The 105433-nt window shown below is 38.0% G+C and overlaps 10 protein-coding genes and 1 long non-coding RNA gene across 18 annotated transcripts; 2 read left to right on the top strand and 9 right to left on the bottom strand.

Annotated features, from left to right (window-relative positions):
• Positions 1-10265: 10265 nt before the first annotated feature.
• LOC122652682 (vacuolar-sorting receptor 6-like) lies at positions 10266-17121 on the top strand. The gene is made up of 12 exons (XM_043846493.1): positions 10266-10881; positions 11664-12356; positions 12463-12551; positions 12877-12946; positions 13621-13704; positions 13803-13879; positions 14241-14322; positions 16001-16083; positions 16197-16260; positions 16379-16507; positions 16783-16886; positions 17019-17121. Exons 1-12 carry the CDS (start codon positions 10578-10580, stop codon positions 17115-17117), a joined length of 1878 nt encoding a protein of 625 aa, XP_043702428.1. The 5' UTR covers positions 10266-10577; the 3' UTR covers positions 17118-17121.
• LOC122652690 lies at positions 10399-17389 on the bottom strand. Its single transcript, XR_006331630.1, has 4 exons — positions 17259-17389; positions 13190-13193; positions 12068-12071; positions 10399-10409 (listed from the first exon to the last, which is right to left on the bottom strand). It is a non-coding gene; the product is annotated as an uncharacterized LOC122652690 (long non-coding RNA).
• Positions 17390-21016: 3627 nt separating this feature from the next.
• On the bottom strand, positions 21017-22649 carry LOC122652685 (organic cation/carnitine transporter 3-like). Its single transcript, XM_043846496.1, has one exon. It carries the CDS (start codon positions 22614-22616, stop codon positions 21030-21032), a length of 1587 nt encoding a protein of 528 aa, XP_043702431.1. The 5' UTR covers positions 22617-22649; the 3' UTR covers positions 21017-21029.
• A 5345-nt stretch (positions 22650-27994) lies between these two features.
• Positions 27995-47695, bottom strand: LOC122652681 (ankyrin repeat-containing protein At5g02620-like). 3 transcript variants are annotated; one of them, XM_043846492.1, is made up of 5 exons: positions 47049-47695; positions 46806-46865; positions 45573-46159; positions 44820-45462; positions 27995-28005 (listed from the first exon to the last, which is right to left on the bottom strand). In XM_043846492.1, coding segments are annotated over exons 1-5 (1926 nt in total). In that variant the 5' UTR covers positions 47683-47695; the 3' UTR covers positions 27995-28003. The 3 variants fall into 3 exon arrangements, with proteins under 3 accessions (XP_043702427.1, XP_043702425.1, XP_043702426.1); XM_043846490.1 differs by lacking the exon at positions 27995-28005 and having other exon boundaries at positions 44584-45462; XM_043846491.1 differs by lacking the exons at positions 27995-28005; positions 46806-46865 and having other exon boundaries at positions 44584-45462.
• Positions 31195-32597, bottom strand: LOC122652687 (F-box protein CPR1-like). Its single transcript, XM_043846503.1, has one exon. The coding sequence runs from the start codon at positions 32555-32557 to the stop codon at positions 31361-31363; it is 1197 nt and encodes a 398-aa protein (XP_043702438.1). The 5' UTR covers positions 32558-32597; the 3' UTR covers positions 31195-31360.
• Positions 34951-43433, bottom strand: LOC122652689 (NADH dehydrogenase [ubiquinone] 1 alpha subcomplex subunit 13-B-like). The gene is made up of 3 exons (XM_043846505.1): positions 43194-43433; positions 35493-35564; positions 34951-35305 (listed from the first exon to the last, which is right to left on the bottom strand). Exons 1-3 carry the CDS (start codon positions 43406-43408, stop codon positions 35161-35163), a joined length of 432 nt encoding a protein of 143 aa, XP_043702440.1. The 5' UTR covers positions 43409-43433; the 3' UTR covers positions 34951-35160.
• Positions 47696-49242: 1547 nt separating the features above from the next.
• LOC122652688 (RNA-binding protein Y14-like) lies at positions 49243-56618 on the bottom strand. The gene is made up of 4 exons (XM_043846504.1): positions 56252-56618; positions 55914-56050; positions 50796-50941; positions 49243-49580 (listed from the first exon to the last, which is right to left on the bottom strand). Exons 1-4 carry the CDS (start codon positions 56523-56525, stop codon positions 49535-49537), a joined length of 603 nt encoding a protein of 200 aa, XP_043702439.1. The 5' UTR covers positions 56526-56618; the 3' UTR covers positions 49243-49534.
• Positions 56619-58447: 1829 nt separating this feature from the next.
• LOC122652686 (monooxygenase 2-like) lies at positions 58448-69470 on the bottom strand. 5 transcript variants are annotated; one of them, XM_043846498.1, is made up of 7 exons: positions 69403-69470; positions 63769-63885; positions 62072-62218; positions 61895-61963; positions 60642-60807; positions 60299-60527; positions 58448-59198 (listed from the first exon to the last, which is right to left on the bottom strand). In XM_043846498.1, the coding sequence occupies exons 2-7, from the start codon at positions 63846-63848 to the stop codon at positions 58651-58653; spliced, it is 1239 nt and encodes a 412-aa protein (XP_043702433.1). In that variant the 5' UTR covers positions 63849-63885; positions 69403-69470; the 3' UTR covers positions 58448-58650. The 5 variants fall into 5 exon arrangements, with proteins under 5 accessions (XP_043702433.1, XP_043702436.1, XP_043702435.1 ...); XM_043846501.1 differs by lacking the exons at positions 61895-61963; positions 62072-62218; positions 63769-63885 and adding exons at positions 68626-68694; positions 68805-68951 and having other exon boundaries at positions 69264-69436; XM_043846500.1 differs by lacking the exons at positions 62072-62218; positions 63769-63885 and adding an exon at positions 68805-68951 and having other exon boundaries at positions 69264-69436.
• A 2006-nt stretch (positions 69471-71476) lies between these two features.
• LOC122652684 (V-type proton ATPase catalytic subunit A) lies at positions 71477-85249 on the bottom strand. 2 transcript variants are annotated; one of them, XM_043846495.1, is made up of 21 exons: positions 85110-85249; positions 84876-84958; positions 83696-83822; positions 83279-83334; positions 83141-83197; positions 82848-82959; positions 82726-82763; positions 82454-82555; positions 82096-82152; positions 81882-81953; positions 81681-81782; positions 81492-81554; positions 81277-81409; positions 79783-79889; positions 78360-78554; positions 77850-77936; positions 77604-77708; positions 72754-72851; positions 72544-72622; positions 71999-72087; positions 71477-71880 (listed from the first exon to the last, which is right to left on the bottom strand). In XM_043846495.1, the coding sequence occupies exons 2-21, from the start codon at positions 84951-84953 to the stop codon at positions 71766-71768; spliced, it is 1872 nt and encodes a 623-aa protein (XP_043702430.1). In that variant the 5' UTR covers positions 84954-84958; positions 85110-85249; the 3' UTR covers positions 71477-71765. The 2 variants fall into 2 exon arrangements, with proteins under 2 accessions (XP_043702430.1, XP_043702429.1); XM_043846494.1 differs by having other exon boundaries at positions 84876-85213.
• Positions 85250-85721: 472 nt separating this feature from the next.
• On the bottom strand, positions 85722-104311 carry LOC122652096 (myb family transcription factor IPN2-like). The gene is made up of 7 exons (XM_043845769.1): positions 103997-104311; positions 103778-103854; positions 103601-103667; positions 103441-103495; positions 103292-103361; positions 102444-103132; positions 85722-85733 (listed from the first exon to the last, which is right to left on the bottom strand). Exons 1-6 carry the CDS (start codon positions 104160-104162, stop codon positions 102473-102475), a joined length of 1095 nt encoding a protein of 364 aa, XP_043701704.1. The 5' UTR covers positions 104163-104311; the 3' UTR covers positions 85722-85733; positions 102444-102472.
• Positions 90124-98093, top strand: LOC122652095 (RCC1 domain-containing protein RUG3, mitochondrial). Its single transcript, XM_043845768.1, has 6 exons — positions 90124-90699; positions 90863-91002; positions 93753-93947; positions 96284-96412; positions 96628-96783; positions 97584-98093. Exons 1-6 carry the CDS (start codon positions 90170-90172, stop codon positions 97781-97783), a joined length of 1350 nt encoding a protein of 449 aa, XP_043701703.1. The 5' UTR covers positions 90124-90169; the 3' UTR covers positions 97784-98093.
• Positions 104312-105433: the final 1122 nt, after the last annotated feature.

Here is a 105433-nt window from a genome sequence, read left to right as displayed (position 1 = left end):
AGGCCCCATCTCCATCCAATTAATCTTCTCTCGATCGATCGATCTTCTGTGTTATTTTCTTTTTTTTAATTGTTCTTGTGTACGTAGTACTGATGTGCTGTGGAGATATGGTGGCGGAAGATCAACGCCAAAAGCCCAAGAAGTGGTCAGAGCTTCTAGAGGATTTATACACCCACACACACCACTGGTTAGCGATCCTTTTCTCCTAATTAATTTCTTCTTAATGTTGTTTTGTCTTTCTTAATTACTTGTTATGTGATTAGATTCTCAATTTTTTTTTCTTCCTTTTAATCTTTTATCTCCTCATGCAAAACGAACAATTTTTTCAAGTGTTTCAAAACAAAACAGAGTGGAAGGAAGGGGTTTTTTATATTTGAAACTTTAACATTTCAAAAGGAATCTTTTTTAAAAACATAAAATCCAACAAAACAATACAAAACAGTACAAAAAATGGAGATTAACTTCAAACAGAAAAAAGAAAAAAAAAATAGCAAGCTTGTCCTTACATCCGGTTCAAGCCGGTTGGGGAGATCTCAAAAGGATACAATAGGGATGTTCCGAGGAGAGACATAGGAAGGAGTAGGCTGAAATTTGGCCTGCATATCGAAGGAGATAGTGTCAATGATCTGAGCAAATGACCTGGATGTTCTAGCCCGTGTCTTGTAGTTCCTTTTCTACCAAATGTGGTATGGGGTTGCCCAAAAGGCCATATCCTTTTCCTCTTTTTTTTTGGATGATTTTCGATTTTCAGTTTCAAACCTTAAATGATTTGAGGAAGATGAGGGTAATTTGGTCACTTAATTTTTATATTTTGTTTGATTTTTATCATAAGGGTATTTTGATTATTAAATTTCCAGAAACTAACATTTAGAGACTAATGAACTAGACTAAAGTGTTACAATGCCTGGAAAGTAGGGGTGCAATTGGAAATAGTAAAATTTCAAAGGTGCATCTATACAAATGGGCAATTTGAGGGGAGCATTTGGAAAAAACCTGTAAAAAAAAGTTGGCAATGTTGCATCTCAAATGTCGTGATTCACCCAAGGGTCAGTTAGTTGCCAAAAGACCAACTCCTCAAATAAGAGGTCATGAGTTCAAACCACCTTAAGGCCTATCCCCACTAGGAATGTAAATGGATGGGAACGGATACGGACATGGATACAGATCAGATATTTTATCCGTTTACATGTAAATATAGTTTTTCAGATAGCTATAGCCTATCCGTATCTACATCCGTTTAGCTTTTGGATGGATTCGAATAGTTTTAAACGGTACGGACACAGATACGGAAACGCCCCCTCCTCCTTTAAAGCTCTCCAATTCCCAAAATACAAAAATGTCGCGATTCATTGCAAATCATGGGTTAGAATTTAGATGGGTGATCTTCAGATATTCCATATCGATCTCCCGCTTCACCCTCGTATTGAGGTTCATTCAATGGGTCAAACCTCAGGAGGATTAATTGGCACATTCTTAACAGCCAAGACTTTACTAGATCCTCTTGTACCAAATGGGTGTTTTTCAAATTCTTTTTAATTTGTATTTTGTGAATAATTAATATAATTAATAACAGTCAAAAAAAATTTAGAAGACAGAATAATAAAAACAGAAAGAAGAAGAAGCTGAAAAAATATTTGTAGAATTCTCAGCTTCTATAAAATGTGGATTCAGACAGACTTTCTCTCTGAAATAATTCATTTAAATATATATTACATATGTTCCCACTCAGCCATGCATGCACACATGCTCATGCAACACCATATAATATATGACTCTATAAAACGTGCCACAACATATGGCACGATTCAGCACGTATGTATGTGAAGAGCAATGCCGATTGCCACACCGAAGCTCAAATTAATAACAGGTTGAAATTAATTAAAAAGATATATATCTCACATGAATAAGCATGCAGTAATACTATCAAAGATAATAGGGTAAATTACACGTCACCCCTTGGTTTTCAAACGAAACTCAAATCATCTCTTGGTTTTTGAAAATACTCAAATAATCCCTTGTATTAGACCCTAATATGATAAATTAGTCCCTACTGTTAGTTTTATGCTGTTAAGTGATGATGTCAGCCAGTTAAGTAAATTTAAATCCCTAAGCTACCCTTGACATCCAAACATAGATTTTGAAGGGTAGTATTATCAATTTAATTCTAATGTTTTAGTCCAAGGGTAAAATAGTCCTTTCATACCAACAACTAACAGCAGACTAACACCATTACTGTAGAGGAGGACGGATGAGTATTTTTAAAAACCAGGGGATGATTTGAGTTTCGTTTAAAAACTAAGGGGTGACGTGTAATTTAACCAAGATGAAACTTAATCTCTATAGGGGAGGTCACCTTAAAGCTTTATCTCTAGGGGAGGTGATCTTAATTAGGGTCACCTATTTATATGGTGGATCATTTAATATAAAAAGAGTAAACATCTAGTAGACCCCTTGAGGTTTGTTCACCTATCTTGTAACCCCCCATTTATTAAAACTTTACTTACGGACCCATATAATGGACGGAATACTCGTTCTGTTATAGTCAACAGGTTAAGTGATGATGTCAGTAGATTAAATGTTATGTAAATACCAAAAATACTCTTATACATCTTTAATGAAAATAGCTTAAGTGAAAATTACAATTGTATCCTTACTTCATCTCCAACCTTAGAATTAAGATTTGAAGATGCCGGCAGAGAGGAAGATCCAGGAAATCTCACTCATAATCGAAGGTATCCTTTCCCCTAACTAAATCACTCCTTAATTTTTCCCTAAATCCTATTCCATTTTCCTTAAATCACTTTCTTTGTGATGGCAGCAATGGCTACCTTTAGTTTCTCAATGTAATTCTTTCTACCAAATGCAAAAGATAGGCTTCCAGCTTTGATAGAGAAGGTGGCTTCTGAACTTGGAATATTAGATTGAAATCGGTCATAAATGGAGTAGAATCCACACAAAAAATTTCGACTGGGATCCATTGAAATTGGTCAGAATCAGTGGAGTTGCAGGTATGACTAAGTGCAGTGGTGAGTGGAGAAGATGAAGTGGCTCAATAGGTTCTGAGCCTTTAACTCCAAAATAAAAAAACCTTAGGGATTCCTCTCTCACAAAAGAGCACGCACCATCTCTTCCCTTTTGTCTTTTCTTCTCCTTGCAAACCCTGCACCGGATTCCTCTCTCACAAAAGAGCACACACAATCTTCCCTTTTGTCTTTTCTTTTGTTCCTTTTGGTAAAACCCTTTTGCCTTTTCTTCTCCTTGCAAACCCTGCACCAGATTCCTCTCTCACAAAAGAGCCAACGCAATCTTCCCTTTTGTCTTTTTTTATTTTCCTTTTGGTAAAACCCTTTTGTCTTTTCTTCTCTTTGCAAACCCTGCACTGATCCATTAGAGAGAGAGAGAGAGAGAGAGAGAGAGAGAGAGTATTGCAGAACTTAGAATCGATTAAACCGAGGAAAAGGAAAGAAAGGCCGTCTCAGAGGGAGAGGCAGTGCAGGAAAAAGAAAATCATGGAATAAAGGACCAAGACGGACGATGCTGATTTACTTCGAGGTTGAGCGGCAGTGGAAGGGATGGATTTGAATAAGTTTGTGTTTGAGGATGATGAAGATCAAGATGGGTAGTCTCTTCTTTTACTGCTATAGAAGATGGATCTCCTCCATTGGGTTGCTGTTATTGTTGAGGCTTTGACCCTTTTGTTTTTGCCTCTTTCTGTTTCTTCCTTGGCCCGTTCTTGACCTGCTTTTCTGTCTGATTTCAGTTGTTCCTCCGACAAGGGCACCTTGTAAAGTTGAAAATCTGACGGAATGGTTGGGCAGAGAGAAGGGCAGAATTGTCTTTTAAAATGGGCTTTGTATTTTATTAAAGATGTATAAAGGCTATTTTGATCTTTTACTTTGTTAAACTAACACCTAACTAACACCATGAGGTTAATGGGTCTGTAAGTAAAGTTTTAATATATGGAAGGCTACAAAATAGGTGAATAAACCTCAGGGGTCGGGATGTTTACTCATATAAATAATAAAAGGGGGGGGGGGGGGATTTTTTATCCGACTCTCTACATTGTAACTTTGATAGTCGTTGTCAGCATCTCACATAAACAACCAAGTAAAACATTGGGGGAAGAAAATACTCATATTCATTGGCCCATAAAAGGTACCTCTTATAATGAATCTTAAACTACCATTTTTGTTAAAACATAAAAAGGATACATAAGACTACCAAATACCTATATATATTTTTTTTCCATATAATGACTGGATCCAAAGTACTTTTGTGAGAAATTTTTTTTGAATAATTACTCAAAATTTTCAGATTGTTTATCTTTTTGAGGAGGATCTGTACTAGGTCTTGATCTACCACACAACCACCAGATGTCCACCTATGTGGAACACAAAGAAGAAAAGGAAGACTAAGGCTGCATTTGGTATGCATTCTTGAAATGCATCCAGGTCGATTTCGCATCCTTAGACAATAAAAACAACTATTTTTATCACCCAAGAATGTTAAATTGACTTGGAATGCATTCTAAGAATGCATACCAAACACAACCTAAGTAAATAAGCAAATGTCTGTTCTCTAAAATATGATATTGGTGGATAATGGTTAGATGAAGTTTTTTATTAGAGAAAAGAGATTATTAATTTAGACATTGGGTTCAATAAGTTATAATTTTACTTCTTTTTTTTTTTAATGTATTACACGAAATTTTTTTCAAAGGTTAATAATATCATTTTTTATGAGTACTAAAATATTGTGTATGACAACGACACCTTTTGATAATGATATAATGATATGTCACTTTCAAATTATTTTTGAAAATTTTTTTATAATCTTATCTTAAAGAATTTTTGGTAATAGAACAAGAGGCGATTAAAAGAAAGTGTTAAATTCTAAATACACCAATAGATAAGTTATTGTCTGACATGGTTTATACTAGAAAGACAAATCATAAGTTCTCTTACTTTCGTTCTATTACATATAAGGGAATAAGATACTTTTAACTTAATTTGATGTGTGTTTAGTGTTTTCCAATATCCAAAAAAAAGAAGAAAACAACTTAATTTGACAAGAAAATGGATTGCTAATGTACACTTTAAAAGCAATACCTTATTGGACATGTTTTCTACTACTTGGTGATCTTATGTTCTTGTCAGGAAAAACAAAAAGGTCAATCTTTCTTTCATAGCACAGGTGGATGATCCTCCTCCTCTTGAGTTTATTCTCCGCTGCCATCATTAGGTGCAGTTTTTATCTCAACAACGAAATATTTTAATGAAAACCAATTTAGAGTCTTTTTTTAGTATAATGATTTTAAATTGGTTGACAAGTCAATTCTAACATGCTCATTATTTAACTAATGGTCTATCATTATATGAAGAAATATTTCAATACGTAGTTAGTCATATGATTTGTAAATAAGGTTTAAAAATCTTGGTGATATTCAACACATACAATGCGCTGCTCCATTGTGATCAAGTGGTTACGGGTTCGAGTTTAGAAACAATCTCTCTATGAAAGTAGGAGTAAGGCTGCATACATTATAACCTTCTCCAGATCCTATAGTGACAGAAGCCTCGTGCACTGGGTATACCCCATTTAGTCCTCCATGTGGGTCTATGAATTTAAGAGAGAGAGAGAGAGAGAGATGTCAATACTTCTTCAGCCAGGTCCAAAATCCAATGGTAGCTTTAATTTATGTCAACTTCCAAAGCAGCATTTCATTAAAAAAAAAATCTAAAGCATCACATATGGTAGCTTTAACTTAATCATATATTTTAGTTTTTAATGGAAGATCAAAAACCCATAAATTAAAACTCTAATTAAAGGGAAGGCTGGAACCTGGAAGTCCCAAAATTTCATTGGAGAATCTAAATATCATTCAAACGTGACAAACCTGCAGCACATGGATATCAACTCTTAATTTATTTTTTTTAGGGTAAAGGCACATGGATATCAACTCATCACCTCAAGTGAGTGATTGATTGGTTTACAACAGTTGGTTGAATGGTTGGTGCCTACTTACATTTCAACATACCAAGAGGAGTCAAGAAGGAAGTATTTAAATAAGCTGAGCCTTGTAAGTTACAACCTTCCTATGATCTTATTAATTAGGAAGTATTTAAAGTAATTTAGCTTTGTAACTTGCAATCTTCCCAATTAACCATATTTTATTATTTAAAAAAAAAAAAAAAAAAAAAAACTAAGTTTTGCTAACTAGTTAACAAAAGTTGGGAAAAAACTCTTTGAGCCTAAGGCATACACTATGCCTCCTTGCATGTACTATCATAGTAATTTTTTAATGTTAAAGAAATAATGATTAAAAAAGTAAGGGAGAAAGAATGCAACCCGGCTGTGCGTTTTGTGTGGTTCCCATGCCTAGACACACTAGGCACCTTGACCGCTTGGAAATGACCGCCTTGCCCCCATGCAAAAGCAGAAATCCCAAGCAGTCCAAGCGCCTTGTGTCTCTAGGCATGGGAGCCGCACAAGGCACACGATCAAGTAGCATTCTATTTCCCAAAAAATAAATAAGAGAGGTTGTATCCTAAAAGTTTAAAGGGAAAAAGTTCTCTGTCCTGGAGTGTGGCCTACGCCAGCACTCCCATGAGTCTATCTCTCTCCTCCCCATGTGAAAAGACACATCTGCCCCTTGTTTTAAGGAGGAGAGAGATAGACACATAGGAGTGCTGGTGTACGCCTCACTCCCGTACAGAAAACTGCTTCCCAAGTTTAAATTATTCTTTTACAAGTTTTGCTCTGTGTAACCATGTTGGTTACACTACGAGTGTTATCATAAGGAACTTGTCCTTTTTGGCGCATGTGCAAAGGTCAATACTGGTATTATGAATCATAATTTTAAAATTATGACTAGATTACATGATAACTCTTTGGGAAGTAGTTTTTCTATCCGGGACACACTCCGATATGTCTCTCTCTCTCCTCCTTAAAACAAGGGGGCAAAGGTGTCTTTTCATATGGGGAGGAGAGAGATGGACTACGTCAGCACTCTCGGACAGAGTTCTTTTTCCCCAACTCTTTGGATTGAGTTTTCTTTCAAACAGAAAGAATTGCAATCTATTCACCACGGTGGCCTTAGCTGCTCGCAAGGTATCGAAATGGTATTTTGGGGAACATACTAAAACCCTAGGACGGTGCAGTGAATCGCCTTTTTGCATGCTTGAAGAAACTTGTTCCTAATCCTATTGTCTTATTTGTTCGATCACATCTTGTTAGGGCTAGGGGAAAAAAGATGATTACAAATTCTACGTAACCATGTTTTCGTACATAAAGAATAAATTTTAAATTTTTTACAATACACGTTTTATTTTTAAATTGAAAAATTAATAACCACCCACTACAATGTTTATTAAGAGAAAATAATATGGGAGATTGAGCACCCTTGTTCGCCTACTTAGCATATGCTAGCGCCTCCCTGTGTGTGTCTCTCTTTCCTCCTACAATAGGGAGTATATATGTCATTTCATAAGACAAAGATATTGGCACAGAAAGGTACTTGCATATACTACGCTATCTTGGCAACGCTCTTTCTCCCATAATATTAAATGAAAAAAGGTTCTCCGAACTGTTAGGGGTTGGGATATGATACATTAGCACCCTTTGTGTTTATATTGCCCATCTTCAAATGAAATGACATCGCTGCCGTCCAATGTAGAATACATATAGATCATTATTCCGCTTACTCGAAGAAGTATACCTTTCCCATATTATATATATAAAAGGGAAGGGATAGGCATGGCACCCATACTGGGTAAGCTACCTGGGGCAGGCATATGAGAGAGAGAGAGAGAGAGAGAGAGAGAGAGAAGCAAAATTCATGCCTTCCCCTAATAAGGGTAGTTTCTTCTTTATTATTTTCATTGACATTCCTGGAATCTGGATTCTGTCTTAGAAGAGACTAATCTTGAAATGACAGGATTGCCCACGTGTCAAAGCCACATCTGTACAAGTATTCTTATCTTCTCTTTACGTTACTAGCACAAGCAGAGTGCTTTGGACTTACCGTCCAACAGCCCCACCGGGGTGAATGGATTGCCAATCACATAGGGTGCGACTATACAATATACCGCTAGTATACTATTCCTCTCTCCTTTTTTTTTTATTTTTTTATAACTCAAATCGTCTGATTCCATTCATACTTGGGACATAATTACACGGGATGTGTGATAAGACAAAAAGAAACATTTGATTGAATTGGATTGAAATATGATACATGGCTGATCTAGATCATGTCATCTCTATCCAATAATCAGAATGGACATTTCATTTGCCCACATGACAAAATAAATGTTTTATGAGAATAACTCCGCTACATGATAAACTACGAGAAATTTGTTTGAGGTAATATGATCATATTCAATGGAGGTCTTTGGATGCCTTAATGCATAGAAATAATTTGGTTCACATTGAAAGAACTAAGAGAGACAGAGACAGACCCAAAGGACCTTAAAAGAAGTGATGAGGAAAGACTTGTATACTTTGGGCCTTATGTCAATGGCATCGAATAGATTTGATTGAGAGCACATTGGTATAGGGATGGGCTCATGGTTTTAGTGCATGGTATCGGAACGATTATCGGCAACACGGAAAATTGATACGATACTGATATGGTATCAACCTGGATCGGTTGTATTGGACAAAATTACCCCTTGATTTTCTTGCAAATGAGTTTTTGGATTATTTTACCCCTTGTCTGTACCGTGCTATCGGTACGATATCAGCCCGGTATCGATATCGACGATTAGCAAAACTGGTACGTATCGCCCATTACGATACCTAGAACCATGGATGGGCTCCTCTGTTGCACGGTAAGGCGTCCAACGCACATTCGAGAACACTTTGGGCTATGTGCCAATGTGTTGAGCTATGTGCTTGGATGATCCTAGCTGTCGGATATACACTGGAAACCCTACCGCGCCATTGGGATGAAATTTTGTAATGTTCCTGCTAAGACTGGCAGCCAAGGAAATGGGATCTTAAGAGGTATTTTAGAAAATACAAAAATCTTAGAGGGTACTTATGAACCCAAAGGGAAAGTGAATTATTCCATTTCCTTGGCTGCTAGCCCTGTAGCAGGAACATTCCTACTATGGACGTAGCAGCAAAACTTTTTCCACACCACTATGGATCCGGGTCCTTGGCATAGAGGAAATAAGCCATTTCAGAGTTGCTTTCCTAAACATTTGCAAATCCTTCTGCTAACCGTGTATGAAAACTTTTCCATTTATTTTTATTTATTTACGTAAGCATAAACAGTTTCTGTCAAATGGGATTATAATTTAAAGCAAAAATGCAATATGCATGTGTTGTCAATCTTAATAACACATCCGTATTAATTTTAGCCACGTGGTTTATGATGTGGCAATTTTCAACTGGACAAGTAGGGTTCTTTATGAATCAACCATATGTCAAATTTAATCATTTAAAAATAAAATGAAATAATATGTTAATATATATTTTGTTTAGAATTAAGAATATTAATAAAAAATAATTCTGTTCAATTTTGTTAGTTCTATCTATGGAAGCTTCTAACATAGACTTAGTTAAGACTTCAGAGAAATGAGTTTCCCTTCAAACATGGTGGGGAGGGTAGTTTCGACTTTGTCAATAGCAATCTCATATCTCACATGACAATCGCACGCGAGCATGGTACAGCTACACCGCTCCTGATGGGATCACTATCATGCAATGGGACCCACACTCTTGCCATATTGCCAAACAATCCACATCAGCCCTCCAAGCATCAATGACTAAACCCTGCACTGGATAAACAGTAAAACACCATATCAGTTACACTTTATTACAATCAAACCGGAAACACCAAAACTTTGTTGGCAACGACTTTACTTAACTAAGTGGACTCTCATTTTAAGATTTAATTAACACTTGAATGCTAATCTTTCCTTTTCATGTTTCGTCATTTCTTTCTTTGTTTTTGGCTTATTTCCTTGACGTAATTGCTTACTTGTCACCGTCCAGTATTCGATAATTCCAACCCTCCTTAGTAAGCATTCCCAGGAGAATAAATAAATAAATAAATAAACTCTAATCTCCAAAATCAGATTAAAGGCCCTATTTAGAAGGTCAAGATCAGATGCACTGATGCCAATTAGATGGTTAAGAGTTAAGACTAGTGGGTGCCATCATTGACTTACATTTACGGGACTCATCGGTCATTCTTGGGAAAGCCAAGCACATTTCAAGGAAAAGGAGAAAATTTCTCTATCTCTCTCTCTCTCTTGCTCTGTGTCTCGTTCCCTGGTACTTCCGCTTGCTTCGTCAACCTTTCCATGTCGTTTATTTAACGTTACAGAGAGAGGTAAACGAGAAGACTTGTCTCTCTCTCTTTCACTTCTTTGTGAATTCATTCTCTCTGCCCAAGTTTCTGTCTTTCTATATCTTGTGTCTCTCCACCTGGAGACTGTTGGTAACAATCCGGATACACTCGTTTTAATTTCTCTTCTGCTTCTGTTTCTTCTTCTGAGCACCCATTTCTCTGCTTCATCTTATAAAAAATAGGCCCAAAACGAGAGAGAAAAAAAAAACAATAGTTTCCAATGCGGATTTTCATAGAATTCTTAGTTCTATTGCTGCTCTTAACATTGTTTGTTAGCTGTACTAGCCCTGTTTATGCTCGATTCGTTGTGGAGAAGGAGAGCATCAGTGTTCTCGAACCAGAGAGTCTACGTTCGAAGCACGATGGATCGATTGGGAATTTTGGCATTCCTAACTATGGAGGAACCTTGATGGGATCCGTTGTTTACCCTGGAAAGGGTTCTAATGGCTGTTCTTCCTTTAAAGGCGATAGCCCTTTTAAACCTCGGTCTTCTCGTCCTATCATTCTTCTTCTGGACCGGGGAGGTATTCCCTTAATTCAATTCAACTTTCCGTTATTCCTTTCTTGTAATCTCATTTTGAATGATGAACTGGGATGCATCAATAATGGAAAGTTGTTGGTATTTATTGCTTGAGCTTCTTGTATGAGAATGTCAACGGCTGCCTTTGAACACAAGTTTGTCCATTGATGGTTTGTTGTTTATTTCTGGGTTTTTGTTTTGAAATTGTTTCGATCATACAGCATCAAGTAACGGGTAGCTTTTAGTTTTACATGTTTCATCTTCTTTTCAAGAGTTTTGTTATATTGGCTGTGAAAAGAAAACCATTTCAGATGATGACTTGTCTATTTCTGTATCGTTTTTCGATTTAATCAACCTGCCTAGAGCAAACTCTTCTGCTTTTCTCTTCGTTCTACCTATTCTTGTCTCCCTATTTGGATTTCTCTCTTTTTTCTGCTTCATCTTTGTTCCTCCTTTAATTTTTGGGACTGATTTGATTGTTCGTTGATTTCAAATTTTTTCCTTTTAAAACTGGTCCTCCAGCAAGAATTCATGTCTTTCTGCGGATAATCTGTCAATTTAGTTTTCATTGGTTTTATTTCTAGTTTACTTCGGTTTCTAATTTTTGTATGGAGGATATTATTGAATTCTGACTACCCTTCTTCATATCTAAGAAATTTTTCAGTGTCCAGTCACCTAGGAAGAAACCTTAATAATGGGTTATGTCCTTATTACTTCTTGGTGTCTTCAAATTCTTAATTTCTTAAAAAGTACTCTTCTTGATTTGTTTCCACTTTTGCCCTCTAGAATGCTACTTTGCTCTGAAGGTATGGCATGCTCAAGAGGTTGGAGCTGCTGCTGTTTTAGTGGCGGATAACATTGAGGAGCCTTTGATAACCATGGATTCTCCGGAAGAGAACATTGATTCAGATGGTTACATAGAGAAAATCAGCATCCCATCCGCTTTAATACAACGGTCCTTTGCTGGTAGCTTGAAGAAAGCCTTGCAGAAAGAGGAAGAGGTTGTCATAAAATTAGACTGGACAGAATCGATGCCCCACCCTGATGATAGGGTTGAATATGAATTCTGGACCAATAGCAATGATGAGTGTGGGGTCAGGTGTGATGAGCAGATGAATTTTGTTAAGAATTTCAAGGGTCATGCTCAGATTCTTGAGAAGGGTGGTTATACCTTATTCACGCCCCGGTACATAACTTGGTACTGTCCAGAAGCCTTCATTCTCAGCAGCCAATGTAAATCTCAGTGCATAAATCATGGGAGGTACTGTGCACCCGACCCGGAGCAGGATTTTACCAAGGGTTATAATGGGAAAGATGTGGTATTTGAGAACTTGAGACAGCTTTGTGTGCACCGAGTTGCCAACGAGACCAATCGGTCTTGGGTTTGGTGGGATTTTGTGACAGATTTTCATGTCAGGTGTTCAATGAAGAAGAAGAGATATAGCAAAGAATGTGCTGAGGATGTCATGAAATCACTTGGTGGGTGCTAAAATCAGTTATATTGTACACAAACAATTTAATTTTCATCTTTTTTTTCTCCCTTTTGACTGTCTATCATGCTAATGATTTTAAGCTTTTGTATCAGATTTGCCAATTGAAAAGATTGACAAATGCATGGGTGATCCTGAAGCTGATGCGGAGAATGAAGTGTTGAAGACAGAGCAGGACCTCCAGGTTGTTTTCTTTTTTGTAACTCTTCTACTTTCCTTAATTGTCCCTATAAAAAGTAGAAGAGGTTCTCATAAACTTACAACTTGTATCAAATGTCTTTCAGAAGTTACCACTTGAGGATAAAGTTTCTATAGATTTTAAAGCATAGTAGACTTATGAATTTACTATCTTCATTGTACAAAATCTGAGGTTATCATAAACTCAATCGGCACATAGATATATCGGCTGAAAAGGTTCTCAATGTCTTAGGACACAGCATACTCATAAATTTCTTATTCAAATTTGGAATGCTAAGTAAACTCATAGCTATTTTTTTAATGTAATCCAGGTTGGCCGAGGATCTCGGGGTGATGTTACCATCTTACCAACTCTAATCATTAACAATATTCAATATCGAGGTTTGTTATGCAATGCTCATGTTAGGCTATGTTATATTACTAAACGTTTTTGTTCACTTTGTCTCTTCACCATTAGTAATGCATGCATGAGGATCATATAGCAGTATTATGGAAGTCTTTTGTTGGAATATTAACTGTATTCTGTAGCAATAATAAAGTTTATCACAATGAGTAATGAAAATTCTTGTGAGACTGGGCTCTGAATTTATCATCATTTTATGTTCTAGGAAAAATGTGCATAACTCAGCTCATCAAGTGTCCTGAAGTTGTTTCATTTTGTTCCTTGATTTAGTTTTCTTTTGGATGGGTGAGGGTGAGAGATACCCTAAGATGAAGATAGGTTTTAATGGTCTATGACCATGTTTACGATGTTAAATTTGCAGTCTGTATTCTGTATCAACTTATGATAATATTTGCCTGAAAATCAATTATCTCCCTGTTGTTTCGCATTTGAAAGAACTACGGGAAATGCATTATTCATCAATTTGACATGTAATGATTGCTTCTGTTTCCTATGTTTAGGTAGTTTTTCATCATTTTACTTGTCTTACCTAGTTTTTTTTTTTTTTTTGTGGGGGGGGGGGGGGTGCGGGTGGTTATACTTGTGGTACAAGCTTTTTATCTTTGAGCAACATCCTCAGGATTGCGAAGCTTTATTTTTGCTTGGTGTGCAGGAAAGCTGGAGAGAACTGCTGTGCTGAAGGCAATATGTGCTGGATTTAAAGAGACTACTGAACCAGCAGTTTGTCTGAGTGGAGGTCAAAACTTCTTGTCCTTCTAATCAATATTGATTGTTGAAAATTATTTTATGGATCTACTTGTTGACATTTATTATAACTTTCTATATTTTCTACAGATATTGAGACTAATGAATGTCTGGAAAGAAATGGAGGTTGTTGGCAGGATCCCCAATCTAATATTAGTGCTTGCAAGGTATTCAAGTTATTGCCATCTGCAAGTTTGGTTTTTCTGGTTTTCAAGTTGTGTTGTCTATTGGGAACAAATTATAGGAGCAGTTGGTTAATTAGATTTTGGGGATTTCACATTCTGTATGATTATGTGTACCTTCAAAACCCACCTAATTCCAGTTGCATGAACACCTTTGTAGATGAAACTCGGTTACTGTTAAATATATATTAAAAAAAATTTATTCACTTTCCCTTTTTTAACATAGATGAAATCTCTTTTCTATAACAGGTTGAGCCAATGTATGTCTTTGTATAAGTTAGATCTTTTAGGATTTCTTCAGAAATATTCATTTTTTGCTGATCTTCTGTCACTTCTCTTTGATTAGGATACTTTCAGGGGCAGAGTTTGTGAATGCCCTGTGGTTAATGGTGTTCAGTATCATGGAGATGGTTATGCATCTTGTGCAGGTACCCCTTTTCCTTGTTTTGGCTTAATGTTATGAAACAACTCAAACTTAGGCAGAAAATAATTTTTTTTTAATTAAATAGTCACTAGTACACAGAGACATTGTGCCTCTAGTCAATATTTATGCTCAAAACAGCCTACACAATCTTCTGTGAGACATTACAAATTCTCTTATCAGTAGATGGGGATTATTCTGGTTCAAGTAGCACCTCTATGTTTTTAATTCTTAATGCTGTTATATCATTTGATCAGTGGTACATGTCTAATAAGAAATTGGATTATGATACATTGTATAGATGTAATTTTTTTCTTCGGACATCAAATTTTCTCCTTCCACTAGATTTCTAGATGATCTTTAGGGACCTGACTTCTAACATCCTGTTATTTTCAACAATTTTACAAAATATTTCACACTTTAAAAGTCAGTGATGCCTTCAACAGGATCCCTAGATGATAGTGACAGCTTCCGCAGGATCCCCGAATGATTCCTATGAATAACTGACTTCAAGTATCACATTTGCAATAATTGGACTCATTTGATCACACCTTAAAACATAGCGATCCAACTAGTCCTGAAGTCTATAAAAGGGTTAGACAGCATCTCAAGCTCCAACAACAATATCCAGTCTTCTCATCTGTACATTTAGGGATTATCTTGAAACGTGGGCATTACACGTTAATTGTGTAGCCTGTCTTTTTTATTGTTATTGCACTCCTGTGGTACCATTAAAATATTCTTTGTATACCATCCTTTTATGTGGATATCATTGAATATGTTTTCAATATGGGTCAGAATTAGAGCTTGATACCAAATTTTAGTCATCTTCAATCATCATTGTTATATCATTACAAGTCTTAGGCCGTCTGTGCGGAGTCGGCTACACAAGTTCTACCCTGCTATTCCATTTTAGCCAGAAATAGCTTCCATTTAAATGTTTCTTAACATAAACTACCCAGTGATACCCTTTCCATCATCTCTTCATCTTCCTAGAGCCTACAACTTGCACCAGAACTCTCATTTATATATATATTGAGACTTTTGTTGGTGCTACAATCAACCCTCTGTCATCTTATTTTTTGAAGCAACTCTTAGGCTTACTTAGACGTGTTTGATCATGATGGTTTGGGGTTTCTGAAGCCTGCAACTCATCCAAATTAGTGTCCTCTTCTGAGCTAATTTCTTTGTCTAGGTACATTTCTTATTGGACAGTATACATCCGAAAGTAGACTGCATTGTGGCCTTCCTATAAAACTTCCTCTCTAGTTTGATTTATGTGCATTGATCACATATGGCTCTAGGGATATATCCTCTTCAGCTTCTCCCCGTGGATAATCAAAACTGTGGTAGAAATGATTGTTTTCAGTTGCTCCATGTCTCTTTAACTGTTTCAGCGATTTTTTCTTTCCTCTTCTAAATGTTATTTTATAAGTCTTGTTTTAATAAGGTTTATTTTCTTTCTGGAATAAGAACCAGGATCTAATAATTCTAATAAGTAATAGTTCAAGATTTTAACTGTAATTTGAAATTCAATATTGCACTATTAATTTCATAATTTAAATGAAAAATACAAATAGAAGTTGGGGATTTCCAGGATTGATACCCACTTTAGCCTGGATTAATTGCCAGTAACACCCATTATAAAGTCAGCACTGAAACAACTTGTTTTTTCTTCTTGACAGCGGTGGGACCTGGAAGGTGTGCTCTGAATAATGGTGGTTGCTGGTCGGATAGTAAAACTGGAAAAACCTTTTCAGCTTGTTCAGTTCTGTGTCATTATCCCTTATCTTTTGCCTTTTCTTATGGTCCCTCCATAGTTTAGTTAGTTATACTTCAGTGTACACGTTCTATCTTATGACTCTCATTTTCCTGAAACAGGAGTCTCTGCTAACAGGTTGCCAGTGCCCGTTAGGCTTTACTGGGGATGGTCTTACATGTGAAGGTGCTTTTCTGATTTTTAATCTTGGCTAACAGGATACTTCCATCTCTTTGTTTTGACATATTGTTCCTCCTCTCTGTTATCCGAGTAACCATTATATCCCACTTCTGATTGTGTGTAGATATTGACGAGTGTAACGAAGGTCTTGCTTGTCAGTGTGATGGTTGCACTTGTACAAACACATGGGGTGGATATGACTGCAAGTGCAAAGCAGACCACCTTTACATAAAGGAACATGACACATGTATCTGTAAGGAGAACAAAGTCTAGTGGAATAACCGTTTGCCACAGGGATAGATTATATCTTAGCAGCTAGTTTTTTGCACTCTAGATATATTTATTAGGAAACAGGATTTCAGATCTCATGATCTCATAAACTTCACAGGTTCTTGTGCATGTTTTGGATGTCTTAGTTTGAGGCTTTGATTTAGCAGCAAACCTACTAGCGCCACTCTGCTGTTGGGGCGAGCAGAGGTGTGGGGTGCACATAAAATGTCTCATTATACTTTTTCCTCTGTTTTACAGCTCAAAGCACATCAGCATTTGCATGGTTTGTTTCAATGTTTGTCCTCGCTGCTGTTGTGGGGGCTGCTATAGCAGGTTACATATTCTACAAATACCGGCTCCGGGTATGCAAGAGAACTAAGGGCACATGAGCTCTCTATTGTTTTTTTAAGCAGAACTGATTTTATATCTGCGTATATTACTCTTAATGAGTATTTGATTCTTGATCCTTATTTTCTTCTCCTTTTTAAATGCAGTCATATATGGACTCAGAGATCATGGCTATCATGTCACAGTACATGCCAATTGATAACCAGACCCAAGTTGAATCCCTACATCAAGGTACCACGGCATAATGAGGTACTTCCCTTTTCCACAACTGTGTTGTTTTCTTTCTGTTTGACACAGTATTGTGTATTTACTGTATCTCTTTAATGAACTTCCATTTCCAGTTGCCTCACTTTCTGATATGTTTGCACATGGTGGGATACTTGTACAAAGAAGAATTGAGGCAAATTTGAAACCAGTATAGGAATGTGTGACAGAAAGGATGTTGCAGTGGCAGTGGCCAAACTTTTTGATCCATCTACTATTGTTAGCTGCAACAGGAAGCGCGAGTTTTTTCCCCTTCACCAAATCCATACAGGAAGATATTGTGCATTACCATACATACAGGAAAAATAAAAAAAATAAAAAAAAAATCCACTCTTCACAGAACTATTTTTTCTTCTTTTTGTGTAGGTGAAAAAATAAATGCATTGTAAATAGTAAAAATAAGGAGTTCTATGGTTCTATCAATTTTAAAAATTAAAAAAAATAAAAAACAAAAAAGAAATAAAATACTTTATCGTATGATGCTTCTGCTTCTTTTAATGGACCTGGTTTTCCTAATAAGCGGTTTTAAGGAAAGATCTCCTTAACGGGGAAAGAAAAGAAGTGACAATCATTCTAACTTAGAATCAGTTTCAGGGTCCCTAGAGTATTAGAGGAGTCTCCAATCTGAGTCTTGCTTATCCTGAGAAGTAGGAGATTGTGAAGCTTTAGGAAATGTCTTCTTTGGGGGAAAGCCCATCAAATTTGTTAGAACACTCAAGTGTATTGTGAACCAACAAAACGCACACCAGGACCAAGTACAACAGATGCCCATAGTGTCACAGGACTGTGTGATCAAATTATGAATCCCATTTGACTTTTAGGTTGAACTGTGGAAGGGCTTGCTTGTTCTTCGTCATTGAGGAAAGGAATGTGAAGGGCTAGCCTAACCACCAAAATTCAAAACCAAGTGGGTCTTTCTGCTTTGTGAGTTGTGACAAGGTAATCTGTGACTAAGAAATTCTCTCCCCTTGCCATTTGGTAAGACAATGGTGGATTCATGATTTCATATTATGGAGGAATTAGAATCATCCATCCCATCAATAAAATTTCAGCCCCATCAGAAGGGAAAGTGCCTTAGAGTAATTTTAAATCGACAAAAAAACAATTGACAAAAAAATTAACATTAATCCTACTAAATTCTATACTAAAAAGGGCAAAAGATTCAAGCTGGGGGAAATGCCTGGTTTTTTGAAAAAGGTCAATCTGTGTAAAAAAATACCAAAGGTTAAGATTGTCTCCAAACTCAATCCTCTCCCAGGACGAGGCGGGATCCAGTTCTCGTACGAGAATGCCTCGCAGGCGTATAGATGGAATCCATCATGTGGGTCCCACCTGGATTTGGATCCTCTACTGCCAAGCTGCCCGACAGGACCGTGCTGCCCAGACACGGCGCTGTGCACAATGTCCGCCTTACCCCTGCCCAAACGCCTTGCCCAAGTGGGGGTAAGGCGGTCTTTGCACGCAGCGCCGTGTCTGGGCAGCATGGTCCTGCCGGACAGCTCGGCAATAGAGGATCCAGATCTGTCCCACCTGGGGTGGATTCCGTCTATATATGCCTGTGAGGTCGTACGAGAATGAGATCCCAACTCACTCTACATAGGTAGGCTGCAGGACCAACACTGGCTAATGGCCATTTATATAACTCATGTATGTCGTATTGGAGAAGGATCAACATGCGGGCAAAGCAAATATATTGGCATCTTACATACCAAGCTAATGAAGGGCAAAGTAAATATATTGGCATCTTACATACCAAGCCAATGAAGGATAGGGAGAGAGTGTATTTTTGTCAAGGTTTTAAAAAACAGATTCAGGGATCGAATCGTGGAGCCGAAAATATGTTAGAATGGGTAAGAATCGGTTGGATCGGCTGTAGCCGAATCCAATCCAAATTAGCCAATTCACTAATCCAATTCTCAAATTTTAACATCCTAATTTTAGTACATGTCAATTCTTCAAATAAGAAGGTTCACATGATTATTGAGGAGAGAGAAACATGATTACTGGGGGGAGAAGAAAAGGAAAAAATGTGTGTATACATACGCAAAAGGCTTGGTCCTCCTTTAGGCTTAGGCTTGGGCTTGGGTGAGTTTCAAGTTAGCAAGGGTATTAACCCAAGCCCAAATCCAACCTAACCGTGGTTGGGCTGATGCAGCTCCTAGGTGAATTTTATTTTTAAATTTTTAGGGCTACTACCATTTTAAAGAGGAAATTGTGCTATTTCTTACACGGATTGATCAATGTGATAGAGACTCCCCCCATCCATTTCATTGATAAGTTTAAACTCTATGACAGATCTTGACAGCAAAGAATCAAAAGAGTCCCTTAATTAACTTCCAAATCTCATACCAATTCCAATGGTGATTACATTTGGAAAGGATGTCATGCATGATTAATTAAGGCAAGTGTTACGTACTCCATGTGTATATTATTTAATAATTAATTAATATTAAGTAGTTAATGAGTAGTAGTAAGTTTATTTAATATTAAGTAGTTAATTAGTGGTAGGTGTGTATTTAGTTATTAGCAATCGGATGAGTTGAAGAGAAAATGTATGAGAAGTTGTAGGAGTGAGAAGTGGATAGTTGTAATAACCAATTATTCTACGTGTATTTATTTGTGAATGGTGAAATAGATATCAGACTTTGAAAAATTAAAACTAATCTTGAGTTTATCTTGAGAGAGGCCGGCTACCTCCCAATTAGCCAAACGCCATTGCTTCGTCTCTAAAGCAAACTCTATCCCAAATTTATGTCTCTCTTCTTCTCTTTCTGTCTCTATTATTTTTATTTTATTTTATTTTATTTTCAGATTATCTTGCACGTAATAGCAAGATTTTTTTTTGGTAAAATTAATTAGGCAAGATTCAAACCCTAAAAAAAATTAATTATAATTAAGAAACAGGATACATGCCTGTCATCAGTGTTACGTGACACAGAGAAACAAGGATCAGAAGTAGGCCAAACAGTCCTACCTACCACGGACTGTTATTAAGGCAAGAACTGGTAATGGAAGAAAATAGCAGAGAGAGAGAGGGAAATGTGTTATATACATGCCCCTATTAATCTATCTGATCTGATTATTTATCAACTGATAATAACAAATTAAATATGTAATGATATTGAGGGTTCTTGAAGGTTTGCTAGATTTTAGAGATGATGGGAAATAGCTAAGACAACTGAGAGACATAGATTGTCAGCAAATCATATCCGCCGAAAGCAGTGAGGTTTGGATTACACAAGTCAATAATGTAAATGGATAGTTGAATCCGAATTCAATTTGCATCGGTATCTAGTCAAGAGACGTCTAGATCCGATCACATCTGATCCATATTCGAACTATTTACATCCAACGTGTGCTTATCCAGTGCTAGGGTTGTTGTGGTATACAGATTCCTCCGCACTCCGGCATCTGGGAAACCCATCACCATATTTATTAACAAAAAACATGTAAAAGAACCCCAAGGGGTTAGCGCAGCTGACTTGGAGGGGACATGAGACTCCGTCTCAGGAAGCGAGGTCTTGTGATCAAACCTTCGTTGCTGCATAATTTCTTGGGGCCACCCGCCTGAGGCTCACTAGGACCCAGAAGCTCCCGGTTCGGATACCCCTCCTGTTTCAAAAAAAAAATAAAAATGCATGTAACAGACAGATTCAATGATCTTTCTGTTCTCTCTCTCCTCACTCAAGCACTCCATTCTCTTTGTCAGCCCCACCCCCCAAAAAAACCAAAAAAATCATTTTTATCTTTTGAGATTTAATACACAATTGAATTACCCAAAAAAAAAATAAAAAAAAATAATACACAATTGGTCTCTTAAATGTACTAAAATATATTACATATTAAAAAAATAGAGAGAGAGAGAGAGAGAGAGAAAATTAGATGAGTTGAGGTCACGCAGATAAGGATGCATCGCCATTAGATGCAAGATAAGTTTCCTTGTACTCTTGTTCATCCATTGTGTCACAGAGTGTCGCACCCTTTGTCTCCGGTAAGAATGCCACAAACAATCCACAACACGCTATCACCAACCCAAACATTCCATACGACAAAAACTCGTCTTCCATCTTTCTCCCCACCGACACCAATACCGGACTAAACACTCCTCCAAACACCAAAGCTTGCCTCACTATCGACAGCGCCGAGTTTCTCACACTCGTCGGAAACAGTTCCAACGTATATATCATCACCACATTAAACGCCGTACAAGCACTGAAGAAAGATACCAATTCCAACCCTATCTGCAACTCCTTCCATGAATTACCTCTCCCTACTACCACACACATTATACTACAAACCCCACTCACTATCGTGAATACTAACACCGAACTCTTCCTACCCAGTCTCCCTATCAAGAAAAACGTTATCAACGAAGATGGCAACTCTGATAATGCGTTAAACGTCACGCTTAAGTAGAGGCTGAAGGCCAAGTTACCAAGCCCTAATGGCATTCCATAGTAAACCATTCCGATCCCAAAACCAACTGTCATAACCGCCGATAACCGTCGACGAGACCATTTCTTCCCCAATAATATCTTTATCGCCGAGAATAGATCCACGTTATTACTACTCGTGTCGTCGTTTTCTCCGATTGGTAATCTTGAGAAGCTATAGCTTATGCTACTCTGGGTTCTTGATCCGATGCTTTTCAGTGTCAGAATCGCTTCTTCTTTCCTTCCTCGAACCAAGAGCCACCTCGGTGATTCGCGGACTAGGAAATGAATTAAGATACAATAACAGATGGACGGCATCGATGTCCAGAGATAGAGGATTCTCCATGATGAGCCGTTGGTAAGGTAGGCTATGGCTGGTAAGGATAAGAAACCGATTGTGAAACAGATGAATCCAATGATACCAACTTGGCCTCTCCATTGTTTTCCGACGAGCTCCGTAGTCAAGACAAGTGCGGCGCTGCCGATGGTCGCCCGGCCGAACCCGCTGAGGAATCGGAGGGCGGAGTAGACCCAGACATTGGGAGAGAACACGGTGGAAGCGGCTGTTACCGACATGATCAGACATGAGAGGACTAGCATGTTCTTACGGCCGAGTGACGAATCGGCGAGTGTGGCTAGAACGAGTCCACCCACGAGACAACCCATGAAGAAGGAAGATGCCGGGAGACCAGCGATGACTGGTCCGGCGCATGTGAGATTCCACTCTGAAGCAATTGAGGATCTTAATGGGTTATCCCAGGACCATGAGCTTCTGGGTAATCCACAAGGGTTAGGGGCCCAGTTGCATAACTCGTCGTCCAAGCGAGTGCAGTGCCAGGTGGGATCGGCATCGGTGAAGACACTAATGAAGGTTTGTTGGGCATCGAAGGCCCAAGCGAAGGAGACGAGGATGGCTTGCAAGAGTTGGGCCCAACCGAAGGTGCCTATACACCGTTCGATGGTGGAGTCTAAGGAAGGGTGGTGCTTCTCGAGTAAAGGAGCTTCAGACTCGGTAGAGTTGGATCGAGGTAACGAAGAATCTGCCATTTCAGGCTATTTGAGAACTCAGAGACACACTTGTGTAAACCGTAGAAGACTTGAAGTGGAGCTGTGGAGAGCGGAAAGGGGTCTTTGCTTTTATAGATAGAGGTGCTCATGTGAACAAAGGATTGAAGACGGTGGGTTGGTTTTGCCGGTTCGTGTGACCCACTCCCCACCAATGTGAAATTAAGGGGCCCACTCACTCGGATCATATGTGAAAAACTATTGTTTTGGTATCTAAAACTTGATTCTACCAAAACAACCATTCCCACCCTTGTTTTAGCTGTCCTTTGGATGCAATCATATTTTATGCATTTGGTCAGACAATGAGTTGGCTCTTACATGGCAAAGATTCCTTCCGTAGATTTTAATTGACAAGTCAAAAAAGTTTTTTTTTTTATAAATTATATCTCTAAAGTATTAATATAAATCTGAAAATGCATTAAATTAGGAAATAAATAAGAACAAACCATAAAAATAAAAAAATAAAAGAGATTTCATTATGTGGATAACAACCTCCCATCCATCTTTCCATTTAGTGTCTTTTTACTAATTAGGATTTTAAAATTAGAAATCGCCGACGAAAATCCAGCTTAGCGCAAATTGTCTTCCTTCGACTCTTTCCCATGTTGTTGGGGCAAATGTCAGAAGAAGGAAATACCAAAGAATGTAATATTAATTTGTTCTCTGATTCTCTTTATATATATAAAAGCTCCTCTTTTTCTTTAAAAAAAAAAAAAGAAATCTATCCCTGTTGGTTTCGATTCATATTGGATCGTAATAAGTTGGAATCGGTCCGATTAAACCTAGAATTGGCATGGAAGGACAGAAATCGAGGAAATCTCAGGATGAATATTCTAATTTAAAACAAAAAAGAAAAAAAATCATTCTAATACAAATCGATCAATTCTCAATTCGATTCATTGATTTTTGAAACCCTGCTATTATCTTAATTATTAATGGTGATGAAGATGAACCATTACAATTGGATCAAGTTTCCCTTAGTCCATTATTTTTTGGCTTTTTTGGGTAAACATTCCCTAAAGCCATGATGAAGGACGAATTTTTCGATCCAAGGTCATCTATGCTTAGATGGGTGTTAAGACCCGTGAATCATGTGAGAAAAGAGATAGACATAAAAATGCTAATTCAGCTACCTAGGGCTAACGGCTCATCAAAGCTCATTACATTTCATGATCATTGAGAATGATAAATAACGAATAAACATATTTCAAATCAAAATATCATTAAAAATAGAGAATAGAATAGAGATAGAGATGGAACGAAGAAAGTGATGATGGAATTACGTGGAACCACTGGATTGTGGTCCAGGTTTTAGAAAAACTCTAATCGAAATTATCCAGACTAGCTTGAAGGGATTAGGGACGGACAAAACACGCCGTTATGTCCTTATATTTGTATACCAACAAAACCAGAGAGTGACCACCGAATTATTGCCACTGAAATTAGAGAGAGAGAGAGAGAGATTACTGTCCAAACAACCAAGATGATGAGTGAAGAATGTTTGCGAAGTTGGTATATTATTTCCATTCTCTCAAATGGGTTTTTGAAAATGATAAAAATTAATGTCCATACTTGCTAACACAAAGATTTAAGGGAAGTAGTTGTATATCTAGCACTCCCATCCTATGTGTCTATTTCTCGATCTCCTCAAAATAATGGGATAAGGATGTCTTTTCAATCTTTCATATAAAAAGGAGAGAGAGAGAGAGAGAGAGAGAGAGACTCATGGAAGTGCTGGCGTAGCCTACACTCTCATACACTCTCAGACAAAGGGTTTTTTTTTTAATATTTAAATGTATAAATCATGATAAAATGTTTCCCATAGAGTCCGTATATTATTTGCATTCTCTCATATGGGTTTTCTTTAAATTTTTTTTCTCCTCTCTTCTCTGTATCATGATTTCTCTCTCTTACCTGTGATGATTATGATCCGAACAAGAGGGAGAAAATAATAAATAAAAAACCATATGAGAGAATCATATTGAGATCATGATCCGGATTTTGAACAATAAAGACAAAAAAAAAACATATGGGAGGCAAGTAATATATTGACTTTGTGTGAAAAATTTTCTATATATATATATATAGAAAAAAAAATCCCCATAAGGCCAGTATATTACCTGCATATTTTCACACATTTTTCAGTATATTATTTTCATATTCTCACATTTTTTTATTATTTTTTTTATACATATTATAGACCAAAGAGTTGGAACAGTCAGAAATTCCCCACCTTATTTAATGCCTCGAAACTCCCACCCTCTCACATGCACGGCTTACACAGCCGTGAATGAAAACTGTGAACATTTTCCATATGTATAGAAAAATGTTCCCCATAAGGCCAGTATGTTATATGCATATTCTCACATGTTTTTAGTATGTTATTTTCATATTCTCCCATTTTTATATTATTTTTTCAATATATATTATATACAATGGGAAAATCAGTTAGGTAAAAAGGACACTATAACTTTACTTTTGTCCCCTTTTAATATAAGACACTTCTTTTTTCAATAAGAGTAATAAAAAGTCATTAATTTTACATGTGTTTGAAAAAAATGCAAAATAAGAACACCTCTTGAAAATGATATAATAGTAAATCACTTTCAAATAAATTTTGAAAATCCTTTTTTACCTTTGAGTTGAAGAATTTTTGAGAATAAAATAAGAAATAATCAAAAGAAGATCAGAGTTTCTCAATTCACCGCTTTTATTATAACAAGAAGCTATAAGTTATAGGGTTTTCTTCAAATGCCCCCTTGAATTTTTACTAATTTCAAATGCACCCTTACTTTCTAAATTATGTAACACTCTAGTCTTCTCCGTTAGTCTGGGACATGCGTTCTAACGTTTGGCATTTTTTGAACATGGTTAGACCATTTTGCCCTTGATAGGGTAAAATGATAAAAAATGTCCTTACCTGGAAAAAATTAAAAAAACTGCAACTCATGTTCCCAAAATCAATTGGGGAAGATGAGTTGCAGGTATCCTTGTATTGTATTGCTGCTCAAAACCCCTTTTGTCCACCTACAACTAAGCCAACTAAAACCCTTGAATCACCGTCGCATGCAATTCACCCTCTAGAAACGAATCCATCTACAACACCCAACCCTTCAACCCATTTGCAATCATCCCTTGAACCCATAAGCCATTCCATTTTTTTTTTTCTTAAGATTGGTGAGATTTGTAGGGATTTTTTTTTTTTTTTTCAACAGGTGAAACCCTAAACTCAACAGGTAATCTGCATTGAGAAAACCAAACATATTCACATAAAATGGATAATTAGTAATGGTGTGCTTACATTCAAATTTCCATTGTTGTTTCTGGTTTTGAAGCTCTAGTTTACTACTGGTTCAGGTCCAAACAGTTTATCAGTTTGCTTTACCTCTGCCTTCATAAACTCTGTTATTAGTTTGGCATAAAAATTTTATTTTCCTGCTATCTCCATGCCCTGCTCTGTTTTACATATCTGTCCAAATCAGCCTAATCACACCCCTCATTTTAGTTGAGATTTCAAAATTTTCAATCTCATGGTTTGTTTTGATTCATACATGCTCTCGACCTGAGTTTTAGAGAAATCAAGTCAATATCCTGTTGGTTATTGAATTTTTCCCTTGATCCTAAGTTTTGTTCCAGTTCGTTCCAAATCAGTCCCTTTCATTTGTGTTTCTTCTCTTTTAATTATTCAGTTTTGTCCTATAAAACCTTTGCAATTTCTCCACTACTCTCAATTTAGGGTTAGAATATCTAGACCTGCACCGAGAGATAGCTGAGGGACTTGTAACTCCAACTAAGAAGAAACAAGAAAATAAAAGAGAATTAGAAAAAATAAACAAAAATCAATAAAGGAACACACAATTAAACCATGTAACTTACTTTGGAAGTCACGATTCCAAAACCCCTTCTAGTTAGTCATGTAAAGATGCATTTGGACAAATGGGTATTTTGAGGGGGACATTTGGAAAAAACTTTTTTTTTTTTTTAAAATAAAAAACTGTCGGCTTCATAGCACATTAGTTGTATCACGCATGCACTAACATAAATTAGATGAAATAGGAAACAATAAGAATCCTTATCTTTTTAAGAGTATGTTAGGAAAATGGGATTGATTTCTTTAGATATCATGATAAGAATAAGAATGTTAATTAATTCAACTTGCATTCAAGATTTCAAGTGTAAGAGGACATCAATTTAGTTATGGTTCCATTTTTTTTTGTTTTTAGCACATCAAGGAGACAAAAAAAATAGCAAGTGGATAATATTGAATGTATGAATATGACAAACAAGAGATAAAAGTCGCGTCTATCATTCATTAAGAGATAGACAGAGAGAGAAAAACAAAAAGAAGACAATTTCCCTTCACCCACTATCCTAAAATATTATTAAATCAATAAAAATTGTAAAATTCAAAACCATCTCTAATTATTATGAGAGTGCGGAGCATCCAATTGGTGTGAAAATTTTTATTTCACGGGGGGTAGGATCATCATTTTATCCTTCTTGTGTCTAGATGTAGGCGCTACACAGCCTAGCAGCCTTCTTTTTCCCCTCAAAATAATATCAATTCAATAAAAATTGCAAGGGCAAGGGAATGTTAACCACTAGTTTAGCCCTTGTAATAGTACTGAAGCCAATGAAAGTGCGCACCGAGGCATTGATTTAGATGCGAATTTTTATTTTATTGGGGGGCTGAACGATCTATTTCGCACACAAAGACATTACCTTGTGTCTAGGCAAAAGAACCATACGACCGCGGTTAGCATGCATTTTTTCCAAACTGCAACTAAAAAAATATTCAAAACTACCTCTAATTAATATAAGGTAGTAGTGGTGTTCAGAAAGATGCATGTCATCACCCAAACGTTATGAGAAGCGTATAGTTTTCGTACAAGTCCTGTATGGTGCATGGTTGTGCTTTCAATAGTTAGATAGACATCATCATGTACATTACATGGTCCCTCATTCTCATCCAACGGCTGCAAACACGATCATGCACCATACACAATCGTATACCAAACCTTTTGATTAAGTTTTTTTCGTAAGAAAAAATTGGGCTCATGTTCTTTGTGCCTTAGCGTAGACTACACCCAGACACATGGGCCTGCCATTCACGAGGGTAGAGTGGTCATTATGCCCATCCCCATCTGTCTGGGCGCAGCTTGCGCCCCCGGCACAAAGAAGATTCTCCCCAAAAAATTATAGACATGGTCCATAACTTATTTTTTTTGGTCTAGAAAAGCAAAAATACTTATGGACCTGGTCCAATAGCAGTTATACATTTTATGGTTTTGGTCTCAAATTGGCTCAGTTATAAGCAAGTCCAACCTACCAATTCAATCAACTGGAGAGTGTTTTGACAGAATTGGAAATCCTGAGGACTGGAATACGTGGCCTATCTAACTTTGTCAAAGCAACGTTGTCGCATAAGTGCATAACAAAGAGAAAATGGTCCCTCTTAAAGTCCAGTTTAGATAAGTTTCTCTTGGTGGCCAATCTAGTTTTGATGGAACAATTCTTAACGTTGGATTTATAGACCAACATCTAAATTGGCCATGTAGCAAATTTTAAATCCAATTCAATTAATACTCCTACCGTTAATAATTAACAATGTAGTAGAACGACTTGCAAAAAAAAAAAAAAAAAAAAACCAAAGAAAATCATACACACAAAACATAAAGATTTATATAATTCACCTAAGATCGGTTACACTAGAGGTGCTAGTTTGGCCCCGTCGGCCCAAACCTGCCCTGGCGCGCCCTGAGCCCGAATAGGATTTGGGCTGAGATATTTGGCCCTGAAGGTGGGTCAAGGTTGGAAATTGCTGGCCCTGAATCAGGGTCGGATTGGACCAAGGTTGAGGCCTCAGGCTAAGTCTTGCCTGGCCTGGCCTAACCCTGTTTTAAGTTATACTATAAAATATAAATTGATATATTATATACATATATTATAAACATTAAACGTCACCCACATTTTGTTGTATAATATATATATGAAGATAGTATGTGATATAATACATTTTATTACAGTGTTATTTTACGTAAAATTGATAATTTTCCCTCTGGCCCATTCCAACCCATGCATTTCCTTCGCCTTCCCCATGATCAGGGACAATCATGGTCAGCTCGGCCCAACCCTAAGGGTGGGTCAGGGTTGGATTTTTCAGGCCTTGAGTCAAGGTTGAGTCAGGTTGGGCCTGGGCCCAGCTAAGGGGACTCAGAGTTGGGCTAAGGTTTTATAAAGCCCGGCCCAACCCAACCCTGTTGTAGCCCTAGGTTGCACCCACTGCCAAGCGATAAACTAAAGCTTCCACTGTTGAAGAAATTTCAAAACCCTAATCCACACTTCCTTACGAGATAATACTCTATCTATAGAGTGTTGATTGTAAATTCAATGTAGCATTGACACGTGATTGAATAATACTTGAAAATCAAGACAATTCACCCTATTTGAAGTGCAAGGATTTGTAAAACAGTAGGGCGAGTTCTTTACATTGTGGCCATATAGTTGCGAGGTGCCATCGATAGACAGAAGTTTAAGGGACCAAAGCATCCACCTTAGAGTGAGTAGGTAATTTTTCCAGTATATTTTTGTTTGTTTGTTTAATGACTACATAAGCCCTTTTTGAGAAAATTTAGTTTTCAGAGTCTTGTTTGGTTAAGTGGTCCACCCTCTTGAGCCATGTAACAGTTTGTAGTAGTTGAATCTTTGTTCAATGTGAAAGGATACCTTCTTGAGGAGCTAATTCAAATCAAGGATTTATGCTTTCATGCTGGTTGGTTTCCACTTGCCATTGTTACCATTGCAAGGAAGAGAACCGTCCAGCATCTGACTATCCAAAGCTTAATGTTCATAAATAACAAAAAAGAAAGGGAGCATTTCTCATTCTTTTCTGTTTCCTTTTTCAATTAAAGAATATAAATGCCATATCATTCTAATAGTGGTGGGTTTAGTTTCCTTTATAATGACTGTTCACCAAATTTTGTAACACACAACAAATCTTATGGCTATTGCAAGCTCAAAAATTAATCATGTTTTGAACATGGATTTAAAAATGGGATTGGAATCAAGGCGGCTCCAGTTACATAAATAAAACACTAGTCAAAACAACATACAAAAAGAAGACCATCTAGTTTGGACAAGTCTCAAAACATTGATCCAGACGATAGTTACAAACACTTCAACCAAAACTTTGCGAAATATTCAGAAATGATGTGGGTAGCATTGTAGTGGTGATATTTAAGAGGGGGAAGGGGGGAAGTAGAAGTTCAAAGGAGAATAAGAACAGATAGCCATAAAAGATAGGTCCTCTACCGTTGTATTGACATTTTTAAAGTGTTTGAACAAAAGACTAAGTCAGTGAGTTGTAATATGTTCCAAAAAACATAAAAGCACCATTAACAGCAACATTCAAGTAACTACAGTCAACAGATTATGTACTACAAAAGAAGGAACACATAGGATTTACTTTGTATGCCCACGCCTTGTCATTTGTCTTCCAATTCTCAATTAGTTAATCTCTAACCTTCCACTTTCAACTTCATCCCTGAGAGAACAAGGTTCCACGAATGAGACACTTTACAGCATCAAGGTAAATAGATACACTCTTACCATATTAAGAAGATATATATGAAAACAACACAATCCTAACATTGTTTATAGATTGGGGTTCTAAAGGGAAAGAAAATGAAAATTGAAGCATAAAATCAATCATATCACATTAAGAAGGAACAAGAACCAAAAATCAGACATCATATTTGTGTCAGAGAACTAAGAAATGCAAATATGACAGTAAGAGTCACTTCCGCATTTGTATCTCATCTCTATTCATAGGCATAGTTGATCATCACATCCTTACCCACCTAACGTTTGACTCAAACATACCAATACTAAGCATATAGAATGTGTAGACAACAACATGCAGCACATAGGAGATTTTAGACTATGTTTGGTATGCATTCCAAGAATGCATATCAAAGTAGCCTTCGGTGTTATTTCAGTTTAAGAATTCACAAATTCTATTACATTACAAAGGTGTATAAGACAACACACAAAATTCAAAATAAACCTACTTCACACTACTTTTAATTTTGGCTTTTTCACAAATTATCTTCCTACAGTCCACTCTAATTAGGGTGAAACCTTCAATCAGCCCATAAGCATAAGCCTTCTCGTCTCTCCTTATTACATCACCAATTCAGCACATAATGATACAAATTTCACCATTTTCCTTCTTAAAATTGCAACTTCTCCCTTCTAATGTGTCGTCTAACAAGGGAAACAAGCATCATTTGTCAAAAGCTAGTCCAGCTGCCTAATTAAATGGAAAAGAATGTACAAAGAAAGCATGCCTCACTGCCTCACTCTTATCCCAGTAACTTAAAAATGATTCACATGGAAGGATCTCAAGTATTTACTATTGACAGGTAAGTTACATACCCCTGTCATATCACCTAAGTGCATAAGTGCTAAAAAAGACACTGAACTTTTTGTAAGAGAATACCATTTTGCAATAAACATGCAAAGGCCAATTAATTTCTTCAGGTTACTTTTCCTTCATTTTGAAATCAAGCAGCTTGAAACTTGAATAATTGCATTAAAACTTCAGACAGCTGCAAGAATGGAGATGACACAGGAAGAGTAGCTTGAAGTGTAAATATGCTCTACCAATTACCATATCAATAATCTGTCAAAAAAAAAAAATACCATGTCAAATTCCCATTATATTATTACCTCTGCTCCCTGTTCTTTTTCTTCTTCTGCTTCCTGTTCTTTTTCTTCTTTTCTGCTTGTTCTGTTCCATCTTTGGCATTGAGTGGGACAAGACTCCCAATGCAGATCTCTATTTCAATTGAATCTGGAATACCAATAATCCTAAGATCCCTAGCCCTTTGTCTACGGGGATCATACAGGACTAGCCCTTTTAAATCCTTCTCAAGTATAAGTTCACCATTCTTTGAATAGCATACAGGTTTGAGGTACTCAAAGGACCTTATCACCGATGGTTGTTCGATCAAGAACTGTTTCGTCCAAGAATCCCTGAGGCCGTAATCCTTCATCACCCAAATCTCAACACGGACCATGAAGAAGTTACAGAGCAAGCAGAGTTGTCCTCCAAGAACCCCAACATTCATGTGAAACTTATCATCCACAAAGTCCGGCAGTGGCACCTCCCGATACTCCTCATCTTGAAGGTCAAAAGAAACGATAAAACTGGAGACAGTGTCAGGTCTCATCTCGCGCTTTGCAACCCAATGAAGAGCAAAATTTGTAAGAACCCCATGCCCGTGCTTGTAACTGAGGTGGAAGGGCATGTCCCCAATCCTTCTCCATGATTTGGTGCTAAGTGTGTAAACCTTCACCTCTGAATCGCAGCAGTAGTCATCATCACCATAAAACTGCACAACCCTTACTAGCTTGTAATCGTCTGTGGTGGGGTCGTAACCGAATCCGTAAACAATGAAACGGCAAATTCCAAATGCGCGGGGAAACTCGATAGGAGTAATGGGTAGCTTCTGATGCCTTCTGGTAGAAGGATTCCAAAGGAATATGTCCTCCTCAGTATTATATATACAGAGTAAGCCGTTGCAAGAACCAACAACTGCGGTTCCGTAGTTTGGAGTCTTAAGCGGATGATCGAGTTCTACCGCGGGTTGTTGTTCGCAAGCATCTAAGTCGACAGAGTAGAGATAGGAACCACGGAAAATGAGGCTGAGATTGCTATTGCTTGCAAGGGATCGGCTGAGGTGCATTTTGACGAAAGCAGGATCGATTATAAGAGCACACCAGGGTTTGCATACGCACTTGAATCTAACAAGAGACTTGACCGGAAGCCTTGAAAGTATGTCGGCAATGATGCCCTCAGGGAGATTCTTGGTTGGTATCGTCTCCTCTTCTTCGCTTATCTTCTCGTTAAAGTCCGCCATAGCTAGGGACTAGTGTTTCTTCTGAGAGAACAGATGAAATGTGAATATACAACGAAGTAATCCGCAGTTCGTACAAATGGTGGAAGAACACGCAGGGCCGAAAAACTCGGAAGAGCGTGGAATCGTGGATGGGTGGATCCCTTTCCTTTATGCATGAGGCGGTGAAGCGAAACTAACGTTGTGTTTGTTATGTTTATCAAGAAACGGATTGAAAAGACAAGTAATCCCAACTCTTTTTTTGTTTTTTTTTTGTTTTTTGGAGAGAGGAGGGGTATCTGACTTTAGGGCGACTAAATCCCCCGGAGTTCGTACATGACCCTCGCACCACGCACGAACCGGGAGCTTCTGGGCCCGAGTGAGCTTCAGGCGGGTGGCCCCAAGAAATTATGCAGCGGCGAAGATTTGATCACGAGACCTCGCGCCCTCCCAACTTTTTTCTAATTGTTTTGTGGGGGAAAACTGAAAAGATTGCCACGATTAGGGATATCAATCCGTTGGTTTGGTTCGGTTTAGTCAGGTTGAAATGTTGAATTGGTTTCGGGATGAAAATGAGTGAATCTGAAACCAAAATTTTGGTCCAGTTTAAGTTCAATTTGCCATGTATATATAAAACTTGTTTTTTTTTAATTGGTTTGATTAGGTTTCGGTCTCATGTTTGGTGCGATTTTCAATCGATCCGATGCAGTTGGTTTTTTTTTAACACTGATTGCATAATAATTTATACCAAAACCAGCCCAATAAGGAATCGGTTAGGTTTGGTTTGGGCTTTTTCAGTCATTTCAATCGATTTAACCAGTTTGATTTTAGGGTTTGACACCCCTAGCCACGATGTGATTGTAGTTTTCCTCGTTTTATTATTTTCTCTCATGTACATGTTAAAGGTAACCATTTATCCCATTTTTGCCATTTACAAGGGGAGGAGAAGTATTAATGGAAACAAAAAGGACAAGTGATTACCTCTCATATGTACGTTCACCTGCACTTACGTGCAGATGATCCATTCTCGGTTGAGGAACCCTTTGTGTCTACATGTGGATTCTTTCACATACTCTCTCACAAAAAGTGAGCCTCACATCCTCTAAAACCCCTTCCATTTATGACTCGTAACCCGAGTTTGTCATATGTTTGAAGGCGTCGTGGGAAACCCTCTCTCTTAAAAAGAAAAAAAATTCATCGTCTTCGTAGAGAGAAAATTTGGAGCCAAAATCTATAAGATTGTTTCTCTCTCTCCCCCCCCACCCCCGGGCCCCCCAAAAGAAACATAGCGTAGAAGATTTCTGGTCCCTCCCTCCATTTTCATTCTCCCATCCGGAATTCTAAACCAGCTTCTCGTACGGTTTTGTGTTTTTTCTTTTACAAATACTCCTTTAAATATTCTTAATTGCACCATGGAGGGGCATAAAGAAAAGGACACATCGTTATGAAACCGTACATTTTAATGCATGAGCCTCCTGCTACTACAGGGTTTGGGGAGGATCATAATATTACAAATGTTGCATACTTGGAGGATAATCAAAGTAATGCTCAACAACAAGACTCAATTGCACAAGTTCAGCAAGAATCCACGTGGGCAACAGACAATCCTTTGAATGAGAGAAGAATTAGACAGTTACCAGTTTGGGCAAATGACTATGTTATGATAATGTAAAGGGAATAAGGTTGTTAACTATTTTGGTACAGCTGTCAGTTTGTTACGAATGTGTTGTTTATTTTTGATGAAATACGAATGTGTTGTCGCTCCCATATATATAGGGAACATTGTATTCATTCTAAAAAAAATGGAAAACTTAATTAGTTTAGTCATTTACTTCTCTTAATTCTTGACTAGAGTTTTGTAGATTACTTTTCTTCATCTTGAAGCGTGGTTCTTCGGGAGAGCAACTCCCTTTCACCTTCTTAACACTCATGCTTCGCAGAGAGGCTATTTCTGGACTCAAAACCACAACTACTATTGGAACAATCTTACCATTGTACCAAAGTCCGCCTCTCCAGACCCAATCTATAGAGGCTAGTACAATTCAAATTGGGAAGACTTGGGTTCACAGAATTCAGATTGACCATAGGCCGAAAATGACCTACTCAAAGTTAAACTGTAGGATCATTGGGTAGATTTGGGTTCAAACTTCACACATTGCACGCCACAACCCAACCAAGCCCAAAGTCCAGCCTATTAACAATATGCCCTACTAGTGTTTAGAGTTTAGCTTGGTTATTGAGGACCGTTCGATTCATTTGAATTTCTATTTAACTTGATTTAACCACACGCACACACACACAAATACATGTAGCCTGCTGTGTATATCAGCTATACTGGTTTTGTTTGTTACATTTAGATGACCTGAGGGAGGGAAATGAACCCAGATCTCAGACACTGAAGGGGCCACTTTGAAGTATTAACATAGAAACTGTCCCAAGATATTATTCCCATCCCAATAGATTATCCTTCCTTTCCTCAAACAGGAGAGGGACCAACATGGAATGCAAAGAACTTGCCATAGAAGAACAAGATTCTCATAGTTAAATGACTTATCCAAACCATACACCACAAGAAAATTCCAAAATTTTCTAATAGGGACAAACAAAAAGTCTGTTTAGCATGCTTCTCACCAAACATCAGGACGGAGCTCACCAGTTGCAGGGGGCATCCATCTCCCAGAATGGTAGACATTTTCACCAACTTTCCAACGAGGCACGTCCTTCATTATCCGGGCTTCCTCCTCCAGATATTTTTTCCACTCTTTAACAAATCTGAAAGGAGTGGAACAGAGGCAATAGATTTTGTACAGGTTTAGAAATGAAAAGTCTAAAATGGGCACTTAGGAAGTTACAAAGTCTTAACATTCTGTGATTCAAGTCTTACATATATAAATTCATTACTCATTACAAGAGAGGAAAATGAAAAACTAAAAAGAGGCAACTACAAAAGAATTTATACCTTTCATCCTCTTCTGCTTGAAGCATGGGTAGTATTGCTTGGCGAGCAGCATATTTCTCTTCCTTGATCACCCTGTAAAACAGAAACAGCCACAACACAATTATATTTGGGAAATAGTACACCATTACCTAATCATGAATAAAACATGATCAAAAGACTATGAATACAAACAGCTTCAGCTGCTTAACAATCAATCAAATCTCTTTCTGAAGCAAATACTAACAGAACTCATGTTGGCAACCTCCCAGAACATGTTCCTAGGCACCAAAATCAAATCAATGAAATGAATCCAAAGCATCCAGGCTGAGCCTAACTAAACAAACAAGAAAACCAAATTGCAAGGGCCCTGTCCCTTCTGTACAAAAGAAAATTCCTAAAACAAAACACTGCAGTTTCATTAACGCTGGAAATTTTATAATATTATATACAATTTCAGTAAGTTGAGCTCCAACAGAGGGCAAGCTGGAAACAAAAAATAGAAGAGAAAGCAGAACAAAAAGTTAAAACCCTCCTGCCCCTCAATCCCCAACAAACACAAACAAAGAATGATTAATGTTTGCTTTGTTTCAGCCTAGCATACCTCATCAATCACCCATTGACCACGTTGCTGATATTGCTCTATTGGAGGGTCATTGAGTGGTGTGCTATTCTAGATCACTGCTGCTTATTCTAATCCCAGCCTTTGGGAAATTAGATAGCCATTACCCTCAGGATAAAGACCACTCAGGCTCTTTACGTGAGCCCATCTTCACCAGCTTCTTCTTAAGAGCTAGAATATTCTGCTTTCTGCCTCAACATTGAACACAAATCGGTTATGGTTGAATGCCTGAAAGTGTGCTTTAATGGGGGTCAGGACAGAATGGGAAATATGAGAATATATTCAAATCAGGCCACAGGAATTAGGTCAAATTTGAATCACTTCCCAAATTAGGGTTAATGGAGGTATGGTGAAAATCTAAGCTCAATTGGATGGCTGGTTTGGTAGATCTCGAAAATCACCTTGCATATGATCTTTTAGAAGGGGAGATCCAAGTTGCAGGTTTGGAAGGTTTGTACTTGTTAATGGCAGCAAGCTGAAATAGAACCTTCAAAAAAACTTGAAGAACAATAGTAGAGGATGCAATAAAGTAACCAAACAATCCACCCGGGCTTTCCACCGCAACGTGTCAATCGGCTCAAACACAATCCTTCAGCCTTGATCTAACAGAAGACAAAAATCTTCAACGGAGAAGAAGAGCAGCTAAAAGCTTTTCATTCATCAAAATTCGTGTCCAATGCTTGCCCCCCTTACAACCTTATATAAAAGACTCACAACATGTCTAGACTTATAAAGTCCTAATTCAGCCCAACTTATGTTATGTGTCTAATGAGGCCCACTCTAGTGTATAGGCACTAGATTGGGCCAGCCTAGTATGGGATAGGTTAAAGGGCTCGATTAAACATGTTCCACCAGCTCTAGAGTTTTTTGGCGTATTTGGTATAAAATGCTAGGTATTTGACCGATACGCCAAAATCTCCGAAGCTGATGGAACGCGTTAAATCAAGCCCTTTAACCTATCCCATACTAGGCTTGCCCAATCTAGCGCCCATACACTAGAGTGGGCCCTATTAGGCACATAACAAACCACCACGCTTCCACAGCCGTAGTTCTTGGTAGCTCTCACTCTAGGTAACTTTCACTCTGGTGGTAGGTAGCCCTTTCCAAGCGGCTCTACTCTATTCCAGGGTTTTTGCCTGGCGGCAGGTAGCCCTTTCTTGACGGCTTTCACTCTACTACATGTAGCCCTTTCTTGACGGCTTTCACTCTACTACATGTAGCACTTCTCCTAGGTAGTCCTTTTCGTGACTCGAACCCGTGACGTGGTGCCCAGCTTTGATACCAAATGTTAGGTGCTTGATCGATACGCTAAAAGCTCCGAAGCTGATGGAACGCGTTAAATCAAACCCTTTAACCTATATCCCATACTAGGCTGGCCCAATCTAGCACCCATACACTAGAGTGGACCCCATTAGGCACATAACAACTTACATTGCTTAAAAACAAATAAAAGAAACTACTAAAATCACTTAAATTGAACCACTGGTTGGACCAGCTTAGAGCTAGTTCAATTGAAAAAATTTTAGACTTCAAAAATAAAATTAAGTATGGAAACTAAACTAACGAATCCCGTATGCAACCTTATTACCCATAGTTTAGGCCCATAAAAGTGGCCTATTACATTGAAAACCTATGAGATCAAAGGTCCAACATGTATATAACATAACCCTAGACTTATTCCCATTAAAATAAACCTCTTTTGGTGATGTATCTGCATCAATAGAAAGGCATGTTTCAGGCATGGATAAACCTAACTGCAAAAGCCTTCATAATTTTCTCAAGCATTCTTGAGTTAGTAATGTACATATCAATCTTGAAGACACAAAGTAACAGCAGAGTTTCTCACACAGAAAATATTCTACATGTGGTACCTTGGTGATTTGAAGACCATATTTTTCTCCTCTGCAAATGCCTCCATGGCGGATTATACAGCCCAAGAAGCAGGGTTTGTACATCTATGGAGACAAATCCATAATGTTCCAAGCCATCTAGGAAGAACAATGGATAAAGTTGATGTTATTAACCAAATCGATCCAGTCTCGTTGGTTCAACTGTGGCCTTCAACATCACAACACATCTAAAAGATATGATAAGAGTTAAGGTCCTTTTTTTTTGTGTGTGGAGATAAGTGAGTTAAGATCAAGTTCAACTACATAGAAGCCAATAAATTCCATGCATCCACTCAGTACAAGAGAAGGTTCTATTGTTCCCTGTCAAATATAAGTTACTTTTTTCTGCAGAAAACATGAGAGTATTACTCATCACCAACAACAATGCAAAGATCAACATGAATAGGCACAGCAGGAACAAGATGTGGATTAGTTCCCACAAAGATGGTGAATTAACATCAGTTCCAGGAAGCTTTAATCATTCCTCTTAGTGACCACCTCAATCTAGCTGCTTTAGACAGCATACAGACAGCTGCAGGATAGTCGAAATGATTTAGCTAAGAGTATAAATTGTTTAAAATTTGGGGGCAGCCTTACATCTATGAATGGGCCTCATGGGCTTGGGCTTGGATAGCTTGCAATTGGGTTTTATTTCAGTGTTCAGATAGTGTATTAGTTAAGAGGGTAGAACCATGGGTTTAGTTTTAGGCAAGTTTAAAATATGTTATTACTTGGGTAAGGGGTTAATTTAGTTTAGGAAAGTGTCTAACTTCTCCAGTGGAGTGTAGTAATTTATAAGTTTATATCTGTAATCGATCCCTTTTTTTTTTAATGGTTGAGAATGGTCGTCAATTCTTGTTTGAAGGGCAAACCATTGAAGGCTGATGGGCAACTTTAACCCAGGTCACTGTGGGCTGAGGTTATCTTTCTTTTATCTTCTTCCTTCCATCTTCTTCTTTGCTGCTGAGTTTGTCAAATCAGTGTAGCTCATATTCTATGTAACTCAAGAGTTCGTTGTTGCTACCGAATCTAGTGTTTCAAATTCACCCAACTGTTGCTCTGTTTCTTACATGGTTTTGGAACAGAAGGGACTCGTTTGAACTCTACAGTTTCAATTCCATTTCGATCAAAAATTGGGTGTTAGCATCACTGTTGGGGGGGAGTCAGGCTGTCAAGTTTGGGCCTGAAAGTTTGCTGGAGTAGTGAAATAAACCCTATTTGCAGACCTGTTACAGTCCCCCCCCCCCCCACCAACTCGGCCTAGTTCTGTAAATCTATTTATTTCTATCCTTAAAATCTGAAGTTGATATTTGAGGGTTTGAGATGTCCACAGGTGACCTTTCTAATCCTAGAATCTCAAGTGATTTGATCGAGGGTTGAAATAGAAGGTCAAAAGAGTATCTGAAATTACAAAATGACCCAAGATTAGTTTAATTTTTATTGCTTGGGGTGCCCCAAGCGACCTAATTAAGGTTTCAAAACCCTAGGTTGCATCTAAATACCAGCTATAATGAAGGGCTGATCGCCACTAAATGAGAACCAAGCCATATCTGGGGTACAAGAACTCTCATGGGTGGTGCAGGAGATGAAGAAAATGCAGACAAAGAAGTTCCAGTCAAAGGCAGCAAAGGAATTGATAGAATGGCTTGTGTGCACAGCGAGTTCAGTCAGACCCAGCAGGAAGGTAACCAAGGTGAAGAAAAATGCTCAGACAACAGAATTGATCCCCCCCCCCCTTAATAAGAAGCAGGTGGGTCCCACAATATACCGCTTGGTTTGGACTGGTTGGGTATCAAGGAAGTGCCTCTGGAGGAGCTTGATCAGTCCGGTAAGTTTGATTTTGACCTGTTGACTCCATTACTTAACTCTTACAGCAACCACAAGCAAACCTTCCCCACTTATTGCCTTTTAAGTGAAATTCGAAACCCATCCACCAAGTCCCCACCAACTCAGCCACATCACCTAATTCTCCAATTAAAAATATTAACTAGAATACCCTCTATTACGACCGCTTATCCCAAAAGCTCGAGGTGTTAACGACCACAAAAATGTATACCACCACCTCAACATGCAGACGGCAGACCCACACACACACGTGGATCTGCACATGAAACCATCTCATGGCACCAAGGGGGCACAACAACAATATCCATTTCAACTGTGGGCACTCCAATTCCAAATACAACTCATCTGAGAAACCCACTGACCACTTCAATACACAAACTTTCCCAATCAAAAAACCAGTCTTTATTAAAAAGCCTCGAACTTGAAGGGGAATGTCAATGTCTGCTTACACTAGTAGCAAAGAGATTGCCACCAATCTGCTTAGTTTTAGCCAAGCAAATCTGATGCAGCCAGTCAACCCAGATTCCAGATTAGGAATCAAAGATCAGATCGGCTGCTCCAGAGGCATAGATCTAAATTATTTCCAAATAACCCAGGGTTGAGAAAAGGCTTGCTGATTTCAGCAGCCTGCGATGAGGAAAAGAAAGAGAGGACACAGAAGAGAAGAAAAGGAAGACATTAGAGGGAAGAAATCAGGTCCATAGAGGGACGAGAGCAGGGATTTAGTTCACAGCATCAGATCGGGTATCGGCCGATTCTGAAACCGAACCGATACCAATACGTATCGGCCTTATTGGACCAGATTTGATGATTTTGCCCCCAAAAAATTTGTAACACCGATCTGGTATCAGCCAGGGATCAGTATACCGATATGGATCAGCCGATCTGACACCTATTCCTAAAACGATGCAGGAGAGAGATCAATATGTTAAGGGGGAAAAGAAGAGAGAAGCCTCCACACACACACTTTCAATTCAAATTTCTTTTTCAACTCTAATCTATGGCAGGATTACATCTCTTTTATAAAAACAGAAAAATAAGAGTTTTACTTAACTTCTAATTCCTAATTTCTTATACCTGTCATGATACTGATTAATTAAAAAATCCTAACAAAAATAAACTACAAGAGTAAAACTAAAATAAAACCTAGAGAATTAAAGGCACATATCCAACAGGTATCAAAATAGGACCAATTTTTGGACCAGGCCTGCATTAGCATCACCATCACCGATCTCTCACCTGCTATTTGCAAATGGCTGCTTCCCTTTTTGTAAAGCCAAGATAAAAGAGCGTCCCAGTGCACGAGGCTCCTGCTACTGCAGGGTCTGGGAAGGGGAAAATGTACACAGCCTTACCTCCTGCTTCGCAGGAGAGGCTGTTTCCAAGTTTTGAACCCGCAACCAACATGTTGTAATAGCGTAACTTAACCGTCGCGCCACGGTTCAAAAAGTTGTAAAGCCAAGATGGAGGAAATTAAAACCATCAAAACAATACTTTGGATGTTTGAAGAGTTTCTGGTCAAAAAACTTTGAGAAGAGTAGTATCTGATTTTCAAATAATACCCCACTTGAACATGTCAAAGAAATCTCTAATGGTTTCAAAGTAAAACAGATTGATTAAAAAATTTTATACGGAACAAGACTTTATGTTAATTTAATTGCTAGAGTTCAACAAGAAATTGCATCTTGGGAATCCAATTGCCAAACAACGGAAGGAAAGTGAGTTCTTATAAAATCAGCTATGGCTGCCATTCCTACATGCCCAATGACTCATTTCTTTTGCCAAAGAATATGTCCTCAAAACTTGATTTTAATCAATCAAAATTCTGGTGGGGACCTAATGAACAGAAAACATTTACTTTTGCCAAAGAATGTACTCAAAACTTGATTTTATTCAATCATAAAATTCTGGTTGGGATCTAATGAACAGAAAAAATGAATTCACATTACATCATAGGAATATCTCAGTTCATAGGCACAAATCAAAAGAGGGTCTAGGTTTGAGAAAAAACACATTCCATGATAAGGCTATCTTATTCTTAACTCAGCTTTTCTGGAGAACTATAAATGAACCGTCATCTGTTTGAGTCAAAATTCTTAAGGCCAGATATTCTAAAAACAACAGTCAAAGATTCACAATCGTCATCTTTCACCCGGAGAAGTGGTAGGAAAGTTAAGGATTATTCAAGTCCTTAATCTGCTGGAGAAATGGGAATGGTCAACAGAACAAGATTTGGACAGACCCATGGATTCCAACAATTCCAGGTTTTTAAATCCCAGATTCAGTTCAAAAGAATTATAATTACAAGTGCACTCATTACATTAGAAGGGTCATGGAACTCTGACCTACTAAAAATGCTTTTTCCTCCTAATGCTTAAGAAGAAAATTCTAAAGATTCCCTTTCCATTGCTATCTGTGGAGGATCAGCTTTGTACTTTGTCTAGATTGGGTAGGATCACAACCAAAACTGCCTTCTTTCACTTTAATAATAATGGAATAAACAATAATCTCCCATGGACAGAATAATGGAAGCTCAAACTTGACCCAAATTAAACATTTTGTGTAGAGATTTGGGAATACAAGTTGCCAACACCAAATAACCTGCCTATTAAACTAGACGGTCATCAATTTTGTCATCTATGCTGAGAAACTACTTTAACCATATGGCAAACCATCTTCTAATGTAACTTCTTAAAATGAATGTGGGCTGCAGGACCCAGAGGAATTAGAACTGAATTCTTTCAAGCACCTTCTTTTCAAGAGTTGGTTGAATCTTTGCTTAAGAAAAAATAAGAAATGACCGATTGTTTAGGTAGGGACCATGATAGCCTATTTCTTTATGAAAGTCAGAAATGATCGAATATTTAGGCCAACCAAGCCCCAACCCTCGGTGGTCTATTTATTTCTGATCAAGAGATTGGTAAATGAGCATTATGAATTAGTCATTCGAAACCCTTTTCACAATCTACATCCCCACATCCCACACCGACTTTACAACCTTAGAGACCTCGATAGAAGCCTACAAACATGCTAAAAACCAAAATAATTGAAGACTTCAACATCTGCTCATTCCCATGTACAGCATTGGGTTGCTAAAACAGATTTAATAACTGTATCTCTGTGGATGAAAGCGATGTCCATCTATGACGAGTACTCAAGTCAGTGAGGGTGGTCGGCAATTCTATCAAATGAAAGGAATGATAATAGTTGGCTGTTTACAACTATGGATATACAGGGGAAGCTATCTAAAGAGAAATCAAACACACAAAGGCACAAAGCCATATCCAAGATAAGAAATTTCAACCGGAGCATCCAAATAACATATACAGAACAGAGAAAAAGGTAAAAATGTGAAATTTGGTTACGTACCTCCTAATCTTGTTGCCTTTGCCGACCTGATACATGCCCCAGCAGAAGGCACCAAAGGTAGTCAAGAAGATGGCAACAGCGCTGGGGCCCGTATTAGGGATGCGACGAGCGTAGCGGACTGGAGGAAATCCACCCGGCGGGGGTCCGTCCTGTAGGAGAGGCATCTCCTTCACACTCGCCATACCCGGCTTATTCCTAATCACTGCCTCTGTCATCTTCTCGTCTCAGCTTCTCTCTCTCCTTCGAGTTATGGTAGTGTTCTCCCTCTATCAACTCCAGTTGCGCTAGCGAACTAACTTTTTTATTGTTTGGGTTAGAAGATCTGGAAGAAAATGCCTGGACACCTCAGAGCGAGTTACAACTTACCGAGTTACGACTTCGAGTTGGCTCCACGGTGATGGAGGGGGTGTTTTGGTAATTGTAATCAACGAGACAGAAATACCCTTAGTTGGGCAACCATTTTAACGGTGTCGTTGGGTCGGGTTTCTTTAAAACCCAGTCCAATTCCAAGCTCTCTTAAGTCTTAACTGTTAACTCAGCCCCAGTCTAGCCTTATTGGCTCAGCCCAACCCAGGCCGACCATGGTTGGGCTGGGCTGGGCAAGGCGGATTGGATTGGGCTTTAGTCTTTAGGATGGCTTTGATTTCTTTGAGAAAAAAAATAATAATTAGTGAATGGTCTATCTATCCACTACTATAGCTTTACATGTTATTCATTTTCCTGATTGGGGACTTTACCATGTGCATCACGTGTACTGGATTTCACTGTTTCTAGTCTTGATTTTCCATCAGGTAGGTGTACGTGCTTAATTTATTTTCTCTATGATATCATCACTTAACAGCAGATCACTAAGGAAGTGGGGCTGAGTGTAACATTTATAAATTACAAGTATTGAGTGTAATTTTTGAAAACGTTAGCGGTATCCCCTAGAATTAGGCAAAGTTATTGGGGAGATCCGTATAATTTACTTTAGATTTTTTTTTTAATATGGTTTGTATTTTGTCTATTTATTTTTTTGGCATCATAGTATATGTTAGGATCGATTTTCATCATTTTGGCTGGGCCATGGCTTGCCATATTAGCGACAACCTTAGGAGGGCCCTTGCTATTATAACCCACATTATATCCGAATTCGATCCATATCCGATTAATGTGATTCAATTCGTAGGGAAGATGAAGACATTAGGTGTTTTAGGTGTATTGAAACCCCAACAAATTCTTCATTGACATAATAGTAGTAGTGTCATGCATAAGCGTTGATGAGGTTATATATGAGCAATTCATAATTAGGGTTTCATTTTTTTTATGAAAGTGTAATCAAACAAACCACACACCAATCCCAAAAGATTAATCGACTTTTAGGACCGTGGAATGGCGGATATACACAACAATAACTAAGGCTTCATTAATACGGAAAATGTCCATATAGTACATAACTTTTACAAGCAATAGTTAATTAGGAGACACAAATAACATAATTGAAATGCAGATTCCATTCCTAAACGACCTTAATTACTTTCGAATCTTCTTCTGCAGAACTTTGCAAAGGCTTCTTCTCCTCCACTGGCTTCTTCTCCCCCTCTGACTTTTTATTATCACCTTTGAAGCAACAGAGGAATGGTAGACAGCAACAAAGCAAACATGTAAAACCACAACACTTATTACAGAAAATTGGACCAACACAATACTTAAAAAAGCTAGTTAAAAGTTTCCCTCCAACAACAAGGAAAAATAAGCAACCAATAACAGTTGTGGAGATAGCAAGTGGTCGATTGTTGGCAAGTACTAAGTATGTGCTTGTCACAAAAGCTATTACCATTCCAGTATTAGCAAGAATAATGAATTTAGCAGCTGTGTCAGTGGAAAGATCATAAATTGTTGTGGTGGTGGCGTTGAAGTGGACAAATATAGCAGAAGTAGATAGTGCCATTGCCAATGTGTTTGATATTGCAAATACTATGAAAGCTGCTTTTGCACTTAAAGTTGCCATGCCCTGATCTGGGCCATCACTATTGTAACCTCCAGGCATTGTGAAAGTAGCTGCAAAGGAAACGGTAGCTATAAGGGTTGCCACCAACAGTTGGATTTCACGTACTTGGCCTATGTCTTCATCTTTCTTTTTTAGGACTTGCCCTTCATCATTACGATCTTGGGTCTTTTGGTCCCCCTTATCAAGTTCTCCATCTTGTTTGGTTTCATTCTCAGCAATCTTTGGAGCTTGACTAGAGACTACACCTGTTTTACTCTTCAAATTGTTTGTAAGGGATTTCTGCAAATTTTTCTCATCATAATTAGGAGCAAAAATGGACAATTTTCAGGTAAAATCAGATATGGAAAAATTCTCACACATTTTAATTGTTTGTAGAGATTGAAGGTTACCTTTTCCAAGATATCATCAATTCCCTTTGCTTTAAGAATGTCCAAAGCTGTCAAGGTGTCTTTGTTTAGGGCTCTTTTGTCCACTTGAAGGATATCCATGAGAAATCTCAATGCATCAAGGTTTGAAATCTTGGCAGCAAGATGTAAAGGTGTGTCTCCATTCTTGTCACTCTTGTTCACCATAAACATTGAAATGCTTCCAAGCTTTGGATTCTTTGTAATAGACTTGATGGTAGAGTCATTTCCAGCTTTGACAGCAAAATGAAGGGTGGTCCATCCTCTCTTATCGACCTGCTCGAAGCAATCTGGACAACATTGAATCAACGCATCGATCGATTTATAATCGCCTCTAAGAGCTGCGTAATGAAGCGCTGTCATGCCATTTTTGTCCGAGCGATAAATAACTGATGGTATATGACCACTGGCAAGTTCCGGATCCAGCAACTTTTTAACCCTCTCATGAGAATCCTTGATCTTCTCATCAGAATGCAAGTTTGCAGCATAATGAAGTGGAGTTAGCTCGAATTCATCTTCTTCTTCGATGAGATCGGGCTTTCTTCTCATTAAGTTTTCTATGATATCTAAAACTGCAATTGAAAGCAACAATTTGTTTAACATCTTGGAAAATTTCACATGTCTTTATCACAAGCAAAAATGTGCCACTCCAAGTTTGGATCCTCTGGGCCTAGCAGCCATCGTGCTGCGTTCAACTCACAGGCCACCAAGTTGGATTTCATGCCGATCCAATGGTTGGTAGACGAGTTACTCGGCTTTTGAATTTTGAGCGGCAATTTTGAATTTTGAATTGTTGGATCAGCATAAAATCCACCTAGTGGCTTGTGAGTTGAGAGCCGCAAGATGGCCCTCAACCCCAGGGCGCAAAGGATCCAAATCCCCTTAAGTATTAGGCCATATGGCAAGACATCTCCAAATAGGAAAATAATCCTCTGCAATTCCCTAGAAGTATGCAGTGCGGCAGTGCTAAGTGGAGATGCTAACACCTGGCAGCTCAGACTCCAATGGTCTGAGCTCATTGATTTCTGTTGAGCTTGAACAGTTCAATGTACGTCTGAAGTGTTGGCATCTGTACCTAGCACTGTCGCACTGCACACTTTTAGGAATTGGAGAGGATTAAAATCCCTCAAAATATGTAAGTTCAAAATTTGATAGTTCCTTACTTCCTTTATCCCCAATAATTGAGACATTACCAAATAGAAATTAATGAGGAGATACCTGTTTTTCTTGTCCCTCCTTTCTTTGCTGGTAGGAAACCATCCTTTCCAATCTTGTCTCCTGAATCCAAGGGAAAAGTGTTCAATTTACTTGAATATATACCCTAGAATATGCATTTAGTTGTGGTCACATAGATAGCCTTTACTTCACACACACACACACAAAGGAAAAAAAAAGTCATTGGAGATCGAAGTTAAGGAGATATTTCTTTGGGGACATGAATCAGAAATGGAGAAATTATACCTTCTTCCCTTAAAAGAACTGCTGCGTGCAAAGCAGTCATTTTGGCAGGGCCACCATATTCTGAGCAGCAAGAATTCAAGACCACTTTCAAGAAATCGAGTAATCCTTCCCTGGCAGCTATAAAAACTGGGCTTTCTTTGGTGGCATCATTAATGAAATTGGACAATTGTGGGTCTTTATTAATCAAGATCTCCACTACCTTAAGGTACTCCTGCTGATATTTCCGATCGAAAAGGTGATGATTTTTAAGGGCTTCATGTAAAGCCGTATCTTTCTTTGAATTCACCATTTTCAGTAGTAAGGAAGAAGATCCAATCTCAATATCAGCATACTTACTAATGAGTAGTTCTACTATGTCATATCGGCCTCCTCTTGCAGCGATATGTAGCGGAGTATCGCCATCCAAGTTTGCTCGTCCGATATGGGATGGACATAAATCGCAAATCTTCCCAATTTTTGCCTCCATCTTTTCTGGGGTTTCATCATATGCTCCATATCGTGCTGATGCCGCTTGTACTGCAACATGAAGGATTGTGTTCTCTAAACGCGTTACTTGCAGTAGTTCTGATGATTTAAATCCCTCTAGGGACTTAATATCACCTCCAGCTGCGGCATTATACAACTTTGAATCCATGGTCTCTCTCTCTCTCTCTCTCTCTCTCTCTCTCTCTCTCTTAATTTGTGTGTGGTCATTAACTGGTAAGGGTAGCTCCAAATTTATAATGATAAGGTGTTAAGCATCAACCTATAGTATAGAAATAATTCGACTCCTCTATTTTTGCCTGCCCCTCCTGTTGTGTGCATAAGTAATGCGGAATGTACTGTCTTACCCTGTCTGAATGTCCCGATCAAGTGGGATAAAATGGTACTTTACGCTGCACCTGTGTGTAAGGCGCACAATAGTACCGGACAGGCGGAAATAGAGGAGTCGAATAGCATAGAAGAAGCATGTGTATTGTGTGATGACAAAAGCAGATTTATTTAGATAGAGTGGGTTACGAAATGGATAGCGGGCAGCTTGTGTGGTGTAAAAAAGCGCATTGCTGTCATAGCTCCAGTAGACATTGATACGTGCAGGTCTGGTGCAGAAAAGAGTGTGCCCAAAATGGCCAACCCCGGTTCACCAGCTGCAGCAGGTGTTCAGGGTTTCACTTTCCAAATCTTGACTTTCTGATTTTGTTTTAGTACAAAGTCTTACCGTTCAGAGATATAGAGCATTCTAGTTCGGATCATGGAGGGTCCAGATTTGACCCCATGCGGGGACCTGATCCAAACTCCATTATTGTGCCTCTGTCATCTAATCTTAATAGACACAAAATGACAAAACCCACACTTTCCCACCAACTGGGGATAATGAAAGTTTGGGCCCTACCATCATTAAGAATGTTTAAAGGGACATTTGTGGAAGAAAAAAGAGTAGGGGGAACTGATCTAGACTCGTCATCTTATGGTTAAGTTGTGACTGGTTTTATGAGGTTACTGAGTTCCACATCTTAGAACAGATTTACAGACCCTCACAATTGAAATAAACATAAAATCAACTAGACCTCCATCTCATTGTTGGAGGAGTTGGAAATGATGAGAAGAAGATGCCTAAAAATATGCTACAGTTACTCCAAAATATTCCTATTTTCAGTCTCAGTAGCATCAAACCTTGCATCTGCTCTATTTTCAAATTCCTCAAACTCTATCCTAGTGAGAGGTCTATCCAGAGCATCACAAGCTGGAGGGACATTTAGGGTCTTCTGTTGCAGGGGAGTCTGCAAACTCATCATTATTTTTTGTTCTTCTTTTTGTGTTCCTCAGGCACAATTTTTAGGTATTTAGCCTCTTGAATAGCCATTCTTTTAGGCTCCCAACCATTTTGTAGAATCCTAAAGATTTCGTTTACAAATTCCACAAGCAGTACACTTTTGTAGAGATTTTTATCCATTGACAATATCAATGAACTTTGTATTCATTTCATTGATGGTCTCATCAGAATTCATTTTAAAATGTTGATATTAATGAACCAACATATTTCTTTTGGCGTCCTTAACTTGGATGGAACCTTCACAAGTCGCCTCCAATAAGAACTCCAAGCAAGGCATTAGAATGAGTATAATCAGATTTTGAAGAGCACAATCAACAGATTTAAACAGTTAGCATTGTCTAGACTACATTGTTCTGTGTCAATGTGTGCGGAAGCAAAGCATTGTCCAAACTAACTCGACATAATAATGATCATAGTTTTTTACATATACTAAGAAGCAGCTTCATCGGTGTTAATACCATACTTTTTTTGGGTGAAGGCCATAATCCAGGGAAGAAAAGAAAATGTTAGGCATAGGGGAAACCAAATCAGATCCACAAAAACATAAGGGGGCAAAATGGAAGAGAAAAGCTCCCAAGCATGCATCAACCATCCGCATCAACCAATATTCTAGCAACGAGTCTACGTTCGAACTAATATCCCAAGACGAAAACACACTTCCGAACAGGTAGCATCAGTATCTCCTCCTAGGACTCCTAGAACGGTGCCCACGTGGTGACCTGCAAACAAATAATAAAGACAAACAGTTTTTCTTGAGGTATCTGTATTTAATTATACAGCAAGAGGGGAAAAAAAGAACAAAGTAAAGCAGAAGACAGAGCAAATTTACACAAATTTTTTAAGTTTTTGAACTCAAATTGTAACAGATATATTTAACACAAAAAGTGTGTAAATTCAGCTACGCAATATGCAACATCACAAATATTAAAATATTTGATTTCTTCAATCGTCAACAAATTTGGCAAGATATGGTGCATACTGTTTATGGAAACATATCTTCTTGTTTGAGGATTCCAATGGATGGAGAATTAACATTTAAAATAGATTGAAAAGCTAAAAATACAAGTCTTTTTTTTTTTTTATAATTTAAATGATGTTTATGTAGGGGAAGTAAAACACAACAGAAAAAAGAAGGGCAAAGGTTTCCCCCCAATGACCTAAATATCTCCCACATGGCAAATCAGATGAGGCCCAAATTTTATGGAAGGGTAGACTCAAAATCCCCGGCCTACGGCCTACATGTCAAGTTTCAGCTCAAACAGATGTCGCCAAGTGACAAAATAAAGCTTTGAAAGTCTAGGGACTATTTGAGGTGCATGGGCAGACACCAATGACTGAAAAATTACATGGATGCTTGCCCATACAAAAGAGGGTATTTGAAATTTAACGCCTGGCTAATCCAAACCTAAACCTGTCTATCCGACTGTCAGAATCACCACATCATCCTGCCTCATGGCTCAAATAGTGGCCCATTCAGATGAGCATATCTCAACGGAGCAGAATAAACGAAATTATCCCACAAAATAAACAGGGCAATCTAATTCACCAACTTGAAAAGAAGAACAAATACAATTATTGGCAGCCCAAAATACCAGAGATGGAAAATTAAATATCAAGAGGAACATAAATTCTTTCAAGTGTAAACCAAAGTGGCATCTGAATATTGCTAGCATGGCATTAACAATTTCAGAGGCAAATTCATAAAGGAAAGAGGAAGGACTAGACATTCATTGAAAAATGGATTGATGACGATTGACAGGAAGCCCAGATAAGAGCAACAGAAATGGACAGTAAATGTAGAAGTTAAAGGCACAACATCTGCCAACACAAAAGTTCAACAATCACATGCCAAAGTGGGAAAAAGGTCGGTCACCTAAGGAAACAGCTGAAGGATATGCATTAAATAATTAAAAAGTTCACGAAAATTAACAAACCTCCTTCTCATGCTTCTCCTTTTGGAAGGTCCGTTGCTGAAAGCCCAATCAACTGTGATGGTCTGGGTAAGGAGCTCAGCACCATTCATTTCAGATATTGCAGCCTGTGCTTCTTCAAAATTCTCGTATTCAATCAATGCATAGCCCTGAAGGACAAAAAAATATCAGCATTTCAATGTTTCAAAACTATGCAAGGGAACCCAGGATTGTAATTATTCAGCACTTGCGAAGGAAAGTAAAAAAAAAAAGTCAAACCATACAAGAGACAATGCCAAATAACAGGGCACTGCCTTATAGTTTCCCTCATATGAATTTTGACACTATGAAGAGTGCAACATTTGAACAACTTGTGGAAAGATGCAAAATAAAGAACGGGTGGGGGTTCTCCAAGCAATCACTTGAGATGGAATCTCCCAAGAAAAATCAATTGAAACAGCGGTTTGTACAATAAGGGGTGGGCAGAGAGAATTTGGGAGAAAAATAATAAAAAAATTGAGGGGAGAAACTTGCCCATAAGAATATATTTCTGAACAAGACCAAAACCTAAAGTACACCTTCCCAACCCCTACTCCCCCCCCCCCCACAAAAAAAAAAAAAAAAGCCAGAGAACAAAAACTCAAAATAGAGACCCAATAACGTAACCTTTCCTGCTGTAAGCCTCTAATGCTAACAGATCTAGAAACAACCAGGGTCTAATGAAATTTACACTGAAATCAAAGGAAAAACAAACCCTACAAGGATTACTTCTTTTCCACACCACTATTGTCACAATCTATTCAAACTTCAAGGATCCAAATATCATTCCAAAGTCCCATCAAATCCCATTAGTACCCATTAGTATTTAAGGAGATTATGTCCCTTGAAGTTTTCCCCATCACTTCCTAAAATGGAATCTTAGACAAGTTAGATATAAAAATTTAAGGCCCTAAAAAAATGGCTGAGGAGCTAGCACCGTTGCCAATATCACAAACATTTCAGAATTTAACAGCATGACTTATGTTGAAGAACAGATGCCTGAGAAAAAAATCATGTCTTTACCCATTAACCATTATTTTCAATGATATTTTTTCCCTTTAAGCATTGTTTCTAATCAACCAATGAGAAATTACATAAGCAGGGGCTCTGGGGTCTGGGGAACTTAGATCCTAATAGCTTGCCACATGCTTCACGTTCAAAGTTTTCAAAACCTACAGCTTGATTGGTGACATTCTCGAGACTGCTTACACAAAAATTCATCTCCTTGAATGATTGGACACCTAATCTAAATCATCTGGGAGATTTTCAAAGCTCTTAAGGATTCCCCCCACTTCATGGGGAACCGAAGTCAATGATGGTTTACCATCTTTTCAAGATACTTCATGGCCAATTGGTCTTTCTTCCTATACTCGTTCAGGATTTGAAGTTCAATTTGAGGACTAGGTGTCTGAACTATCAATTCAACAAGCTCCTCTGCACATAAATACTCAGTTCTAATCATTGACTGGCTACTATTTTATAAAGTGACCCTCCCCCCCCTCTATTTTTTACTTGAAGCACAATGGACAAAACTGATCCTCGAGATAACCCAAGCTCATCAGGAGTGCTAAACCATTATATCTGGCTAGGAACATCTAATTCTCTAGGATTCCTTGGTCTACCAACTTTCCTGTTAATGCATTAACTAAAGGGTTGTAGTGCAGCTACATTTTATGTAGAGCCTTACTTTGTTATTTGATTTCTATTTTATATTTTGTTTTGATGTATGTCTTTCCCTCTAGTCGATTTGTGGATGCAATTTCCTACATGTCATGTTCATTCTTTTTTATGAAATAAAACTAATTATTAAATAGTCTACTTGTTTCATTGTAAACTGTGTAGATATTTTATTTTTTTGGATTAAGAGCTTGTATAATAGGGGGGGGGGGGATTAGGGGATGGGGATAGGCCCCAAGGTGGTTTGAACTCATGACCTCTTATTTAAGGAGTTGGTCTTTTGCCAACTGAGCTGACCCCTTGGGGTAAAAATATGTAGATTTTTTTTTAAAGGAAAAGATCCCCACACTGTCAGTCTGGGAATATATTTTACAGCTGAGCCAACAATCACACTTTGGTACAGTATAGGAAATATACTTCCCCTTTTTTTTATTTTACTTCCAGGCATTTTACGTCAAAACAAACTGGAGCTAAAAGAAAAAGAAATAATCATACTCAAACTTAAACCACAACTAGGACTATAAAATTTTAAATCCCGAGCAATTCAAATCTCATGATCATACTTTAGTTTATTTAGTGTTTTGTCACTAAGCCTATGTCGTAAGTATTCTGTATCTTGGGTGGGCCCATAGCAAATCCAAATAGGGTAACCATGGTAGCCAATAGTGAGATTCTCCAACAGCTCAGCTCCTATAAAGGTGAACTAGTGCAAAAATTGATACCCACACTACTGTTGTCAATTCTATTCAAACAATGATGGAATCTTTGCAAGCTTCTATTGATTGACTGGTGGCTTCAAATAAAGTAAAGTGCCCCATGCAATATGGGGAATCTTCAAACTCCATCCCACAAGACTCATCTCATGGTACACCACCACCACCATATGGAGTTGGTTGATATGATGATCCTACTTATGGGGCTGAATGAGGCGCAAAGCTGGAAGTCCTTGATTTTTATGGAGATAACAACGTAGAACAGTACCTTGACTGGATTCATGGTTTGGAGATATTTTTAAGGTGGTATGGATTGACTGAGGCTAGAAAAGACTTATTTGCAGAGGCTAAGCTGAAGGGCAAGGCTTGAGACTGGTGGATCAAGAAACAGCAATAGAATCGGAGCTGAAAGATTGGGTTAGTCACTACTTGAGCAGAGATGAGTGAAGCTATTAACCAAAAATTCTTGCCTACCGACCACAAGCAGTGCATGCACCTTGGGTTTGCACAGTTGAGACAAGAAAGCTTGACAGTTGAGGAGTATGTCTCCAGATTGTACTATTCCACTACTCGATCTGATTTTGAGTGGGATGAAGAGGTATTCGTAGCACCGTTCCGCAATGGTTTGCACCCTCAGATCAGTGCTCACATCTAATCGACTGCCTAGAATGGAGGATGTTTTATATGTGGCATATAAGGAAGAAAAAGGTCTGAATTGGCCATACGCTTGAAGGAATTTACAGACACTTTTCCTAGGGGTAACAGTTCCAGCTAGCATCAACAGTCTTCTCCCCAGGAAAAGACATTCAGCAAACTACAGGCTATTGGTTCATCTACAGCATCTTCACAACCTAACCGACCATATTCTCCACCTCGGCGTGATTCTGATATGACATCCTCATGACCTAACCGACCATATTCTCCACCTTAACGTGATTCCGATACGACATCCTCACGACCTAACTGACCATATTCTCTACCTCGGCATGATTCCGATAGACCTCCAGTGATGCCAAAGGCAGCCATTCAATGTTTTACATGCAAAGGATACAGACAATGCTCAGTGTCCCAATCGTTTGGTCACTTATATTGATAAAAACTCTTTTATACCTTGTGTTCCAAAAGAGCACCACAGTTTTGAGACAATTAATATAGAGGCAAAGCATGAGCCAAGTGAAGTCAACGACAATGAAAGTGATGTGAAGCGACACCCTTGCAGCATTTCCCAAACCCGCACCAAGTGCAATGACTAATTATGTAGCATGGTGATTGATGGAGGTAGTTGCACTCCAACTCTCTCTCTCTCTCTCTCTCTCTCTCTCTCATATATCTGATTTTTTGACATAGTATTAGAGAACAGATCCAAAAGCATTGTTGCCATGTTGCAAAAGAAGGTTAGCTCCCACAACTTTTTTCTGTATGTTTTGGTAGTGGAAATCTATATGGAGATGGCAATATATATAGGTACGCATCATGTACCTGAGGTTATCAACGGAAGAAGATCCAAAGTAGCTTCCACATGTAAGGAAGACAGAGATCCGGATCATATCAAAGTGGCTCAAAAAATATTACCAAGACTTGGCCCATCCTTCACACTAATAGTTTTCAGTCTTTATTAATCCTTTTAAGTTCACTTATATATTCAAGTTTTTTGCCCCATTCATAAATTATTTTCAGGCGTTTAATAAGTACGATCACTTCTTCAGTTTCCCCTCCAATCAATCATGTATAATGACATAACAGTTTTAACCCAAAATAACAAAAGAATATATTTGGCTGTATATTCCTTGAGCTTTATTTTTTTCTTGATGTATAAATTAATAATCTATTTCCAGGACTCATGACATTTCTGTTATCTCAAATGATATCATGGTACATTGTATTCTTACGTATGCTTATTCTTTAAATGTTGGTTCCGGAGCTTGGAAGCAGTTGTTTTTGCTATTTTCCATGAATATATAGCTATATGCTATTGGACAAGATTGTCTCCTGGACATGCAAGAGATTTTCTGTTTCTGCAAATGGAACATCTTTTAGGAGACCAGAAAGTTTCCAAAAGGCAGCAGCATTGCCATCCCTTAAGACCCCATCATAATAGAAATTCTACAGTTGTCTTAGTCACTACTTCACAGTCAATCTTGATGTGATTTGACGAATCCCACCAGATTGAGAAGTATGTTTAAAATTCCATAAAGGCAGTTCTTATTAACTCCAGAATATACACTTTATAATTAGGTCTAACATTTTGAGAAATCTAGAGCTAGTGACAACTGTTACAACATGAGCAACCAATGAATTTTCTTTATCTCCAACAACTCCAGACCAACTTAAATCTATAGAACTGTGCCACCAATTACAGCTTGAATAATATTTCATTCTTTCCCAGCTTGAAAAACTAATACCATCCAAAAATCCTGAAGAAAAGTATCCATATTACTAATGCCTTTAAAACATAGCAAGCACAGCATAAGCATAAGTAAAGAATACAATGTACCATGGTATCGTTTGAGACAACAGAGATGTCATGAGTCCTGGAAATAGATTATTAATGTATACATTTGAAAAAAATATTAAAGCTTAAGGATACAACTTTTTGACGAATCTAGTGCTGGCAAAAAGTTTGAACTCTTTAGGAAACAAAATCCTTAACCTCCTCTACATTAACGACAGATAGAATAAGAAGAAAGTACTCGAATAAAACGGTTCCACTTACCTTGACAAATCCAGTTCGACGATCAAGATTCAGATGCAAATTTTTAATCTCCCCAAATTCACCAAAAGAATTTTGGAGATCATCTTCCTGCGCTTCCTCGTGTACACCAGTCACCAGAATAATCCACCCCTCAATAGCTGCACACGTCAATGGAAAAAAAAAAAAAAAAAAAAAAATTAAACAAAAATAAAATTTTACGAACACTACAGAAAACAGAAACCCTAGCAGCAGAGAAACCCCATAAGTAGCATAAGAATGAGACGCAAAAGTGAACAAACAGAAGCAATGTTCAAAGAGAAACTCAAAAGCCCTAAAAACAAGAGGAGACAAAAACTGACATCTTTGGGGACCAGGGCCGCCGTTGGTGTCCAGAGAATCGAAATCTTTAGAAGCAAAGCGATTGTTGCGTTCTGCTTCAGCTTCTTCTCGAAAACCTCTGCCTTTGGTCTTTTTAGGGGCGGACAAGGAGGAGGAGGAGCCACCAGTGATGGCAGACTTGAGCTTAGGGGGAGGAGCTCGAGGGGAAGCTTCGATTTCGACGGGACCGTCTTCGTCCATGAGATCATCATCCTCTGGCTCGAAATCCACGGCCTCCACATCTGCGTTCGCCATCTTCTCCTTCCTCTAGGCTCTGCGTTTAGGTTTTCTTCTACTGTCTTCCCTGCTAGGTCCTAGGTGGTGGGCTGGTAGCTATACACAGCTGAGAGGAAGTTCGATAAAAACCTGCGTCTCTCTGTCTCTCTAAATTTTTTTAGCTTTTAGTTTTACCGCCTTGGAGTTGTTAGAAGACATAAGCTCCATGACCACGTGTATACCTATTCACAGAAACCGTTAGATAGGAATCTTTGCAATGATAGCGAAATCTTTCCTATCTAGGTTTCTGGAAGGGTTTTAAAAATCGTGATTGGATCGATAGGATTGATCAATTAATCGAGTCTGGCTAATTTTGATTGGTTCGATGCCATTCCAAAATTTAGGGTTGGGGCAGCTTTGGCTGACCCATTTTTTTTCACAGATCCTAACGATCGGCAGGAACTGATCGTCCTGTTCTCTCACATGGGGGTGCGAAATGACAACCTAACCCCCTGCCTAAATGCACTGCCCTAGGGAGATTAAGTCGTCATTTCACACCCCATATGAGGGGACAGGATAATCCGAACAGTGAACAAGAGAGGATAAAAATTACACACGATCACACCCCATAAGATTAGAGGGGAAAAATCATCTAGTCGGCTCACTTGGAAACCAATTTCCAAGTAGATATCTCATTTTTGCCATGTGGAAAATGATATGATAGTTCTCAGAATGGCGTAGATTGGTTCAGATGTTAAATATCAAATCCTAATTCAATCAAGGGAGAGGGCTTCATACGACAATACCAGAGTGCAGCCATTCTGTAATAATAGGAGGGGAGGGTGATGAATCGAATCCAATTTTATTGAAGAGTGCGGAACAAAGCAAACACCCAACACTCTCATGTATTGATTACCTGTCATGCCATTATCTGCATGAACAAAGCAAACACCCAACACTATTACCATACTAAAAAATAATTATAGGAGAAAGGTTTTTTGCTCTGCCAACTAGAGGTGGTCAAGAGCACTCAAGCGCCAAAATCTCTCCCCCACCGCCACCCTATTTTTTGATTTGCCTGAAATACCCCTCCCAAGAATCTCAACCCTACGTAATTTATTGTCTTCGTCGAATATGAGTTGGAGATCGAAGTACTCTACCATAGAGTGCAGAGGGCTGGAACTTATGCCTTCTTAGCAAAGTCCTAGGCGGATTTGTTCACTTAAAATTGCTCACAGAGAGCCTCTCATAACTCAAAGGATAGCGAATGATCAATTCACCATTGAGAACATTGGGGAAGATGAGTTTGCAGGCGTTTTTTTTAATATGGGAATGTGATCACTGTATGCTTTGTGAGTATTTTGGATACTTACAACTCATCTTCCCCAATCGATTTGGGGAAGATGAGTTGCATGTGTTTTTTTTTTTTTTTTCGTTTCTTGCATAGGCAATTTCGACAATTCACATTGTATTTTTAACGATGTTAGTCATAAACTGACGGAATGGGCTTATTTGTTACCGTTTGCAAACATCAGGGGGGTACGCAGAATTTTCCAAAACTGTGGGGGTAAAATTATCCTTTCATCAAACCTCAGGGGTGGTATGTGTAAATTACCCCCAAAAAAAAAGACAAATGAGAAATTCCAAACGCAATTAGTGGCTATATTTGTGGACAGCAAGGAGAGATTCCTTATTTGACTCACGATGAACCACAATTATCTCTAGCTAAAATAGTCTTTAGAAGAGAATCTTTTCATGGGCAATTAAGAGTTCTTAGGGTCAGTGTTCTTACATGTAGAATGTTAGGTAGCAGTAGCTCAAGAGGGTTGCACTTGTTCATTTGTCAAACATTAGGGCTATGTTTTGTATACATTCTCGGAAGAGATTCTTGATCTAAAATGTGTTCTAAAACGAGAAAATAGGAATAATGCATACCAAACACAACCTAGGTTTCCAATTTTGAGTGATCATGAAATCATGATCTTGTGAACTGACTTGATACAGTAAACAAGCTTACATATATCATGTAAACAGACATTTACTTCAAAAGAACTTATGTATTCACCATGATTTGATCTACTTTTAAATAACTCTGATGATCTCTATACAAATTTTAATTCAATATACATATCTCAAGGACAACCACTTCCAAAGTTAGAACAACTTAAGAGATATTGAGTGTCCCACAATCATAAGAAGCCCTCTTCAACAGCAACCCAGCTAAGAATGATGACAGCAAATTATCTCTTAAGAAACTATAGACTTTTCCTTCACTTTGTTGTATCAAACCCACCAGATAAGCTGTGCTAATAAGTTCAAAGCTTCTCCATCTCCTTTCCTTTGCAAATTTCTCCAAACCCTTTTTTATACTATTGAATTCATCTTCAACTTTGAAGTTAGATTCTCCTCTTGACTCCTTTGACAGGGCTTCGGCAAGGCACCTGGCCAGAACAACACCATCTTCTAATGCTGAACACCCACCTTGACCGATATCCGGTGTCATCGGGTGGAGGGCATCACCAGCTACACAGACATTTCCCTTGGAGATCTCTCCCCATAACAAATTCCATGGCTTCCTGAACTTTAATTGTGAGGCCACAAAACTTCCCAAGGGAGTGCTTTCTATGGCATTCTCTAAGGCCTCAGGTACTTTCCCCAGATTACTCAACACAAACTGTTTCATCATGGCTGGGTTCTCTTGTATGTCTTTGTCTGCATCCAACCATTGAGAAGAACAGAGAAAGAATCAATGAGTTAAATGTGAAAGCCTCACATAACATACCACTATGGCTCTGTCTGGTTGGATGTAAAATGAGAAAAAATGATAAATTGTTGTAACAAGGAAAGACCAATGGCATAATAGAAAATAGCTACATTTTAGAGAGTAGTTGAAAAGGAGAGAAAATTTTCTACATTGTCATATTTTTTTTTCCCATTAAATCCAAGTAAATATATAGCTACTATATTCAGTAAGTGTTTTCATTAGTAACATATATATAGTTATAGTTGGTAATGATTAGAAAAATTCTCACTTTTGTCCTTTGAATCCTGTATGAAGAATAGTTAAAGGGATTTTCTTATTTGACACTCCTTAAGTTGTCAAATAATTTTTAACTTATTTTTTTGCCCTCTTAATTTAACACACTTTTTTCCTATTTGGTGAGGTCTAAACTTGTTATTTTACATGTGTACTCAAAAAACATGTAAACAATGACGACATTGACTTAGAGGTGTCAATCGGTCAATTAGGTCTGGTTTCGATTGGGCTGAACCAGTTTTCGATCTCAACTGTGCCAAACTGAAGCTGACCCAATAAGATAGTGGATCGGTTTCGGTTTCAGATTTGCATTGGGGTAGGCTACTGGGCTCCTGTCGTTTTGTTATTGGGTTGGTTTGATTCAGTCTCAATTTTTCATAATAACAAAAAGTTATTTTTTATTGCATTTTCCAATTTTTGGATTTTTATAGGGTTTAGTTTTCTATCGGTTTTATGAAATACCAGATCGAAGCTGGTCCGCTAAGAATTCAATTCATGAGTCTGGACTGAACCGAATGGTTTCGATTGGTCAGACCGGTTCGAGCTGAAATTTGACACCCCTACTTCGAAAAATGATGGTAAGTCACTTTCAAATAATTTCAAAACTCTCTTTTACCTTTGATTTTAAAAAAAAAAACATCTTAAAAATAAGACAAGATGAAATCAAAAGAATGTTACATGTTCTAAATACACCTATAGAGGTGTCATTCAGAAAATCCCATAGTTCCCATAGTTAAATGCAGAGACTTGTAAGATGAAATAGTGAAATACTTACGCTCGGCAGATGGAGTCCAAGTGAAAAACCAATATACAGTCTTCTCATCACAAGGCACTAGACCAGAGCGAAAGCCATTTCCATAGAACTGCAAGAAATTGCGCTCAAACCCATGTCCATCCAAGTACTCTGCACAGCCCCTAATTGACCATCTCCCAGAGAATACTGGCTTTTCAAGACCCAGCCATTTTGTAACAACTGAATTCACTCCATCACACCCAATTAATACCTGAAATTGGAAAACAATGTAGTAGATCTGATAGTTGTGAGTCTTGTGAACTGAAGAAGTATGTAAGAGAGGTTTTGGTATCACTTCTTCACAGTGATTCTGAGGGGTTCTCACCTTGGTCTTGAGGATGGACCCATCAGCCAAATGCAGCAGTTTTATGTTGTCTGCTTCTTCAATAGAAACAACCTTGGAAGTGAACCTAATGGTGCCTGGTGGTAGATCCTTTGCAAGGGCTTCTAGCAAAGCTTTCCTTTTCACAGAACGAACTTCATTGCCTTCACTGCATTTGCAAGTACAAATTAATAAACTGACCACAAGTCCATCAGAAGCATTTATGTAATTGTAAGGAAGATTTAGGTGCCGTCTCAAAAGGGGAAAAAAAAAATAGATATTGGGATTTTTCTTTCTTATGAATAAAGGATTATATTGGGAGTCAATTGGATTCTGACAGTAAGTCCAAATAAGTAATACTATGTGGTAACAAAACAAATTATTTTTTGGAAGGGAAGGAGTTCCACTCAGGGTTCAAAACACGGAATTGGTCCGGATCAGGTCCAGACAACTCCAATCTGGGATCAGATCAGAATTGGGCTGAATCAGTTAGTAATAAGCGATATTCTACCCTATCCCTAAAATTTGTACATGGATCAGATCAAAATCGGGCTGAATCAGTAAGTAATCAGCTGGAATTGGCCATATTCTGCCCTAACCCTATAATTTGTACATGGATCGGCAGATTTGAATAAACCAGAATTGGGATCACCTCAGCCGATCTGGTTCTGATTTTTCAATCCTCTTCCACTAGATAGCTGGCCCTGGGGTCCTAGAATGCTCAACCAAGTTAAAGGGGCTAAACCAAAACTCAGGGTTCAAGAATTAGGATTGGATCCTGGTCAATCCGGCTCGTCTCATCCTTGTACAGAACAAGAGTGAAGGCATGTTTTGGCCAATGCCAATCAATATCTTATGGATCGAAATTGGCCGAGACCAATTTGGATCCCAATTCTGGGTTTTTAAATCCCACCAAAACTGGCCACCTAATAGGTCCACAGTCTTCCTGTCAGATACTCAGATTCCCAGTTTTTTATCAAAATCAAAGGTTAAACCAACAAAAAGGGGCACTAGACCCTTAAACAGTTGATCCACCATGTGATCAAAAGTTTATGGGAGAGGGTATTCTCTGCAAGCAGCATAGATGAGCGCAACAATGAGGTGTGATGGAATGGTTTCATACATAGAGGGGCAGTGAGATCATTTTATGTAGTGAGATCATTTTATGTGTGTGTGTGTGTGTACACGCTAGAGTACCCTCCCTTGACAGCTCAGAGAACTTTTTCCCGAATTTATATAAACTAGAAGCCACTTACTGTTTCCTGTCAGCCTTAAATGGCATATGGGAAATAGCAAGGCCAGATTTGGTTGATGCAGCCACAAACCTGCAAACACATATCTAATGTGAGTTGTTGGCCATGCCTCATTCCGGCATGAAAATGTCTAACCCCAATAAAATTGCTTAACAGAGGATCGTCTAATAGAAGAACTACCCATCAAGCTGAACGTGTTGTTCTCTGAGGAAATCACCAACGCCTACCGCATCCAAGGCCTTCCATGCATTAGCCCATAACACAAGTGCATACCCAGAGGCTCTCAAGGCGTCTGATGATTCCAATACCAAGCTTCGCAATGCCATCCTACAAAATTAATGGCATCATCTTTATTATCAAGTGGAACAAAACCAAAACCATGGCAAGTAAACAAAGGTTGCCGAGGCAACCAAGAAAATGTGCTGAGAACTACAGATTAAACCTAGAAAGCCTCATATCTGCCATTAGACATGTTAGGTGGCCGAAAAAAAAGGGTTCCATTTAAATATAAAAAGATCTCTCAATCTGGTAAATATAGCTCTTCTAAAATCCTTCTTTTTTTTTTTATTTGGGAGGGGGGGGGGGGGAATAAAAGATAGTATAACAGCTGCTACTATTTTGATTCACATGGAGGGCAGACTATAAGAATCGGATCAGAATCAACATCCAATTCTGCTTCCTTGAGCAATGCTTGTCACATGACAATTCTATGTGATTTGAGATCCACCTACAACAACAACAAATGGGGTCGGCTACATGGATTCTTGCCCTCCAATCAACTCTATTTGAGGTCATACTTGCAAGGCCTAAGCTATGCATGTCTTTCCTCACAACTTCTCCTAAGATCATTTTAGATCTGCCCTTTACTCTTTTAGTTCTTTTAATCTGAATCAAATCATTCCTCCGTATTAAAGCATCCAAAGGCCTCTGTTGTACATGGCCATACCACCTCAAACGACTTTCTCGTAGTATGTATCGGAGCTACTCCCAAACAAACTCTAATATGATCATTCTTTACTTTATCCTTCTTAGTTTTGCCACTCATCTCTGCTACACTAAGTTTTATATATATGATGATTCTTAACTGTCCAACATTCCCACACATCATAGCCAGTCGTATGATTATCCTATAAAATTTTCTTTTAAGTTTTAAAGAAATACGTCGATCACACAACACTCCGGATGCACCTCTCCACTTCATCCACTCCTCTGTATCATCTTTTATATTTGAGATCCACCTAATAACACTAAATGTCACAAATAGACCCAAAATCAGATTGAAAAATAAGCGAAAGACATGTTTCAGGAAAAGTACAGCCACCAATGGCTGTAAATATCTCCCACTATATAATATCACTTACTGTTTACCAGGAAAAATACAGCCATCAATGGCTGTAAATATCGAGTCTGGATCAGCTACCCACATGGGGATGGGTGGGGACAGATCTGAACTCTCCATGGGGGTGTGGGACCCACCTCTAGTCAAATCTGTCCTCACCCATCCCCATGTGGGTAGTAAATCTGAACTCATAAATATCTCCCCCTGTATAATACCTCCTACTGTTCACCGATCCCCAATCAAGACCATCCAAACCCCTCTGTTCTCCCTTACTGTGGGTGTGGAGAAAACAAATTTTTATCGCCCCCAGTACTACTGGGATGCGTTCTGGGGGCGATAATTTTCCGAGGAAAACTCAGGCCAAAAAGTATAGGTGTAGTAAATAGTCCCCACCGTGCACACATGGGCGGTGCTGCACCGCACGATGCGCACAGCACCCCCAGTAGTACTGGGGGCGATAATTTTCAGGGGAAAACTCAGTTCAAAAAGTATAGGTGTAGTAAATAAACCCCTGATTGAGAAAGAGGAAGTAGTATACCTGTGAAGTCCTAGGGATGTAGTGAGCCCTGCTATTCCAGCACCAACTATTACAACGTCTTCAACCACCTCTGTTCTCATTTCTCTACTACCACTCCCACTGTGAGGTTGTTGCAGAACAAAATTGTTTAGCAGAGAGAGAGAGGGTGGGAGTGAGGAATGGAGAGAAAGATAAAGGAGCAATTGGAGGATGGAAATCAATGATAGCTACGGCTGATGGTGGAACTTACGTCAATAATGGCTGTGCTGACGGTGGAAGTTACGTTTCGAGGTGTAATTTTGAGATATGTCTATCTAGCTTGGATTATTATGCAACTAGACGTTATTGGGATCTCTAATCTCTACTCTGTCATTGCCGTCTTTAGTCAAACTTTTACTAGTTCCGTAACTCACCCAAATAGGACTGACTAAAGAGGGGAAACCAGGATTGGATTTTACAGATTTTTGGGCTGTCGTGATCAAACTGAAACCTAAAAGCATTTAAAACCTCTCATTGAGAATTGGTTTCTTAAGAAACTCTCATTTGATTGTTTTCTTAAAGTAAGGTTATGCTTTTAATTGTTTGCAATTAGAGACAAAACTGATACTTCGTTCATATGGTAGCATAAGAATGAAACCCGAAAGTGATCAAACAGAAGTAATGTTCAGAGAGAAACTCAAAAGCCCAAAAAACAAGAGGAGACAAGAGAAACTGACATCATTCGGCATCAGCTTCTTCTCGGAGGCCTCTAACTTTGGTCTTCTTAGGGGCGGACAAGTAAGAGAAGGAACCACCGGTAATGGATGATTTGAACTTAGGGGCCGGAATGAAGGATCTGGCACTCCTCCAGCCGTGGCAGGAGCCGGAGGGTCCAGTCCAGCAAAAACACCCAAAAACAGGGGTTATGGTCATTTCATATGGGCCCACTTGGGTCCCACCTGTGAAATGACCAAAAACCACTCCTGTTTTTGGGTGTTTTGCTGGGCTAGACCCTCCAGCTTTCGTCACAACGGGAGGAAAACCAAATTGAAAAATGAAAGGGGACAGAGGTGTCTTTTCATATGAAAAAGAGAGATAAAATCATGGAAGCGTCGGCATAGACCACACACACTCGGAGAGAGTTCTTTTTCCCTTATATATATCACAAGTAGTGTCTATATTTGGATAGGGAGAATGTTCTCTGATCTGGGGGCGTAGGCTGTACCTAGACACATGGGGGGTGGATGCACTGACCACCTTGCCCCCCTGAGTGGCAGGCTCATGTGTCTGGGTGCAGCCTGCACTGCGGCACAGAGAATATGAGCCCATTTAGATAAATAAGGACCGATTCCTTCTTTGACTCACGATGAACTACACTCATCTCTAGCTAAATTTATCTTTAAAAAAAAAATCTTTTCATGGGAAATTAAAGAATTATGGGTCAGTGTTCTTACATGTAGAATGTTAGGCAGCAGCAGGCCAAGAGTGTTGCACTTGTTCTTTTGTCAAACATTAGGGCTGAGTTTTTTTTTATGCATTCTCAAAATAGATTATTGATCAAGAACGCAGGTGAGAAAAGAGGAAGAATTCAATTTTAAAATATGTACTAGACTCAGAATCTATTCCAAAAATACATACCAAACACAGCCTATGAGCGATCACGAAATCATGATTTTGATGTTTGAGAACGAACTTAATACAGTACACACGCTTACATATATCCTGTACACAGACATGTACTTCAAAAGAGTCTATGTATTCACCTTGAGATGATCTACCTTTAAATAACTATGACATCTCTAAAAATTTTAATTTAATACATATCTGAATGACACTGGAAACAGCCTCTCAGAGAAAGTAGGGCTAAGGCTGCGTACATTATGACCCTTTCCAGACACCGCAGTGGCGGGAGCCTCGTGCACTGGGTACATATCTGAATGACAAATTCCTCTCAAACTAAGAACAACTTAAGAGATGTTGAGTTTCCCACAATCATAAGCAGCCCTCTTCAACAGCAACCCAGCTAAAAATGATGATAGAAAATTATCCCTTAAGAAACTAATAACTTTTCCATTACTTTGTTGTATCAAACCCACCACATAAGCTGTACTAATAAGTTCAAAGCTTCTCCATCTTCTTTCCTTTGCAAATTTCTCCAAACCCTTTTTTATCCTATTGAATTCATCTTCTTTATCCTCAACTCCTAAGTTAGATTCTCTTCTTGAATCCTTTGACAGGGCCTCGGCAAGGCACCTGGCCAGAACAACACCATCTTCTAATGCTGCACACCCACCTTGACCAATGTCCGGTGTCATCGGGTGGAGGGCATCACCAGCTACACAGACATTTCCCTTGTAGATCTCTCCCCATAACACATTCCATGGCTTCCTGAACTTCAATGGTGAGGCCACTAAACTTCCCAAGGGAGTGCTTTCTATGACATTCACTAAGGCCTCAGGCACTTTCCCAAGATTACTCAACACAAACTGTTTCATCATGGTTGGGTTCTCTTGTATGTCTTTGTCTGCATCCAACCATTGTGAAGAACAAAGAAAGATTCAATGAGTTAATTGTGAAAGCATCACATAACATACCACTATGGCTCTGTTTGGTTGGATGTAAAATGAGGACCGGAAATGATAAATTATTTTAAGAAGAAAAGACCAATGGCACAAGAGAAAATAGCTACATTTTAGGTACTAGCTGAAAAGAATGTAAAATTTCTAGTCATATTATTCTGCTAAATCTTAGTAGTATGATTGAAAATTGAAATAAAATATAGCTACAATATTCAGTAAGTTTTAGTTTTAGTAACACAGTTATTGTTGATAACTTGATAATGATTAGAAACATTCCCACTTTGTCCTTTTAAAACTTTATATAACAACATTTTATATCCAACAAAAACTGAGCCTATATGAAGAGTAGGGATTTTCTAATTGACACCCCTTAAGGTGTCAAATAATTTTTAAATTTATTTTTTTGTCCTCTTAGTATAACAAACTTCTTCTTTTAGAAAAGGTAAAATTTTGTCATTTCACATATGCATTCAAAAAACATGCTGAGACAATGGCATTATGGAAAGTGCATTTTTAAATTATTTTAAAAAACTATTTGGGGAAAGTTTTCATACACGGCTGTGTAAGTCGTTTATGTGAGAGGGTCTCTCACAAAGAATTGGAAAAGTCATAAATCCCCACCCATTAATTAATGCCTTGAAACTCCCACCCTCTCACATACACGACTTACACGACCGTGTATGAAAACTTTCCCCAAACTATTTTTACCCTTGACTTAAAGAACTTTTGGGAATAATAGAAAAGAACATGAAATACTTACGCTCGGCAGATGCAGTCCAAGTGAAAAACCAATATGCAGTCTTCTCATCACAAGGCATTAGACCAGTACGAGAGCCATTTCCAAAGAACAGCAAGAAGTTGGGCTCAAGGCCATGTCCACCCAAGTACTTTGCACAGCCCCTAATTGCCCATCTCCCAGACAGGACTGGCTTTTCAAGACCCAGCCATTTTGCAACAATTGAATTCACTCCATCACACCCAACTAATACCTGAAATTGGAAAACAATGTAGTAGCTAGATCTTATGGTTGTGAGTCTTGTGAACTGAAGAAGTATGCAAGAGTCTTTACTAGAGCTTTTGGTATCACTTCCCAAGAGTGATTCTGAGGGGCTTTTATCTAGAATAATGATAATCAAATTTGGCACAAAATTGACTACTTGGTGAAGGGTTTTTACCTTTGTCTTAAGGATGGACCCATCAGCCAAATGCAGCAGTTTCAAGTTGTCTTTTTCTTCAATAGAAACAACCTTAGAAGTGAACCTAATGGTGCCTAGTGGTAGATCCTTTGCAAGGGCTTCTAGCAAAGCTTTCCTTTTCAAAGAACGAACTTCACTGCCTTCACTGCATTTGCAACTCCACAATCATAAATCATACACAATTCCAACTATGCATCAGAAGAATTTTTGTAATTGTAAGGATGATTTGGGAGCACCGGGGGGGGGGGGGGGGAGAATGATATTAGGAGCCAATTGGAGAGGGTTACCGTTGCACCATGGCGACCTAGTGGTCCTAGATTTGAGTCAGGAAACAGTCTCTCTGTGAAGCGGGGGTAAGGCTGCATACAGTATGATCCTCCCCAAACCCCACAGTGACGAGAGCATCGGATACTACATATTATTTTTTATTGGGAGCCAATTGAAATCTAGCACTAGCCTGAATAAGTATTACCATGTGGTGTAAGCAAAAATAATTCTTTTTTTTTTCCTTTTTGGGAGGGGGGGGGGGGGAAGAGAGTGGGTGGGAGAAGGGGCTCCACTCAGAGTTCGAAAACCCATAATCGGGATCTAGATCTAGATCCCCCCCAAAAAAATTCATGCTGAATTGGTAAATAATAATTGGCTAGAATCAGCCATACTCTACCCTAACCCTAGAATTTGTACATGGATCGGCCAATTCGAATTGGTCCAAAATCGGATCGGCTGCGATTTTTTAATCCTCTTTCACTAGATAGCTGGTCCTGGGGTCTTAGAATGCTCAACCAATTCAAAGAGGCTTAACCAAACTCAGGGTTTCAAGAATCAGAATGGGATCAGTTGATATTGATTCCAGCCGATTCCGCTCATCTGATCCTTGTACGGAAACTAGGATTAAGGCTTGTTTTGAGCGATTTCGACCAATTTTTCATAGATCAGAATCGGCGGGGACCGAGTTTTGAAACCCTGCCAAAACTGGCCACCAAAAGGGTCCCTGGTCTTCATGTTAGATTCCCAGTTTTTGGTCAAAATCAGAGGTTAAACCAACAAAAAGAGGCATCAGACCCTCAAACATTTTGTTGAACACTGAAATTAAACTTTTACATATAATACTAGAAGCTACTTACTGTTTCCTGTTAGCCTTAAATTGCAAATGGGAGGTAACAAAGCCAGATATGATTGATGCAACCACAAGCCTGCAAACACTTAAGTAATGTGAGTTGTTTGGCCATGCCTCATTAAGCCCTGGAAATGTCTAGCCCTAATAAATTTACTTAACAGAGGATCCTCTAATAGAAGAACTAACCCATCAAGCTGAACATGTTGTTTTCTGAGGAAATCACCAATGGCAATTGCATCCAAGGCCTTCCATGCATTAGTCCATGACACAAGTGCAAACCCAGTAACCCTTAAGCTGTCTGATGATTCCAATACCAAGCTTCGAAATCCCATCCTACAAAATTAATGGCATCATCTTTATTATATATTAAGTGGAACAAAACCAGAACCATGGCCAATAAACATAGGTTCCAGAGGCAACCAAGCAAATGAGCTGAGAACTATTTTAGTGTCTACAGCTCTGGATTGTGGATTACCAAAAGAGGGGGAGGGGGAAAGGCCTCGGAGAAAATTTGCCAAACACAATTCTACTCCCATTTTGTTCCCGTAGAACAGAAAATCAACAGAATCACTCCCGTGGAGTGCAACCAAATATAGGAGTAACACAATAAACTGCTGATTGAGAAAGAGAAAGTAGTATTTTTACCTGTGAAGTCCTAGGGCTGTAGTGAGCCCTGCTATTCCAGCACCAACTATTACAACGTCCTCAACCATCTCTGTTCCTATTTCTCTACTACCACTCCCACTGTGAGGTTCTTGCAGAACAACTTTGTTTAGCAGAGAGAGAGAGAGGGGTGGGGGGTGAGGAATGAAGGAGAGGAAGATAAAGGGGTAAGGATGGTAATAAATAATTGCTGCTTATGGTGGTGGAAGTTTTTTTTTTGTTTTTGGTGCAAAGATCTAATCATTTCCTTGAATCAAAAAAGGGGATATACTGTCCAAGATCTCCTCTAGAAAGGGGGGGACCAAGAAACAGCTCTCCGGATAAGAAAGAGCCCATTTTGAAATCTTGTGGGCTAACACATTCCATCACAACTAACATGGGCAAAACTACAAAATATGAAAGTTAGGTTTCAAGGTTCTCGTCTTAGGTATGGACCAGACATGAGCATGACATATCGAAATACTTGTATGTTCTCTCTATCTGACTTTAAATTATGCATCTAGACATTATTGGGATCTCTTCTCTCTACTCTCGCATTGCCATTTGTAGTTAAATTTTCACTAGCTTCCATAAATCACCCTAATAGGACCGACTAAACAGAAGAAATAAGGATTGGATTTTACTTGGATCGAAAAGTGAAGAAGAAATTCTCCTTCTCCAATATTTTCATCCATTCTCTTCTATTTTTCTTAAGCCCAATTTATATGAATTTTATATTAAATTAATATGCATTAATATAATTGAAAATTTTTATAACTAAATATATATATATATATAATGGTTAGACACATGGAATTAGCTAAGCATTTTATTCGAACAATGAATCCAATAATGCAATGGATTTATGTTGTTTGTCTATGAATGAACGAGATGCTCAATAATGAATCCACTTTTCATATAAGGTGAATATCATGAGAGAAGGAATTCTGAACTTGAAACATGTTTTGTAAATAATTTACAAAATATATATATATATATATATATATACTATATTAAAAGATTTTTCAAAATGCTTGTGTTCAATCAGTGATCAAGAGTCCCTGCATATCATGTGTTCAACGGACTATGGAGATTAGTGTAATTATTTTCATGCCCGTATATCCATTAGTTATATTGTTTAAGTAGAGGGGCTAAAACGTAATGAAACTCTATCCTTGGAGGCTTAATTGTTATTTTTGCTTAAAGTTGTCTTAAAATATAGATATCTTCAATCAAGAAATAAATATAAGAATAACTGAATAAAACCACCCAATAAGATCCAACCATAGGACAACGATTTTTTTTATTTTTAATTTTGATAGATCCACTTGGCAAGTTGAGTGGAGAAAGGTTACAACACTCAAAATGAACTCCAAACTTTGTAGAGAACCAATGATTCTATACTCACATGTTGATTTTCAATTCAATTAAACTTGACCACGTGACAAAATTACACTTCAAAATTTCACTAGAAAAATGAAAATGTTTAAAAAAAAAAGCGTTAAAATCAAATGCATAACTAAAAAATCAATATACATGAGAGGGTATTGGTTGAATTTACTCTAAAATTTGACATACAACCCCTTCAAATCAGGCCCTATTCACCTTCCAAGTAAACACAAAACGTCTCTCTCTCTCTCTCCAAAAAAACATATTCAAGGCTAAGGAGGTAGAAACAGGAAATATAATGGAGTTGAGATCATCAGTCTCAACGACTAGTCTTCCCCCTAAAAGCAGCTGCAAGACAGATCCAACAAATTTTTTTTGCCAGTAAAAAATTCAGACAATCACCACTAGTTCAAGGTAAGATGTTCATATGCTCGTAAATAAAATCCAATTCCTGCTCATTGGACAAATAACCCTAGCTTGTAACTAGTGCTCAAATAGTTATTCTCTCCAGTAACATTATCTAATTAAAATCTCATCTCTCATAAATAAATGAGAAAAAAACAAAAACTAAAATCTCATCATTAATTCATTTACTTAAAAATTTAATACCATATAATCATAATTTGGGAAAACATCTGAGAATATTTCTTATTAGTATCAGAAAAATTCCAACCAAAGTTGGTCCTCTCAGTTAGACCTGAATGCATGAGTTAAAACGGCTACTGTTCAGAGGAAAATGAAAGTTAAGATTCCACAAACAACGGATACTACACAAAGATTCTTTGGAACTGAACTGGTGAAGATCATTTTGTGCAAACAAATTGAAATTCTATGAACTGAACCATATCTTATTACAAAGGTATAACATATGAATTAATAGAGTTGGTCTCTTATTCTAAATTAATAATAAATGAAGGCAAAAAGATGAAACACCGCGCAAATTTAATATAAAATGCAACGCCCAAACGCTCACTACAAAAGACACCATATGGGCCCACCATTGATGTGGTTCAAACAAGATACAAATGCTGAAGCAGACACCAGTGTCTTAGCTGCAGATCAGCATCGCCACAGAGATGAGAGATGATCTACACAAAGCTGAGACAAGATACTCGATCATCGAGTTTCATCCTCAAGGTTACGGAAACCTGCAATCAAGTCTTCATGTAGCTTACTAAATTTTGCCACCAGAGCTGCCTCCCCTTCTGCTGGATCCTCAAATTTCTGGGACCTGTAGTGTTCAAGAATTATCAGTTACTAAATGATTCCCATAAAGAAACTAAAAGCAATGTTTTATTCCTAGGTCGCCATTGTTTTTCCCCCTTATAGATTTCTACTGTTTTACTTACACTAATCGGTAAAAGAGATCTCCCATCTTGTGTTTGATAAGGCTGTACGTTATTTTCTGCCCATCCATACCAGCACCTCGCTCTACCGCCTGCAGAATTCCATCAGTATTGGTACCTCAAGGATCTCACATCATTTTATTCATAAATAAAAATCGATGCTATTTTCGGACCAAAATGTTACTAATCTGGAGCATTTTCACCATAAGATTATTCAGAAATCACATGCAGAGTTGTACAGTAAGAAGAATCACAAATTAGACATTGATGCTTAAAACCACCTGATAATTTCTAGTGCATGTAACTACACTCAAAGTAGAATAGGTTTAAGAGTATCAAACCTGAAATTGATCCTTTCCAGTAGTGAAAAGATTTTTTTCTTAAGAAGAAAAAGAAAAAGAAAATTTGTTTTGTGGATATAAGTGAAAAGTGCTGGTCCGTAATAGAAGAGAACAAACTCAGGAATTCAAGTGAAACAGAATACACATCTTGACAATCGGCAATAATAGAATAATTATTCACAAACATCATAAAAGTAGAGGCCCTACCTGATTGGCCAAATTGTAGAAATGGATAATGTTGCGCATCATCCAAACCGACTTGTAAAATGGGCAAAATTTATCGTATCTGTTACATCAATATAAAGTACATGAGGACATACAAGCAATGTATAAATAATGTAAGAACTGCTTGCAAATACTCATGAAGTGACTTATCAAAAAAAAAAATACTCATGAAGTGAACCCCCGGCTACTTACGGAGTAAATGCATTCTGGGCAAGATAGTCCTCCCTCAGAAGCTTAGCAGTCTCCAAGGTAATCTTATCTGTTTCTGCCAAAGCATCTTTACCGACAAGCTGCAATGTCATAAGCACAGCCGTAAGCCCATCAATGACAACCACAATTACAGAGCTAAAACAGAGATAAGAGAGGCATATTATCTAATGCTTCAGACACTTGGCCCACGCAGGGATTGTAAGTTATCTGACCATATACTCATTTTTTTTTTTTTTTTTTTTTTGGGGGGGGGGGGGGGGGATGAATAAATGTTTGTTAAAGAGAAAGGAAACAAGGATAGACAGATCAATATCCCAGGAAAAGGAAAAAGAACGAACTACAAAACCACCCCACAAGGATATATGAGAGACAAAAATGCCCTTATCAAATGTATCTTCCAGAGAATTCAACCAATGATGAATGTACCATAATCCCTGCCTCTTAATTCACCTTTTCCCTTGCAAGAGGTGTACTTCTGGAATACTTCATAGTTAATAATCAAGGCCTTCCATCTACTTTATTTTAAGTTTTTTGATGAAAAAAAACATACTTGCCAATAATCATTTTTTTGTTGAAACCAGGGTTGGCAACGAGTGGCCCAGACTGATGTTAGGGCCAGACTGGGTTGCATTTGCTTAGTACATTTAAGCTTGACAGAATAGGTCATTTACCTAGACAGCACAATGAAATATCATGAATCATGCCACAAGGTTGCAAGTTTGACTCATGACCAAATGTCCAGCTAACTCATAAATATGATAAAAATGATAAAAGGGATTTTCATAAGGTGGGCAGGCTGGACTAGGCAACAAGCACAAGAAATATTTTTTCAGGGCCAGGCCAGGCTCACTGACAGACCCCAATAGTATTCCGGACACAGGATGCACAAGGTTGCATGATAGTTCTAGCAGATTGTGGTCTCCCGAGTAGAAAAACTGGGTCGAACCAGTCCACTGCACCTCATGCTGGAAGTTGGAATCAATAATCAGCATCTTGGATTTTTCATTACAAAAACTTAATATGAGGCACTGGCAAAGTGGAAGTTGACAAATTTTTAACAATTCTATCACTGGTAACTTCCCAAATGAAACAGCATATTCCTGTGGCAAGCTGATCTACCTCAGTCACCATGAGCATACAGACAACTTCCAGGACATTAATGCAACCTCAGCCTCAAACCTTCATTTAACTAAACAAGCCTGAGCCAAGTGAAGGTGGAGAGTAACAAGTAACTAATCGTCATACCATGTCACTAAGTTCTACCAAAATATATTATCATACTTTAACACCAGTTTCATTTTTGCATCGTTGGATTTGGGCCATTCATTTTGGACCTTAGGCTTGCAAATACAATGAGTACAAAAGGGAGTGAAATGTCAGCTAAGCTCATGTGGAGCCAACCCAAGACGAAATCCCTAAGGCTCCATCTGGTTGCAAGGGAAATAAAGGGAAAGGAAGTGAAACCAAATCAATACTAAGTGAAAACTTTAGTAAACATTATCTCACATGATTGTGCAACCACAAAACATTCCAAGTCTGTTATTAAATTGACTTTACTTTCCAATTAAATCCCCAAGTTTTGAAAAATAAAATAAAAATTACATGATGCAGATCAAAGCATGAAGAAGACCAAATAAGGGAGGAAAAAAAAAAGGTTACTGTTTACATGAACAGTACCTCGAGACACTGTTCAAGTGAACAGTGATTTGGGGCTGATGTGGACTACTGGCTTAGGGAGTTGATTTTGGTGTTATTTTTATTATTAGACATTTATTTAGTTTCCTATTTGAGTTGTAATCCTAATTGGGAATCCTAGTTAGAGTCTAATTTCTTACTTTGATTAGGATTGTGTTGTTTTATTATAAATACCATGTATGTGGCTGAACAGAAAAGTGACAGATTGGAGAAAAAGAGTTATTGATGAAGTTGTGAGATGCGGCAACGGTGAGACACCGTGGGTGAGAGGATGATGGGCTGAGATAGCTGATTCTATTCCCCCCTTCTATATCCCTTTCTCTTCTTTCCTGACCTTTGATGTTCTTCTTCATATGTAAACAGAAATAGCAATAAAAGAGTTTGAGTTCTTCATTTTTTTGTTGTTTTATTGTATTGATCCTGCTGCAATCGATCTCCCGTTGGTTTTCCTAGTTCGAGGTCGATTTTGCATAACTTAGAATCAAAACCTACTATGGTAAGCCATGAAGGTGGACGTGCACAACAAAAAGCTTTGTCTAAGAATGATCAAAACTCGAGGACGAGTTTTTTTTTTCAAGATGGGGAGAGTTGATAATGCAAAAGACAACCTCGAACCAAGGAAACCAGAAGGAGATTGACTGCAGCCACGATCAACACAATAAGGATGAACAAATTGAATAACTAAAGCTTTTATTGCTTTTTTTTTTTTGTTTACATATGAAAGAAGAACATAAAAAAGGATAAGAAGAAGAAGGGGCTAGGGGATGGCTTTCTCAGCCTGGGTCTCTCACCCACAACTATCCCAATTGTTGAAACAAGGATCTTCTCCCATAAACGATGGCAACATGGCCTGGAAATTCTATTCTCCAAAATCTGTTTCTATTACAAGAGGGGCTGCCTATTTAATGGAATAGGTCAGCTTACAAAATTAGAAACCTCAAAAATAGTAACTTCTAAAAATAGAAACCTAATGAAAATAGAAACTAGGCTTTATAGTTCAGCCAACATGCAAGGAACAAAATTAGAAACTTGTAAATATAGTAACTACTAAAAACAAAGAAATAAAATTAGAAACTACTAGATTAGACTTCATAACTAAGAAACTATTACAAAAATAGAAACTAAGTTAATAGCAGCTTCTAATAGAATATTCCACTAACATCCAACAACTAATCTTCACACTAGCTGTCCATATCAGCCCCAAATCACTGTTCATGAGAACAGTAAATTTTTAAAAAAAAAAATTTCTGTCTTGGTCTCTTATCTTCTTCATGCTTCTCTCTGGGCTGGGGCCGCCTTAGGTGATGCTCCATCGAACCAACAAAAACTTGCCACATCATCAGACCAAGCTACTTCTCACAGCAGTCGAATCCCACACAACCATGCTGGGCTGGTTTTGGGGCTTGTTCCTATGTGGATACATATGGACTTGTGATCTACATCAGTTGATGTAGATCGAAGCATGAAGACCAAAGAAAAGAAGTTACTGTTCACGTGAACAGTAACTTGAGGGCTGATATGGACTACTGGCTTAGGGAGTTGATTTTTGGTGTTATTTTTATTATTAGACACTTATTTAGTTTCCTACTTGAGTTGTAATCCTAATTGAGAATCCTAGTTAGAGTCTAGTTTCTATTTTATAGGTTTTATTAATTAGTTTCATACTTAGATTAGGATTGGGTTGTTTTATTATAAATACCATGTATGTGGCTGAACAGAAAAGTGACACAGATTGAAGAAAAAGAGCTATTGATGAAGCTGTGAGATGCGGCAACGGTGAGATACTGTAGGTGAGAGGATGATGGGCAGAGATAGCTGATCCTATTCCCTCCTTCTATATCCCTTTCTTCTTCTTTCCTAACCTTTGATGTTCTTCTTCATATGTAAACAGAAATTAGCAATAAAAGAGTTTTAGTTATTTAACTTTTTGTTTTTTTATTGTATTGATCCTGCTGCAATCGATCTCCCGCTGGTTTCCCTGGTTCGAGGTCGATTTTGCATTATTACATCTGAAAAATATAATTACGAAGTATGGTAAAAGTTTTAGATAGGTTTATACAATGATGATTACAAAGCTTTCCTTTTTCTTTTTAAAACTGATTTCACTTCCCTCCCTTTCCTTTACTTGCAACCAGACAGAGCTTAAATGAGTTTTATCCAATCCTTGTCACAAGAATAAACCAACGTGAGAACATAGTACAAGATCTCGTAAAAATTTCGGTTTCGTGAAGTCTTGAAACGAGATGGTAGGCGATACAGGATTTGTGTGAGATCTCGGGTTATATCTCGATCTCGGTTTGACTCGGTTCTATAAAAAGGCATTGTAGATTACGACCTCAACTCAAAATCTCGTCTCTGTCTCGACTCTCTCGCTCTGTTGTGAAGGAAAACACCTCCAAGTGAGGGTTTTGGTGCTTTTTTTTTTGGCAAATCCCACATCAACTGAAGATTAAAGCTTGGAGAGTCAAGATTGAAGCTTCAACATCAAATGAGGGAGCTGCATTGCATCTCAAGAACATCAAGTTTCTAACAATTATTCACAAACCATCATCATGTATGATTACGAATATGATGCCTAATGCATAAATGGTTTATGGTTTGATGTTTTTTAATTCCTAGTTCTTAATTAAGTTGTTTTACACCACTACTTTAATTATGTGTTCTAAATATAATGTAGAATAGCCTAGGGTCCGAAGTCCAAGTACCAATTTGGGTTTGAATTTTGGTAAAAACTAATGTTTCCATTGTGTTTAGAAGGCCTAAAATAGGATGGATGTCAAGTTTCAGGACCTATCTTGGCCATATGGCCACCGAGTCAAGATAGGAAAAAATACACCAACTCGCCAAGATCTCGGCAGAACTTGGTTTCGTGGCCTAGCGAAACCGAGACCTAAAACCTTGGGTGAGAAGGCTCAGCCTCTTAACAGACCTAACAAGTAACTACAACAAATTGAGGGATTTAGGACCATTTTGTTTAAGAAATCTCATATGGAACCTCCAAGTGGGTAGGTCTAGGACCTGGCTAAAATATACCACAGCTCAGAACAGGTAAAGTCTTAATCTTAAACTTTAATCTTGACCCAGTATATTTATACAACAGCTCGGGAAACATATTTTAAGCAAAATTGAATACATACCTGGACAATTTCATTCAGGTCATCCTCTCTCTGCAGCACTTCACGTGCTTTTGTCCGGATTGCAATAAAATCTGGATCAAATTGCTCATAGAAAGACTCTAAGGCCTGGAAATGCAGGGAAGGATATGTGAGAAACATGCAAAATAGTCCAATGAAAAAGCATGATATGTCATATACATAGTAAAATTTCTATTTTATAATCAACTCTGGAATGTGGAACATAGTGGAAATATTTTAGTCACAGACCGTTGAGTACTTTGAATAAGAAATAAGCCAGTTTACAGATGGGAAGTGTTTCCTCTGAGCAAGTTTCTTGTCCAGACCCCAGAAGACCTGCAAAAGATTAAAAAAAAAAAGAATAAGTACAATGTTGTTTTCTATGATGGGATCATGGGAAAATAAGGATCCATCCTGCCTGCCTCTGCCTCATATACCACACCCATTTATCAGTGGGACTCAATGATCACTGTCTAATGGGGCACAAAAAAACATTCTAACTAGGGCATGAACCATACGATAACATCTGCAATTTTCCTAATTTTCCTTTTCCTGACCAACCAAAAAAATGTGGGACCTTTGAAACATTAGGAACATCTCTCCTGAGACCCACTCATTGGTGAGTATCAATGCTTCAATAACATCCCATATTAACTGCAAAAAGAGTATAGTTTTTTCCGATCCACCCAATTTCAAGTGGTGTCCGTAGTGGATGGCATTTGAAATACGACAGAAAACATAAATGAACATCCTTATTACCTGAACAATACTGAGGGTTGCAGATGTCACAGGATCTGAGAAATCTCCTCCTGGAGGAGAAACAGCACCAACAATTGTGACACTACCAGTACGTTCTGGCCCACCAAGACACTTCACTTTACCCGCACGTTCGTAGAAAGAGGCTAAACGTGCCGCGAGATAAGCAGGATAACCACTATCTGCAGGCATTTCTGCCTGGAAAAAAAGAAAAGTTCCAACATTAAATTATGTTCAGGATTGAAAAAGCATTAAGTGCTAGTAAGTAGCTAGAAGCATAAGAACAATGCTGAAAGGAATTATGAGTATAGCTAATCAAAATTAGAATGACTAGTACACCTAAGCTAAAAAAACATAACCATACTTGCACAATTCAGACATTATTTGAGCAATTCTACTTTTGAGGTTTGTCTTAACTTCCAAAATCTGAATCAACTTTAATATCTTACTCACAACTTTAATTCATTTTAGATCTTATCAAAGCGAGCCATAGTGGTTCTAGGATGGTTGCATTTTTCAATCCACTGGCATGCATTAACATCAAGTAAGAGCGTGTTTAGAAACTTATAATATGGGTAAACTTTAGAAGAAGACCATGCAACGGATCTATAAGCTATTTTCAACCATGGTTACAGCATAATAAAATGTTATAATTTTTTAACCATATTAGACTCCTCACTTAAATAGAAACATAATATAAATTCTGGACAAACTTCAGCCCATTTTAGAAATGTTCCCAGACTGGGCCTTCTTCACTCCTTTTGCCTTGTTTGTTTTCTCATTGAGGGGAGGGGGAAAATTATGCTGTAAAATTAGTACAATTTTCTCACGTCTTTTTCCTGTTCATGGAATACTACTTTTGACTCTTTTTTTGTTTTGGATGAGTGGAGGCGAATCAGCTGTAAAATTAGCTGATTTTTCTCATTCTTTTTCCAGAAATTTCATGGAATAAGTTCTTCCCTGTAAAAGTCTTAATTCAAATAAATTGTTTCCTTAGTTCCTCAGAAGTGATCGTCTTCAAATAAGTTTTCACTTAATTCAAGTTATAAAGTAGATGATATAGATGGCAATGTTACCATGATAATATCGTAGGCTTCTTGTAAACAGCAGTTAATTTTATCTAAATTACTTTCAACTTACTAATTCAAGCATTATTAATATTAGATCAGAACACAAAGATGCATGAATCACTTACACTTAACTTCTGTGCTGATTAATCTACAATTGCATCAACCAGGACTGATATTAATAAAAAAAATAAAAAAGGGTAATTAGGCGATTCAACCAACAAAGACCTAGGATATTATTAGGAAGATACATGCTGCCATAAATGACAAACTTTGGTGGTTGATTTACTGTTAGAGCTAGGATATCATTTTCAGAAACAAAATAGGGAGGAAATTGTCCAACAAAAAGAGGAAATTACCAGACGCCCTGATATTTCACGCAAAGCTTCTGCCCAACGAGATGTCGAATCAGCCATCATACTAACATTGTAACCCATGTCTCTGAAATATTCAGCTATCGTGATGCCTGAAACAGCCAGATCACATCAGCATAAGAATACAGTGAATTCCATCACAGTGTTGTGCATAACTGAAGACATCAGCAGGAACAGTCTACAGGAAGGGCTTTCTTTTCTACCTCCTTTTTCAACTAATGAGGACAAACAAGTTCAAGTGTACACAAAATATTACAGCAAGGTAATGCCTCAGGATTGGCTGCCTAGGTCGTTCATGGGCAATACCGACCCAGGTAAATTTGGGTTTGCCATGCCAGTGCAAAAACTGATATTGCCAGTGGATCAGCCAATCCACCAAGCACTACAGATTGGATTAGTCCCATCCAACCTTGATCAAGATCAAGTGATCCACACCAACATGCATGATTCAACATGCAGAGGAAAAAAGGCACACACCTGTGTGAGCAGTGGAAAATAAACCGAATTGTAGGTTAAAATAATTATAAAGAAACAATGCAAAACCATACTTCACAAAAACATCATGGAAAAGAAACAGTTAAGAGAAAATGAGCCATTCCCATATGTTTCTTCGACACAACTGGACCTGCTCCAATTCAACCCTAAATGGTTTTGGATGTGATACCTCTGATTCCTTTTCTTTTCTTTCTTATAATAAAGTACATTGAATATGCCCTAATGTTCATTATGTTATCATTTCCTTCAAGTCATTTAGATACATTGATAATTACAGAATCTTAATTTTTATGGTGCGCACTCAGTATCCATGTTGTATTGTAACAAAATGCAACATACTACAACACCATGTTTTAAATTGGAAAACATGCAGAAGGCATGAATATATGCAAACATGCTGCCACTGTCACATTAGCCGAAAAACAACTTGACGAATCTCCAAGCTGGCAGTTGAGCACACATTCAAAATTCTATAAATACTAACTATCAAAAAAAGAAAAAGAAAATCTATAAATGCTTTCTGACTCCCCCATTTTCTCAGGTATAAGTGTATAACCAAGATCTTGCATATCTGGCAGTTCGTAACAGTAAAGAAGAGGCTTTCCCCGTCAAGTTGGCCTCGAGATGATTCAGTCTTCAGATGCCCTAGGCTACTGGATTTCTTAAACACGACCCACTACGTAAAGCTTTCTCAGAACTAAATAACTGTTAAAGCATAAAAATATGCTTCACAAGCAAAGTGGCAATATGCCTCAAAATGAAGTCCACTTTCATCATATAACTCTAGCCTCGCTTTAAGGCAAAGAGTATTAGAAAATAAGCATTCACAAAATTCAAAACAATAAGCACCTGTATAAACTTAATCTCCAATAAGTTGAGAACTAAAATGGCCCAAAAAGTATTTTATACATGAAGGAAATCTCAGGGCCATACTTTAAATGGGAATAGGAACACCATCCCGGCAAGCAAAAGCAAAATATTAACCTGTATAAATGGAGGCCTCTCGAGCAGCGACAGGCATGTTGGAAGTGTTAGCTACAAGTGTCGTGCGCTTCATGACGGATTCTTCACGGCCATCAGGCAATGTCATAGTCAATTGAGGAAAATCCATAAGAACCTACAAATTTTCAGAAACAGATTAACATTCAAAGACTATCAAAGGACTGAGAAACAAGGGAAAGAGCAAAAGAACTAAATACCTCTGCCATTTCATTTCCTCTCTCTCCACAACCAACATAAACCACAGTGTCAGAATTAGAGTACTGCACATAAACAAAAACCTTATACATAAGAACTCCACTAGTCAAGCTTTTATCATCCCCGGACAACAAAAGGAGAATCTGGGGTTGTTACCCAGGCATACTGCAACAAATAAACGACCAACCCACCTTAGAAAGAGCTTGACTAATGACTGTTTTCCCACAACCAAATGCTCCAGGAATGGCACAAGTCCCCCCAAGAACAGAGGGGAAAAGGGCATCGAGAACACGCTGCAGAAAATATTCAAAACAAAGAATGAAGAACTCCAACTTAAAACAAAGCAGTCAAGGGTAAAAGCATCAGAAAATGTATTTAATTCATTATATTACCTGTCCAGTCAAGAGAGGTGTATCAGCAGCAAGCTTCGATGAAACAGGCCGTGGTGTACGGACAGGCCAAGTCTGCAGAAGGAGTAGAGCAAAACAAGTGTAAGAAATCATTATATGAAAATTTTGATTTATCCCAAAAAAAAAAAACAAGTATGAGAAATCAGATATCCAGATCTAAGTTGAAGCAATAGCCAAAGTAAATAATTTTAATCACCTGAAGCATGGTAAATTGCTTTTTGACACCCTGAAACTCGAGCTCTAACACAGTATCCTGCAAAAACATATGGCAGGTTAAGCATTTACAGTGATGAAACTAAACACGCCATAGTGAACACACAGAACACAATGGTAAACATTAGACTATAGACTAAGAAAATTAAGAATCCTCAAAGCAACTTCCTGTCTCTCTCTGAGGAATCTGTGATGCATCCCAAAGTGTTAAGCTCTAGATCAACACCACTAACAAGCCACAGTACAATCTTCGGAATGGGGAAAGGAAAAGAATAATGAGTAAATTGACCATCAATGCATCTAGAGGACTTTTACAAATGCAAAGGATTTGGCTAACAAACCTTTAGTGAGTATTGACCTGCAGGTGCAATGTAAGTGATCTTTCCCATAGCATCAGGAGGAAGTGCAACATGGTGTTGCATCAAACTGTTCTCAAAGACATTCTGCAACACAAAAATAAATATTTTGAGACTTAGATGCTACACAAAGTGAAACAGCTGAGCAGTGTACTACCACACTAACACCACTGTTATTCATCTCCCCCCCCACCCCACACGCGGTCATAAGAGACCTCAAATATTTCCAAAAGTAGTATTAAGGCCATCAAACTTACAGCATATAAATCTCCGCCAGTTAGAAGGTCTCCCTCACCTGCAGCAGTAGAACAACATGAACTAATCAAGTATCAAGCATATCCAGTCAAAATGCCATTATGATGTTATGTTAAAAGATTACCTAATTTCTTGGGTTGGAATTCCCAGAGGATATCTTTGTCCAGAGCTGGGACAGAGACCCCACGAGGTATATAGACATCACCAGATTTTATAGCAATAGTTTTCAAAGGCCTCTGCAATAAACAAGGAAACCATTAGCTCATGTCAAGTGATGACTTGAGCTCCTGATAAGACAAGCTCTTTGACCAAAATCTGTTCTTCCAATAAATAAGTGTAAAGGAAATATGGAAGGAAAGGGATGAGAAAGTCAGGTATTAGATCCAATGATATCTACAATAGCAGCTAGAAGCAAACCTGAATACCATCGAAGATGTTCCCCAAAATTCCAGGTCCTAACTCTACTGAAAGAGGCTGCATGACAAAACATAATATGCAACATGAAGTTATCAATAAACTCCATCTCTAACAAAAGCAAAGCAAACCTAGAAGTACCTTGTGTGTTCGTAGAACAGGATCATTCACCATCAGACCAGCTGTTTCTTCATAAACTGACACAAGCAAAAAAACAGTGTTCCTTAGCACTGGGATTACGCAGGTTCCAACCGAAGTACTGCTGAATGAAATAATGAACAATAATTACTCAAGTCTTGACACTTGTATAGTTCTCCCCCCCCCCCCCTCTTCCCCCCTTTTTGGGGGCTTTTGGTAATGATATTTTTATTCACCAAAAAAAATGAACAACAATTACTAACAGAAGATCACAGATACACAAAATATGACGAGGATACAGAAACTAAGGATGCAAGGATTAGAAGAAACCAGCGGTATGACACAAATACCATTTTCAGGAAAAAAACCTATGGAAGGGAAACCACACACACACACACACACACACACAAAAAAAAACACCTTGGATTGTAGCAGAATCTCCTTCCAATCTAATAATTTCCCCAATAAGGTTGTCATGTCCTACACGAACAAGTTCATACATAGCAGCCCCTGCCATTCCATCTGCAACAACAACTGGTCCTGATACCTGCAAAATGATAAAAATTGTGAAAAAAATAAATATAACTCCAGGGAGTTTTGTTATGGTTTAAAATATTCAACTGGATATAATTGAAAACATGAAATAGTCCCTTACACCATAATACTATTAAACATGAACCTTTTTTAACATATGCATGACATGATAAAACTTGCCAAAATTTAGCAAGATTTTAAGGGGAAAAAATAAAAAGATCCAGTAGGCAGTCCATCCTCACAAACACCATCTTAGAATTTTTTTTCTATTTAAATATTTTTTTTATTTTTTTAAATGGAGCATAAGTCCTAATGAGGATTGCAGGTGAAGAATAAAACAATAAAAGTAAGAACAATACAGTTAATGCCCCAGATATCAATAGTCAAGTTCATCCAAGGCTAAACCCGAAAAATTATTAAGTCAAACTCTAATTATAGCTCTAAAAGTAGTATCAATCAATCCTGTACAACACACTTTAAACCAGGAGAAGGTGAACATAGTCAAACAAAGTACCGTACCACCCTCCCCTTCCCACCCACCCCCTCCCTCTCTCCCCAACCCAAATTTCTAATAAGCTTAACCTTATTAAGCAAAAAATCCTAACTAATCAGTACCTTCAGAACAACCAAAATAGATACGACCACTTCAGTTCAACTAGAGGCTACTGATTGCACTCAAAGAATCATTAAAAACAAGGGGAGTGGAATCTTCTTAAGATCCTCAAAATTCAATCGTTTTTTAACTATACTAAAATCCAATACAATTAAAGTGATCGAAGTAGAAAAAGATACTGATCACGCTCAATAAATCCTTAAGAGAAACAATTCAGAATCCAGACGATGCCAATGAATTCATTATAAAGAGAATAATCATTTTGACTACTCAAATTGACGACGGAAAATTTTATCCGGAACCAAAATTTGAAATAAAAGATGCATTAGAAACATCAGATATGCAGGAAGAAGAATGAAATCAATCCATTCGTTGATTCGTATAAACTCAACCTTAAAAAGAGCCCAAAAAACAAGAAAATGATATTTTATTTTTTTTTTAAAAGGCCTATACCTTGCGAACGTAGCCATACTCGCTTTCCTTCTCCGAATCCTCAAATGTCGTCAATCGAGATCCAATGATCGACGGCATTTTGGCTAGCGGATCCAACAAGCAAACAAGATCGAGCTCAGAGATGACTAGAATTACGATACTGATAACCAAATCTGCGAGAAAATAACAGAAATACAAGTTGAATAAGATCTGCTAATAGTACAAGTGTTTCGGGAAATCTCGGGAGAAATTTACTGGGAAGAATGAGAGGATTGGCTCCCCGACGGCAGCGAAGAACCAAGATCCGAAGATGGGGAGATCAGCCTTCGGAGAGAAAATGGCAAATGCGCACACACAATTTCCGTGATCATTGGAAAAAAACTATTTTCTGAGAACTCTGTACTTTTTTGTTCGTAATTGCCTCTTTGTTCATTTAAATTTACATTTAATGCCACTACTGGATCGTGCAGACATGTTCCACAGCAATGCATTCCCATCTGCAGACCATTAGATTGGTATCTTCAACAAATTTAAATATAAGCCCTCAGGATAGGATCTCCAGTGGACCCACAGTAAATATTTAATGAAGAATGAAAATGACTGATTAATTTGACAACTTTTTTGTTTGCTTTTAGAAAGGGATATACTCTTCTACCAAAACAAAAAAAAACAAAAAAAAGGGATCGACTCGTACCAAAAAAACGAAAAGGATCTACAACTGTTTTTTGGTGGAAGCGAAGGTTTTTACACCATGGATTTTTATCTCCTACAATTCTGAAACCCTCTAATTTCCCTTCAATCCCTCACATGGGAGCTGAAATGACCACTTACCCACTGTTTGGACACACTTCTCAAGGCAGTGGGTAAATGGTCATTTCACTCCCATGTGAGGGATTGTAGGGAATTGAAGGATGTCAGAATTGTAGGTGATAATGATCCTGCCCACTTATATTCGCAGAGTACACGTCAATAAGGGTGTTGGTACGATTGGTTCAACCCAGACCAAACTGCACCAAATCAATCCTTGGTGGTTTGATTTCATGTTAGGGCTTTATGGAATCGATAGAAAATCTAAACCAAAACAGACCAACCTAAAACTAGATCAAACTTGATAAAAAAAAATAATCGAGATCAAAAAAATAAGAAATCGAAAACAATAAAAAATGGATTTTTCCATTAATTTTCTTATGAATCCATTTAATCCCGAAATCGAATCGAACCAACCACAATAGTAACTTGATTACAAATCAATAAAAATGATGAAACAAATGAGCCAAAACCGAGAACTTCCTTACAGTTTGGTTTTCGGTGTAGTACAGTAACAAACTGAAATCGACTTAATTCAATTCAAACTTGATTAATCGACACACTTACATGCCAAGCCAATAGCGGATAATGAAACGACAAATTTTATGAGTAGAAAATATGAAACTCACATATTTAATGAGGAGAGGAGAGAGATAAATTGTGAGAGGGAAGTACATATTGACCACGTGTACTTCCTTTTCCCTTAAAAAGTTTTACAACACTCTAACACTTGTTGTTGTTGCTTGACATGTGTTGCTTAAGATCTCCCATAGGTCAAATGCTTTTGTCATTGATTCAAGGTTTAGAACCCATAAATGATTCGGTCGAATCAAACCTTGTTCTTGATTCCTGTTGATTTGAGTCGGCTGATCCAAGAAGGGTTTTCTAGGGGTTCAGGCCAAGTCTACCCTACTTTCAATCAATTCTAACCGATCGGAATTGAAATCACCTGAGTCGCATCCCATTGTTGATTCTTCTTGAACCTTGCTTTGAATGGTTCAATGAGACTTTTAGATCATTTGTTTCAGACAAAGGAGGCTACAAACTTTTTTGATTGACAATAAATTAAATATGTAGCTGAAAAAAAGATGTACATCAATGACACTTTTACAGGTGTTTTAAGATCTTTGATACCTTCTTTTTTTCTTTTTCTTTCTTTGGTTGGTCTTGACACCTTCTTTTAATTGTCCTTTGTCTTGTACTCAAAAATTCTTTAAGACAAGGGTATAAAAGAATTTTCAAAAATAATTTGAAAATGATATATCTTTATTTTATTATCCAAAGATGTTATTGCATACGCATTTTTTCAAATACACGTGTGAAATAACATTATTAACCTCATTATGTCATCATAAAAAGGCAAACAAAATAAAGTTATAACTTATTTCACAACTTCATGGATGTCAATAAAAAAATTCGTTTATTAAGGCTTTAACAAATGATGAGAAGGGACTGATTGGGATTATGCCAATTAAATAACTAAATTTGATTAAAAAATGATCAAAAGACAAAAATAACATAAATGTAACCAAATTATGACTTTCGTTACTCAAATTCACTTGGCTGTTTCGAATCACATGTTATTGTACATTTGTACATTTATAAGCCAAAGGTACAACTTCTAAGATTATATTTAAATTTTATTTCCTAAGCTCTAAGGATTTAGGTTCCCTTTGGTTACAAGGGAAATAAAGGGCAAAGAAGTAAAAAAGACAATAGAGATTTTATTTGTGAAATATGATTCAAAATCATTTTAAATCTTAATAAAATTCACTTTATTTTGCAATCAAATCTCTTGAATTTAAAAAATAAAAGTAGTTCTTTTTTTGGGTAAAAATATAGAGTTTATATTTGTAAAGTATAATTATCAAATATGGTAATAGTTTTAAAGGGATTCTCTACATGGAAGCGCAAGGGCCACACATGCGCAACAGCTAATGAGAGGATGTTGGCACATTAGGGCTTGGGGGGCGAAAATTCTGCCATTCATGGGGCAAGGCGATCATTTTCACCCCCAATGTGTTTGAACGTGGCCCTTACAAGAACTTTTCTCCGAGTTTTAAATAGGCTATACAACCATGATTACAAAAGTTTCCCTCTCTTTCACTTGCAACCACGAATTGTCTTGCAAGGGCTTCACCAATAATGGCTGAGCTTGACTGTCATTTTGTCATCACATTAGTTATACATATTTAATAGGGTATTTATGTGACTCTGTGGTCCTTGTAGGACTGTTTTCTTTCGTCTGGAGAAGCTTCGAGGGTCTTTCGTGTAAGGCAACACCATTGAAACAAATGTCATAAATTTTAAAGGACCTCTCATTATCACTCAGGAAATTTGTAACAAACATATTATGATCAGCAATCTAACTATTCTCTGTGAAGACAAAACAAGGAGGCTTAGATCAAATATACAATGGCTCTCAAAATCCAATTTTACATGTTTTGTCATAGTGGCTTGTATCTACAAAATGAGTATCTGGCTTTATTGGTGAGTAGTGTGAGTAGAGAATAACAAGGATTGCAAGAGCTTAAGTTCTTTAGTGCTCATCCAAAGCCTGAAACCTTCAACCTCTTGTTTCCCATTCACCTTTCAAAGAGTTATAGGGAAACCTATTCTACCTTTAACATCTCTTTTGAAATTCAAAGTTGTGTTTGGTATGTAACAACTATAACAACAACTAAGTCTTATCCAACTAAATGAGGTTAGCTATATGGATCCTTCTCTCTTCCTAATTGGAATCAAAGAATTAGAAGATCTGTTCTGGCTTATGTAGGGATTTCAGGCCCGAGGTTGGGCTGGGCTGGGGTGGGGGTCTTGGGATGAGCCCGGCCCACCTAGCCCAACCTTAGGGTTTCAAAACCAAAGCGAGCCGTTTACATTGAAACCTTGAAAATCGTTTAGTTAATGGTTTAGTTTTGGTTTGTTTCCAAATTGAGACTGTTTAGTTAAACGATTTAAACTGATGATAAACAGTTTAAAACCGATTGATATTTACATAGTAAGTTAGAGTCATTCCATGTTAAGTTTACATCCATTTCAATAAAAAAAAAATATTTATATCAAACAATGGGGGAAGTTTTCATACATGGTAGTGTAAGCATGCACGGTCATATCCCCTCTCACAAAGAGTTGGAAAAGTCATAAATCCCCACCCATTAATTAATGCTTTGAAACTCCCACCTTCTCACATACACGGCTTACACAGCTGTGTATGAAAACTTTTCCCTTCAACAATTATTAAAACAAAACATATAATAAGAATTAATTCAATTCAATGCAAGTTTACATCCATTTCAATAAAAAGTAAACAAGAAAGAAGTTGTAAAAATCTAATAAAACCGTTTATAAGCAATTTTGATTTCATTATAACAGTTTCTTACATAGTTCGATTTATCTAAAAAAACTTACACCTAATTAAACCGAACTGTTTAACACCCTTAGCCTAGCCCGACTCGATGTATGATATATATAAATAAATTATAAATATATATTCACAGACCACCCACATTCTTTATTTTTTAATCCACACATACCACCCACCCTCTTTATTTTTAATCCATCCACATAACTAATTATAACACTTTTATGGGTCTATGTTTTCTTGATTTATTATCACAAGATAAACAATGTTTTTTTAAGAATGATTGGTATTGGTGATGTTTCATTTTTTTCATTTTTTATTACATATGAGGACACAGATGACAAAGTGCAGGGTCAACCAAGACCAATCCGGCTCTAAAATGGAAAAATTTTAAAGGTTGACAGGGTCAATCAGGGCCAACTCCACCCAACCCAACCCAGGCCACTCAAGTCAATTAGGGCTGGGTTGGATTGGTTTGGGCTAAGCCCGGCATGACTTGGCTAAATTGAGATATCTCAGCCGACTTAGGGTTGGGCTGGGTCTAGGTTGAATTGAGAGAATTTAGGGTTGATTTGGGATTTTAAAAAACCTGACCCAACCAAACCCAATAACAACCTAGGTGTTGGTACCTAACATGTAGGTGCAAACGTATGAGGATTCACTCTCAAGGGGAGGGGAGGGGAAGGGGGATGGGCAAGGGAAAGGTCCGTTCATTTTGTTTTTATTTTTAGGGTAAGAAAAGGCTAACCGGTCGCGTGGTTCTTAAGTTTAGATATAGGATCACGCGAGATTATGGCTCAATCCCAAATGAATTAAAAAATACCATTCAATCAAATGTTCCTGCACGAGAGAGTGCTCTCTTTGCCCTTATTGTTATAATGCCAATCCGATGGCTGATTCTAGACTCGATTCCAATCTGGTCGATTCTGGCCCCGGATCTTGATTCTGTGATTCAGCCAGTCTGTGGTACAGAAACAGAAAAAACACATCAGAATTGCCAAACGGATTTTAGGTGTTTTTCTATTCCCGCATTACATAGGAACAGAAGAACTGTTCTCGGAGAGTTTTTACCAAACGAAGTCTAAAACGCTAAAACCCTGACAAATGACAAATCACACAGTCCACAGCACAACGGCTACATTTCATGGCGAGTCGCCTGCGCTGTGTACCACTAGCACGTTACATTTCCTCTTCGTCTTCTTCTAAAGTTCCCCTTCTCTGGAAGCCCGAAACCGAGCCATCCGATGGGACGACTACCACAATCCAACTCCTCTCATGGGGTCGTGGTGCCTCTGGTCAACTAGGTGGCGGCATTGAAGAGATTCGCCTCTATCCGACCACTGTCGCCTCTCTCCTCCTCCCCTCCAATTTCCAGCTCTCCCCTATTCCTGGTCGTCTCGATGCCACTTCTGCCGCCAGCAACGGTGGCGCTGACTCATCACTGCCATCGCGATCATTGGAGGTAGGCATCTCATGCGGCCTCTTCCACTCTTCCTTACTTGTCGATGGTAAATTCTGGATTTGGGGCAAAGGCGATGGTGGCCGCCTCGGCTTCGGCCATGAAAACCCTGCTTTTGTTCCGACTTTGAATCCCAACCTCGACGGCGTCCGAAGCCTCGCTCTTGGTGGGGTTCACTCCGTTGCCCTCACATCTCTTGGTGAAGTCTTCACTTGGTCAGTTTTACATAATTCAATCGTTGTTTTGTTTTGTTATGTTCTTAGTTTTGTTTTTGGTAGTTTGGGGATATGTTTATGTTATGTTCTTAGTTTTGTTTTTTGGTTGTTTGGGAATTATGCGTATTGTGTTATGTGATAAATCTGCAGTTGGGGGATGCAGGGGTTACGGTGGTTTTGGAGCTCTAGGGCATTCTGTATATACCAGAGAGAGGTTGCCTAGATTGGTGAAAGGTTCTTGGGATGAGAAGTTATGCCACATTGCAACTAGTGGAGCTCATACTACTGCTATCACTGATTCAGGTTCGTTGAATTTCTTTGCTTTATTCTGCAAGCCAGTGGAATTTGGATGACTGTGATGGTAATTTAGGTATATAATAAAACAAAACTCGTCATTCTGCAAAAACAAATAATCTAGTTTTTTTAATTCCACCAATCTTTGGTAGTCAGGCAGCAATCTAGGATGTTGGTTGTTCCTTTGATGGGCTTGGTAGGTGGGAAGGCGGTGGCAAGGCTTAAATTGCATCCTAGGGCGGCAGTTTCCTACATAATGGACTGACCACCACAATTCGCCTGGTCAGTATGGCTGATGAGTAATTTTATTTTGTATTGGTGCACTATATTTCTATTTTGATAGTGTTGATTCAGCAGTTCCCTTGCAAAAGGCTATGGTGCATGGTGCTGCATTTAAAGCGATCATGGTTCTTGTCAGTGAGAATATGGAATAGGTCAAGAAAAAGTGTGTTGAGTTGGTACCAAGGTTTCTTTCAACACATCATATTAGAGATCTCCCTTTCCAAATCCTTTCTTGTCATATCAATTCATTGTGGTCAATCCAGCAACTCTTCAAGCTTAAATAAGACCCTATTATCTCAGTATGCAACTGGTTTTCAGGAGGTCTTACCATCACTTTTGCATAACTAATTGTGATTTTGGAAGGTTGGAATTCAGGTTCCAACCATTTAATTAAGGACAAAACCATCATTCAAAACACTGTGAGGACCTCCTTTTTTTTTTGTGGGGGGAGGGGTGGGGTTAGTTGTTCTGCAGTCATCTTCAAGTTCGTACCTGTATTTGTTGTAGTGTTAACCAACTTACCTAGGCTACGATTTGGCACTCTCTTTGGGTGGTGGTCATTGAGTACATTCCTTTACTTTAGATCTAAAAGCCCATGATCTTCCTTGGCATGTTGCATGTGAAACTTCACAACCATTGATTTCTGATCTTATCTCTTAGATCCTTAGTTATATCTGATGTAGGATGTTTACCTGCCTATCTCAATAGGATATGTAATGTTTTAGGCTTGTTTTAATTTAATTAGTGTTGATTCAGGGCGAATTTTCTGTGTTTTTTTTTTTTTATTTTTTATAAAAAGAGAGAACCTCGATTCGGATTTCAAATTTGAGATTCAAGATAATAGGACTCTTGCTGGAAGAGAGATTGTATGTCTCAAAGCATTTGGATTTCTCCAGCCTTGTATGGGTTGTGGCTTGGTGTCATCATGGTGATTCTGTTTTCCTGGAATATTTCGTAGTTAGCTTGATTATTCTGCTGGGGTTTAAGACGCTGTTAGAATTCCTGATTATGAAAGAATGTTAGGACTTGGTGGAAGCTTTAACATTGAAGTGAAGGATGATGAAAGGTGCTCAAGGTGAAAATTTTCATCTTCCCTTTTGATATATGTTCCAGATTTCTGCCAAATCACATGAGAATTCATTCAAAACTGCCTCTGAGAATTTTACATCTGTGCATAAATTTTATTCAAGAGAGTTAGTTATCCAGTCAACCTCAGTGAATTGAAGGGCTATATCGACTGACATCAAGACCTCAATGTACAACTCCGATCTCTCCCATAAAAACATTGCCAATTCTCAATTAGAAGTCAAGGAGGCAGAGATGATGGTAAGGGAGTGGATCACCCAATGATTTAACGGTTGGTGTACATAGTTGCTATATAATTATTTGAATTTTCCATGTTTTTTTAGTGCAAGATATTCTGATAATTAGAGAAAAAGAGCAGAGTTGGTATTCATTCACCACTAATGGTTATTTTGGGGCCCTTCTTTGAATGCTTGTTGCTGGATGACCAGCATTTACTATATTTGTATTGATTTTGCTTATTTTGAGTCCTATTGTGATTAATGAGAAGGAGTAAGTTCAAGTATGAGGATATTGAGATGGATGAGTGGCAAAACTAAAAAAAGCTAAACTAATAAATGAACAAATTAGAGTTAAATTTGGAGGTGCTCTTATGCATAATAAATTGAGAGAAAGTCATTGTGAGGTTGTATGGAATGTGCTAGTAAGGAGTGATATGATTTCAGATTGGAGGAACTAAAAGAACCAGGATTAGGCCTAAAATGACTCTAGGAGAAGTGAAGAAAGACATGTATAGCTTAGAACTAGTAACAAATATGGCTTTGAATAGAGTTGATTGGAGACAGAAGGTCCATGCAGCTGACCCCATTTAGTTGGGATAAGGCTGAGTGGAGTTGCATAATTTTGTCTGTATAAACACATTTGAGCTCAATTTTTCCCTATTGCATGGATTCAATGTGTTGAAGGTTGATTCCTTCAAGCTCAGGTAGACTAATATGTTGCTTTCATTCTTCTCTGTTTTTTCTTTTTAATTTCATGCATGCAAATATGAGCCCGCACAAAGGAGGAAACTCTACCCTAAATGTTGTTTTCTGCAAATTATGTGTTGGTGATGACAGCTGTAATCAGGTTCTTTCTCTCCAGAAAAAAGCATTATTGATTGAGCATGTGTAGTTGGATAAAATTCAAAATAGGTCTCTGTCAACTTCCATGGTGTCTTGAATTTAGCAAATTATGTGGCAAATTTAGACAAATACAATTTGAATTCCAAAATATATGGAGCAAATTTCAAACTATGGATATATAGACCAGGTAGATCTGCTGGAGATGGATGCCACAATGTAACAATTACCAGTCATGGAGTCCTTGTAAATGGATTAAGTACGTTGATTGAATGTGTTGAAATTGTTATGGTATCTTTTTGTAGGTAATATTTCTATTTGTTGTTGGTTTAGGTGAACTTTATGTTTGGGGTCGTGATGAAGGTGATGGTAGATTGGGCCTGGGTGCTGGCCGTGGCCCGAATGAAGGTGGTGCGTTTAGCATCCCTTCCAAAGTAAAAGCATTACCTGTGCCTGTAGCTGCTGTAACTTGTGGGGGTTTTTTCACAATGGCACTAACTAAAGACGGGCAACTTTGGAATTGGGGAGGTGAGGACACCTTGTTCAGATTTGTGGGATTCAAATTTAATATAAATTCATGAGGATTTCTTTTTCCTATATTTTGATTTTTGCATTTAATTAAGAGTAAATTACTCAGAACTCCCCTGCACTAGACCCTAAATTCAACCCACTCCCCTACGATGTCAAAAATTACTCGGAGTTCCCTTAATTTGAAAACCTTGTTACAATCAGCCCCACTCCGTTAGCAGTGCACTGTTAAATGGCGACATCACATGGACCTAAAATTCTAATTGACCAAATTACCCTTAGATGTAGGGTGAACTTAATTTTTTACCCTTATATACAAATCTCCTGAATGAATTAGCCTCCCTGCTCGACCTTGTACTGCGTTTACATCGTTGATCCTCTAAGGAACTGCAACCTCACCGACGACCTACAAAACACTTGCGAAGCCTCCTGACGACCTGCGGAACTTCTAAGGGTAATTTGCTCAGATTTGTGGGATTCAAATTTAATATAAATGCATGAGGATTCCTTTTTCCTGTATTTTGATTTTTGCATTTAATTAAGAGTAAATTACTCAGACCTCCCTCGTACTAGACCCTAAATTCAGCCCACTCCCCTACAATGTCAAAAATTACTCGGAGTTCCCCTAATTTGAAAACCTTGTTACAATCAGCCCCACTCTGTTAGCAGTGCACTGTTCAGTGGTGACGTCACATGGGCCTAAAATTCTAATTGACCAAATTACCCTTAGATGTAGGATGAACTTACCTTTTTACCCTTGTATACAAATCCCCCTGAATGAATGAGCCTCCCTGCTCGACTTTGTACTGCATTTACATCGTTGATCCTCTAAGGAACTGCAACCTCACCGACGACCTACAAAACCACGACCGGCAACTTGCGAAGCCTCCTGACAACCTGCGGATCCTCCAAAAGATAAGTTTTCCCCTTCTCTCCTCATCTACTTGCAATTACTCTCTTTTAGGGTTTAGATATTTGAATAGGAATGAATCCCCCCCCCCCCCCAACAATGAGTCCATGTAAGCATATGATGAATGCATTTACACACAGAATGAGAACTATGTCTTCACCCATTTTTCTTGATATAATTCCTGATTATATTTGAAATGTCAGCTGAATTGGGATTTGTTTCTGATGATCACAACAGTAAGTCACCTTAGCTAGAACCTCCTCCACAATGGGATTTTTTTTGATGATCACAATATTAAGTCATCTTAGCCAGAACCCCCTCCACAGTCATCTTGGTTGAAACAATAGAACAGAGAGAAGCTTCAGAATTTGAATGAAACACTGAACTCTTTTTCATCCATAATGACATTGTAGCCAGAATTTCTGAAGAACATGGAATGCACTTGGGAGGACGCTTTCTCCCAAATATAATCAAGAATTCTATCAAGAAAAATGGGCAAAGATATAGTTCTCATTCTGTGTGTAAATGCATTCATCATATGCTTAAATGGACTCGTTGGAAGGATTCGTTCCTGTTCAAATATCTAATCCCTAGAAGTGACTAATCGCAAGTAGATGAGAAGGGGGAAAACTTACCTTATGGAGGATCCGTAGGTCTTCGGCAGGCTTTGCAAGTGCTGGTTGTGGTTTCGCAAGTCGCCGATGAGTAGCAGGTCGTCGGTGAGCTTGCAGTTCCTCAGAGGATCAGCAATGTAAATGCAGTACAAGGTCCAGCAGAGATGCTAATTCATTCAGAGGTTTTGTATAGAAGGGTAAAAAAGTAAGTTCACCCTACATCTAAGGGTAATTTGGTCAATTAGAATTTTAGGTCCATGTGACGTCACCCCTTAACGGTGCACTGCTAACGGAGTGGGGCTGATTGTAACAAGGTTTTCAAATTAAGGGAACTCCGAGTAATTTTTTACATCGTAGGGGAGTGGGTTGTATTTAGGGTCTAGTATAGGAGATGTCTGAGTAATTTACTCTAATATTTTGGGAGTGTTTGGCTTCTGGGATTGACCTATCCTCCAGGGTAGGAGTTTGCCAACTGGTTGTATGACAGCATGAGAATTTGCTTTGCACAAAGCAACATGGTTTTGCCTGTATTGTTGGGGGAGACATATACCATGCGAAACAACTTCCCAGTTTCCACTCTTCCAGGGCAAATGCTTCACTTTCCATGCATCCAAATATGCTGTTGTATACTGTGAAGTATGTAGAAACTATCTATTTTGAAGGAATTCGTAAACTGACAGTTGAGTCTACTGAAAATCCACCCGACAACATGATTGTTCATTCATTTTCTCATCTTTATGGTAAATGACATATGTCTACTTGTCACGAACTAGGCATCATTCTGATAGCATTTTGTTTGGGTTTTCATGCAGCAAACTCTAACCATGAGCTTGGAAGAGGTGATAAGGTTGGTGGTTGGAAGCCACAGCCGATTCCTAGCCTGCAAGATGTTCGTATCATTCAGATGGCAAGTGGTGGATATCACTCTCTGGCATTAACTGGTAAAATGAGATCAAAGTTCTCGATGGTTACAGAAGCCTTTTCTTATAGCGTTATTCATTTACTTAGCTAACCATTCAAACAGCTGATATTATGCCTTTGGTATTTACTGTTATTACTGTTTATTTTTGTTAGGGTGCAGTTTCCCTTCCTCTCCCCCCCTCCCCCCAAAAGAAAAAGTTCACTCTGGGACTAAATACAATTGATATATTTTCAGATGACGGTAAAGTGCTTTCTTGGGGCCACGGTGGACAAGGTCAGTTGGGTCATTCTTCAATTGAAAACCAAAAGGTTCCAGTAGTGATTGAGTCTTTAGTTGAGGAGCACATCACATACATTGCATGTGGAGGTTCCTCATCAGCTGCTATCACTGGTAAGAATTTGAGAAATAGTTCAGCATTAAAAGACTTCTAATATTAATGTTATCTTACTCGTATAAAGTACGAAAGACAAAAATAAGAATATCATTATGTTCTTCATAAGAATTGATTTATTTCTTAAAGAAATGTTTAATTTTTTATAGCAATTTTATGTTTAAAAGAATGCCTTGTTAGTAAGATCTATGTTAATGAACATCTGTGGATAAGTAAAGACAATGTCTCAAAATTTTTATTTTTAATTTTAAAAAAAAACTGAATTTATCTGGTAAAAAAGTAACAAAAAACGAACATTGTTATATCATCTCAGCAAAAAAGAAACATTTACATATTTCAAAATTCATCAGAATATTTTACTTTTAGAAAATGTATCTATCTCCAATCTTTGTGTAGTTTATATCTCCATTAAGTATATTAATTTTATGCGAAAGGTTAATGAATGCTAAATTTTATTTTCGTTATCTTTCTTGATCTCTTTCTTACTATTTTCAAATAATTGAAATTGTATCATGAAAACTCTTATGAAATTTCGTTATATATATTTAATAAGATTAAAATTTATCATCTTTATTCTAGTATTTAAAATATGTTTATTTCAACTCAATAACACAACTAAATATGAGGATAACTCCACTATCTGATTAGATTCCTTAATGTCTATGAAATGCTTAAATACATGCTTCATTGATGATATTCTGTAGTTTATCTTGGTATATCAGTTCGATAGTCTAGAAGTACTGCTGCAGTTATTTCTCTTCTGGTAATGGTAGTGGAAATAATTTCCTGGTAATGACAGATAAAGGAAAGCTATACATGTGGGGAAATGCAAGGGATTGTCAACTTGGGGTTCCTGGGCTGCCAGAGGTACAACCTTCGCCTGTTGAAGTGAAGTTTTTGATGGAGGATGATGGATTGGGGCCCCACCATGTACTCTCAGTTGGAGTTGGTGCATCTCATGCCATGTGCTTGGTTTTGAGGTCTGGATGTCAGAGTTGACTGTAATGGAATCAAGAATTTCAAGTTCTCTCTTACGATGGTAGGGAAGATTCAGCAATGGAGGTGTTCAACAAGAACAGTTTTGACATTTATATAAGCTGATCCAGTGATTTCTGCTGCAGTAAAGAGCATACACCGGTGAGGAAGTTACAAGAACAATTTATAGATGAAAAAGATGGTTTCATCAATGTGGTTTCTACACTACCCAGTCAATGTTATACGATTTGATCATGGCGTCAATAGGTTATATAAATTTTGGGTCCAATACCTGCATAATTTTGTGAGCTTCAGGTCCATGTCTGTATGATTAGGAATTAATCTCCAGTCACTTCAGCTATAATAGGATTACCAAATGTAGTTGCCGATTCTTAAAAAGTTGGAATGATTCGGAATATTGATGGAATTTTTCACTTGCTGGTTCCCATCCTGGAGTTAAATCAGGTTAGGATTAGCCAGACATGAACCGAAATTGATTTGGTGCATAGGTGATATGTCCTTCACAACTCTAGTAGATAGAGATGGTGAGTGTAAATATCTATCTCAAAAGTTCAAACTATTGGGTGGAGAGAATCACAATTATATGAGCGGATGAGAGATCTTGGGGGTCTGATGTGAGATTATTATCCCAACACTCCCCCTGACCAAGTTGGTACATGCATGTATGATGGAACTGAGGACTTCACTCCCATCTTATTGTTCAAGTTTCAGTCTTAAACAAAATTGCCTCATCATAAAATTGACTTTGGTAAAAATTTTACTAGACTTCGGAATTTGGATTAAAAATTGAGCTGCTTCTCTTACTCTTGGGGCTGAAACTTAACTAATGAAATGTATGTAATTTACTGAGTTTCAGTCCTAAACAAGTATGGGAGCTAGTGAGCAAAATGATAAAAGCTATGATAAGGAATGACAAATTATTATTGTCACAAGGTGTTGTTAATTTTCCTAAACATCACAAAGATCTTTTCCGCAATATGGATAGATGATGTGTCCATTATGACCATTAGATAGAGAGACATGATTTAGATTAGTCAATATATATGTCAAATCTTTGTATCTAATTCAATCAAATACCCTCCCATGAATTAACAAGCATTCCGTGTTTATCCATGCATGTGTACCAATATTCTAGCCATTACTGGGCTCTCTTTCAACTTTGAGCAAGAATAGGCGTTTAGATAGGAAATACCATGAAAAGGAATGGAGTTTGTCTTGTGATTTCCGAAAATGTTACAAACATTTGTGATACAAATAATCACCCGAAATTTTGTGATCCAATTTTTAGTACTTGTTGTGGCTGAAAATTGACCAAGGCTGAGTTTAGTATACATTATTGGAAAGCATTTTAGGTTGATAATGCATTCCAAAAAATCATACCAAACGCAGCTTTAGTCTTCCACCCATGATCTTAAACCTCTGGATCCACTATTTATTTAACGTATATTCTTAGAATGTATACCAAACACAACATTAGAGGCATGGTTCCATGGATGGGATGCCTTCTATCACAAGAACCCGTGAAGGAAAGCATTCAAATCAATGGGAATTGCCACATAGATAGCTGATGTGGTTATTCTGAGCGTTGAATTTGTGGTATACCCCTTTGTCAAATTTGTGCTACTTTTTTTTTTTTTTTTTTTGATAAAATCAAATTTGTGCTACCCAGGCCGGAGAATGTACTAAGCTGGGCCTAATTTTTAGGCTCAAATGGCCCTGTTGGTCTAGAGTTAGATCGTCAACCTGATGGGATTTGGTAGATGTAGTCAGAATTAATAGTTCTTATAAAACCAAATTTTCAGCATATAGGCACTAGAAAGCCTTGAAAATTCAAGTGAAAATTTCACCAGCTAGGTTGATTTTGTCCTCACACAAGAACATCAAAATTGGGAAATTAATTTGAAACTAAATTAAGAAAATGATCGATTCAAATAATGTATTTATCCTTGGATCAAGTTTTCCTTCACCCACAGTCAAGGGAGAATCAAATGGTGCCCACAAGGTCTCTAGCAACAGTTGAGGTATTTTTGATCATTCGTAAATATGGGCAGATATTGTGACAATTGATGGTTGTACAATTCTTTGACCGTGTGGTCAAGACAGACTTTCTCCTATGTTACCCCTTCTTCAAATTTAAGTTCTTAGAGCTGTGGTCAAGGGAGAATTCCTTAACCAATTAAGGCCTTCGGATGGTCTTGAGAAGTCATCACGCAAGGGATGTGGTATTATTGACAATGTCTAATAGGGGGAGTATTAACGGCCCTAGGATGGTGGCTGAACCCTACTCTACAGGTAGATGAAATTAAACTTTCCCCTCTTGATTTTGTACCATTTGCAGTTTGTTTCATCCTACAAAGGCAGGAAAAAATCTAATGGTTACCAATGTTAGTGGCATTAGATTTTCCAAGTTTAAACGTTTTGCCACATGGCATACATGAATGAGTCAAGTAACAAAAAGTTTTCCTCCATGCACCATGGGTTCATGAGGGAAGCGCCCAACGTATAGGATCATTGTTTCTCCCTTTCCTTATTTGTTAAATGTCTGAAATGTCCTTCATTGTTTCTTGGCACCATCCAAAACCATTGATCATGCATGCATGATCATCCATCGTTCACTGCGGGTGAAGGAAAACTTGATCTCTATTTAATTAGGAATAATTCACTTTACTTTCAAGCAAAAGGATAATTAGATGCATGCTCAACATTAGAAGAAGCATAGTGAAAATAGAATAGAATGACTAAACAAAACTAAGTTAAAGTAGGAAAACTTGTTAAATTATTAGATCCTGCCATAAAGATCCATTCTGGTATTGCCTTAAATTTTTTTTTTTCTTATTCTTTTGTATTTTATATTAAGGCTAGCTTCCCACTGTTTAGGGCTTATTAAATTAAGGGAGACCTACCACATTACCTTGCCTGTTTGAGAGAGAGAGAGAGAGAGAGAGAGAGAGAGAAAGAAAAGCCTTAAACACAAGGTTGTCGGGTGACCAAACAGAATCCAATGACAACCTAATAATTATGCAAACTAACTCTATGAAACGTGAATATGACTACTGTCTTGTCTGTCTGTCTGCAATGGCCGGATCGCTGTGTACTTCTGATTCAAAATAACCCATTCAGCTTTTAATACAAACCCTTCTTTGCCTTCTTAAAGATAGAAGCTTCCTCGATAACTGCGCTCGTGGGAGTGCGTAGTAGTGCTTTTCTTCCAGCTTCCACCTCTCTCTCTCACCCTTTACCTCCTTTTTCTTCCCTCATATATGTGCTCTTCTCTTTCTCTAGGGATGGAGCTTTCTTGCCAACTTGCACCCTCTAAATTTTCCCTGCAACCGATAAAGGTATCTGCTCCACCACCCTCTTTTCTTAACCCCAAAAGAAAAAGCTTCCGAACCTTCTTCCTGAATGTAATAATTATAGATAAGAGAGAGAGAGAGAGAGAGAGAGAGAGAGAGTTGAAGGTATCAATTCACTGAATTATATTTTGTATTCTTGAGAGAAAATGGATTTTCATTGGTAACATATATAGCCCAAGAGACATAAGGAAATCAAGTCCTATTGTAACCATACAAATAAAGTAGATCCCGAGTCTATCCCTCGCCAATACACCCCCCTCAAGTTGAAGGGTCGGGGCATCGAAGTTTTAATTTGTCACCCAAGTGTTGGTATGAACATTGACGATTTGATCATGAGTTTAAATAAATTGTACATGAAGCTTCCGTTTGGCAATACAATCGCAAGCAAAATGAAAATCAATTTCGAATTGCTTTGTGCATGCATGAAAAGCAGGATTAACATAGAGATCGATGACACCAATGTTGTCACACCATAGAATCAGTGGAGAGCGTAGTGGGACACCAAGCTCAAGAAAAAGAGGCTCTAATCAAATAAGCTCGACTATTGCATCGACAAGAGCTTTATATTCAGATTCGATGGAAGAAATCAATTGAGGTGATGACTCTTACAACTCCACTTAAAGGGGTTATTTTCTAAAGATTTCTCGCACACTAATAGTCCAACAGAAGACCAAGTTAGGACTAGTTGTACTGGTTAAGTCTGGGCTTGGAAAAAGAAAAAGTGGGTAGTAGACATAGATACTCCCAGTTGGCCTTTTCTAAAGAAATATTTCTTCTTCTTCCTAGTTCAAGGAAAGGAACTTCCATAACCTACCCTTTGCTCAATTTTATATGTGGATTTCAAACAATGTAGGCTATAATATTACAGTATTTAATTTGTTGTTCCCCAAAACTCTAGAAATTTTCTTTTGGTTACAGAATGGTTGCTTCATGCAATCTCCAATTTGTTTGTTTGCAATGATGACAGTAACTAACTCCAAGCAACTAACTTAAAACGGAAACTTCACAAAAGGTTAATTACTACATTACAAGGAAGACTCACATGGAAAATTTTGAAGTAATTAATAAAACAAAAGATGCATGTCTTCTTGCTTTTTTCTAGACAGATTTGCAAATCATTAAGCTTTGAGATGCATGGAAAATACCAATTAAGTATTTAAAAAAAAAAAAAAAAAAAGTTAAATTAAAACTGATCAGAAGATCTACAATTGCATGCCAATGTTCTTAATCCTAATTGTAAAAAACTATTAATGGTTCATGGTAGTCTCCTCATATATATATGATTTGATACCATTCTTTAAGAACATTACTACATCTAAGAATTATAATGAATTAGGTTTCAAACATAAGGCAAATTTCTTCCTTGATGTAAGGTACCACCCTTGATCATAGGATTAATTCTCTCTACTTGATTATGTGGTGCTCTTCGCGGCGACGGCCTTTCAAGTTTCGCCGATGCTTCAAATCTTTTTTCTCCCACACCATCGCCGGAGAGGTTTGGCTTAGATTCGTAAATATCCGACATGGAATCCATATCTGAACCGCTATCCATCGTGGTCGACCCACCAATTTGAAGCTGATAACCCTTGAATGCATCTTCTTGAGTTCCTAGAGATGATGCTGCTGCTGCTGCTGTTCCTAATTCTTGTAATCTGAGGTCATCAGGCCACATTAGAGGATTAATCTTGCTACTACCACTGTTATATGGACTATGCCTCTTCTTACCAAGACAGATGGAATCGTTGGCTGTTGGTATGAATCCTTCAAGAGATGATGATCTTTCCATATGTGGTTGTATGTCAACTTGCTCTCCTCCATATATGTGTAGGTCTTGAAGAGAAGGGAAGCCCCCCATTGGAGAACCAAAATCTTGATTACTCACACCCTTGTAGCTTCCTGAAGCCATGTTTTCACCATCAAGTGTTTGACAAGCTTTCTCTAGTATTGATTGCATATACTTACCTTGTGCTTCAATTCTCAACTGGAGGTGCCTTTGTACCTGCAATTTCAAGGAATATCGATTTGTAAGAGAATCACACAAAGATTTACGTGGTTCATCCAAGATGGGTTACGCTTCACCAATAAAAGAGGCTCATATATAGAAGATTAATTACACGCGAAAAAGGGAACAAATAAAGCAATGTTTGCAAGTACTCACCTCTATCTGTTCTTGCAATCTCCTTTGGACTTCCATTTGCATCCTAAGGGCATCAGTGATCTGACCGTTCCTGCTGAAGTGTAGTAGTAATCATAAAACACAACTGCAATTATATTTGAGTGATAAAAAAGATTTAGTTAGTTACATACTCATTTATGCTTCGACCCATTATCCCTGAGGAAGCATTTCTCTGAAGGTCTAGTCCTGAAGTCACCATGAATAAGTAAATAAAAAAAAAAAAAGAAACAAAAACTGATTTATGGAACATATATATTAGGTTAAAATGAAGAAAGGAAACAAAAGAATTACCTCTCTCACCCTCCTTAACTGAGTGATCATTGAATTCCTTATGTGGTTGCTTCCCAAGCCTGAATTTCTATTTGAGAAAGTAAAACAAACAAACAAACAAACAAAAGTCTGAATATTGAATCAATTATGAGTTCAATAGAGAAGAGAGAACACATGAAATATTGTGTTTATATATACCTGGAGATGGCTCTTGAGATGGTATAGAGTGAGACCCTTGACACCCATAACTCTCATGATGGTCTTCGGTGTGGCCTCTATAGATTAGACATAGAGAGGAGAAATTAAACTTTAATTAGATGAGGAGATGAGAAGATGAAGATGAAGAAGAAGAAGAAGACGATGGTGCAGGTAATTATGAGTTAATAAGAATTGAAGAAGAAGAAATGTAGTTAGTACTGTCAGGTCCTCCGAGTTGAGTCACAGCATCAACGAATCTTTCATGAAGCTCGACAGTCCATCGAAGGCGAGGCTTTGGGTCTGTTGTGAGAACAAGCCCCGAGTCTCCTTGAACACACATAGGCCTTTCATGTGAATTCATAGTAGGTTTCTTGGATTGGAACATATTCTCAGTGAGAGAGAGAAAGAGAGAGAGATCTGCTCTGGGATAGGAAGAGATTCAAGAACAAAAGCGACGCATATAAGGAAGAGAATAGGGTGCGTTTTTGAAGAAGAGAATGCCTTTGGTTTTTTCTCTCCTCTTCTCTTCTCTTCTCTACTCTTCTCTGGTTGAAAGTTCAATTCCCCCTTGTAAAATAAACCATAAATCCCACCGACTCCAATTTTGCAGACCCTCCTCCTCCTTTGCTAAAAGATACTCTCTCTCTCTCTCTCTCTCTCAATTTGACTCGGAATCAGTGATCAAACCAGATTCTTTGCTTGTTAATCAGTCTAACTAGATCAATTCCCAACCGATTCTGCACGATTCAAATCGGAATCAATGGAGTACTGGGTTCCTCGCAAAAGCAATTATATCTTACATCAGATGTGAGTAGTCCGATGTGAACCTTTATAGGTACTTGGAGCTAGCAAGTTAACTCGGGTATACCTCATAAAATCCCTCGAGGAAGATCTTAATTTCGCTGTATGATACTTGGGCACCCTCTCTTAAGGGCTAACTTATAAACAATTTTTAATGGTAAAGTTTCATAGAGGGAAATGAATGAAGGGACCCCGCCCTTATAAGTGCAATCATATAGAACAATCCTTTGATTTAACATTCATGAGCTCTTTTCTCTTTCGTGGTACGAACCCTTTCTTTTATATATACTTAGAGACCCATTAGGCATGATAGTTAGGCTACAAACCATGTTTAAGGTGATTACCAACAAAAAAGGTTCTATGATTGCTGCCATGAGATTGATCCTTAAGTGAATAAAAGGGGATGCAATGAAAGCTCTAGCTATCTAACTAGTCACAATATATAGTCGTGGCAATCCATCATAAGATGTACATTAATTTGATCAATGGAACGCGGCGACGTGTCGTAAATTACTAGAATTCTTATCAAAAGTACATTAAGCACCCTCAGCCTGAGTGAATAGTTTGCTTCATTGAAACAAAATTAATATCAGTGAAATAGGAACAAAATTAACACAGCTGAGAGGATGCTAGCTAGAGAACAACAACTTATATGGAACCAACTTTAGTGCTTGTGGTTGTTATTATGTGTGAATGTGAACATCAATCCATAAAGGGTTTCTATGTGGAACTTTTGATGGCAGGTGGGGGGACCTCCCCCTTCCAAAGCTTGTTGGGCTCAACTGATAAGGCTTTTGTGGAATTGAAGATTGTCTCTAGCTCATGCATCTCTCATCAAAGTAACTCCATTTCAAA

This window comes from Telopea speciosissima, chromosome 2 (genome assembly GCF_018873765.1).
Source record: "Telopea speciosissima isolate NSW1024214 ecotype Mountain lineage chromosome 2, Tspe_v1, whole genome shotgun sequence".
Classification (NCBI taxonomy): Eukaryota; Viridiplantae; Streptophyta; class Magnoliopsida; order Proteales; family Proteaceae; genus Telopea; species Telopea speciosissima.
Note: the sequence above shows the minus strand (reverse complement) of the source record. Positions and strands in the feature narration are given on the sequence as shown.

What these genes read in the sequence shown, in the direction of transcription:
- LOC122652096 (XM_043845769.1), bottom strand. Translation starts at nt 104,162, where the DNA reads ATGTTCCAATCCAAGAAACCTACTATGAATTCACATGAAAGGCCTATG. An exon ending in ATCTCAAGAGCCATCTCCAG is followed by an intron (nt 103,668 to 103,777) that starts GTATATATAAAC and finishes TTTCTCAAATAG; the next exon opens with AAATTCAGGCTTGGGAAGCA. An exon ending in ATGGGTCGAAGCATAAATGA is followed by an intron (nt 103,362 to 103,440) that starts GTATGTAACTAA and finishes ACACTTCAGCAG; the next exon opens with GAACGGTCAGATCACTGATG.
- LOC122652688 (XM_043846504.1), bottom strand. Translation starts at nt 56,525, where the DNA reads ATGGCGAACGCAGATGTGGAGGCCGTGGATTTCGAGCCAGAGGATGAT. An exon ending in GTCGAACTGGATTTGTCAAG is followed by an intron (nt 50,942 to 55,913) that starts GTAAGTGGAACC and finishes TTTGTCCTTCAG; the next exon opens with GGCTATGCATTGATTGAATA. An exon ending in AGGAGAAGCATGAGAAGGAG is followed by an intron (nt 49,581 to 50,795) that starts GTTTGTTAATTT and finishes ATTTGTTTGCAG; the next exon opens with GTCACCACGTGGGCACCGTT.
- LOC122652684 (XM_043846495.1), bottom strand. Translation starts at nt 84,953, where the DNA reads ATGCCGTCGATCATTGGATCTCGATTGACGACATTTGAGGATTCGGAG. An exon ending in GAGGAAATGAAATGGCAGAG is followed by an intron (nt 81,410 to 81,491) that starts GTATTTAGTTCT and finishes GAAAATTTGTAG; the next exon opens with GTTCTTATGGATTTTCCTCA. An exon ending in GTGAAATATCAGGGCGTCTG is followed by an intron (nt 78,555 to 79,782) that starts GTAATTTCCTCT and finishes CTTTTTTTCCAG; the next exon opens with GCAGAAATGCCTGCAGATAG.
- LOC122652686 (XM_043846498.1), bottom strand. Translation starts at nt 63,848, where the DNA reads ATGAGAACAGAGGTGGTTGAAGACGTTGTAATAGTTGGTGCTGGAATA. An exon ending in CAACACGTTCAGCTTGATGG is followed by an intron (nt 61,964 to 62,071) that starts GTAGTTCTTCTA and finishes ATGTGTTTGCAG; the next exon opens with GTTTGTGGCTGCATCAACCA. An exon ending in TTTAAGGCTGACAGGAAACA is followed by an intron (nt 60,808 to 61,894) that starts GTAAGTGGCTTC and finishes TTGCAAATGCAG; the next exon opens with TGAAGGCAATGAAGTTCGTT.
- LOC122652685 (XM_043846496.1), bottom strand. Translation starts at nt 22,616, where the DNA reads ATGGCAGATTCTTCGTTACCTCGATCCAACTCTACCGAGTCTGAAGCT.
- LOC122652682 (XM_043846493.1), top strand. Translation starts at nt 10,578, where the DNA reads ATGCGGATTTTCATAGAATTCTTAGTTCTATTGCTGCTCTTAACATTG. An exon ending in TGGTTATGCATCTTGTGCAG is followed by an intron (nt 14,323 to 16,000) that starts GTACCCCTTTTC and finishes TCTTCTTGACAG; the next exon opens with CGGTGGGACCTGGAAGGTGT. An exon ending in GGATGGTCTTACATGTGAAG is followed by an intron (nt 16,261 to 16,378) that starts GTGCTTTTCTGA and finishes GATTGTGTGTAG; the next exon opens with ATATTGACGAGTGTAACGAA.
- LOC122652687 (XM_043846503.1), bottom strand. Translation starts at nt 32,557, where the DNA reads ATGGCGGACTTTAACGAGAAGATAAGCGAAGAAGAGGAGACGATACCA.
- LOC122652689 (XM_043846505.1), bottom strand. Translation starts at nt 43,408, where the DNA reads ATGACAGAGGCAGTGATTAGGAATAAGCCGGGTATGGCGAGTGTGAAG. An exon ending in AAAGGCAACAAGATTAGGAG is followed by an intron (nt 35,565 to 43,193) that starts GTACGTAACCAA and finishes TCTGTTTTACAG; the next exon opens with GGTGATCAAGGAAGAGAAAT. An exon ending in CAAGCAGAAGAGGATGAAAG is followed by an intron (nt 35,306 to 35,492) that starts GTATAAATTCTT and finishes CACTCCTTTCAG; the next exon opens with ATTTGTTAAAGAGTGGAAAA.
- LOC122652681 (XM_043846490.1), bottom strand. Translation starts at nt 47,682, where the DNA reads ATGGATTCAAAGTTGTATAATGCCGCAGCTGGAGGTGATATTAAGTCC. An exon ending in AGTTCTTTTAAGGGAAGAAG is followed by an intron (nt 46,866 to 47,048) that starts GTATAATTTCTC and finishes CCTTGGATTCAG; the next exon opens with GAGACAAGATTGGAAAGGAT. An exon ending in TTGATGATATCTTGGAAAAG is followed by an intron (nt 45,463 to 45,572) that starts GTAACCTTCAAT and finishes AAAAATTTGCAG; the next exon opens with AAATCCCTTACAAACAATTT.
- LOC122652095 (XM_043845768.1), top strand. Translation starts at nt 90,170, where the DNA reads ATGGCGAGTCGCCTGCGCTGTGTACCACTAGCACGTTACATTTCCTCT. An exon ending in TACTGCTATCACTGATTCAG is followed by an intron (nt 91,003 to 93,752) that starts GTTCGTTGAATT and finishes TTGTTGGTTTAG; the next exon opens with GTGAACTTTATGTTTGGGGT. An exon ending in GCAACTTTGGAATTGGGGAG is followed by an intron (nt 93,948 to 96,283) that starts GTGAGGACACCT and finishes GTTTTCATGCAG; the next exon opens with CAAACTCTAACCATGAGCTT.